Genomic DNA, 124,378 nt, shown 5'->3' on the forward strand with positions numbered 1-124,378 from the left:
GATATATTTTTAATGAGCACTGAGGTGTTACAAAACATTTTTTTAAAATCCAAAGTAAATAATGTGGTTGAACATTTTTGGAAACTATAGTTAGTATAGGGAATTTTCAGAATTATTAATGTTACGCTGAGGATATGCCGTAAGGTGTATGAGGAGTTTATGAGCCTTTCTCACTTTGAAGACCTATGTGTATTTAGCGCTTTGAAAAAATGATATTTTTTTTATCCATTATTATAATCTTTGACCTTTTTATTGTAGCCAACCAGAAATACTGGCTGTTGGCTATTTGAAATGTTAAAGCTAAAAAACTCTATATATGAATGGAATCGCCGTCTCCCAACGACTATATATCTTGCTCTAAATTGAATATAATGAATTGTAGCTGTAAAGAAAGGTGGAATATTTAGTTACATTTTTTACTTGGGATAAAACCAAAATCTGTGTACGAATAAAAACCATAATTTTTTTTATAACACTATCTCAATTGCTCCTTTTAATGTCATTTGCGATCAAAGTACGAAAGTATAGAAAACAATCCACAGCTAGACGTGAATTACATACAAAACTCGCAACAGTAGTCAAGAATGGAAGATCGTAATATATGTAATCGTCATTTGCAATTATATTTCGCCGGCAATTACAACTAAAACTCTCCGTACATACAACTAAACGCCGCACAGTTCATAAAACTCACTCAATCTTGGTGTGTTTGGTTTATTTGTATGTTTTTATTTCAACTTTTAGTTTGTTATGTGTTTTTCTCTGATTTCATTTACAATTCGATGTGGTAAAACTTCTTTTCAGCTTGAAATGATGATCTTGATGATAGTAGACACGCCATCAGTTGGCCAATACTCATTGCAAATCGCATATGTAAGCGCCAGAGAAAGAGACCCAATGACTTTGCGTTATTCCCATTTGTGGATGGAGTGAATCGTATACGTTAAGCATTCGCTCGCTTCTAATATTGCATTGCCGATTGCTTGATGCTCCTCAATGCAAATGATATTGGAAGTGAGTCGCTAATTAGATAAAAAATAGATCTTTGTTGCCGATCTCGTTGTATAATCGAATAACTGCTTTTCTCCATGGTTTTCACCTAATGTGAAGCTTTTATGGGAATCACTTTTCATTTCACTTTTGGGACTTATCCACAGTCCACTCGATTTAAATCAATTTCGAATTGGATAGATTTGGACTATTCATGTTAAATTCATATGCTGAATAAAAACTGACAATAACTGAGACCCACTCGAACTTTTGTGTCATGTACAAGTTTATTTATTAGTATATGCAAATAATCAGGCGTTCGATTCATTTAAATGTATAATGTAAATTATGCTACTAAATGATAAACCAGTGTGGTTCATTAACGCATGCATTCGATAACCGTCCTTTCATCACATAGCACGACGTTTTCGATGGCAGATTTGTGACCGATGAAAGTGATTTGAATAAGTGCATATGTGTATCTGGTTTTGTAAATATCTTGTTAATGGTGATTACATATAGGTATCACCGCCATTACTGTGTGGGATTATACAGTTTTACGTTCGCCCATGAACGTTAATGGAAGATATTTTATAAAGCCATAGATAAAATGCTATGCACGTTACCATCAATGACAAAAAATGACATCGAGACAATAATGACAAAAAAAAAATTAAGTTCAATGCCAAATGTTCGAGCAGACGCAACAGTTTGATCAATGAAAAAAGATTTGAAACGATGTTTCATTTTAAATGCCGTTTTTCTTTTCATATTACTATTGATTTGCATGCGAATTGATTTGCATTTATGCCAGTTGTTTTCGTTTTTTTTTTTTTTTTTTGCATTCGATGAACCGGCTTGATAGACGCCCCATTGAAAATTGAGTGCAAGAAAATAAATTGTCCGTCTTGGCCCCATAACCACGACTAATTGAATATCATGATTTTGCTCACAAAGATCGAAGATTTAGAACAAAATAATTAAATGCATTGCAATCGGTTTTTTCTTAAAGAAAATTGATGGCGACACATTATGGCATATAAAACGATAAATAAATACAGATCTAATTTGATTTCATTTTTATTTATTTTACCACCTTACTAAATTGACTCCTTATGTGATTCGATTCAGTACAAGGCGCGTCAATAAGTGAGGTATCTAATAAATAAACCGAATCGCCGATAACAAATCTCTGTCTCCGTTGATAAATGCCATCCTTCCAATCTCTGCCTATAAAATTTCAGCTAAATGCGTTCATACTTCCCTGTATTTGCCTTTAAAATAAACTTATAAAACGGAAAATTAGGGTAATTTTGTGAGGTTAGGGCTGAAACTTCTAGATTTTTTTAGCTGTAATTTGAAGGATGACACTTATCAATAGCTATAGAGATTTGTTATCAGCGTCTCTCTGTCTTTGTTAGGTACCTCACTTATTGACATGCCTTGTAATTGAGAATCTAGAGCAAAAGCATTACTTATACAATTTTATCGAATCGATTCATACAAATATTGCACTAATTATTTGTTTTTTGAACCGAGAATATTGGTTAGTGCTTTCGATATTGACCGCATGCGCCAAAATTTCATTTTAATTTACAGCGTGTGATCTAGTTGTTCGCTTAAGATAGCCTGAGCTGTTAATAAACGTAACATATGTTAACTGTGGCACAAAAGTGCACACAAAATTCGTAACGATGCAAAATTGATTTATTTCTTGACAACACACTCTAAATCCATAGATGTGTGAAAAGACAGTGGAAAAATATCTTATTTATACAAATTGGAACCGTTAATTAGAATATTTCGAATGAAATTTACGAATGCTCAATTTATAGCGTACTATTTTTATCAATAAAAGGATATAATAGGGTTTTTACAAATCAATTGGTTCAACTTTTTTTGTCTGTTTCTGAGTGCACACAGACAATTTATTCCGATTGATGCCGTCGATAAGCTAAGTGAATGATACCTGCTGCATTTGCTTGCGATAGGATCTGAACATAAATTTAGACGATTTGATTTGCACACCAACAATTTAATTAGATATGTGTTTTTTTGCATTTGGTCATAATTTAAAATTTGATTTTTTTTTTATCTGTCGTATTGAAAGTGGTGATTGAGACATAAGCCGGAGGCATTAATAAGTGGATATTTAAACACACCGGTTCGTGATAGCTGTGTGAGTGTGTTTGTGGATTGTTGTGAATAGTGAGTAGGCGTATGTTGGCTGGCAATCGTAAAATGCGATAAATAAAATGGTTTTTTTGATTTGTCAAGTCAAATCGCCGATCTCATATTGATACTATTTTGCGATACAGTTGTAATTGTGTAAATAAAAATCAACGTGCAACGATACACCAACTATAAACAACGAAATCTCAGAATGTTTCGCAAGATACAAATTGAATTTAAAGGAAAGAAAGAGACAGATATGGAGAGAAGAGATTCATAAGTTGATCGATGAAATACTAGGGGCATCACTCGCGTTTCTATCCAATAGACAGATTGAAATATTTTCCATATCCATCTAGATGATCTACCAATATTGATCAAAATTGCTTTATAAAAAAAATATTTTGAATTGCTATTATTCATCTTCAGAAAAGTGAGCGACGCCCCTGGATGAATTAGTCAAGTAAAATGAAATTGTTTCTCAATCGCGCGAGCACCAAACCAATTAAATACAAATCATTTCTTTTTTATCGTTCACTATTTTTTTTTTATATTCATCTAATTCAAATTCGCATATTGCAAGTGCGGCAAAAACTTGTATAGTGCGAGAGAAAAAAAAACGCACACAACCGACATGCAAATGAATTGTGTTACGTTCTTACGCAATTATCGCAAACTAAAAACTATTGAATCGATTACTGAAGTGCCGGTACCGGTGCTCTGTAATCATTTATATACCCATAAACGCGTTTCGCATGATATTTGATAGATTTTTTCTTCCCTTATTCGATCATAATTTAACATCGATAATTGTAAATTGAATTCAAATTGTTAAGAATTTATGTGGTTCTTGTTTCGACCTGAGTTTATTCGTTTTGTACTGGCCTATGAGTCTCCATCATATAATAACTATGATTTTCGAGATATTGAATTGGGCACTGGCCTCACGCATAAAATGTAATGAAAAAGAGATGAAGTCCAATGCATATAGTTTTGAATTGGTGTGATAGACACACCGAGTTTTTCCTATACAGGATGGCTCACAATTTCGTACAACTCTTGTAACCGAGGTCACGACCCTGGTATCCGCTTCAGGATCAAAATATTTTGAATGATGTTCGTAAGAACGATGTTTTCCAATTAGAACTTTCCATTATTGGCTCATTGGGAGCAACTTTCAAAAAATTCTACAAAGAATTTGTGGTAGTGAAATGTGTACAGAATTGTGAAACACCCTGTTTACTTGTCAATGACGTACCATTTCAAATATGGTGTTTATGTATAATTAAGATCGTATTTCTGCTCCCATTCGATTTTCATTAGAATCACTTAACAAGTTTTCAATTTCAATCGAATTGTAATTACTTGTTTTCGAAGAAGAAGTTTTTTTAAGAATTTTCCAAATGAAAATTTATAACCACGATTGTAACTGAAAAAATTCAAGTTTTATGGGGACGCTTTATGGTTTTACACGTAGCATTTTTTTTAGTTTTAAAGGCCTATTATTTTTTGATGAACAACTTTATCACAGTCACTTCCTTTTTCTTGGTGATTTTTTTCACTTTTTATGAAAATTAAAATGTCAATCATTCAACTTGAACCAAAATTACCTAGATATAATACAGTAATGTGCGAAGGGGGGGGGGTAGGAGGGGGGTTTACCCCCCCCTGTGATTTGGATGAGAAAAATTTTTTCGCGAAAATTATTCGAATTTGCTAGGGTTTTTCATGAAAAAAGTGAAGACCTTTTTTTTTTTTTTTTTTAGCTCATCAATGTAGAAAATTGAGGAGAATTCTTTAAATTTGCTAAGGTTTTTGGTTCCGAGAGATTTTTTTCCGATTTGCTAAGGTTTTTCGCGGAGAAAATTCTTTCGATTTGCTAGGGATTTTCGCCTCAAAAAGTGACTTCCAAAAAAAAAAAAAAAAAAAAACGAAAATTTGTTTGATTTGCTAGAGAATTTTTGGTTTTTAAAAAATCACCCCCCCTGTAAAATGTAGCTCGCACATTACTGATATAATAATAATAATGAGATTGTTTCCTTTCTTTTCAAATGCATGATATAACATTTTTAGGCGCATGTAATATCAAAACCATATCTTGTACACATAGGATACATGAAGAGTACATAATTCTGTACAAATTTATTTGTACAAATTGCATTACCTATAGAATTATGCCACTCATAAAACGATAGAAAGAAAGGAAGAAAGAAATGAACCCCATTGTAAACCTTGAATCATATTTTAAACGTGTCTTATACACACTAAATTGCCGGCATCGTGTTTTAATATGCGGCAATGCACACAATATGCCGTAATTTATGACTTTACGACCAATAAATCAATACTGTGCGAAAGCAATGCAATAATAACAGTAAACTAAGTTTTCAAGTGACCAACAAAAAAAAATCTAAAAGCACAATAAAAAAACAAATGGGAAAGAAAAACACATTGATTTTATGGAAATCACGAAGAAAACCAAAAACCAGTCGTGGCTACGAATAAATTTCTTCATTTGACTCATATATTTCACAAACATATTTGATACGACGTAATCATTTGTTATCATTGTCAATATGAAATATGATCGGCGAAAACTCAATTTTCCTTATGATTCATTCAATTAAATTCGTTTGCATTCGGGGCAATTTGATTTATACGATTTTCATTGATTAAGTTGAAATATTGTGCGACGTATAGACTTTGTGTGTGAAAGAAATGTAGATTGAACATATTGAGAGAGAAAAAAAACACTGCACGTCAAATTGCCAGTGTTTTAATAAAAATCCAATGATCAGCTGCACACATTTTGACCGATGGAAAATAAAAAATAAAAACTGCTCATTTCATATACAGCAATTTAAAACAAGAAGAAAAACTAAATGAGCGCGTAAGAAAATTATTAATAATATATGTGCATATGCATAGCGCATATATACCACATATAATTCAATGAAAAAAAAAGAGATATATTGTACCAATGGGCAATACACAAAATTCATGGTAAAATGTCGAGAGAGAAAAATGAGGTGCGTAAGACGCCTTCGACAGCGGCCATAGGCTGGGGCGTGAAATCACATTCCGATCAATAGAATTGTAATAGCACTGGCTTTCGGTCAAGTGAGAGTGAGTTGCAACACATAAGACAAACAAATCTATTTTTCCGTTGCCCGCAAAACTCTTTCGAATGCATAAACGAATACGCCAAAATCCCTATCCAAATGATTGTTATACCATTATTTTGCGTGCTTCAACCACTTTAAAATAAATATTTATCACTCACGATTTTTACGCCACGTAATTATAGTGCACAAATATATATATATATTTATTATTTTTTGTCGCGTTACCATCGAATTCACGCATATGTCACATGAGTGTATGTAAGTGAAAACGAACTTTTCCACCAAAATTCCTTCAATGCTGAAGAAATGCTCTATATGCAGAGATGACTGATCGTTCGTTTAAATTATGGTCCCATTACAATACTTTTCCCAATATACACTACGTGTGGGCGGAAAAGTAAAAGCACGCGCCCGAATATCGTGCACACATAATATATTTTTATAGTTAAAACTGATTTTGCTACCACAATTCACCACGTAGGTTTTTTTTTCTTTGATGGCTACATTGCTCATTTGTGCGTTATAGTTTTCTGGTTGCTCTTTCTCTGGCTGTTGCTGTTGTATTTAATAATTTGTATTTGCCGACAGTTTGTATGACCTATGTTCCATGGATATGCTACCAATGACAAAGTTAATTTAAAAACAATAATAAATTAATCAGATAAAAAAAAAACCAGTCCTATATGTACAATGTAATTTTATTTTGAGTGCTGAACTGTTCAAAGTGGCGCTGCAACGACAGTATGAGGACGTATATGTCAGTAGCGCCGTCAAAACACTTTATACAAACTAATTTAATGCGTAGTCAACCGATTTTCCATTCAGACGATCCCACTGGAAAAACCTTTGTCGAGGAGAGGAATGAGTGAGTTTTCCACAAGGGAAGGCCAATTTTCAGTGGTGATGTTTGTCATACAAAGCAATTTTAAAACGATTTCCTTAATCGGTTGTAGTTGTGTATTGAAGGATGCGGAGCAAGCTGAACGTTTCGAAAATGGTTTCTCCGATTGATTTCAATTGTGTATTTAACGGAACAGCGTGAAACGTTCCGAAAATTATTCGCACGTATAGCTGTGATTACAGTAAAAAAAAACTATTTTTTTTTGGAAAATTCCACCTGCTCCGGTTCGTTCGACAAATAAAATAGTTTGACTTCAGTTCTCTTTTCTACTAAATATGACACGAATGAAACAAAATATTAACAAACTTAGGGTTATTATTAACTATCCAAAAAAATTCTACGATCAGTCAGTTCTGTTCTCTCAATGCGATGGCTCATTATAACGCTTACCGAATTGTTCAATGTCTTTGATGAAATCCATAGCCTTTTCGAAGAATGAAATTATTTGAAATGGATACGATTTTATTTCTAATCGTATCTCATCGACTTTATCGCGAACGGAATGTCTATGTACAGGTGCACATTCATTTTGATTTGGATTGATTGCAGACTGAATAAGTGGAATAACAAAAAATAAAAATAAAAACCATGCGAGTGACACCAAAATGTCAACGCACGTCGAATATAAATCAGAATCCACAAATTAGGTTCGTAATTTACTGTGATTTTTAGCTAATATGTCGTTTGACTAAATATATTTAAAGGTAAATTGATCAATTAACTCCAAGGAAGAATAAAGAGAGAGAAAAAAAAACATTAAACACACAAATAACATATCACCAAATCAACACGTAATGGTCATTTAAATGACATATATGCAGTTAATGTCATTCAATTGCGTTCGCTGAACATGCCATAATCAAAACTAAAGGTTGGATAACGCTTTAAATGAAAAGAAGCGATGGGAAATAAAATATTTAAAAAGTAACAAAAATTAAAAAAAAAAAAATCTTCAAAAAATTGATTTCGCTGTGATGATGAGTTTATGGACTTAATGTGCATGACCGGCTGATTAATTGTATTTACTTCTCTTACTGCTTTGATATGAGACTCAGTGCGAAATGATGATGATTTACTTGCATTGCAGTCCGTCACTGCAATGCAGGGTTCATCCACCTATTACCAATATTTATTATTGCAAGAAAAATTTCTTTTTCTCTCACATATATTTACTATTATCATAGTGCATTTACGTACATCCCAAGCGGATAGAATGTCGTTGTGCATATCACAAAGTTGCAATGAAAATAATTTTTTATAATGTACCTACGTTACTGGCACACAAAAAACTGGATTTCTTCCATTCCTCCATTTGTCCGCTGAATTTTTTTTCGCAATCAATTCACCGAAAGTCATGAGTGAATCAACAACTTACAATTTATTTTTTTTATTTATCTGGTGATTAAAAAATGGTCTTCGATCTAAAGTATAAAGAGTTGTTGTTATTTTTGCACTCTTCTCTTTGCTCAAAAACACATTTCTCTTTCCATTCGATTCAACTGGCTATAAATCAAGCTTAACCTGTCTGCTCATTGATTTTGATATGTGTTCTCGCAATTGGCGTTTGCATTGGTTTTGCTACCTATGATGAGGCAACGATGTGTGTACCTAATAATCGATTAACCATCATTTTTCTGGTAGGTCAGTATAGCGAAGACAGAAGAAGTCAAAACACTATCCAAGTGACGTACTTCTGTCAATGACACTAATTCTATTTGGAACATATGTAGGTGCGATCGCTCATGACTTACAGAGGTGAATGAAATGTGATTTGGGTTTGAATGTCTTGTTTTTGTGGATAGGGGTGGAAAAAATAAAATTTTTAGTCTTTTTTGCAAGAGTCTTTTCTGAAAGCTGAAAAACTTACAAAAATTGAAAAAAAAGCTATTAAAGTACACATTTTCATTCATTTGATAATATAAAATGATAAAAGCAGTGGAAGAATATGGTATATATAGGAGGTGGTGGCAGATACACGTTTTTCGAATGAGAATTTTCTTGCCAAATGAAATGATATTAAAAAAAAACTTTGAATTTGATTGCCACTTCATTCCTCTGTGTTGCACTATATTTTTAGTGACAGTTATTTTTTAACCAAGTGATTGAATTTCAATCGATGTAATGAAAATTCTTATAACATATAAACTTTTTCTAATGATCATTCTTCTTCAAACATTTTGAGTGCCTACGGCTTTTTCGTTTTTATATGTACGTAATATAATGAATATTATTTCTCAACCGGACTTGCTAGATGTTGTTCATGCGTGAGAATCAGAGAAAAAATCATGCACTCTCTGTGCATCAAGCATCGACTCTCATTTATACTACATTTTTGTTTTGAATTACAATTCACATATTTATGCATTATGTAAATGCACGCGAGATAAATGACGGTGACACTAAAAGTCAGCCGAAGAAAAAAAAAACATGTTTTCTTCCTTTCGGATTAGAAATTAAATGCAGTATTATTCGTTATGTACTTTCCATTTTCTTGATAAGAAAATGTTCAATGATTCGAAACATCCAAGCAGCCAACGTAATACTTTATATATATGTTTTTTGTATTTTAATTTTTTTTTTCGCTATTTCATTTTATTCGTTTTAATTCAAATCAATGTAGCTGACTAGATCTTCGTATACTTCGGTGTTTTCTGATTAGTTACGCGCTTTTGTCGTGATGACGACAGCAAGTACATACACGCGTGCATCCCGTACATGTGCCGAATAAACTTTACTTTAGTTTTGCCAATATTTTAAATTAACAAATTCGTTTGCAATTGCATTTGTTGTATGCATCGATCGAAATTCGTACCATATGCCCAAAGTGTGTTGCCGCTTAGCGGTTTGGTTTGTTTTCTCTCACTTTTTGACTTCAATTTTTGCATAGAATTTATGCAGGTCATATGCGTGTATAAACAGCGAGGCATATGCATTGGGCGACCGAGGAATGTAATGATCGTTTGACTAGCTAGTGTGAGCGCACACGCACGCGTCAAAAGCTTTCAATTAAGATCGATACAGTTTGGCATATACAATATACATACAATGAAATCATATAGTTTGCCTTGTGAAAATTCATACTCACGCATATATCAGCATTTGTGAACATTTTATGGTTTGAGTCAGGGCACTTTTAAAGAAAATTTCACAGCTGCACCGAATTCCGTCCATCGATTGTTAAATAGTGCTTAAAAAGGTAGTGCGATCTGCACAGTGGGAAGCAACTTTTTTTTTCGAAAAATGCTGAAGTCGTGCATTTTAAGAAATAAAATAAATCAAGCATAAACACGTCAAAAAAAACTACCTTTGCTTAGTAAGTTTGGTAGAAAAAATGCTCAGTTTTGTTCACAATGTGCAACATGGGCCTTTTAGATACGTTTTTTTTTCGAACTATCTATAGTGGTATTTCTTTTATCTTCGCCATTTAGAGCTGCCCGATTCGAAATCAGAGTAGCCATTTTCCGGTAGATCTGCTCGTAAAAAAGGCCCTGATTTGAGCCATACTGAAAAATGGCCACAAAGTAAATTTTAAAATACCAACATATTTGAAATTTGTACGATATCAATTAAAATTCATAATTTATGCCCGTGGCATTTTTAGCTGTTTCGTAAAACGACATAATCATATTAATATATATCTTTAGATACAAAGTAGTAAGACTTATATATAATATATATTGCATGTTGCGATTGCGAACGTTTTCATAGCTTGTTCTCATGCTTTTCATGGAAAAGCACACTTATTCACCTTTGATGTTCCTTAACTGTACGCTTGTATAGTCCAGCTTTGAAATTTAGGCGATATTATAAAGATAATCTAAAGGAGAACGAAACTTCACTTCTATCAACATTTATTTATGACGAGAAACGTTCTCAAATGAATGTTTAATATAAACTATATTTGGTTTATCCATAAAGTAAAAGGTAAAAACGATAAAATACAAAAATATTTCTTACATCAGAATGATAGTGACGGCACTATTGCTGGTTAGCTTTTATCGTATCAAAATATGAAATTCACAGTATGACTATACAGGGTTTTTCATATAAGAGACTCACTATTAATATAACTCACACTCCCCACACCCGATTTTATTCAGCAAAATCTTGGAAATCGGTTAATCGAAATATTGCTGGGTTACTTATGATCTTTTTTTCAAATCACTTTAAGAATTTAAGAAAAAAACCAAAATGTTTAATTTTTAGCTTTTTAAGGGCAAAATTCGTTTGATTTTTCTGGACAAGCAAATTTCGTAATTTAACTATTTCAAGACTCTGCTGTATTGTATTTGGAAATATTACTGCATATATGCATACCAAGTAAACCAAGTATTGAGCTACAACTAATAACATTACATTTTGGATGTGGATCACCGTAGTTGGTGTAAAATTTCAGACCAGCGCCACTTCTACCATCCAGTTTAGTGGTCAAAATAAAATACTTTGTCAATGGTTGGTTTTGTTTTTTTTTTCTACGTTGTTTAAAGTAATATGAACTAACAACCGAAAATTTCAAGTTTGCACGAAAAGTAGAGCAGATAAACTACAAAAACAAACTCATGACAAAAAAAATGAAACCAATCTCAAGCTGTAAGTCGAGTCAAAACGCTTCGCTTTAAAGAGGAGATAAAAACAATTATAATGTATACATCTACCTATATACGAGAAGAAAAAGAGAAAATAACCAAACCACACAAGTATGACTTTCATAAAAGGATTAACATACAAAGAAAAAAAATATAAACAGCCGTCCACAATGAATGAAAACAAACATATAAGTTCAATATCAAATTTGAACAAAGGCCAGAGTCTCATGCTAAAACCAAGAAGAAAAAAAGAAGAATGAGAGAAACAGCTTAAGAGTGAAAGAATAATCCGAATTGAAAATAAAACAAACTTTATTTTCTGTATCGTGTGTATTTTACCGTATTGAATACGTGCCCGAGACAAAATATACTAGCCAATTATGTAACCAACATAAAACGGTTAAGATCAACATATGCACGCTAAACACCGATCAGCGTGGTTCGCGTCAAAACCACGATTTAAATTAAAAACAAAAGAAGGAAGACCATGTTTGGTGACTTTTTTATGCGAATATTTTTGTTTTGCGCCATCTATCATTCCATCATTCGACTTTATTTTGCATCATTGCTATGAAGCGAAAGTAACAACAAACATTCTTCGTCCTTTCATTCCTCATCAATGGCTCCATTTAGCCGTGTTGTTGCTATTTTCCTTTTCTCTCCCCCGATTCAATGCAGCGGAACTAAGTTGAGTTCAGGGATGGTATGAAAGATGGCGCGGATCAGGGGAATGTGCATTTTGGCTCATCATATTTTTTTCCGCTGGAATAAAACTGATTTTTCTCATGAGAAACCTGGACGAATCTAATTAAGATTTTTAATCTTGAATTCTTTCAATTGAACTTCTTTCAAAATGACATAGATATCGGTAAATGTTTGCGATTAAAAACTATCCAATTTTTGGTACTTATATTTTTTGCACTCGAATTTCGGCACAAGTCTGCGAATTGTATCAGCTTTCATTTTGTCTTTGTTTATTTATGTTTTCAGTTATTATTTTTATTGTTTGCTGAACTGGTTTTAAAAGTGACCAGCCCGTGATGAACGCGAAAGACAGAATATGAAAAATGTGTGGATTCGAACTCATGGTCGTACGATTTCATTCGTCAGCTGATTAACTATTCTTACTGAAAATACGATATAGCCGGCCTATTCAAACTTTTTTTTCGCTGAGTCAGGATCTCACGAGCTACTTTTCTTTCATTTTTACACAAATTCATAATTTTCGTGCAATAACGGTTACAATTGCTAGTGGCATCTTCGAAATTCCCAATCATCTTGTAAAGTCACATTTTTAAATATGTTGCCGTATAATTTCGAACACATTAAGATTATTCAAAATCGACGTTAATTGTATTTTATCGGTGGAAAATCTATAAAAACACCCAGAATATACAATAACTCTATGTTTATGTCTAAAAGTAATGAAGAAGAGGAGAGATAAAATAGCAAAACGGGTCTATAACATAACTCAATAGTCATAGTCACTACAAAGGCAAAAAAAAACGACCGGAACAATAACAAAGAGTAAAAAATAGGTCTACATCGATCAAAAATATCAAAATTAATAATCGATTTAAACGTGATTGGATAAAATAGCTGAATGACAAGCTACTTACTTGTTAACTGTATGCATAGTACTTACCTTGTACAACACAAAAGTCAAAGCAGATATAAAAAAAAATATCTCTCTCTCACAAAATTGCCGAAAAACCAAAACCGATTTTAAATAATTATAGCAATTATCATAAGTCAGCGTTAACGTCAATATTCGCAATCGATTCCTTACTCAAGTGCCGAGAATGCAAGAGGCAAACCACGTTTTTCAATATAACAAATATGAATAGATTTTCATATTTTTAACACAATTCCCATAATTATCTAAAAATACTGGAAAAGTTGAAAAAAATAATAAACTTTTAATTGCAAGGCAATGAAAATATTCAAACTTAATTAATTTAATTATAATTTAAAAAAATGATTCACTTTTAAAATGGTTCGTCGTGTTTGTGTCATATATTCTGAAAATTTCAAAATAAAAATGGTAAATTTCGTGACTAAAAAAAATAAGTGGTGTTCCCCCTTGCATGAGAATGTTTACACGCTTTTAACATGCATTCGAATGCGAGTGCGATCTCAAATATGACATACCCGTACGCAAAATCTTAAATCAATTTGTAGATCCGTGTAATGGGCTGAAACCGTTTAATCCGTAACCGAATATGAAAAAGAGAATAATGTCAAATTTGCACAATGAAAATGTGAAAAGTGGGTGGTCAGTTTGTGTTCAATGGTGTCGGCTGTGTCGTTTGTGTCGCAGCGGTGCATAGTCTAATAACAATAATAATGATTGAATTAGTATTGCATTGATTGAAAAGCAAGAGTATTTACAATAAATTTAATAAATGTTACGATTTTTGTTGCAGTAATCAACAAGAACTCTGAAATAATAAAACAAATCACACACACCCGCACATTCGCTTGAATCAAAACAATAATTTAAATGCGATTTAGTGGGAATCATTATCGACGTGTTTGTGTTTATGTTTTTTTTTTTTACTTAAGCTACAGCTAATTCGTGGCAGCGACTAATATACATTTATTTCGTTTCAATTTTCTTGTTTGGCTCTTGTTGTTAATTCTTGCCATCTAATTCAATTCCAACATATAAATGCAAATTAAAATGTCCATCGTCAATGACATTGCATTGGTTGCTCAAATCAGAAACGCTTTCGAATTTATGTGAATAAATTATTGCTATGGCAAATATGTCATACACAAAAAAGGCACACACAGAATAAGAAGTTGTATTCAACTTATGAAATATATATCGCACGCAAAAGAACAAATGATTGAACTGCGCACACAAATTCCCTTGCTTTATGTGCTCAGATTCCAAATTCGATTACATTAGATTCTTTTCTATGCACCAGTGCGTGTACACTGCGCATTCATTTATCGGTTCTTAATGCATTACGGCAATCTGATTATGTGATTTGCTGCATGTGGGTCTCCTATTTCAATCACATTGGCCAAATCGAATTGTTGCGAATTTACATGAAAAGTGAAAAAAAAAAATATAGTAATAACAAACGACGCAACATCAACAAATTTGTACCTGTTGGCCAAATGTAGAAAACAAAATAAAACGGTTTTGCGAGATCATATAAACCATAAATCATATCGAGAGAGAGAAAAAAAACGGCGCAGAACTAAAGAAATGATATAAATGATATAATTGTTTGGCCGCCAGTCGATTTTGCTACACGCAAGATAAGATAAAAACATAGGACAAATAAGCGCGAATAGACAAAAAGGGGGCTATACCAATCACGAATACCTTAATACATACTTTTAAAATGACACATGTGATTGAAATGATTGAGAGCCTATTGAAAATTAAAATTATGCTAACGCATTGTACACATTCATTTTTTTACGCACATTCTCATTACATCGTGTCCGTCGAACGCTTTAGTTATGCTGCTGCTTTTTTTATGACATTACGCATGAACAATATATATATATCCAATTTTGAGTGATCGATTTTCGTATTGTTTGTTGTTTACTTTTTGCTCTAATTTCTATTGTCTACCAACGGGTTTGTCTATGGTCGCGGCGTCCGAAATATAAATTATCAAAATCCAACTCGATTTAAACAAGTAATAGGCGGCTCATTGATTTGTCGGATTTGTGAGAAAATGGATTTAATGCGTAGAACTCAATAACGGTTTTAATTTAAAACTTTTAAACTAGAGATCGATTGATACAAACTATTTTTTTTCATTCAACTCAAGGATATTGTTGACATTTCAAGAACTCAATGGTCGCTATCTGGTTTGGCCACCTTCCCACAAATCAGCATATCGATGTATGCCGATGTTTTTTTGTTGTTGTTACCTTTGTTGTAAAAGTGTTGATGTACCACAGATTCCTCAACACCAAATAAAAAAGAAATTTACGAGAAAAGGTCTACGTAAAATCGATGTAATTATCTTATTTTGCCAGACTTAATGTCGTTAAGATGATAAAAGAAAACACTGAACAATATTGCAACGGAAGCTCTTCGCCGCGCTTATTCCGTCGAGCACATTTCGAACATCACCACTTTATTTCGATGCAAAGCGAAGCGAATTCAAAACGTTGGATGACGTGGAAATGTGTATAAATTTCAGTTCAATTTCAGTTTTTCAAAAATAAATATAATTTTAAAGCCAAAAAATGGTGGAAACTGTGGGTTTTACTCTCATTATTTATTTATTTTTTGTAACTCTTTGAGAGGATGACAAATCAATTTTATTCTATAGCTGTAGAAGACCAAGCACATACCCGCATAAACATCAATAGTGCATACCACATTCGAAAGCAATGTTTCCAGTATGGTGTAATAATTTGGTTTTATGTCATCTATCTTCCAGTCTTTGGATTCAATTTCAGCCTCGATTTCAGCTCATATTGGTGTAGGTTTCTTCTTTAATATTTCCATTCAACTGTACCGATGTATCCATCACCATCACTACAAGTTTGGAAACTCGAATAATAGAATTGTTATATTTCTGTGGCGAGCGAGTTTTGTTTAGTTAACCACACCATATTTGTGCGCATATTTGAAATGACAAAATTAATATGGTTATCTTTGTTTTTTTCTTCTTTTCTTTTATGAAAAACTCAAAGTCAACACTATGATTTCAATGTATTTGATCGTGGACACATGCATCGTCTTGATGTTATCTTAACACTTTTGTGTGATTTCGCACCCTTGTTGAATTATTTTCAAGTGATTCAATTTACAATCTACTTTTTGGCATATAAAATGATCAAAATCGACGTCGTTCAAAAGCGTTGCTCGGTTTTTCGAGTCAAGTCATCGAGAAAAATGGATTTTATGTACGCATATAGTATCAGAATATTTATTTTCCTCCAAAATCGAGCCAAATAAGGAAACACAGTGTATTCACTTATGTGTTATTCTATTTGCAAACATTTTTGTTGAGTAATCAAAACACACGAGGGCAAGATCAATTTCATATTTTACATGGATCAAAGCTGAACAAAAAGGCAGAAAAGCCGTTAAGATAACGACAAAAAGAGAAGAAGAAGAAAAAAAAAAACATTCGCAATAAAAGCAAAATGTAGAGTAAGTAGTAACTTGCTAAGAAATGGAAAAACTTGCAAATGTACTATACCGTATGTGCACTTATTAAAGTTTTGTGCTGTACCTATCGAAGATGTAAAATAAAATGAAAAACCTTGTATACTCTCGTGTATGTACACGTACAGTACACATTTATTCTTATATCCACGTTTGGCTTTTATTACGCATTTATTATGCATTCATTGGTTTTTGCTGCACTGTTTGCTTTCCTTTGGCTTACTGAACCACACACATTAACTGGTTTATAAAGTTTAATATTATTATTTTTTTTTCTTCTCGCGATTGAACTTACTTCACTTGCGGTGCTTTACACACTGTCATGACGTAATCGATAATTAATCTGGATGCGAACAAGAGCTCGAGAAAAAAATATTATAAATCGAATGTAAAATTACCAAAAAAAAAAAAAATCGACCGAAGACGAAAGAAGGAGAAAGAAATAGAATTGCAGACGGAGGAAAAGTAGTATTTAAAAAAAGTAGTGAAATTGAGTAGGCTCGAGTTGCATACTTTTGTATATTGTAATTTGGAGGAAATGAAAAAGTTGTAAATTAACTTGAAAAGTATTTGAACAAAAATGAAAACAACAAAAAAATCGATAGGAAAATTGTTAGGATGTTCTGTGAAATTTAAATTTCACGTACAATGGTGCCTTTTTTGAATTTTTCCCTTTCTACCGCATTTGATTATCTTAAAATGTAACTTTCGATCATCATGTTATAATTCTAATAAAACGGTTTCTGTATACCGGAGAGTGGTTCATTCAAAAGGCATTATAGTTTATTACACATTTGCCGCGCATTCAATTCTATAACTTTGATCCAAGTAAAAAATATATATACAACTCATAGTTTCAAAAAATGTGTACATATATAAGCTACAATGCGTTTCAATAGCTGTTGATTTCTGTCTCTGTTTTTTTTATATTTCGATTTGGCTGACGGTTTTATTCCAAAAGAATTCAATTTGAATGGCATAATGGTTTTTGGTCTTTCGTGGCACTGGACACATGTTACTGTCAGACTGTGATGTGGATTTTTACTACTTTCATTATATTTTATTTTGGGGCTACGCACCCATAATAACACAGCGCCATGATGTGATCTCAGTTTTCTTAATGAACCCGTTTTGAGACCGCATAAATGCACACACAACAGCAACGAAAAAAATTGTATTTGTGTATATAATTCTTATCATTGGAATTGTGTGTGAGCGCGCGCGGTTGCGCGTGTGCGCAAAGACATAATCTTTTATTTTGGACAGAACGCATATACCGTATTTTAAATTTGCGTTCATTTTCAGATCATACGGTGTCGGTAGTAGTAAACTTTTGAACTATAAAAGAAAAGTGGGGCAAATAAGCACGCCAATAATTCAGAGCATATTTCATTTTTTTTTTCACTTCGTGGTCGCATGGAATCAATGGCGATGGAAATAAAATAATATTATGGGGAAACTATTTTTGTATCGGTTTGAGACCACAACGTTTTTCGTTTGCTTGACGAAGGCCTGTTCTTTCTTTCTCTTTCTTGCCGAACCCAAACTAATGTACATGTTAAACATACACACTCATTTAATTCAATACTTTGCGATTGATTATATTCTGGCATCCAAGTAATTTTATTCGCACCATTTTTTTTCTTCTTTCTTCATATCGTTATGGTGTGTCTGTTGTCGTAGTGGTAGAATTCAAAACGACACTAGCCCAGCATGCTGTTCGCTTCAGCATTTATTAATATGTCTTTTAGCTCTTAGCTCACTAGCTAAGCCATTTTTTCGAAAATGATTGTTTTTTTTTGGTAACATATAAAAGCCAACTGTTCAGGGCTCTTGCCGGCTATCAGTTCTCAGTTTCTACCTAATGTGGATGTCTTTTCTGCTTCCATACTATCGTGTTTTTCGTGACGCCAAAATACACACAATTGTTTTAAATTTTCTCATCATCTGCGTAAAGTGTTTCGGCGAACAATTTCTTTTATTTTATTTATTAAGAAAAAAAATAAATATAATTTTAAAAAAAGTGCTTTAATCAGCAGGTGAATTTGGAGTACACTAGCATTTATCATTTTTCGTGTGAAGCAAATAAGGATTTGCGAAAAAAAGTGTTTTTTTTTTTACTGCAAAATTCTGACTCCTTGTGAACATTACAATTAACTAATGTGTAATTAAAAGACAATTAACAATTGATTTATTAAATTTTAATTGAATTATAGACTGCTAATCAATCAAACGAATCAATTACTAATTGGAAGAAAAACGAGTTCTTCGCTTCGTGGTGTGTTTTTTTATATATAAACTTTGATTCAAAGTTTATAACGGCATTTGTGCACACAGAAATTATATATATAGAAAAACATTCAAAATGAGGGTGAGTTTCAATTCACACTGAAAAGTTGTGAAAGTGCAAGTCAATATATTTTCAATTTAAAATAACAATATTTTGGCATGGACTTTATAATTAGACATTATAATTTTGAAACACTTTGAATGAGAAGAAAAAAACACATGGTAACTTGTTTGATGACAATAGTGTTCGTAGATTTTAATCTTAACGGATTAAGCAATTTCATAACATTCGAATTCAAATTTGATTTAAGTCGTTTGTTTTCAAATTTCCATCAATGACATGAAATGGTTTGTCAAATTTGTTTTTCTCTGCTCCGTTTTTAATACTGCTGATGTCATATGGATAAAAATGTGAAAAGGAGAAAAATCATTGAATTGTCAGCGAAGATTAATTTTTGCGCCAGCTCGGTTTGTAACGAAAAAAAGAAATCGATTGTAGGTTAGATTTAAAGTAAAACTCAAAAATATTATAATATGAACAATTGAATGCTTCCATTTTCATTTGAAGTACAGTTTTTGTCGTCACTACCGTAATCGAGTTAATGAAATTGAACACACCTTTGAAACGACGAATAAAAAGATAGGAAATGCTTGAATTTATATTGGAACTTGAGTGGCCACTGAAATGATTAAAATTGACATCTATTTCTTAAAATGAATTTAAACTCACAAACACCTGAAAAAAAAGCATGATGGAAAAACCTTTTCATTTAAAAACAAAATTAGCGCGTATCCACCCTTTGGCATTTAGCTTTGGCATTTTAGTTGTTATAAACATATTTATTAATTTTGCAGCAAAATTCAAAAAGCACCGCATTGTTGGCTCTTTCTGTACTTATGTAATTTCATTAAAATTGTACTGCGTTTTCATGACATTCAAATGTTTCTGTCAAAAAAAGTTAAAACTTTTGCGCACAGGTTTACAGCATGAAAATCAAGATTTGATCCAATTAGATTTGATAAATACAACACAAGCAAACCGTAAATAACACAACATCAAAGTCTTAAGACAGACACAATTTTAATTTGAAAAACAATAATATAATTGGACCGTTTCGTGTTTCATCCATGATTTTACTTCGAAATTTTGATTATATCGATGGATTATATTGTTTTGTTAAATTCTTGACTTTTTCTTTTAATATTCATCTAGATCTTGGTCACTATACTATTAGTGGCTAATTTATCAGTACACATTTTAGCCGGAATACCGGACTGTATTCACGCAAATAATGGCGGTTATGTGTATCCAAAACCGAATATTCAACTAGCAGAGGGTATTAGTACATATTCGGTTTCACCGTCTATCGCCACATACACACAAGGAAATGCGATTAAATATTCGTCGCTAGAAGAATCAGCTTACTCATCCGTTACACCTGGACCGTTTATCAAACAAACGGTTTATTCGTCGCCAATTGTTCCGAAAGTTCCCATTTTACCAGCAGCTCCAGTTATCACAAAATCTTATTTGCCACCAACACCAATTATTACCAAATCTTATTTACCTCCTGCCCCAATTGCTACGGTTGCTTCACCATACGCATCGATTGCACCATTTGCTGCAGTCACGCCAGTCACACCGATTGCATCCGTCGCACCTGTAATCACAAAATCATACTTGCCGCCAGCGCCTGTAAGCCAGGTCACCTACACAGCACCACTATCGAAAGTCGCGACATACACACCAACCAGCAACATTGTTTCAATTCCAGCTGTGAAAAATATCGCATATCATTACCCGAAGATTTCACCGGGCTATACGGCAACCAGTGTTGCGTAGGTTTTTTTCACACAAAAATTTAATAAAAAGCAGTTGACTCAAAAATCCTCAGCAAATCGAAAGAACTTCTCTCTCGTTGCTTGGCTGCCGCCTAGGGAGGGTGGCAGCTCGGACGATTTAGGGGGTGGGGGTTGTTAACGGGGCTCTGTGCACGTACAAAAAAATGTCACGGAAATTATTTGAATTTGCTAGGAAGAAGAATTTGCTTGAAGAACAGAATGACCTCTTCAATTTTGTACGGTCTTTCGATTTGCTATGGATTTTTTTATAATCAACCTGAAAAAAATTGCTCGCACATTACTAGTATACACGTAGCATTTTCGTAGCTGTTTCGTATTAGGAAACGAGCGCACCCAAAAATTACATTTGAACCGTTGAGAAACATAGATACCTTCAGTAAAGTTAACCATAAAACTGCAACATGTCCAAACATTTTTTGTATGGACATGTTGCAGTTTTATGGTTAACTTTAATGAAGGTATCTATGTTTCTCAACGGTTCATTTTGCTTCTTAGTTTTCCACAAATCAAATATTTGATAAAAAAATTCTATGATCGACCCGACGCAATGAAATCCCTACTAGGAGCGCTAGATGGTGTCGACACTAATGAAAGTGTTTTTAAATTTATTTTAACGACGCATCATGGATATACTTATCCATTATAACGTACATATAACAGAAAAAACACAGTCACGATTTAAAGAATATTTGCAACCGTCAATGTGAACTAGATCGAATACGCTATAGCGAACATATACGACGAAAAAAAATGAATGTCGACACCACTCTGACATCAATCATTTGACAATAAAAATACGTGTTATTGTTGTTATCGTTTCATTGCTGCGGATTGAACCTATGATATTTTTTTGAATTCCTACGAGTACGAACGAAGAAATATTTTATTTTTGATCCCTACGAACGAATGAAAAGAAAAATGTATCGGAATTTAAAAAAAAATCATTTATTTACAGTTACACACCAGCTGTTAAAAGTATTGGATATTCGTATCCAAAAATTACACCTGGATATTTGCCACCCAGTAAAGTCAGCGCTCCAGCTTACACATTGAGTTCTCCAACCTATTCGGCTGGGCTTGTGACAAAATACGCAACCACACCGGCGATCGCCACAACAGCTGGATATAATAATCAGTACAGTAATTCATACGGCTCATATGGTTATGACGCATCATACACAAAAGGTGCCTATTACTCGGCACCAGTTACGAAATACGTTTCGCCTGCAGTTGCTACAACATTCGTTGCTGGTAGCCCAACCGTTTCACCGATATCATGTGAGTGTCTATATAATATAAAGCACACATTTTGAATATATTGCATAAGTGCCGGCGTTTTTTTAAATTGTTGTCAATCGGACAAATTTCGACGAAAAAAGCAAAAATCTATAGATTTGAAAGTTAATTTATAAACAATTTCAAAAAAAATCTATAGCAAATTAAAAAAAAATCACAAAAAATATCAAAAAATCAGCTCAGACAGACATTTTTTCGATAAATGAAATGACTTGACTCTATTCTAATGAAATCCAACGGCTGGGAGTTCAAAACCACACAGTATTTTATTTTTAACTTGATTTTTTTTACGAATTTTTCAAAAGATGGTCCGTCACTTACAGCATCACCAGCCGTGCCATATAAAGCCTCGTATGGATTATCATCTTCGTATTATAGTTCACCAAAAGTTGTTTCAGCCCCAGCCATAGCGACATATTCATCGCCAGCTATTACATCATCTGCATACTCATCAGCTCCAGCCGTTTCATCGTACTATTCGGCAAACAAATTGGCATATGGTACAGTGGCGCCTCTAAAGCAAGTTGCTTTTTCGTCCCCAGCTGCCGTAACTCAATATGCTGCCGCACCATATTCAAATGCTTATGGTGGTGCTTATGGTGCTCATGGAGGTGCTTATGGTGGTTCCTATGGTATTATGCATTTTCCCATAACTGACCATTTTGTGTCCTAAATTCGTGTTTTCTTACTTTTATAGCTTCTTATGGTTCATACGGATCGGCTTATGATTCAAACTATGGAGTCTCGAAGGTTGCCTATTCTGCACCAGTCAAATATGTGCAATCGTACTCAAGTCCGGCCATTACATCATCATATAGAAGTCCAGCGATTACAAAACAGGTGTCATACGCAACAAATCCATTGCTTAGTGGTGCATATGTATCTGGATACACGAGCGGCGCACATGTTGCTCCTGCTGTAGCAACAACGGCCACTTATGGTGGTGCTTATGGTGGTGCAGGCTTAGTTAAATCAGCTGGTTATCAAGTATCAAATCTTGGGTACTACATTTAATTCATTTTACTTTGTCAAATTACAAATTCTTCATTTTTATTGATAAGATTCTAAGATCTGCAATATATTTTTAGAACTTAGTTAACTTTTAACTGGAAGACTACTTTATTTCAGAGATTTTGTTTGTAAATGCTCCCTATATTTTCATTAGAATCAAATAGGCCATATTTGTTTTTCATTTGAATAACTGATACAGTATGTTCAACAACAACAATAATTTTCTAAAAAAAAAAACATAAATTTTTACAGATACGCTCCAGTTCAATCAATTGTTTCGCCGGGATTGTCATCAGGTGCATACGTTTCTGGCGGAAATTTGGTATCGGGAGCAAAAGTGATTTCAAATGCTGGAATTGTTGGCGGCTCTGTATATCCATCAAGTAGTAGTGTATATGTTCCCGGCGGTGGACTATTATCAGCGGGTGGAAAATTAGCAGCAGGTGGCCTGGTCAGTTCGGGGGGAATTGTGTCAACGGCATATCCAAGCGCGGCGTACGTAGGCGCTGGAAATAAAATTATCACTGGAAGCGGTTTGTATAGTGCAAATGGTTTGTTAGCTTCTAATGGATACGCAAGTAATGGACTATATGCCGGCAGTGGACTATATGCCGGTAATGGACTTCTAGGACATGGAGCTGGTATAAGGTAAACATTTAAATATTTATAAGGATAAAATAATAGCCTTTTTTAATTGAAAAAACTTTTATTCGTTTTATTTAGATATGCCCAAAGTGTGGTACCATCAGTTTCAAAACTAACAGCAACACCGATTGGTCTTGTTAAATCCATTCCAACTGCTGCTGTTAAATCGGTATGCTCTCTATGATTTTTTTTTAGGAATTCAAATATTTCTATGAATTTGTAAGTAAGACATGACCGCACATATAAAAGAAACTGTAGTCGCATTTGCAAAAATATCGCCAAAAAAATGAGATTCGATAGTGGTGCTGGTGTGGCCACACAATCGGAACAACAGCAGAAGAACATTTCCGAACGTATTCGTATTGATCGGTGGACTCTGTAAAGGCTCTATTTCCTCGGCGTCGGATTGTAATCATCTCCTATATCAATGGGCCATCGATTTTTTCATCGGAATCCGTTTTGCTATATCCGTTTTTTCGGAAGTCAACTAAAAATCGACGAAATCGGACGCCAAAAATTGATTTTAATTTAAAATATCATCGTAACACGATGATTTTACTACACTGACAAAACTAAGGTTATGATTTTGACAACACCGTGTTGTAAATGCTTACATTCCAACGAATGTTGTGAAGTAGCCAACAATTGTTGTCATTGTGAATACGTACAATGGCATATATTATATGTATTCACAACGACAACAATTGTTGGCTACTTCACAACATTTGTTGGAATGTAAGCATTTACAACACGGAGTTGTCAAAATCATAACCTTAGTTTTGTCAGTGTAAACTATGATCCAAACTCTACGAATATTTCTCGTAAAAATTAGTAAGGATTTTTTTTCTTTTCCGGTGATCGATTTTATAACTGCCAACTCTCAAAATTAAAGCAATGTTGTTTGTTCATTGCTTTACTCTAAAACAATATATAAATTTAAAAACTCATTTTTTATAAAAATTCTCCAATTCTTTTATCAAGTTTTTCAAAACTTCTAAATAACCGCAATTTTTTCTGGCCACTCTAGGTATACTCCCAACAAAATGAATTTTATGTGAGTTAAATTCTTTATTTTTCAAAGAAAAGCATTTTTTTTACAGAAGTCTAAATTTTTTAAAAATATTAATGATACAGGATCTTCATCCTCGTTATGCATTCGAGTATGGTGTAAATGATCCACATACTGGTGATATAAAACATCAGAAAGAAGTTCGTGATGGTGACGTTGTCAAGGGCCAGTATTCATTGGTGGAACCAGATGGAAACGTTCGCACTGTAGACTATTACGCTGATTGGGAAACTGGTTTTCATGCAACTGTGACCAATTCTAGAGATGGAATTCCGAAAGTGATAGCAAAACGCAATACCAACAAATCATAAATTCCGAAAAAAAAGAATTCGAATATTTTTCTTCTGTTTCTCGTTTAATCACAAAAACATACACAAATTCAAAATTAAACCATGTCCATTAATATACAGATATACGAAAACAAACAATGGAAAGAGTATACACATGCCAATTGTAATTGTAGCAGTCATAACTTCCTTTATTTTATATATATTTTGAATTAAATAAGATCCAACGCTGAATCGAAGTAAAAAAAATAATAAAAAAAAAATTGAATAAAATTCTAAAAAAATAAACATAATTGAACTTTAAATTTGTTGTATTTGAGTAAAAGTTATTAATCACATGCTTCGTTCAAAGCGAAAATCCAAACATTGATATTATTTGTTTAAAAAAAACACTCACCATCCATTTCTCTAGAAAGTAAACGCATCTTTTTTGCATTTTTTTTTTCTTCTTTTTGTGTACATTCATTTTTATTTATTTCCCACATTTAAAAAATATATTTTTTATATTGAAACTACTCTGAAAAAATGTTTGCTTATTTACTTACCATGATCTAATGAAAAATATGAACTAAAACAAAAACAAAAACAAAAACTGTTGGACTCGGTAGAATTATCATCAACATGCCCATGGATTGTTTTCTGTTCTCTTCTTGGAACAACAAAAACAATATATTTGTCTGGAGATTTTCATACCGCCAACACATTTTAAACCAAAAATAAAAATAACAATCATTGATAACACGTGTAATATATTTGTTTTCACATTTTTTTGTGTTTCGTTTTATTGTAATAACATTTTTTCTTTATTCAGTGATTTTTTTTCATCGTAATGAGGAGATAAGAAAAATGTTAATGTGCACTCTTTGCAGCCAAACGTTTGTCACGTTCTTCAGCAATGCTCAATTTGATACCTTTGCCTTTAGGTAATGACACGTAGGCCTTTGTACCTTTGCCAATGATGAAAACGTTTGACAATCGGGTGGCGAATACGTGTCCTTGCGAATCTTTAATGTGAACAATGTCAAATGAACCTGGATGTCTTTCACGGTTCACAACGGTACCAACACGACCCAAATTTCTACCTCCGGTAATCATACACAAATTGCCTAAAAAAATGACAAATATTTATGAGATTTAATGAACATACTTAACAATTGAATCGATGGTAATACTATGTTGACAATGTTTTTTTTTTCACTCAGCACTGTTTTTGCTTGATTTTAATGTTTACTCTTTTTGGTGAAATTTTTTTTTCAATTGTCAAAATTACTGGCATCGATATTATTGTAAAATTGATGTATTGAAATGTGGTTGTATTTACCTGATTCGAATTTAATATGGTCGGTGATTTTGGTGGTGGCGATGTCCAATTGGATGGTGTCGTTAGCCTTAATGATTGGATCTGGGTAACGGATGGTACGGCCATCGTGTGTTACCAAGAATGGAACGTTTTTAGCACCCAATTGTACTTTCTTGACTTTGCACAACTTGTACTGTAAAATAGAATAAGATCGATTTGAGGTAAGAACATATCCTTTTGCATCACATCAGAAAAACGTGTACTCACTTTGGCTTCTTCAGCTGAAATACGATGAATGGTGAAACGACCTTTAACATCGTAGATCAAACGGAAATGTTCGCCGGTTTTCTCAATGGTAATAACATCTGTGAGTATGTAAAAAGAATGGAATTAGAATGTTTTCACACCAAGTTCCAAGCACGTGTTAATTGAATGAAAAACATACCCATGAATCCAGCTGGGAAGTTGGAGTCAGTGCGAACTTTACCGTCAACTTTGATCAAACGTTGCATGACAATCTTGGTCACATCAGCGTTGGTCTATATGAAACAAAGAATTGAAATGAATGAATACATAAACAAAAAAAAATGCATTTATCAAGAAAAAAAGGAGTTTTTTTCCGAAAGATGAAAAAAACCACAGCAATAACTTACCAAAGCGTACTTCAAACGGTTACGAAGGAAGATGACAAGTGGCAATGATTCACGCAATTTGTGTGGACCGGTTGATGGACGTGGGGCAAACACACCACCCAATTTGTCCAACATCCATGCTTTTGGGGCATTTAAACGCTTCAAATGTTTCTTTGGACCGCGAGCCTAACAAAAAAGAACAAAAATTTATGCATTTTATTAAGGTTATGTTACGCATCAAATACGAATCAATGGTATGGACTTGTGTTTGTTGTGCCGAAGTTACACATTACTTTTCATCATAAATTTCAAACCATAAATGAGAAAAATTGAATTGTGCCGGCACGATTTTTTTTTATTTGATATTTTTTTCGCTTGCACTTGTGAATACACTTAATTACATTATGAATATAGATTTACACAAAGTAATGTTTGAATTCGAGACACAATACACAATGTTCAAGTCAATTCAAATCTATGTAGCACAGTGCTATGTATGTAAACAGATAATTTTCGATATTTTCCATTAATTTCACAATATTACACAAAAATACCATAATTTATCGTAAAATTGTTCCTTTCTGAATAGTTTGTGAATGGTTTTTTTAATTTATTGCTAAAAACACGGTCGATGATTTCAAATTATTTTCCGCAAATTTTACGACACTTACCATCTTGAACTCTAAATTGAAAAGGAAAGAATCCGGAAATCACGTTGACAGCTTGACAAAAAATCCAATGTGTTTTTGAAATATGGTTGTGTGTATGTATTGTGTGATGTACGAGTGGCGCCCCCATCGGTCGATTTCGCCGTGTGTCAATCGCTGTGTGTAATGTCAAATCAATGAATGTGTTTATGAAATAACCGTTTATGTGTTGTATTCGCTGTGTTGAATGAAACGCACACATTTCTCTGCTTTCAAATGCTCAACAAAAAAACCACACTCATCATCTCCGTAGATGCGTCAAAAAGAATACATTGAACTATCATACACACATTCGGTATTTTCAATTCCAACTATAAATAATAGACAGTGAAGTATCCCGGCCATTTTGCAATTTAAGCGGCATGAACGATTGAGTTTTTTTCATCATCGTCGTTGTTGGTCGTATAATAGATGTGTCTGATATTAAAATTGTTCCAATATCAAAAGTTAATTATGATTGTGATTTGTTGAAATATTGTAAAAAGAACAAAACGTTTGACAATTCCTCGATTTGTAAATTTCGGGACGGAATTTTTTTTTTAATATCAAGTGTCAAAGTTTTACACCATATCAAACTCCAATCAGTTCAACAACACACATATTTTAAGAAAAGAAAATGCAACGGAGTGCAATTTAAACGTTTTTTGTGTGGAGAACAGAATTTTTTTGGGTCTCTTGGTCTGTTCGCAAGGCGAACGTAGAACCGACACCGAATTACAAAAATATAAATACTGTAAGATTCTCACACAGTATTTGTGAGTATTTTTTTTTGTAGAAAGCCATAACTGAAATCGCAATACCCATTCGCTGCATACATTTCACTTTGCTGTTCGTAATACTATCAAATCGAAGAATTCAACCATAGACAAGATGATGTTTACAGTAAGTACAAATAGAAAAAAAACAAAGAAGTTTTGTCATAATCTCTACCTAGCTGTGCACTTTTGCGGTTAACCGAACAATATACGCATCGAGTTATCAATATTATTTATTATTAATAGTTTTGTCACTTCGTCGGCAATATTGCGTGTTGCACACCACATTCTGAGTTAACTAGTTATTTATTTTGCGACACATTTTGCGAATTATTTAATCAACAGTGCAAATCTATCGGGTTAGAAATGGTTGTTATTAAAATTTTCATCGCTGTTCATGACTCATTCCATTTTGAATTGAGTGAGAAAAGCAAACAAATTGGATACCGCTTAATATATCGATTTTTCAATTGTGCCTACAACTACATATTGATATACGTGTACTGATAATGTAAAAAAAAAAAACAAATTTCAGGGGACAAATCAACAACAGGATACTCGCTTTAGCGATAAGGAGAAGAAATTGCTGAAGCAAATGAAATTTGGTGATTGCTTGAATCAAAGGGTATGCATTTTATTTGTGTGTGTGTGTGCGATTTTTTTCGCTGACATTACATACCATTGTTTTTGTTGATAAGATGACCGTATAACATAAATGCAAACTTTGTTTTTGCTTTGTTCAGGTTGACATGGAGAAAGTAAAGCTTGATGTTCTACGACCGTGGATCAGCAAAAAAATCACTGAATACTTACACATTGAAGATGATGTTGTAGTTGAGTTTGTGTACAACCAACTGGAGGACAAGGTAAATAAACAATTTTTTTTTTTTGTTTTATCACATATTTTATTTAGACTTTTAAATTAAATTCTTCTTTTGTATATGTCATTATTTGTTTGTTTTTTCATCTAGTATCCATGCCCAAAAAAGATGCAAATCAATATGACAGGATTTTTGAATGGAAAAAATGCTCGACAATTTATGGATGAATTATGGGCGCTATTATTATCTGCTCAAGAATCGGAAACAGGCATACCGGAAGAATTCATACAGCAGAAAAAAGATGAAATATTGAGGCGAGACGAAGAGAATAAACTGTTTGAACGGGAGAAAAGTGAGAGAGGAAAAAGTGATTCGGATAATTCGGCACCACGATCAGGACGATTCAGGCCACGAAGTAGCCGTGACAGCAGTCGAGAACCTTCCGTTCAAAAGCAATCGGCACCATCACCGTCACCAGGTCCCCGTAAACAGTCGGCAGATTCAACCAGTGTACCAGAAAAAATTGATGAAAATGCATCGAAGGGCAAGCGAAGCCCATCAATTGAAAAAAACAAAGATAACATCAGTAGAATTTCGTCGTCAAGACAACGCTCACGCGATCGATCAACCGAACGTTCAAGAGGTCGCTATACAAACTCTTCATCGAAAAATCATTCCGAAAATTCGACAAAAAACCGTGAATCGGGGGACCAAAAAGGTGACGCCAAATCAGCTGCACTTTCAAACATACAAAATAAATTATTCAATATGGCTGAGGGAAAAAAACGAAACCAACGTTCACTCTCACGTTCACATTCACGGTCTCGATCCCGCTCAAATAATCGCAAAAATAAAAGTGCAAGTCGATCAAAATCCAGGTAATATTTTTCTTCTCTTTTTTTTCAATTTTTATGGAAAATTTTAAAGGTTGCATTTATGTATTGACGTGAGATTTTTCCTACTATAATCTTAGATCAATCGGAGCTAAGAAACGGTCACGTTCTCGATCGCGTTCTCGATCGACATCAATAAATAAAAGAAGTAAGTATTAGTTTCAATACAGTACAGGTCAAAATTAAATACAAATCTTTTAACAAAAATGTTTTTCGGTGCTGCAACTTTCAATTAACCGATACAAATAAATGTTAGCTTGTTGTATGTCTTGAGAAGAAAAAAAATGTCTTGAAAATATTTCATTTACATGACGACTGTGTTTCGTCATCTAGCTCTTTAATAGGGATTTCATTGCATCGCCTATTTCCGCTTTCCAAAAACTGGAGAATTTGGTACAGTCATCATATTTTCTTTACTTCACAAAAAGCATGAAAAATAGATCTTTCTCGCGTTTTTGTAATATTATTATACATTTCCAATTATCTGTTACAAATTGATTTTTGCATGTTTTATCTATCGAACTTAAAGTGCATAGAGTTCCAAAATAAAGGAATATAACTGTACCAAAATAGTACTTAAACTAAGGGCACCGCTTTGGTTATTTGATATGAAATGTTGCCACATTTTTCCTCTCAATACATAGAAGTAAGATAACGAAATTGATTTGGATTCCAAAACAATCCGAAAAATATTATACTTTAAAAAGGAGGTACTATCAGGGAAAATTTTGTTTAATGATTTTCAGACAAAAGTAAGGAAATTCATAAGAGTGAAAATAGTGTACAGAAAAAGCGACACTATCGTAACAACAGAGATTCTTCACGTAGTGAATCACCTGATCGAGCCAGAGATCGGCCGGCAAATAATCGCCGATCAACATCACGTCATCGACGAAACTCAAGAAACCGATCACCGCGAAATCGTTCACGCTCTCCACGACGTGATAATCGTGATATGAATCGTGACAGGTAATTAGTTAATGGATAAGATTTGAATTAAAATTTTAAAATTAATTGGCATAAATTTCTCTCAAAAATTGTATAAAATAAGATTTGGAAGACGATGGTCACCTCTACCTAATCGTTGGAATCAAAATCGTCGCCGTAGTCCGATGCGAAACATACGCAATAACCGGAATAATCGTCGCAGTTATAGCCGAGATAGAGATCGCAATCGAAAGCCATTGAGAAGAAATTCACGCGATAGACATCAGTCGTCCAGAGAGCGTGACAGAAAACGTGAACGGCCCCGCTTCAGTGACGGTGGTAGTGATCGAAAAGTCGAAAAAGAAAGTCAAAATCAGAAGAGCAAATTGGAAACAGAATCACCTATTAAATCGCAAGCATCAGCCAGTGATAAAGTGACAAAGGCCAAGATTGATAAAAAACCAATTGATGATGTGACCAAACCAAGTAATGCAAGGTTGAATCGTCAATATTCGACCAGTTTATCGCGTACACCATCACCATTTTTAAAGAAGAACGAACGTTCAGTGACCAACACACAATTGCCGAGTGCATCAAAACCGGACAGTCGATCATTGTCGAAAAAATCGGTGAAACCCTCCGTTGATGATTCAAGCGATGAATCCAATTCGTCTGATAGCGATGTTAAAGTGGTGACCAAGAAAAAGAAAAAGTATTCATCAGATAGTTCTGGAGATAGTTCGACTGATGACGACTTTGATAGACGTTCCAAAGAAAAACAAAGGGAAACAAATCGAGAAAAAGGACGAGAACGCGAAAAAGAGAGAGAAAAGGAACGAGAAAGAGAAAAAGAACGGGATAAGACCAAAAATGAGAAAGAAAAAGAAAAGGAAAAGGAAAAGGAAAAGGAAAAGGAAAAAGAAAAATCTAAGCCCAAAGAACCACCATCAAGTGTGCAAAAATCATCATCATCGTCGACGTCTGGCAGATATAAGCGTCCAAGTGAAATGATTGATGAATCGGCGTCGCCCAGCAAAAAGGCCAAAGTCGATGAGTCGGCCATTCGAAAAGCGCCAAAACGTAAACCATCGACTTCTGAATCGGAAGCAGATTCATCGAAAGAGTCACTATCGAAAAAGAAATCATCGAAATCGTCGCGAAAAATATCCGATGACAGTTCAAGCGATTCCGAGGCCGAAGAGAAACGTAAAAAGTCAAAAAAAACTAAAAAGCACAAGAAACATAAAAAACACAAGAAACACAAGAAACATAGTAAAACGGACAACCGGGAATCACAGTCAGATGATGAACGTACAAGAGGCATACACCGGGGCACATACGTTGTAAACGATGCATTAGAGAAGCAATTACGAGAGAAAGCACTGAAATCAATGAAAAAACAAAACAGCAGTACTTCAGATTAAATAGTCCGAAAGCAGTTAATTTTATTTGAGTACGGTTTCATTTTAATTATTATTATTAATAATTCCATAGCCCATTTGGCTTCAGATATCTAGTGCTCATGCTGATTTTTTTAATGTTTAGTTTACTTTTTTTTAAATATGTAATTCATATGATCACAATTCTAAAAGGAACACAGTTTTGTGGATAAAAAAAACCAAACACCCTGAAGGATGTGTTTTTTCCTCTTATTTTGTTTAAATTAAGATCATTCATACGGATTTGTAGTACATACATCCCAACATAACAAAAATAAAAATAACCAAATACGATTTCCAACTGTTTTCAATTCTTTTTTAATTTTATAAAACTAGCAACAAATTTATGCTGATTGGTTTTGGAATATTAAGTCAATAATTTGTTTGATCAAGTCGTTAATCCAACTTGCTTGATGGATACTGAGAGTTAAGTACAGAAAAAACTAATACATCGAACTAAGTGTCACCCAAGCGAGCACAAACTATGCGAGGTAGTTGAAACTCACACTAACTAGTAATGGTATCCAACTTCGCCTTTGCATATTTTGTCCATTTCCCCTGATGGTCAAACAGAATATCACCGGTGGATGTATCGATAATAGAGGAAGTAATAATTTTTTTGACGCAGGGTAAGTAACCAATGCAGATTGATGAGAAGTAGTGATCCACACCGCTTAAAAAAAAATCTTGATTTGGTATCTTTTAAGGAGGCCGAGGTTGAATGGACTTTTTCATGATACATCTAGTTTGATGACGTTAGAAGGAATTCCAATGAAAATTGGCTGTACCTCCCATACAAAGTTTTCGATTTCATTCTCAATATGAGGACTCTGAAACGAAAAAAGGGGAAGAAAAAAATGGTGTCACATGGTTTTTTTTTCGAAAGTTCAAAACTTTATCCAAAACAAAAGAAAAATCCAGATTTAAGATATAACTAAATACAAAATTTATTCAACTTTTATACATTAATGCTTAAATGCTTTTTTGTTCTCTGTTCTTTTAGCGGGCTTCAAATTATACTTCCTTGATTAAAACTTAAATCAACTTGCTTGTTCGCTAATTTCCAAATAAAATTTACGTCTTTTCAGGTAGTTACATTTTTTGATTTCACTTTTGCCCTTCATACAAGTTAAATAATAAAAAAGAAATCGGTGTGTGTATATAAATATATTCAAATCGTTTCGAAGAGAATTAAAATTAGTATTACTAAATAAATAGATGGTTTTAAATTAAAATGTGAAAATCGCAATATGACTACATTAAAATAATGGGGCGCAATATATATTTCATTTGAGAAACAAAATCATTTCTAACTATTGACAACACTTTTTTTTTATTCAATTTGAATTTTATGTTCATTTTTTCTCTTATAATCGAAAGAATATTGTTGAAACTGTACGATTAAAAAAATTGGCCGTTACGAGCAATCATTCATTTTCCAATATTGACATTTATTTCATCATAAATCATCCATCATCACATTGTATTTTGAATAATTTATGCATGTGTGCAATTTTTTGTATTTGGATTGGAAAAGAGAAAGAAAGAAAAACAGACAAACGAATAAATCTCTTCTTCGTGGCTTGATTGAAGACGAATGAATTTTGGGGCTAAACTAAGATGTTGGTGGCTTTGAATCGGCTGTGGCATCTCCAGCATATTTTGGTTTGCACACGCATCCACTCTCAACAAGAACATAATCTTGGCCGGTTAATGTGACGGGTCCTAGTGGAATCACCAAAAACAAATACGGAACATAGGTTTGTGTGCATTCACCACGGACAACATCACACTCGGAAGATCTAAGCATCATTTTAAATTTAAAAAAAAGAAGAAAATAATAATAAGAACACTTTTGATTCCATTTCACAGTATCGGTTTAAATGACTATTAAACAGTTAAATTGACACACAAACAAACAAAAAAATAAGCGAAAAAAGGCGCAATTAGAGCATATAAAATTCAGAAAGAGAGAGACAGAAAAAAAAATTTGCTTGTGGCCAACAATCTGCATTCTATTATTAAAGCAATAAATCACGAGAAAACTAAATAAGAATAGCTCACAAAATCTAAGAAACAAGAAAAGAAAGAAAGAAAACCAATCAACTTACTCGCACACTTCAAACACCACTTGCTGCAATAAATCTGGGAATTTTTGCACGATTGTCACAGGTTGACCCGATGTTAAACTAACGCCGTACATTGGCGCCGTAGTATTATAGCGTGTTTTACAGAGACGTGCCGGCGTTGCATTACATTTTTCCACGGAAGTTAACGCACGGGCTGCAAAAGAAAAAAAAAAATCAATAAACATTTTACCTATGTCTATAAACCTCCGAGCAGCGAAAAAAAAAAACTGAACAAAAAAACTTGGGTAAACATGGAAAAAAAGCGTAGATCGTGTCAATTGCTGAATATGCATTTCACTGCACAGCATCCAATGACGATTTTATGGTATAATTCTGAATGTTCGGAATGTAGAACAACCGGCCTATTGATTTGAGCCTATTGTTTATATAAACAAATCAATAGGTCTATTGTTCTACATTCCAAAAATTTCATTCGGAATTGTATCGTCGCTGAGTGATAGAATTTTTTTTGTTCACACAAAATAAGTGAAAGATAGGAAATATTTCCCACAATCAATTCCGGAGAGTTGCTTTTTAAATTGCAAGATATGTTCAATACGCGTTCGGTGAATGTAAATAAATCAGAGTCAGAAAAACACAAAGAAATGGCACACCGACATATATATAATATTTCAACAAAAAAAAAAGAAGAAAAAAAACTCATCAAGTGAAAAAACAAAATAACTGAAGTTCTTAAACGCGCTCAAAAATGGCACAAATCAAAAGCCGTCGTCGACCTTCTCTTGCATTCTATTCGTCGGTTCAACCGACTTGTTGCTGTGCTGCCTATGTGCTGTATTCGTCAATTATTATGCATAACTTTGGCCGATGAGAGTGTATTTAAATTTTTGATTTAAGTTTTGGTGGCACACTTAGTCTTTACATATTATCACAAGCAATGAGATTTATAAAATTGACTCGTACATTTTATGGCATGTAATCAACAAATAAGGACTGCCATTTTCCATTTGCGAAAAGGTGTTTTTTTTCTTGTCATCTTTGTTGAACGCAGTTGAAAATGCAAAGTTCTTTTTTTTTAATAAAGAAGATTCAACACTTTCAATAATGACTTTATGATAATGTCTTTCTCTTTATCTAATTCATAATAATATTTACCATTTCGAACAGCTAAACTATGAACATCATGATTGGCCAGTGAATATGAATTCATTAGCATGCTTTGTGTGAGTGATGGATCAAGTGTTGGTGGAATTTGTCCATTCATTCGTCCTTTTCTTGCTCCGCTTGACCAATGGCTGTACACTTTTTGAATGGTTGCACTGCAAGAGTCAATTTATCAAAATGTTTATCAGTAGTGAAATATTTTGAATTCATCGTAGATAGAAGCTAACCAAAAACTAATTCCAATAACTTCAATCACGTCTTTGTGAAAATTACCTTGGATATGGTGCATTATTGGGTCCAATACAGTTGACATCGTCGGTGAGAGCGTTTCCGGATAGATATTTAAGTTTTGTATCAGTTGTGCATCGTTCTGTTGGATATGTGGACCACATCGATTTCGATCTCACTGACGAATGTACCAATGATGATACACATATTGTGAATATTGTATAAACTGTTAAAACCTATTCAATTTTTAGAACAAAAATAATCCAAATCAATTACAAAAGTTTTAAACATCAAAATTAAAATTAAATCCAAGGACATTCTTGACTGTCTAGTGATTCTGGGACCAAATGCTTAGATAATTGAATTTTTGGTCAAAATTGTCACACATTTTCCAACTGAATAGAAGCACATATCCAGCCGGTAACTCAGTCAAGGTATCTTAACACAGTAAAATCGGTAAAAAAGAAAGATATTTGATTGTGCGATTTTGAAGAAGAAGAAAAACAGTTACTTGGTGAATTGATCATGTGTCGATTATGAATGACACAGACTATGATTAGTAGCGTGCACACACACACCTGCATACACATACACATGTTAAAGTAAATGGGGGACACAAAATATGATTCCCAAACAATGACGAATAATGATAAAGAAAGAGAAATTTTCGTTCAATTCGATTCAGGCCAAGTATGAATGAATGCGCTCACGATCAAGAAAGAGAAAGAAATGGATTGATGAAGATAAATATCCCGTTGAAAAAGAATAACATAGAATTTCATTGGACTGATAGCAATCTTTGATGTGATTGACGAAATCACACATATAATGTTGTAGGAAAGTAACAACTGCAACACAAATAAAATTGAAAGAGATATTTTTATTTCACTTCCAAATCGAGAAAGTAAGTGCAAGTAATTTGAATACTTTGTTTCGCGGAAATTTCTGTGGAATGTGACATGGAAAACTCATTCATTTCAATATTAAAAAAAAAATTTGATTATGATTGCAGCCTATATCAATCACTAACCAGTCAAACTCGATTCGTATTTTTGAAATAATAATTTTGAGATGTAATGATGAACGATGACTAAAAATTCAGTGTGAGTTTGACATGAGTTTGACATGAGAAGGCGATACATTCATTATTTGTTTGTTATGTGATATCAATTGTTTGTATTCAACGAGACGGAATTTGTTTAACGAGACATATTTAGAAGAAAAAACTAAATGAAAAGAAGAAAAATCCGTGGCGCATACCTTAGATCATGGTTGACTCTTTCGCTTGCGCATTATAACTTATATGAGAAGTCGTAGCGGATCAATGTCAATGAACCGAGCATTAACCAATTTATTTCTCTTCCTCTCTTTCTCTCAATTTGTCACTATAGTGCTATTGCCATAGCAATATAACTATTTTATTTGATTCACCCGGTTTCAAAATGTGCACACGTCATTGTTTCAACGTAGGTATGAAGAATCGAAAACATCATTCTGAAATATGAGTCGTTCTTTTCTTTTTAAGAGTCAATGCAATTCTTTTAGTCGGTTTTTTTCTTCTTCTCAGTAAAGTTAGATTAATCAACCAGTTTCTACGGCATGTATTGATATTGCTTGCGAGTATTATTTCTGCGGTTCTAAAGAGGTATATGAGGTGTGTTTTATATCATAAATCTTGTCTGAGAGACAGAGGATCATATACTGATTCTGATTATAAGCATAAACTAATGTACTATCGTATCACTTCGCTGTAATGTCTCGTCACCTCGATCATGATGAGAATGAGGTATTGAGATCTACAAACCTATGTATATATATAATTATCGCTCCGGCTCTATATTGTCTTTCGCAGCACACACTATGTGAATGCCTCAGAGCAAAAACACTGCACATTTTTTAAATTTAAGTTGCTTTGTGTCTGTCACGAGTACAGTTAAGCCAATTAATAGCTGACACTTAGATTAAGTAAGTGAAGTTTGAATTTGAGCAAAAGTAGTACAAAAAAATTTGAGCAAAATAACAGGTTAATCCAAATGTAAAGATAAAAATGCAAACAAAAAATGTTTTTTGCTTTAAATTTTTGGAGTTCTTCACATTTTTGACAATTTATTGTTTTTTTTTTTTTTTTTTTTAATATTTTGTGTGTTTACTCTGCGATGTTCAAATATCATATTGAAAGCATCATTTTCTTTGTTATTCGATCGAATAAAATCAGTTTGTTTCAAAAAAAAATCGAAATTAATCAAATTACTGACTAATTTAACAACAGCATTTGAAGAAGCATTTAGCAACAGCATATTTCATTCATAGAATATAAAAATGACCAACCTATCAAACGAAAATGTTATCGTCGTTGTAATTTCCATTTCATTTGCAAAAGAAAAGCGAATCAGCATTTATGTGCTTGATTATTACAATATTCTTTATTTCTACTCATCAGAGTCAGGCAAATTGGTAATCATAACAGATAATGATTATGATTGGTTATTCAAAGAAAGTAGTCAAGTATAAAAACGTCTTTTTTACGTCGTTTTTTTTTAATTAATCGTATATGGTCAAAATAGTAAGATGATTATTCAAGTTTTTGAATAATGTCGCAGTCTGTGTCTCATACTCGATGTTTAAATATAATAATATAAATTAATTATGCTCATGTAATTGATTTACCAACAGCACCAAATATTGCTAGAAAGAAGAATCGTTTCAAAGAGGCGATTTTCGTACGGTTTATTTCTCTTGTAAGTTGTGTAATGATTATTTATTAACCATTGTTTATTTATAATATCAAATTTCCTCATTGAGTGTAAATAAATTCGCATTTCTCAAGAGCGTGTACCCATACGTTGATCGTGATATTTTTTATGTCTCTTTATTTTTCATTCAATAATTGTAGCTGTTATTTTTTTTATTTATATCAGACTGATCTAGCACACGGAAGTTGTCGTCTCCGACTTTACACACAATTTTACTTGTTCTTCAGCTCATTGCTGTTAACTATGAACCTGTTGCACTTCTTGTTTTCTTTATTGTCTGTAACTTCAACTTGCTTTTCATATTGTTCTCAATGTGCGTGAACTCTGCCGCATGTACCTGATACACATGAACGTGCGAATTTTTTAGTGAAATTAAAACGGTTGCGTTGAAAAAAAAATGTTGTCATTTGGTGATTGTGTGAGTATCTGTCTACATATCTGTAACACTTCGGACAATTCGAAAACAGAGAAAGTTATGAAAAAAAACCGCTCATGAACTAGAACTATTTTAAATTCATCGAAAGTAATTTATCAGCAACACACTATCGGGGCGACTAAAGTAGACCAGTTTTTTTGTTGTTAAAAACGAAATGTTTTCGGTTCAGGCCATGAACTTTGTGTATGTATGAATTTTGAAAAAGAAAAAGAAATTGACGGCAAATAAATTAACGTGCTTTGATATGTTGTTTTAATATTCAATGAAAATACGCGAAATTTGTCGCGGAGGAAACCGAAATTTCAAATGTTAAAAAAACAATGCTTTAAATCCAATTTGAGATTATTACATCTATTTTTTTTCGCCGTAACGGAAATGAAGAGAAATTTCGAGCAAATTTATCCTTTCCGTCTAATAATATGAACACGTTCATTGAAAACTAATCAATCATTTTCGACGCGCTGTTGGAAAAGTCATTATGATATTCAAAGATTTTTATCAAAAGATAGCCAATGTGGAAAAGCGTAACTTTTTACGTGACACTGTTAGTTTTTCGTTTTTTTTTTTTTTTTTTTTTTGATTCAATGAATTCACGTTCCTTTTATCTTTTCGATAGGCATGTAATGTTTGGCTCACGTTTTCATTCACGAACGTACAATTGAGCATACAAATGCTATAAAATAGTTTAGTTTTTTTTTTAGTAAGAAAAACGTGAGCGTTTAAAATTTCCAATTTTATGTTGTATTCACAAAGATTCAATTCCCTATTTAAGATAAAATCTTTTTATTTTATCATATAATTTCACTTGGAGCGATGGACTCAAGACAACAACCAATTCAAAGTGCGAATAATATACGTTTTATAATACAGCCGAGATTTAAGATACAATTTCCACAATTATATCATTATCAACGGATGTCAAACTAATTTCAATGGTTTTGTTTCGTACATTTTTTTACGTGCGCACACACGTACCCTGATCAATGCGATCATCGAAAACGACTTTAAGTGCTTCATTATACATTGTGTCGCGCTTGAACATATAAAATTTGCATAGTAAATGTATTTCGGCGAAGAAAAAAAAACTAATTGAATACGTGATTTGTTTCATCTCATCGTGTATTTACGGAAGAAAATTTAAATAGTGAAATGTAAGATGACTTGAACTTTGCGCTATTATTTTGCTCAATCTGGTTCTCAAGTGAGGCTCACAGCTACCTGATTCATTAAAAAAAATGTTTACTAACTTGACTTTGACTACCACAAAACTTTATTTTGGCGTAAATAAGATGAAGATCAATGTTTGGTTTTTAAGTTCTTTTTTCTATTGTTTATCTGTCGCTTATCGTTTGAAATTCTTCTTATTCAAATAAAATTGATTCATTCAGAGAAATGAGCAACGTCCCTAGAATTTGGAGACAAAATGAAAGCAATGTTTTTATTGTTGAAATGGGCATGTCCGAAAACCGAAATAAAGAATGGGAAAATGTATAAAATATTGCCAAATTCACAAGTTCACGTGATGAAGATATACAATAAAGATAATGGTAACGATCCAACCACCTGAAAACTCTCAAAGTACATGCAAAAGACGTATTGCTAATGAATGAAGCAAATAAGAATTGTTCCAACGAGTGAACAATGAAAATCTTAACTTTTCTTTTTCCCATTCTTGTTTGAGTCAAATTTTAAAAAGAAAATGGTGTCGAAACAGCCAAAAATTATCAACGATGACTAGTTTTTTTTACTCATTTTTCTATCCTCTTCAGACTCGAAGTGTATGTTTTGTTTTAATTGTGAGAAAAATAAATCGTATGCAGTCTTTCGGGGCAAATTTTGATACAAATTAATAAAAGCCTCCGATCGACGGATTTTATTTTATTTTTCGAACCGATCGCATAGTTCGATTTGATCGTGTTCTACTTTTAATTCAGCTTACTGTGACTGAAAGCATATTTAATCGTGACCACAATTTGCTTGGTGGTAACGATTTTGATTACAATTCAAATTTTCAATTATTTATTTAAGAATCAATTTAAATATATGTTTGGAGCCATATGGGTTAAGATGAAACGGAAGTCTTGTACAGCCAAACCAGCCGTAAGAACATTTGTACTGACTGAAAAAGTCATTCATTAAATGTCACGCCGTCATACAAGAAAGTTTGTGAAAGAAAAAGATAAGCGTGCGTCTAGTATAGAACAATTGAAGTAAAAAACAATTGAATTGCCAACTATAAATAGCACACAACACGGATAATTATTTCGTATTTAATTGGATTGGAACACTCGTTTTCAGTTCGGGTGCAAGTTCGACGAGTAAAATTGTGGTATGATGTGATGTTTGATATCAAAGTATAAAAATCAAATATCACAGGCTTTTTCTGTTGTATGCGCAAGTTAAAGAAAAAGAAGAAAAAAAACCACACACAATGTGATTTGCATGGTGAGAATAAAGCGCGGTTTAGTTTCTGTTTTGTTTTTGGCATTGGCTTTGGCTCTTTTTTATTTGCCTTGAATGTAGTACATTTGTACATTCCATTAGCTCACCTACATTTTCTGATGGCTGTTTTATGGTACGCCATCACCAAGTTATGACTGTGTGTAGATTTTTTTTTTCGTGTGCGCATGGTGCGCGCGAGTTCTTTTCCATTTCTTTGCATCGTTCGTTTTAATTCTCTTTCTCTATGTATCATTTTCTCTCTTTCTATTTCTTCGATCGTGCTCTTATTGTGTATGTATTGACTTGTTTTCGTGGCCAACCGTATTGCAATGCTATCGAAAAGAAACCAAGACGACAACAACAGGCAACGACGATGACGACGACGAAGCCGCGCGATATAACGGTTTCTTGTTATGTGTCTTCATGTGTTATATTATTCTTGTTCTTCGTCAAATTACATTTCTTCACCATCGTCATACCGTCATTTTGAATCTTTTGGCTCCGTTCAAGCTTGTATAGATAAATGTTGAAAGGAGAAAAAGAATCGCTTGTGTCTCTCTGTCTTGCTTGCTGTCTGATATTCGATTCATGTTCTCAGCCATATCGAATGAAACCACAACACTGTACAGCCGAGAGACGTGTACATTCGGTTCCGATCTCTTAAGAATTTCTTGCTCAACATTTAACCGTAAACCGTTTATATGTGGATGTGTATGTGCGCGCGCGATTGAAATCAAAAATAATTTCGGTTTTTTTATGACAACATGAATACTATTTACAAAAGTCCGAGTGATAAACGAAGAAAGGCACAAAAAGGTCCCATTTGTTTGGCTTTAATGGAAAATGATCATGCTGTTGCTAATTGTATTTCAGAATATATATTCTGTGTATTAGCATGAGCATGACTTGTACATGCTATGGCATGTCTTCTCTTCTCTCTGCCTCCAATCGATAAGTGAAATGAAAAACATACGAAAGATAGATGAATGTGTTATTTGATTGATTATTTGCATAGAAATCAGCTAGAAACGTTTGCAGTACCAATTGATGTGCTGAGAATATGGACTAATGTGATGGATTCCTTTGTGTGTCTCAGGTAAGCAAGTAACATGCACATTATTTTCTATTGCATTGGACTTTGAAATGAGTTATGTTTGCTTAACAAGGCCTATTATTCGGGACATTTATCACTTTTTTTTGAATTTTTGCGCGTTAGCTCAACTAGTTATTAATTATATTATTAGAATTATTATTACAACTATCGACAATATATGTATAAATGTGTGTGTTGTTGTGTGTGGTCATTTTTTTTTCACAATATGTTGCACCAGAGCAAGCCACTTAAAATTGTGGACGATTCGAAATTGATCAAAGCACACATGACAGAAAGAGATAACAAATAAATATTGTGGCAGAGTGAGAGAGATAATAAAAAATCAGGTCGTTCCAATGAAAATACAGAATAAATATTGCGGAAACAAAAGGAACGAGTGAGTGAGAAAGAGAGCGAAAGAGAGGCAAATAAATGAGAATAAAGATGTGTGTATGTTTAACTAATTACGCTTTTTTAACCGTATAGATTTTTTCCTATTGAGGTGGTGTGTTATATTTTTTTTATCGTTGGTTATATTTCTATTTACTAATTTCACCACGCAAGATGTGCGATCATAGCCGCTTGTTCAATAGTTTTTTTTCATGTAGGTATATACCGTTCCCAATCTAATGTGAACAGATACACTTATAAGGAAATATTATTTAGTTCTCACATATTTTATAACAAATCTTTTTCTCGCTGAATTCAACTTTGTTGAAAAAATATGCTGTACAAATAAATTCTCAACTGCATTAAAGTCAAGGTGATGCAAATTCTTGAATACTATTCTACAAATTTGAACAAATAAAATTATCCTGGAATTTAAAAAAAAAATTGTAGATTTCACTTACTTTTGATAAAGCACCTAAGTAATCCATTTTTATAAGAATCAATTTAAGAATTTTAGTCCAAGATAGAAAATGTTCACTTTTGGAAAGAAAAAGGTTCAATGTTCGAATATATTTTGTCGACGATTAGTTTCGATGCACCAAAGCCAAAGAAAAAAATTATACGTAATATGATTCATTCAAGTGAAATGCGAACTGTATCTCAGCACGGTGATGAATTTGAATTGAAAACTAATCCAAACGTCGGAATGAAAACGGTAAATTGATAGCTATGTTACCACGAAACGGTTAATCACTAACGTAAATAATTCAAATCTCGAAAGCCCGCAAAATATTGTCGCAATAAACAACAACAAGAAACCAATATCAACGAATTTTTTTTAGCATATTCGTGTAAAATTAATTTCGAATATATTACATTGAATAAAATACAAAGAGTCACAAAAAGAAGAATTATTGAGGAAAAAAATTGTTGTTCAAAATGTTGATGACATGCACTCCGATATTTAAACGAGCTACTGAAAATGCTACGTTTTTTTCTGTTTCATTTGGTACCAGAAATTGAAATTTGTTACCACAAGCACTGATAGCTGTCGACTGACTGACTGTGGAATGGTTCCGTGGCTTCTTTGTGCATGGGCAAAAATCTCAGTGGGTTTTGTACTTCTGTATTTTGCTTCTTCCTCTTCTTCTTCTTCTCATATTCTCCTTATTCTTCTTTTTTTACTTCGATTTATTCATTTACTGTAACTTTTCTTTAGCCGATGTTTCTTTATAACCATCGTCTTCGTGTTCTTGTTTCTGGTAATCACCAGTCTCTGTCTCACTATGTCTCGGTCTTTATCTTTCGGTGTGTTTAAATGTGTATTTGAGCTCAAGCTTTATGTGTGTCTGTTTCTGCATGTATATTTTCGTTTATGAATCTCTTGCGCCATTGAACTTCACACGTCAAAATGAACAACAACAATAAATGTGACAATGAAAACTTTTATTAAAAAGCTCAGAAGTTGCTTTTTTGTCTTTATCTCTGTGTAATTCTTTGAATTCAACTAAAACAACGATGAATACGATCGTTAACTATTTCTTTGGATTTAAGGAGACTTTTCAAAAATTCTATTTAAGAATGATGAAAATCAACTATTTTTATCAAAGTGTTTAAATATTCAATTGAATTCGAACAAATCAAATATCAAGTATCAATCGAGTATCGAATTAGAAGAGTCTAAAAATTGGTCTAAATGTGTCACTTTTTAAATATTTTTTTTTTAAATCACAACACGATGTGTCATAGCTTGCAATCACAAACGCATATATTTTTTTGTATGACTGCATAACTGTTTAAAATTCCGCAGCGCCAAAGCGTAAATTCACAAACATAAGTTAACGATTTTGGTGTTCAATATTCTTGTCAACTGTTGCATCTCTACAAAATCAATACATCGCATTCGTCCGTTACGTACTTCATCTTGTGAAATGCTCACCGGAAAATGAACCCAAAAATTTATGTCATTTGTTCGATTTGTGTTAACTGTTTCAAGTCAAAAGACGATGTCGGTCTACTAACAGCATGCGGTCACATGTTTCACAAAAAATGCTTGAAGAAAAATTGTTCAAATTGCCCAAAATGCCAAATAAATGTGACTGAAAATAATTCTATCGAAGTTTTTCTTGACTTCCAAAAGCAACACGAAGATTTCCACCAAACCTTGGTATTCAATGAGACCAATATTTCCACAATCACATCAAATGGACATGAATAATCATCAAACCCAATCAACGAAACGAATATTTCTGATCACATTTATCAGATGTATCATCAAACCTAATCACCCAGAGAATTGTGGGAAAAATCATCTCGAAATCAACAAAAGTGTCCAGACTTTCGGATAGAATCAATCGTGAAAATCGGATCGGTGTAACCACTCGCTCAATGGCAATACGAACTTGACAAAATCAACTCAATGAAACTGGTTTAGTAACGATGCGTCCGAAAAAACTAACGGTGCTGTAAAGCTGCAAAATTCGATATATTCAAGACGAATTTGTTGACAACGGGGAAACCATTTAGAAAATCATTCAAAAATCTATTAACATTTGTACGAAATATCAAAATTAAATATTTTGCGGTCGAAAATAGCTAAATCTTAATAATAAAATGAACCTTTGGGGAATAATTTTTCTCGCATAAATGCACGTATTATAAAAAGCGATTTATATCGCTGTGTATTTTGAAAGAAATGTGTGCCGCCAAAAACGTCTTATTTAATATTGACAGTTAAACGTTATTTGCAAGCGGCAATACTGAACGTATATAACGTCCATTGGCCAGGTATATGTTCACGGCCGAAATCAGGGCCGGATTTATGTGTAGTTTCAGTCAAATTCAACGTCACAATGAAATAAAAAAAAAAACGATTCAATTGCTAATCAAACTCAGCGAACTAACAGATGATTGTTATAAACTAATTTCTTGATGGTGAAAATATGATTTCTCACGTTGTTAGTTTGTAAATGTTCTTTTATTTTAAAATAAAAACGAAAACAAACACGTAAAGAAATATTTTCGTTGCAAAATCACAATTTTAAAAAAAGAATTCAATTGTATGATTTGGATGTGACAATGAATCGATTACAATTATTTTTTAGAATGAAAACAAATGCTGTTCGGCACCGGTTTGATGTGCACAGCAGCCAACTGTCAATTATCATATTTATGCGTTCTGAATTCGAAGTTTGAAATTGTAATTCTGTTCATGAAATCAAATAAATATTGCTGAACATTTAAGCAAAAATGCTGTTGCCGAAACTAAAATCAAGTCAGAAAAATCTCTTTGTATACTAGTTGTTTATTATTATTTTCTGTGATTATCATTAGAATTCAAATACAAAATTGAAACTTAACGTTGTGTTAAGTCGGGTTCACACATAATCTGTCTTCTATTTGACACGAAAAACCAAGATGGGTCAAAGCGGCAATACTAAACGAGTATTTTGTTTTTGTTTTTTTTTTCTTCTTTTCAACTACAGTAATATCCCCTACGAGCATATATACTTTGTTCATTGATATTTTTTCGATTGGTAATTTTGACAGATATGGAATATGAGTCATTTTCATGTATACATTAAACGATGAACTAACTCAATTGATTACTAACTACAACAAATTTCGTCAATCAATTTATTTCTAATTAGTTTGGTGTTTTCAAAAAATTAAAAACAAAAATTTTGTCGAACAGTACAGAACAACAGGATTGTTAAAATTTTATATTTGAGTGAGATTTTGTCTTCACATTACACACAAAATTTCATAGTTGCTTTTTTTCATACCAGAAAAAATTTAACATTCTCTAAACTATGTCGGCCATGGAAAGTAAGCTATTATGTTTTCATTTATACTAATGAAGACAGTGTTATATTCGATATAGTTGGCATCATTGATTCATTATAATTCATTTATTTCCACAGATCATTTATTCAATCTAAAATTTGCGGTGAAACAATTGGAACGTGAATCGAAAAAGTGTGATAAACAAGAGAAACTAGAAAAAACTAAGGCAAAAAAAGCCATTTCGGCTGGTAATGTTGATATTGCCCGTATTCATGCCGAAAATGCCATTCGACAGAAGAGCCAAAAAGTTAATTATTTGCGTATGAGTGCTCGCGTTGATGCTGTTGCCAGTCGTGTACAATCTGCACTAACCACACGAAATGTAAGTTTAAACATGGCTTTTAGTTGTTTGTGATGATGTCATTATTCTAATCTTCAGGTGACTACTTCAATGGCTGGTGTTGTTCGTGCTATGGATGCGGCAATGAAGGGCATGAATTTGGAGAAGATTTCATCGTTGATGGATAAATTTGAACAACAATTCGAAGATCTGGACGTACAAAGCTCGTATATGGAAAATACCATGTCGCAAACGACCACTACGGCCGTACCTCAAGGCGATGTTGATTCATTACTACAGCAAGTCGCAGATGAAGCTGGGTAAATTGTCATTTTTATTTATAACGAAAGCAAATTTATTGATTTTTTTTTGTTTTTATCCAGTTTGGAATTAAATATGGAGCTGCCAAGTGGACCACAAGCATCAGTCGGTCAATCGACCCAAGTTTCACAAGAACAAGATGAACTTACCCAACGTTTGGCCCGACTTCGTCAAACCGAATAAACCAAATACACAAAGAGAGCGCTATATTCTTTTCTTTTTCCTTTATTATAAAATATTCAAATTTTATCAAACGAAAACAAAACAAAATATAATTCATTAAGACAACGCAGAATATTGCATCTCTATTGCGTATAAATTTATCGAAACTATTTTCAAATGATGTTTAGTTTCGGCTGTAAAGAATATGGAAAATAAATGAATATTATTGATATGATGAATGCAACTCTTTTTCCATTTGGCCTGAGAGTATGTGTATTTATGTAGGTATGTAAGAGAGACAGACAGAGAGAGAGAGAGAGAGAGAACGGGAGTGTATGGGAAAAAGCTAGAAAGAAAAGCATATGCAGAATATAATAATTGAAATGTTCTTCTTTCTATTGAATTCCAATTTTTTTTTTTGATTTACAATTTTATTGCTGTGTAAAAGTAATAATAATACATTGGATTCGGCTGAATTAGAATGTAAATGGGTGAATTTTAAGATAAACAAGACTACATTATTATTTAAGAAGTGACCATTTAAGTTGTTCTTTTGCTGATTGGATCACCTGCATGGAAAATGTTCGAAAAATTCATTAGTAAATTCACTGGAAATGATTATGCCTTATATAAAATAAAACAAAATGGCTTAAATTGATCTAATTGATATATTGAACAATTAAAAAATGATTTTGTGTAAAGAAAAAATAGTTTAACAATTTATATTCAACAAAATGTTCTGGGTGCAGGGCAAAAAAAAGGAAAAAAAAAAAACATTATTCAAATAATAAACAAAAAGAAAACTATTTATATTAGGTATGGATAATTTTGGCAGCGACGTGCATGAGATTTGAGTCAATTTGTTCATATGGTTGTGGAATAAATTTGTGCATATATGTTTTTTTTTGTTCTGTCGGCCTTGTAACAATATATCTACTACCAAAAAAGACCGTTCAGTGTGTTGGTTACCTGTGCCACTGTTTGCTCTCCGATTGGAATGTCATCATTACGTAAATCGACACGTTTCACCACCGCCGATGGGTCAGCTTCCAAAATAATTCTTCAAAGAGAGAGAAAAACCATTTCATTCCACATATTTGTTTAACCATATCCCGCATTCTACTTACCCGCCATCACAGATTTCATCAAATGCCAGCATGATAATATCTAAATTGTCCAATACGGCACGCTTTTCAACATTTTTCTTCAAAATCAAACTTATTGAGTCATACAGGCAATTCAATACCGACAATAAAATCAATTCATTCTCCTGTGTACTGCCCATCACATAAAAGAAAAGATCCACATTGTTTTTATAAACACACGTCAAACCATCCAACATAATGATTTCGGATGCGGCTCGATGTGTTTTATTGAAGAGATTTTTTTCAAATGTTTTTTGCTCTTTAACGGTTGCCAAAATATTTTTGTCATAATATTTGGCGAGAATTCGATTGCCATCATTATCTAAAATGCACATTCCTTTGATGGTGAACAGAGTCGGTTCCTGCAATAATTACATGTTTTTTTTTTTCAAATAACTTACATGTTTTAATTTTTTTTACGCAGACACGCATAAAATAAAATCCAAATGAAATTAATTTACCAGTAAAACACCTTCCATCTTTAAATGATTGACTTTCGTTTTTGGTCCAACTTTGATTTAATTTATTTTGATGTGGAACAAATAATTGTAAATTTGTTTATGCAGCGCACAGAAATTACAGTCTATACTCATTGACACGTATTAATGCCAGATGTCAGCAATATTATGGTTCATCTACATGAAAACATAACCTCATTCCGATAAAACTTGAATGTTTGAAAAAGAGTTTTCGATTATTTTGAAATTGTAATGTTTTTTTTTTATATTAAGACAGTTCAATCGCAGTGATATTATGAAAAATAGAATCGAACGTCGAATAAATAACAAAATTATGATGGATTCGATGTGATCAGAATTTACATCATCTTGAAAAATTGAAATTAAATGTATTTTTAAATAATAATGTTTCGTCTACATGAAAACATAAACTTTTATTGAAGACGAACACATCAGATGTCATTTTCTGTCTGATTTAAATATCAAAAGTCTATTCTGTTTTCCTCTGTGAATGTGCTGGTTGTTTTATTTATGAAATTTTTCTTAGTTTTTTCCAAAGAACGACGAAGAAATAAATTACAAACAGTGGCAAATGTTTAATATTGATTTGGAAAAGTGTTTCACATGAAATCGATTGGCATAAAATAAATTAGATGGAAACCAATTGATGTACACTATGATTGTTATAGTAAATAAATAAGTTGTTCATACTTTGATAAAATGGTGTTTGTATTTAATGTTTAAACTCCTGGTTGCTTTGTCGTTCGGTCAAATATGTACTAATTTTATAAGTAATAAGTAATGAAAGATGCGAATAGCAGAGAAATTATAATACACAACATTTGTTTGTTTGTTTTTTTTTTTTCACTCATCTATATAGTAAAATCAAGATCGTGCAAGGAATCGAAGTTCTGAATGGTTCAAATTTAATTGAACAATATCTGAATATATTGAAAACGAACATCACGATTATGCAGTTTCGTGTTTGAGAGTGCAATTTTTTGGATCAAATTTATTTGGAATCGCAAAAAAAAAAATGGCTCGTACGGGTTTATTGGTAGTTACGAATTTATCAAAAATTCGGCATAGCTTGACGGCTGTCAAAAAATACGTTTCAAGTACATTATACATTCAATTATACACGGGTGTTGTTGTCGAACGTAAAAAATTCGTAAACACATTGAAACCAGTGACCAGATATTGTAAACATGCAACTGACATATATTCGTTATCATTGCGAACATGTGATCATTTGGATGTGATTCTTATCATTGGAAATTTAAAAGATAGTGTACTTTGGCAAACAACATCAACCTTACACGTCAAACCAGTCGATGTGCTTCTGTTCGATGACGGCATTTCAAACAACGAAACGACAAAACTGATGGATCGATACAAAGCAACTAATATTATTGAAATTTCCAATGCATTGGGAGAAAATGTTATAAACACAGAACCGGCATCGGTCACCTCCAATGAAAGCCATTCAGAAACTATCGAAGGTGATACGGTTGTATTGGGTGGAACATTTGATCGATTACACGTCGGCCATAAAATGTTGTTAACCGAAGCTGCACTGCGAGCTAGAAAACGGGTTATTGTCGGTGTAACCGATGTAAATATGATTCAAAGTAAAATAACATTTTTTTTCCTTATTTTTGTTTGTTTCGACTGTTTAAACGTTTTCCATATACATTTTTTGTTATTGTTACAGGCAAATTGTTACATGAATTAATTCAACCGGTTAAGACAAGGATCAGTGTAGTTCGTGATTTTTTGGAAACTATTGACAATACATTAATATATGAAGTGGTTCCAATTCAAGATTCATTCGGTCCAACAAAAACCGTTCCGGATTTAGATGTACGATTTTCAAAACAGTTTTCAATATTTTCATATTTTATTAAATGAATATATGTTTTAATCCACACTCTATATAGGTTATTATTGTAAGTGCCGAAACGTATCGTGGCGGTGAAAAGGTGAATGAAATTCGTGAAGCAAACAATTTGAAAAAATTACAAATTCATTGCATTGACATCATTGAATTGGAGAACAATGAAGAGGGCAAAGAGAATAAAATAAGCTCAAGCAATCAACGGATGGATTTGCTTGGTACACGACTTAAAAAACCAATACCAAAACCACATTTACCAAATTACCCATACATAATTGGTTTGATTGGTGGCATTGCATCCGGTAAAAGTATCATTTCACAACATTTTGAAAAACTTGGCGCAGCAGTTATAAACTGTGATCGATTAGCTCATGATGTATATGAACCGGGCACCGATTGTCATGCAAAACTTGCCACACATTTTGGCAACGATATTTTAAATGCCAGCGATGATAATCGAATCGATCGCAAAAAATTGGGCGCAATTGTATTTTCGAATAAGGAAAAATTGAACGAATTGAATGAAATTGTGTGGCCAGCTTTGATGAAAAAAGTTCAAGAGCGCATCAATCAAATTCGTGTGGAAAAATCACATGACGTTGTTATGATTGAAGCAGCCGTACTACTGCAAGCCGGTTGGCAACACGAAATGCATGAAGTTTGGTCATTGATTGTACCACCTGAGCGGGTAAGTATCGTGCCTACACCTTTCGTAAAAGTTGTATGAGTTTTTAAATACTTTTTTCTCACATAGGCAATTCGACGTTTAATAAATCGTGATAATTTGACAGAAGAACAAGCAAAACAACGAATCGATGCACAGCCATCCAATGAGACGATGGTTAGTGAATCAACGGTAGTTTTTTCAACACAATGGAGCTACGAATTTTCTCGTCAACAAGTAATATTATTATTTCATTGCATTATTACACAAGTAAATTACATTTATAATTTATTTTTCAGGCGGAAAAGGCATGGCAGGGACTTCAGGAGTATTTAAAAAAATGAAGAAAAAAAAACAGTCTTAAAACGATTGCATTATTATTTTAATTTGAAAATGAAATACAAAAAAAAAATTGTTAACTTGTATTGCATAGGGATGTGTTCTTGTTTTAAAAGTGTTTTAATATCGTTATTTTGTCGCAATTTTATTCTTATTTAGTTAATTTTTATATATAAAGATTTTCGGATGTTGGTCTCAAAAAAGAAAAATGGTTCAAGTGAAAAGAAAATACGATTTTGGGCTTATGTTGTTTTATTTCCAATAATTGCAATTGGGTGGCTTTGGGGGGTGGTCATTAATGACTTTCTCCTTTTTTGCCGGCGATACGTTTAAAATCATCCATTTTGGTTGTAGCGATTGGTGAACCGATAAAACCGATGTAATCAAGCTGTGTCAGTTCGCCGCCACTTTGATTATCCTTTATGAAAATCTGAATGTTTTGCACATTCTGGAATTTTACATAACGTAAATTGATTGCATTGCCTGATAAATCTTTTGGATCAACACTGTTGATGATATAGAAAACAGAACATTAGAAAAAAAGAAAAACTATGATAATGTAAATTGTGAGGTAACATACACAATGTCTTGAATGGCCGTGCAGCATTCAGCTTGATCAAAATCGATGGTTCTCGGCTGATTGATGAATAGTTTTAGTGTTTTTGGTCCGAGTTTTTCGGGTGCTTTCAATTTAATTGAATGTATTTTGACCGCTTGATTGAATGTAACCGATAAAATTAATTGTTCATCGCAATCCGACTGCAAATAGCCACCACCGCTGGTGAATGCATGTTCCAATGGATGATCGTCTGCTTCGTTCAAACACTCGCATTGATTTTTTGTTATAAAAACATTCAGATCCATCTAAAGATTTAATATTTCAGATGAAAAGATTGATATTGATGAAAAATGAAAAACAAAAAACGTACCAAACCCTGTCCCAAATCTTCACCTGAATCAGCATCACCACTTCCGATGTGTTGTTGAATTTTTGCTTCTAGGCCGGCAAGGTCAGCACCTTGAAGACGATCTATCTTTGTCTGTGGGTGGAAAAAACCAACATTTTCGATATTTAAAAAAAAAAAGAAACGGTTTTAAAACAAACATTTTACCTTATTTCTATAGAAAAAGAATGTTGGCATCGCACTAACGCCTTGTGCAGCTGCTGTATCTTGACACTTATCAACATCAACTTTTAGGAAAACTGCTCGTGGATATTTAGTCGGTAATTGTTCAAAGTGTGGTGCAATTCGCTGGCATGGTCCGCACCTTTTCACACATAATGAAAACAAACGAATATTCTCAACGAAATCGAAAGACGAACAATTATACTTAACAATAAAATAACATACCAACTTGCTGTAAAATCAACACACACCAAACGAACGCCAGCTGCTTGAAGCTCTTGTTGGAAATGACTATCATCTTCAATAACGCGTACACTCATTTTCAATAATATAAATTGCTATTTTTTTCGTTTAAATTAAATTGCAAATCGAAATGATTTTATCAAATCACTTTTATTTGAACGCAATAGTTTGAGCAATAAACTGTCTAAAATTCTTCACTATTCCTTGTGAAATTCAATGACTGGCTCTTTTTATGCATACAGATACTTTGACAGTTAGCCACATTTCGTTTAAATAAAGTGTTGTTCACACGTGAGTTATCTATACACCGAAATACATTGGGTACGAATATTTATAAAAAAAAAATGTGTTAATAGTAATAATACATTTTCAATAATAGAAAATCGAAAAATTTATGGACATTTTTATTCAACAGTAGAAAATTCGAAAATGACGTTTTTCAAAAGATTTCACATCATTTTAAACATTGTTTATCGTACTTGAATGGTCAATTATTTTGTTGTTTTTCTTTTTTGGGTAATCAGCTGGCAAACTCGCACTGTGGACGATTACTGCAGTCGAGAAAAAAAAAACACATACAAAACATTCAGAGAAAGAGAGAATTTATGAAAAGTCAACGCAAAACATCCAATTCACCGACAACGTTGTCATTGAAACAAACTAATTGAACGCATAATACAAACAATTATTTAAAAAATTGAATATTTCTGATTAGAAACAATTTCCGATTTGCTAGACATTATTTTAAAACTTAATCGGAAAAGAATTTTTTCCAAAAGTTATATACGCATAATGGAAGAGGGCGAAAATAATAATTCTGATTCGAACAGTGAAATAGGAGCTACAAATGATTCCAATTTACAAGTAACAACAGCAACCACGTCGAAATCACCGAAACGATATAAGTTGGATCCAAACGTTCCGTCGACATCAACGTAAGTTAGATACGGTTTCGACTTTTTTTTTAATTTAATAACAATATTTGAGATGAAGAAAACATTTCTAATAATCGATACACATTACAACACACATACAGTCAATCTGAATGCAATATGAAAACAAGTTCCGAAGATGTTAAGAATGTGACACAAGAAATGGCAGAAAAATCAGAAGCAACTAGTGGCAGTAGTTGTGGCGGTGATAGCGGTAGTGAAAGTAAGAAAAATAAAAGTCTCTTTGAGCGATTTCCAAAGCGAAACTATCGCAAGCGTTCGGATTCACAATCATCGAAAGAGAGCAGTCCAATGGAAGCGTCATCATCAACCCAACAATCAAATAATGTAAATCCAGAACATGCAAATAATCAAGAGGTAACATTTGTTTGTTTATTTTAATCTTGTGTATAAGAAAACTTATTCGTTTAATTTCAAAGAAACCGATCGTTACACCGCCAAATAATTCCGATGAAGCCATGATGTTACAAATGGATGATGAAAGTTCATTCACCAGTACCAGTAGTGATCAAGATGATCAAACTGACGATGACGAATCATCAGAAAGTTCTGGAAATTCCACCGAAAATGAGCAGAAAATTCAAACGATTTTAAACAAAGCAAAACCAAAGTAAAAACCACAGTTTTGTTTTTATGCTAAATATCGGTATCGGGAATGAAATAATATGATTCATTTTATTTTTTTTTTTGTATTTGGTTCACAGATGTGACTTAAATTTGGTACGAAATTTGATTAATCGCCAATCTGGTACATATAATCTCCAATATTTTTCTATATACTTTTTTCGAATTTCCTGTAATATAATCGCATTTTTTCAGGTATATTTTACAAAGGTGATCGTCGCATTTACGTCAATGACGCACTTAGACTGACCCAACGTATCAGCAGTTCGATTTATAGCGTTGAACGAATGATGTGTTTGCATAAATTGGAAAAACATCGTGGTTGCGTTAATTGCCTTAATTTCAATAAAGCTGGAAATTTACTTGTCACTGGTTCCGATGATTTGGATGTGATTGTATGGAATTGGGCGAAAAAACAACCAATTATTGTAGAAACATCACATCATCGTGCGAACGTTTTTCAATCGAAATTCGTTGACAATGGCACGGCTACCAATCAAAAGGATTTTAATTTAATCACATCGGCACGTGACGGTGAGGTGCGACAAATTCAAGTCACACCAGATGGTAGTGCTCATCATCGTACCATTACAAGTCATAGTCGACCCGTTCATAAAATTGCAATACCCGACTCGAATCCAAATGAAGTGCTAACAGCTGGTGAAGATGGTTGTGTGATGCGAAGTGATTTAAGAGATAATCGACCGTCAGAGCGGCTGGTACAATTAAAACCGCCATTGTACAGTGTTGCTGCACATCCGTATGATCCGGAATTTTGTGTTTGTGGTAGAGATAAATTTGTTCGTGTCTATGATATGCGTAATATTAAAGAATGCTCAAAAATGTTTTGCCCCGAGAATATTCTTGCACAAAAGGTTGGTTTTTGTTGTTGTTGTTGCTGTTTTCTTAGTGAACATTTACGATGATAACTTGATTTTCTTTTATTTTTCATAACAAACAGCGAAATGTATGTTATATTAATATAACTTGTGCTTTATATAATCATAACGGTCAAGAGATTCTTGCATCGTTCGACGCATCAAATCGATCGAATATTTATTTGTTCGATACAAATGACAACACACCCGGCACATATAAAAAAAGTTATTATGGTCACAAGTAAGTGTCGAATGATGTTGTTGGTTTTTTTTTCTGATTTTCTGATTGAAATATGTGTTCTTATAAAAAATTAGAAATAGTCAAACCATAAAAGGTGTAAATTTCTTTGGCTCGAATTCGGAATTCATAATGAGCGGCAGTGACTGTGGTAATTTCTTTATGTGGGATAAAAATAGCGAAGCAATTGTACAATGGCTACCGGGTGATGAGAGTGGCGTTGTTAATTGCCTAGAAGGCCATCCACGGTTTCCAATCATTGCAACGTCTGGGCTGGATCACGACATTAAAATTTGGAGTCCGATGAATGCAAAAGATGTATGTTTTATCAGTTTTGCTTAGCTTTTCATTATAATTTTATTTATTTTGATTTAATGTTTGATTTTAGCGTCGGCCATCCGAAATTGATTTGCGAAGATGCATCAAAACAAATCTCCATCATGGTTCAGGTCATTTGATTTTCTTTTATTTTTCATAACCAATTGCGAAATGTATGTGTTTATTAATATGAAATTGTTCTTATCCATGGTTCAGAGAATTTTGTGCGAACGTACATGCGAAGTATAGCACGTTTGGTAAATGGTGGATATCATCGATCAGGAAGATCAACCAGCGATGATGAAACGTCCGATTCAGATGACGAAGAAGATGGACTGCGCACTTTTTATCGACCAGATCGCAGCGGACCATGCGAAGTTCAATAAATTCAAGGTTACAGATTTAATCTAAATATGCATAGTATTAAGTTATTAAGAAGACCAACCGTTACAGTTTCGTTTGCATCGAACGTCTCTTATCATTTTATATATACATATTCGATGTGAAGATACGAACAAGATTATTTAATTTAAAAAGAAAAATAAACATTCGAAATAATTTATTGGAATTTGAATTATTTCGTACGATAAACAAACTTACCTACTATTTTAATCTGCAAGATCAAGCATCCAGCTGCACAATCTGGTGCATAATGGTGATTTCAAGTTCGGTATTTCAATAAGTTGATAAAAACTATTACATATTTATAAAATGTTTCTGAAAGGTTTGTATTTCATTTTTTCTTATTGTTTCATTTAAAAAAAAAAAGATAAAATATCAACATTTTGCAAAATGTACACTTAAAATTATTTCCAAAATTATTGTGAAATGCGTAAGTACATGCTGCAGACTACTGTAGAAACGATAAAATAAAAATGTTGTTTGGATTTTTTACAAGTTGAAGCATTTCCCTTGTCATTTCCGTTCGTACCATGTGGAATTTCATTTTCTTTATCTTTGTCTGGCAAATGTGCTTCTTGTGAAATTTCATCAAGTGCTAAAACGGTCGCTTCATTTATGGTTCGCAATAGTGGATAATTGGCATTATATCTCTTTGGAATGGTCAGATCGACACCGGGAACTGGTTTAAAGTCGATGAATGTGTCATTATCAATATCACACTCACCGCGAAAATCATCTGTGTCCACTGACCACACCATTGCGCCACCCAAATTACGGCTCATTGCAAATTTTATTTTCTGTGCAATTGAACGACTACTGTCATAAATGGCGATACGCATTTCACCAGTCTCTGCGTTTTTATACTTTGCAATCGCTTGACTCATTTCAATATTATAAGATTGTTGCCATCCGGATGTGCGATTCGTTAACAATGCACAAATTTCATTGTAACCCATAAAACCTTTTTCTCTCGTTGACGGTCCTTCAAAGCCAATTTCATTAGATGCATCACCAAAATTACCATCCAAATGGTTGACAACAAATGTTCGACCATAAAACGGTAAACCCATTACGATTTTTGTTGGCGATGCACCCAATTTAATTAAATAATCAATGGTGTATTCAACATTCAAAATGCCTTGACCTTTTAACGGTGCATTTGCTGATACTCGTCTATCCCACGCACCTAGAAATGAATGGTATATGGTACAAATACGGAACATGGTAGAAAAATTGTCATCGCAATGTATTGTATCAGAAAAAGACAATACATGAGGAAAAAAAAAAGTCAGAATAAAAGCATTGTATTGGTAATTTCAGCAACAAATACTCACCGCCATAATCGTAACACATAATGTGCATAAAATCAAGGTATTTCGATAGTGCTGGTATATCGTATGCTTCATCAATGATTTTTTTCGATGCACCAAATGCTGATGTTAGCAATAGATTGTGTTGTCGGAAACTATCCTTTAGCTCTTTAACAAGCAATACAAAATTATCTTTATCGACTGGTTGACCGCCGCGTGCGGTTGGGAATTCCCAATCTAAGTCAAGACCATCAAATTTATAGCGCAACACAAAATCGGTTGCACTTTTTACAAATTGCTTACGAAGATCTGTATCGGATGCCATTCGTGAATATTTTGGTGGATCTTCATTCCAACCTCCTATCGCCAATGACACCTGCAAAAATCGAATTTAAATAAATTCATCAAATTCTATCTCTTGAAATGTCACCAAAAATAGTCAATTACTTTCAAATGTGGATGTGATTGGCGTAAGTTAGTTATTCGTTCATAACCACCTAATCCGTAATTGTCTTTCAAATCTTGCCAGGGATCTGGGTGTTTGAAAATGCAAATAATAATGATAAAATGTTGTTGATATACACCTATATTTATACTTTACCCATTGACTTTATTGTAAATATATCTTTATCTAAACCGGCAAATGCGTAGACGAGATGCGTGCAAAGATTTGGGTCAATATTTTCAATCGCAAATTTCCCATTATTTGGTCGATACACAGCCCATGTTGAGACATAGCATACGACAACTTTATTGTGCGATGGACCTGTCCAATTCAAAGTTGACATTTGATAAGCATTAAAACAAACAACAACAAAATTGTCGTGATTATGTTATTTATATATAAAAAAACAACAGCAACAAAATATATAACACATTCACGATAAACTTCTTGTTTTTATATAGCGTCAGACTTGAAGTAGAAATTATCAAAATAACCTTCAAAAAATTTAATTATAAATGGAAACTTTAATTTAATAAAATTATACGTACCGGTTTTGGCCGACGATAACATAAACACACTGAAAATAATCAGCAGAGTGCTGACGGAATGCATTATGTTGGCAGTAAATGTATATCTGTTTGAAACGAGTTAAGGAAAAAATACGTTTTTTAAACACATAAAGATAGAGAATTTTAAATTTGTTGATTTTGATGGATCAGAGATTTTGAATAAACTAAACTTTTGAAAAAAGGGCAAAAATAACATTTATTCACACAAAATATGAATAAGCATTTTAAAGGCTTTAATGATACATTCATACCACAATCAAATCGAACGAAAACACGTCCCTACTTTCTTTGAATGAATAAATTTCACATTATATACACGTGACACAATGGTGCAATCCATACCTCCATGGTATCTTTAGAACAATAGTATCACCTGGATGTATGAGTCATGAAATGTTAATATAATGTAAGTAGGTTTAATTTCAATCATATGCAATCTCCATTCAAAAGAAAACGGAGAAGGGGAAAACTTCCGTCATCCGTATAATAAGACAATGGTTTGATGGGAACCAGAATGGAGTAAAGAATATCTACCGAGACCAAGACAGACGATGAATTAAACCACATGAATCAGAGACAAACGAATTTTGCATGGCTTCTCATTTTATATATATGTTTTTAGAATGGGGCACTAGCCCAATGCCATTCAATTGACAAAAAAAAAAACTAAATACGATTAATTGTAAATCATTCAAGTCTTAAGACGGTAGACTACTGTTTTTTGAATCACTATCTTTGTTCAAAGTCGTTTTAATTAGAATAGACGATATAAAGCAATAGAAATGATAAATTAAAATTGATAACTTTGCGAACAGAAATTTAAACTTTAAATTTATTTGAGTTTTTTTCACTGATACCGCTTGAGTTTGTTTTATCTCTTTTATCCATTCTTTTGCTTTCACATTTAACTGCTAAACGTATGCATCAAACATGATTCACTGACCAAAAATATTAAATTGTCAAACCAAAAAAACTTCCAGACTTGGTGTTCCTTTCACCGCTTATAAACCAGTTTTTTGGCACACTGAAAGATTGAATCAAAGATTCTTTGCTATTTTCTTAGTTAACAATATCAAATGTTTAAACAGTAAAATATAATCATAAACGAAGAGAAAAAAATTAAATGCAACATTCAACTAGAAACTTAAAAAAAAAAATAGATTGAAACTTCGTTCATTTTGCTACTACATTCATTACACATAACAAGTCTTTCACTCCGAAACTTTGGCTTTGGCACTGTTGTTACACACCGATTACAACAAATAAATAAACTAACTTTCTGGTTACTAGACGAGCGAGTGAGAGGAAATACAATAATAGAAGCGGTTTTTTGAAATAGAAATACAAACAATGAAGAAATTCGATCAAGAGCGTGTACATGAAGCGAAATATCGAAACGATCTCTTTCGCTCTGCAACATACTCACAAATACAAAGCACTTGTTTAATGTGCTTAACACACGATCAGTGTGTAAAGACTGGGTTTTGAAACAACGTATAAAGCAACACAGCGACATACACATAGAGGAAGCAGATGCAGAAGAAGAAGAAGAAAAAGAATAAAAAAAAAATTATGTATGCCAAAAAAAAGAAAGCAACAATAAAAACAAAACAAAAAAACCACTACTACTACCATAAAACTACTTAATACAACAGTACGGCAAAGCATGCATACGGAAAACAATTCACTTGAAATAAAATTAAAGACTTATTTTACCCCAAGCAATTATTACATGTATTTGGAATGAAATATTCGCACGTATCTACACCAATTTTGTCAGAAACAACTGCGGTCAATCTTCAAACCAAACAAGCCGTGTGACATAAAGAACAAAATATTCTTCAGAAGTGTGGGGTTTATGAAAAAAAATAACAAATGACCAACAAAAAGTGTCGTTGAATCACTTTTAAAATAAAAATAAAATAATTTCTCCAATAAATCAAAAAGCCAATTTGAGCCCAGGAAGCACAGCAGTTCTTGGTCGCATTGCTCTCATATTTTATTTGCAATTTTGTCGTATGAATAGTTACAATTAATTGACACTTGAAAAGGTAGAAAATATGAGATTAAAATCATGAATTCGCGAACTTTGACCCAGACTCGATAAAAATTGTCACAAAATACAACTTGTATCAACATTTCCATTTAAGACGTTCTGTACTATCAACGACACACATATGCCGGAAGTTAATTGTTGAGGCGTTGCGGGCTGATTACGTACGAAATTCCATATTGCCATAGAAATTGGGCGGGTTAACTTATCTGCGGGATTGGATGAAACTGTATAAAAGCGAAAATGATATAGTTGTTTGCAAGGATGATCTTTCGTCGTTCACGGGGGTTCGGAGTTTTATGTAGATTTTTGAGTGACGCTTCCACTTAGCAAACAATTTTATAGAAATGGCCCATGTCAAAAAATGGTTAACAATGTATTTGGTCGTTGCTTTGATTTTTGTGTCGGCGATTTTTATTGCGCTGCAAAATATAAGTGAATCTTAAGGAGCAGGTGGATTCGGCCTGGCGAATAAAATACTGAAAAGAACATCTTTAAGTCCCATATCGAATTCCTGTATGTACTTAATCTTAATGCAGTTACTGTTACTATTCTTGGGATTTTTACCTTTTATTGCTATTGAACTTATGAATATCTTTTGTTATTATTGCCTTCGAAGTACCTATCATGTGTCGTCCGATTTTCATGGTCGTTCCGATGTCAGTGATGATGATGATGTTCAAGGGAACAAGGAAGTAAGTGACGATGATCTGGGATGGTATGTAGAAAACTCAACCATGTCATATACATTTTGTATACGTAAGCAAGAGAATGAGGTGGGATGTGACGTGCTGTTTTTGCTCTCAGCCTCTCATAAGTTTTAATGCTTCAATGTACCGATGTACCGATGCAAATGGTCATAAGCCCCTAGACCGATAATAATTCGGTATGTATATTTTTTCGTCCATTTTCATTCCAAAAATACTGTATTCCTTTGAATGTGTTTAAAAGCTTGATACATATAATTTTAACTTGTTCGGTACTTTGTCCAAATTTAAATAAAAACAAACATTAGTCCGAAAATTTGTAACAGTGTATCGACAAAGAGCCTGTTTTACAGGAAAAAAGCTAAAATTTATTGATATCGTAACTTACACGGTAGAACATCGATCTATTGAAATTTCATGGAAAACTAATTAAATTGAAATTTCATGGAATTATTGTCAAATTCGAAATAGAGGAAATTTCAAAATTTTCATAAAAATGTTCATTTTTAGCAATCGTACTTAAAGACTTTTTTAAGCTTACCTTACTTGGCCGAAAGTTAGGCTTTGTACAATGTACAAGCATATGACTGTATGTGAAAATGGAATACAAGGACATTGAAACTGGAAAACCAATTGATGAACGTGAACATAGAGCGATGGATAGAGAAAAGAAAATGTACATTGCGTAAGTGTATTGCAAAAGTCATAACGACGGCGGCAGCAACGACGATGGTATTGTGGAGCACGATGACGACAGCAAAGACGAACATTTACGAAATACAAAATTCCGTTCGAAAGCGTTCGGTTGTCGGTACATGGAGTCGATGATACGAACGCACTTGTTGTTGTTTTCAATTTAATTTCGTGTTCTGGTTCATTTATTCACAGTGAATCGGATCCACATCGGTTTCTTCACACCAGCATTTATTTTCTGTCTCTCCTTCTAACACAAACACACATGTTTGAAAATACGGCAATGTGTGTATGAGTATGTACAAGTAAAAATTGATGAATAAAAGGGAAAAAAATTCATTCAGAATGTGTAGGCGTTCGAGGGATGATGAACAACCATTTAGAAGCAGCGTGATGTGGCGTCAGAGACGAAATTTCATTCTATAAAATGACTGAATCAGCAAGCATTGCACGTCACTCTATTCGTGGCTTTACTGCTATTCACATCGATATTCGACAGAGAAAACTAAAAACAACAACAAATCAACGGCGAACAAAATAAACAACAACCGATCACATCCATTGAAGAATCCAAAGGAAAATATATATATATGGGGCTATGCAAGTGATTTTTCACGTTGTTTAAGTGATTTATAAATAAATCGAGCAAGTTTTTGAAATTTTGTATTAATTAGGTGCATGTGAAAACGCATTAAAACATTTCTATGAGTGTGTCTCTATGGCAATTAAACTTAACATTCCATTTGTGCTTAAAGTTTCTGAACTGAGTTCACTTGAAGTGGTGCATCAAACGGTTTTTCATTTTGTATGTAAAATTATCATTAGGGAGTGAAAACGAAAAGTGATAGACTCCGAATTTAGATAGCAACAGTTATAATACAACATCATAGCGAGGGTTTTGCTATACAAACAAACAATAAAACAAATAACATAAATAAATGATCGAAAAATTTGCAGTGAACAAAGAAAAACGGCATTAGAAGTAAAGCAAATAACAAATAGCACCCACACACGAAGCATAACGATCAACCGACTGGATATTTAATATTATTTCTTTATTCCGAATAAGGAAACTTGGGTAAGTGTTGGATTTTATGTGTTTGACCCTTTAATTTGAACTTTGATATTTGCGCTCAATATTTACATAAGATTATTCAAGTAAAGAACTAGAGACGATTGAGAATCAGTCGGAGAAATAAGAACCGATTTGCGAATGGAAACCATACACATTCTCGGTTTGATCATGTCTCATAAGGTTTCTCTTCCAATCAGTCGAATGGCTTTTTTTCTTGGTCCTTTACTCTTTTGATGGGATATTCAAGTATTTGCTAAAAGTCTTCAAACCATTTTATTTTGGATTTACTGAGAATGATAGAGAATAAGAAATGATTAGGTAGTAATTATATATCCTTGTGTAAAATAGTTAATTGATGTTTTATTGAATATTTTCGAAACATTTTTGATTAAATTGTAATCAATGTTGAGGGCAAATTATGGTGATACAAAATTTGGTTCTTTTGTTTGAAAATCGTCTCAAACTGTTGGTGACACGAAAGTGACAATATTTCCAACATATTTAAAAATAAGCGAAATTCCGAAAAGACAGTGAATTAAGCGGAAATTATCATTCTCTCCCGTCCAAATATACTTATTTATTTTTGAGTGGAGAAATCAACTGAAAAAGCTTTCCAAAAATACGCAATCAAATTTGTTACGGTTTTAACAAATGATCTTGATTTGCTGTCTCCATGGCAAAAACATAGAACGGTATGACATAATGCTAAGCCCACCGTGTAATTCTTCGAAGTACGAGCATTTCAAATAATTTTCATAATGATCCACTTGACATTTTACTTTTACACAACTAACACATAACAAATCTACATGAATCTTCCTCAAAACAGACAGAAAGGTGAAGTATGTTTGAACTAGGCATGATTATCATAAGCTTTAAATAGCTTAAATAATGCATATTTTTTTAGTTAATATTTGTTTTACATTAGTCGTTAAAATATGAAAACCAAATTGCACATCATGTTGATGGAAATTCCTCTTTATATTCAATATTCAAACGTGAATTTGTTGTTATTGCGTAAGAACCTGACGAGGAGAATGAACCTGTTGTTAAAAAATGGGTCAATTCAATCGAACAAAAAGTGCAGCACTCTTCAAAATGAACTATTTTGTACAAACTGACTGTATTAGGCTGTATATATACACACAGAAAATTGTGTATACCCCATCGCACTGCACAAATACACTGTCTAGATACATGAAAAATGCTATATAGACCTATGGTATGGAAATAAAATTTGAATGAGATTAAAATGTAATGTTGTTGCGATATGGATTTTAAAAGGGTCGTGAATGTTGGAACGTGAAGCAGATGATGTTGGCGCAATGGCAAATCTTTTTACCTCATTGTGAAACGACTGTCGATTTACACGAAATCTTTAAATTCATAATGATACTTTGTATCAATGCGTTTGATTTTTTTTTTGAACATTTGGTCTGGCATTTTTATGTCTGAATTTGGCTTAAAATGTCATTTTCGAATCGAACTGAAGTGATTCAAAATTACACTTGAAAAAATGAAAATGCTTGTGTTAACAAACATAGAAATTCGTCTCCATGACAATATTTTCCTTTTATTTTACAAAAAAAAGAGATTGGTAATAATAACAAGCTGTTTGATTTTTACCTGGAAACAATTAAAAAAAGAGCACACAAACAGCTAAAAATATATGCTTTGTTGTCTGACATTATATTGAGTTATTTTCAGGCAGCTGAGATTCAGCTCAGGAAGCAAACGGCAGGCGCTGAAATGGAGTGAAAACAATAGAAGTGATTGTTATGGTTATAAAAACACTATAACAATCACTACCTGAAAATATCTCAATATAACGTCTATTTGTTGTAATGAAAATACTGATGCGTCACATTTAGTTCACATGAAGAAAAGCACCAAAAATATAACACGCATTTTGTCACGTGTCACTTTTGAATAGTACATTAAATAATATTGACCCCCTATCCACTAAACTATTTTTAGCCATACGATTAACCCCAAATCGACACAAATAAAATACATATGCATGTTTTGGAATAGTTTTTATACAGCGGTGTGTTGTTGGCGAGTGTTCTAGCGCGTATATTTAGATAGCCATCTCGCATGGAAACTTCCAAACGTCTGTCTAATGTGGAGTCTATTTTATGCACGCTATATGTATTGTATTTCAATCAAATTTTTAATTGACAAACCATACATACAAAATTGATAAACAGCTTGATGATGATATAAGTACAGACATCGCCCAAATAAATATACTAACAAAATTCATATGTGCGCAATTTGTTTACCGATTTTTGGTCATGGGCGTAAACAAGAATGGTTACTTAATTTGACGTTATCTGCGGGTCCAACATACATATTTCAACGCCAAAAATCATTTGACGAATTTCAATATGGTTAATATTCATTTTGCTGCAATGTAATGTGATAACAATTTAAAGCTCTGGAAAATTCAATGGAAATGATTGATTTGGAATGATGAAAGCCAATTCCTGAACATTTCAAATGCCACGTATTTTTTATAAATCTATATTGTTCTTAATTGGAGCTTCCTCTTCAGTTTTAACTTAGGCGTTATTTTGGCATTTTTCATCTTTGATTTGTTCTCAATTCACCCTCGTTAAAAGAGCCTCACCTTCTTGCACAATTCCTCAGTATTTAATTCGTAATATTACCAATTAAAAGATTCATTCTCCAATAATAATTTTTTTTTTACGTAAATATATATCTAATTGGCATAGATATGCCGTATATTGTGAAGTGTACAATAACATCCAATAAACACGTAGATATGTATGTAGACGTATATATCATCACAACACAGTGTTTCAATACATTTATTGTACATTGTATGGGCGATGCAGCATAAGCTTACAAGCTATAAAAATGCTAAAAATAGAATGAAGCCAGTGAATGAAAACAAAACAAAAGCTGCGAGTGTGCGACGACTGTGATAACGACAATGGCGACGGAAAATACATACCGAAAGAGAGACGGAGAGGAAGCGAATAAGCAGTAAAGCGAGAAAACAAACTGCCAAGAATATAAACGTTTAAAGAATGGCAACACATGCAAGTGGCAGCAACAACAGCAGCAACGTCAGCACGATACACAAAAAAAAATGGTAATTTTTAGTGACGCCACTGTAACTACCAACAAGTATCCTTCTACGAAAATTCTCTCGTGCTGATTCCATTAACCACGAAACTGTATTGTATATGTATATATACGGGGTGCGAAAAGAGTGTGTGTATCAGTTCGGTTTTCCGCAGAAGACGTGCAAATTTTCGCCTTTGAATTAGGTAATTCAATCCATGTTGACTGCCACATGGAAATTCACAGTTCTTCTGTGGTACGGTAAAAGAGAGAAAAAAAAGCACTAAGATTATATGAAAAACTGTAGGAAAAAGCGGTAGCAGTGAACGTGTTCACGCCAACGTTTTTGTCTGTATGCATTGAGCAGCAACATCAACTGCAGCTAGCCTTGTCTTAGCTAACGCCTCCGCAAACGAATTTATTCTGGAAAAATGAATGAAAACACATACATAGATGTGTGAATTCGTGCGAACACATACACAAAAGGAAAATTACTTCAAACAAAAGGAATGACTACATTAAACTGGAAAGAATATCTTAATTAATTTCATTTCTTGTTCTTTTTATTACCTTATTGTGCACCGAATTTGAGAATATTACATTTTTTTTTTTCGAACAATTGAATGAAATCCTTGAAATTACCGGTTAAAGTGGTGGTTAATCAGAAAAAAATTATCCTACGCTTCGAATTCAGTGAATGAAATCGCTTGTACGGATACTTCGGTTATTACGTCATCGGTCTTCACACAGAAGGCATGATACGGAGCGTGGAGGAGAGAGACAGAAAGAGATAGAGAATAATCATTCAATATTTGGATGTATAGATATGATCGCTTAGTAAAAATACTATGCAATTCTATGTCATGATAAAATAGACAAAATAAACAAATAGACAAAGAATATTCGATTCGAAAAGGTTTTTTTTTTTTCACAGAAACCATTTAAAAAGATTGCAGATATCGCGTTCATCGTCCGTTTTATTTATAAGAAGTAAAATGATTTTTCCACTTTTAGCTACCACAGTGACTTCGACAGAATCACTTAGGCAAGTTCATAGTTCTGAATGAATGAATGAAATTTGTAAATTCAAATCTGTTTTGGTCAATGGGATTTAACTGGCATCATCACCATATTATAAATCATTTTTTCATTGCATCATACAATATTTTTAGTTCCAAAAACGGAGTATGTTTATGAAAATAAAATGTCTTTTAGTTTTTACTTGCCGGTTTATTAATTCGATTAGTCCATTAAGCAAAGAGAAGTATCCCTAAAGAACATGTATCTTTTACACATTAACATGCCATATGGTAAAGTTTTTGGCCGCGTACTGTACTGTACATATTCCATGCCGTGTACACGTTATTCATTTTACGTCGTATTCACTGTGATTGTTGCATTCATACATTTATTGCAAGCGGCGCCAGAATGGTTGAAAAACTATTTGAAAAAGTTTCGGAATCTACTGGCATTACACATATTGTTGACGTTGATATTTTTAGCATTACAACTACATATACAAAATCGTCATACAATTGTACAAATCCCATGTTGCACACAAAAAGCTTTTCTGCCTCTATCTCATTCATTCCAAAATATATTTATATATCCAAATAGTCGAAAAATGTTTGGTGTAATATTCACAATTCTTTTCTCTATTGCTCTTGAAGTGTATAAAGTTTGATGTGCTCGCTTGTGTTTATTCTTAAGTATATACATGCTTGGCGCTTAGATAGCGATATATATATACATAAATTTATACATCCGAAATGGATGCTTTCAATAGTTAACAAATAGCTATTGCTTATAGATCATCCTTACACATGAAATCTCTGTGAACAAGCTGAGCTATTATATAACATTATTGATATAACCATGGTTAAGTGCCACCGAATGAGCAGTGATGACGTACGAATTTTCCCAGAAAACCATGCCGTGGAAAAAGCGAGCGCATTGTTGTAGCGCACACACCCACGCACCGTTTAGATGTATTGAAAATATGGTTACATGATACATGGATACAGCTTTGTGTTAACTAAACTATATGGCGAAGCAGCAACCCACTCGAAAACATTCAATTGTCAATTAAAATATACATGTTGGATAATGTTAACTGTTCGAACCATTCTCGGTCGCCTACGCACAACGGTTTTTTCGTGCATACTGCATGATAAGTAGCAGAGAAATAGGGGCTGTTTTTACCATTCATGAAAATTCGAGATAACAAAACACTTCGAATTTAGAAACTTAGACACGAATCATGATGTCGCTTTGTACACTGTCATTTTTCGAGTTGTTACGTGCGATTATTTGAATTTCAATACGTTTGAAGCTTATGGTTCGATCCAAACAGAAATTTTAATTAAAGTAATTTTGAAATAAATTGCATTTCTAATCAAAAAATGAGATTTATTGTAATGCAAATTGTAATTGATTTATAGATCGTGCGTATTTTCGCGAAGCGATAAAATTGAATTAGTTTAATTGCAATTACAAATGTAGGTTAATCTCACATATTGGCACGTATAGGCGGTATTTGAATGGAAATGGGAATTAAATGGTACCAGATTTATTAACCTTAATTGCAGATAGAGTTACATCATCATCACCAAAATCGTAATCTAATCAATAATCTATTTTTCTTTCATTATTGCTTCTCTAGAGATCTGACAGAAGAAAAACAAAAACAAAACACCTAATCACCATGCTGACACAAACATCACACATATTAATTATGGTTCTAGTGGCCATTCTCTTGCCATCGGTATTTTCATACTCAATTTATGGCATTAAAACCAATCGACGCTCGTCACGCGCCAACACAAACGCCAATAATAATCCATCATTTTCGGCTGATTCGCAGCAGCAACAACGATTCGATCAGTCGGGCTATCGTTCACCATCATCACCATCATCATCATATTATAGCAACTATGATTCATTGTATGATTCGGGACCTGTTGCTGATAGTTATTATGTGGACGATGATAGTGATGCCAATCGTCCAGAGCGAGAGTATTTCTATGGTAGACCAACATATCATGGTGAATACAAACCCACACGATACTATTATGCTCGTGCACCATATTACAATTATTATAATGACCATTCCGAATCAACAAATCCATTGGACGATTTACATGAAGAAATGATACAAGAAGAACATGAACGTCAACGAAATTGGCCAACGGGTAAAACAAATTGGTTCCAAAATACTGGACAACCAAAAAGTTTGACAACCAACAATTTCATGAAAAATCTTATGCTCTACAATAATGGTGTTAATGTGGATGAACAACAACAACAACAACCGCAGCAACAACCAATTGATGTGGCCAATTCGTATGACGATGATGATGTTGTAGAAAGTCCGTATTTTAGTGATATTACCAATGATCAAAATGAACCATACGATTATTTTGATCCATTGAAATTCCAATCGCAACAATACAATCAATTCGTTGATTCGACATCAAATAAGCCCACGTATTTCAATCAAAATAACCGCAAGGAAACAACCAGTAATTATTATAAATCAAATGTGAATCGCAAACAAAATGACTATGATGATGGCTGGCGGCGTCAAAACCAAAAACAAGAACAATCGAAACATGAAGATAAAGAAGAAAAAGATCTCGAATCGCTACGAAAACCGTCGGTGAAAACACTATGGAATAACGGCATAAACGATGCGGAAAAACACATAATGGTCAACGATGCAAACCATTTTGAGGCGAACAGCAAACATGATGACAGTTACAATGGTGGATATGACAATGGTGGTTTTGATTATGACGATGATGAATGGATCAATTGGGATCGAAAACGTAGCCTACCAAAAAAACAAAATGAAAATCTTCGACCATTGAAAGTGCTGGAATTCCAATTGACGAAAGCATTACAGGACCAACTAAGTGGAAAAGCATTAAAACAAACACCGACAATAACTGTACCACCCACGACCACCACATCAAGGTATGTAAGGGTGTCATAACCACAACCACGCACAACATTTATTGCCCATTTCAATCAATCTCATTGTTCATTTGTTTACTTTCAAACGCTTAGCAGCAGCAGCAGCAGCAGCATTACCGCCCACGAGCATAAAGGTCAAAAAGAAGAGGTGCTTTCTCGGCCGGCAACACCACTTCGTCACCATTTTTCCGATTCGGTTCTAGAGGCTATTACAAAAACAACAAACGAGATGAAGCAATCCAATCAGGTAAATACAATTTCCGCAGCCCGGCTGTGTCAACCCTTTTTATATTAAAACCTAATTTTCCATTTATGTGTGTGTAACGTTAATCTAGGATAATAGTGCTAAATACGATGGAAACAAAGATGATGCTCCAAAACAACTGAAAAAGTTGGCGGGAAAAAAACATAAACGCTTTGTATCGAGTGAAACATCACTTGAACAACAATTAAATGGTTTGAAGCGAAAAATCAAGGCATAAATGAAACAAACAAACAAAAAGGCTATACACTGGAATTTGCGTCGCAACTACTACTTTGATGTTCAAAAGGAAAAGGCGCGAGAGAAAAAGAACTAAAGTGTTTAAAAGACATAAACATTTAATCAATACGAGAAGAAAAAATTTAAATAAAATATCATATATAAAATATAAAATTGAAACAACCTGAATGAATGACAGGAAAGGGAAAAAAAACCTACATCCGTATCGAATATTTTTTTATAGAGGAATACAAAAAAAAATTGATATATTTTTCTAATTTTAATCGATATGTGCTCATTTCAAATTAATAATGTAATGGCATCAAAGAAAACAAAAAAAAATAAAGATTAAAAACCATTCGAACTTCCATATGGGGTGGAAAAAAGTATGCAAAAAACTTCTTAAATTCGTTATGTATGAATGTCGAATAAAAATGTCACATAAATGATGTTCACACAATGAATTGATAAATCAGATATGGTGGAAATGCATTCGATATATTAAAATGGCCAACATTTTAAGAAAACTGTACTACTCAATTGTGCATGGGATATAGTAGCTGTAGATATGTGTAAATTTCATAAATAAAATAACAATACTAATCGTAATCAAGACTGAAATGTAAATATATATTTAAAGCAAAAGAAAAAAAAACAAAAAAAAAAAATGAAAACCGATGACAAAACTCAGAAACTCTTTAACCATGAAATTTCGTTAATTTTTTTTTGCTGCGGAAAAATTTTCTTTCACTTATATTTTATGTTGTCATTTTAACATGAATGCTCAAAAACTTTTTTCCAAGCATTATTTCTTCATTATATTATATCTTTTACAAAATATACAATGAATTTTACCTAATCTAGCTCTTAATTTTTGTTCATCGCGCTTTGTACAAAATGAATTTCTTCAAACTATATTAAATACTTGTGTGATATTTTTAAACGTAGTTATTTCAATTTGAAATTTTATGAAATTGTATTCTGATTTAATTTTTTTTGTTTGTTTTTCATTCCACTCTGTCCCCTTCAAAAACTTGAAAGTTGAACGAGAAAGAAAAATTCCGTAAACTTTTGCTACAAGAGTTTTTTTTTTGTTGCATTTTATTTTTACACAATGCAATTAACCAGTGTGTTCATAATATATAGAAATAGCACTAAATAGTGTCGATATCTACACTATATCGGTGCACTATATATGGAAGATATTGCCGCACGGCACCGTATCGCCCGATCGAAGTGAGTGCGGACGGTAAAAATCACAAGTTGCCGTTCGGCAGTAGAAAGAACTGTGTGTATGCGTCAACATGTTTGCCGTCCGCACTCACTTCGATCGTGAGTTACGGTGTCTTGCGGAAATATCTTCCATATATAGTGCACCGATATAGTATAGATATCGACACTATTTAGTGCTATTTCTATATGTTATGGACACACTGCAATTAACATACTATTTTTCATCTTATGATAAACAATAATAAACAATAAAAAACAATAAAACGAGAAACATAATATGCATTAGATGAAAAAAACACAATTTAAAATAGAAAACCGATTTTGAAGCGGCTCTGATTAATTCTCAAAAAAAAAAAAAACAAATAACCAATGTTACTCATGTCTAAATGTCTAAGCCGTATCCGATAAGTAAAAATGTATCCGTAACCACAAAAACCGTTTGGATACAGTATCGGATGCAGTTTATCTGAAAAAAACAGATTATCCGTTGTAGACCTCTATTAGACACTGGAACTATATGCAACTATTGTGTTTATACCAAGAAAATGAATGTAGAATAACATGGTTTACAATCCAAAAATTATCCATAAATCATAGCTACTGGACACATGAAGCAAATAAAATAATTAACTGGCCTATCTATATGGAAAATATTAACGATACAATTTGAAATTGGAGTCGCCTACAAAACATCGTTAATCACGAATGCAAACATATATAAAATGAATTATTCAAATTATTTATTAATTTTTCAAATTGTTTCTAACACATTTAAGATAAATGTTCATTTTTGAACAAAATTCATTTCAATTCAATGCAACTTTTTTACTTTTTCTTCTTTTTTTCTCATGCATATGGAAAATTCATTCAATTATAATGAAAAATTATTCACATCCTCTTTCATTCACTATTTAAATTTAAGTCGTTCACTTTTTACCAATCCACACACACACACATGAAACATAAAGCCTAATTTTTCATAATGCAATGGGAAAAATCCAAGAAAATACAAAAAAAAAAACAAAAATTTCAATTAAATCATACACAAAATTATATTTAGAAAAAAAATTAAAATTGGAACACTTTTCCACCATCATTGTAATTGTGCTAAAAAGAAAACTTTTTTATTACATTTTATAATCACGTGCGTTTAAGCAAAAAAAAAATATTTTTTGCATGATACATGAAAAAAAAACCACTACACATACAATTTTTATGTAACTTATAAACAAAACAAAAAAAAACTGATACTAAAATTAATCATGTGTAAATTTATGAATTGGACTACTTTTTTGTAAAGGAAATGGGATCTTATAGAAGACGAGACAAAAAATACCTAAAAAGTTCCAAATATTTTACACATTCACAAAATTAAAGAAAAAAAAAATTAAGGTATGAAGATAGAGTATGGGATAAAAAATTTCATGGTTGTACACAGTTTCAGAGACCCACGCAAATATTGTATGTATATTTTATGTGAAACAAACAGCTTGAACCAAACACAATTCATTTTATCTATCTAAATGAAGACTATATCCATTGAAATATGAAATAGAAGACATTTACTATATATAGTAAGTAATAAATTAATAAAGCTTCTACGTACAGTACATATCTATCGACAACAACAAACGATGATTTAATTTTGAGTCAATAAAAATTTGAAAAATTAAATCGCAAAATATGTGTTACCAAATCAAATCTGTGTTTTCATTTTTCTCTTGTTTAATTTTCAATAAATTTGTATTCTTTTGGATTTGAACAATTTTTGGCGCCATAAACGTTCAACTTATACTCATACAACAGCGGCAATACCAATTCGCAAACCGATAATAAACGACATTTCAGCTGTCATCGATAGATGTCGCTCTGCGGAACAATACGGCAAATTGTCAAGAAGCGAATAACAAGCGTTCATTTTTTATTAGTACGGCATATAACATATAGTGACGAAATCCATTTCCATTCGGTAATTTCTTTTTCGTAGCAAATAAAAAAGAAACAAATAACAATGTCTGATAGTAATCAAGAGGAAACGCAGTCAGAGTTTATGACTGTGACTGGTGTGGCGGCAGATCGTGCAAAATTTTATTTGGAATCGGCCAATTGGAATTTGCAGGTAAATCTAATATCAATGTATTGTCGGTGTGTTCATAAAGTGCAAGTCAGTGCACTGTCATTCATAGGCATTTGATCACAAATTTATTGTTTTTTCAAACAAAATATTCATATTCGATTTGGAATTTGCTTTGCAAAATAAAACTTCAAAAAATTATAAATCAATGGAAATGTTTGCTTTTCATTAAATTTCAGTTGGCATTGTCAAGCTATTATGAAGGTGATCAAGATCCAGATGTGGATTTGGATGAAGATGTTGAACCGTCATCAGTGTCACAGCCGCAGGCACCAACATCGTTGTTTGGTGCAAGCAATGACAAAAGCAACAACGATGCAAAGAACAAAGCTAAAAACAAATACAATGTCGGTGGTGCACGCATTGTCACGTTAAACAACATGGCATCCGATGATGATGAGGATGAAGAGAATACTGGTCAGGTTCGTTTGAATTCCAAATAGTAAATAAAATATTTTTTGGGTGTGTCATTTGAAAATTAATCATTTTTTTAAGGCATTTTATGCCGGTGGATCGGACTCATCTGGACAACAAGTTTTGGGACCGCCACGAAAGACTAACAAAGACTTTGTATCAAACATTTTTAAATCAGCCAAAGAAAGCGGCGCTGAAGTGGTTGAAAATCCACAACCCAACCGACCCAGCGGCAGTCGTGGGTAAGAGTTTTCCATTAGATTTGAAAACATAAACAATTTAACACAAAAAAAAATTATCTTATTAATTGAATCCAGGTTTGCTGGTGCTGGTTATCGATTGGGCCAAACAAACGATGATCATGTCTTATTGGCAAATACATCGTCATCACGTTCGACTGAAAGTTTGAATCCAATTATTCTACGCCTTTGGCGTCAGGGCTTCACAATCAATGACAGTGAACTTCGATTGTACGAAGATCAGAAAAATAGAGAATTCTTGGAATACATTACAAAAGGGTAAGCACAGACCATAATTGTTTTAAATAAACCACATGACCATAGCTGTTTTATTTAGAGAGTTGCCACCCGAATTACGACAACAAGGCAATATGGTTCCAGTTAACATGGAAGATCACCGACATGAAGATTTTAAACAATCCAAAATGAAACCGTTCTTCGGTAAAGGCCATACACTTGGCAGGTAAATAAAAAGCAACATTAATCCAACAGAAATTCCATCTCGAACATTTGAAAATCCATTGAAATCTCTCGTCCTGTTTAGCCCGACACCAAACATTAACGATGGATCGACATCAATTGCATTAGCACCACCAAGTGCCAGCCAAAATGAAGAAAATGAAAAGAAGTGGGTTAATCGATAAATTGATAAATTTATTGATTTTTAATCAATATAATTCCATTCAGACAAATGAAACAGAGAAAAATGAATGGTGACATCAACATTTTTTCTCCGTTCAATTTCTCTGATTGTGAGAATCTGAGAGTATGGAATAAAACAATATTGCATACATTTTTTCAGGGCTAACGAAGAACTGAAATTGGATTCGGCACAGCCGACCACATCGATACAAATACGATTAGCCGATGGTAGTCGTTTATCGGGACGTTTTAATTTATCACATACAATAAATGATTTACGAACATATGTTGTAAAGTAAGTTATCATCATTTATTTCAACACCAATTGCCATGAGTTAAGAGTTTAATTTTCCATTTTCAGTGCTCGGCCACAATATGCTTCACAAACGTTTGCATTGTTGACCACTTTCCCAAGCAAAGAACTCAACGATGAGGCGCAAACAATTGAAAAAGCTGGTCTGTCAAATGCGGCCATCATGCAACGTTTGAAGTAGATACCGTACATACAAACACAAAAAAAATCAAAATGCAATTTATCTCCGGCATTCAAGAAATGAACACAATATAATTGGAATGGAAATCGCTCAACATTTCCAAATGATTTATATCGCCAATAATCCAGATACAAAAAGACAGGCAGACACACATACAATACAATTAACTCGTTCTAAGAATCTTCATTACGCTGCAAAGTCAAAACTGAAAAAGAAATAATTTAAATTGAAAACAATAAACAGAATGAGAAAAATTCTTAAAATGCCTTTGTTTTTTTTCTTAAAATGTGTGTTATTTGCAGTTAAATTGCAACAATTGCGTAAATCTTGGATATCATCATATTAACTTGTTTATAATGACCGTACTGAGATAGATTTTAAATACAACAAAAAAAAAACTTGCAATCAAGTTATAGTTAAATGACATAAATGAGTTATTTCCATAAGATTGAATGAATGCTGTGTTTTACGATTTACGAAAAAATTTACTTTTATTACTTTTCTTATGAAATCGCTGAAGTCGCCCAATAGATTTGACAACTTGTTTTTTTTTTTAAATTCAGACGATAACGCAAGTGCTCTAAAAAATAGAGCATTTTAAGTGCTCTAAATTCGTCAACATGAAGTTCATATTTGGAAACCACTTCAAAATTCCTGCGCAATTTTTCTAGATTCAATTTACAACAGTGTGAAATTTTTTTTTTCTCAATATGATTTTATGGGAATTCAAAAGCATTTTCTCATGAATTCTTCGAGGATTTGAAATTATACTTTCAAGTGTTTTGTGTAAGTATATGGTGTTATCTCTGGAGTGTTTCCAATCTCACGACCATATATAAGGTGTAGAGTGCAATCAACTCGATGGTAGTGTGTTCAGAAAAATGGCACGGCTTATATTTTTCATTCTCTTCGCAATTTTAAATTGCCTGAATATATCAGCGTTAACACCGGTCAAATATCAATATTTAGACAATTTTGAATATGAAATTGATCAAATAAATTATCGATTGCCAAACAATACAAAGCCAGAAGCATATAATGTATTTTTAAGAACGGACGTAGCCAATGGCAATTTTGAGTTTTTTGGTTCCGTTAAAATCACCATACGGGTGCTTCAAACAAGCAATGAAATAACATTACATCAGCGTCAATTGAACATAACTAATATTGAATTGGAGCAAAGTGATGGTGAAACTATTCCAGTTTTGGGAAGTGAATACGATAAAAAAACCGAATTTTTTACAATCTCAACGGCCAATGATGCACTCAAGCAAGGATCAAAATTATATTTGTATATCGAATATGAAGGAGTGTTGAGAGAAGATTCGGCCGGATTCTATCGATCGTCATACGCCAATGAAGATGGCAAGGAAATGTATTAAAAATATACCGTATTCGATTGAAAAGACTCTACAAATGACACTTTCTTTCAACAGATGGCTTGCCACTACTCAATTCGAATCAACTGATGCTCGCCACGCATTTCCGTGCTATGACGAACCATCTTTAAAGGCAACTTTTGATATTGATATTGAACACAACTCTGAATATACAGCAATTTCAAATATGCCAGAAAAACGCCAAGAAAAGTATTGAGTTTTGATTTTTAATTTGTTCAAAAATTACGGTAAACATTTTTTTTTTTTGCTTATGCAGACGTGGAGAACGTACAATAACATATTTTGAACAAACACCACCTACATCGACTTACTTGATAGCATTTATTGTTTCGGATTTTGCGTTCAAAGAAAAATCCGATCAGCATGGATTTAAATATCGGGTATATTTTATTTTATATTTGACGATTTTTCCATTTTTTCCATCATCTGTTGAATTAATGGAAAATAATCCAATCCCTATAGGTATTTGTAAAACCACATGAAATCGAAACGACAAATTTTGCATTAGCCGATAGTGATAAAATATTAAATGCAATCAGTGAATATGTACAAGTTAATTTCACATTACCGAAAATGGATCAAGCAGCAATCCCTGATTTCAGAGCTGGAGGTACGAATTTCCCAAATTTCAAATATATACCACTAAAATGATGATAAATTTTATATTTTTAAACTTTTTATGGATTGATTTTGCAGCTATGGAGAATTGGGGCTTGGTAAGAGTTTTGACTATATTGTTTTATGATTAATCACACTGTCCTAGTTAAAACAAACGACAGAGACGGGACTAGTCATTCTTACTTAATTCGGGGCCAAGAAATCCAATGGTGCTAGCCATTTTGCTTGGTTGGCTCCAGACTTCATACAAATTTTTCTGAAAAATGATATGTTGACTAATCGATTTTTGTGAAAATCGGTATTGGGGGGTTTTTTGGCACGAGAAAACCGAATTTTGCATCCATTTTGCGATACGATAATATTTGGATACACTTTCCGTACAAAAAATCGAAAAAATCACCGAAAATGAAAATCACATGAATGACTGGTAATCATCTTAAAATATACAATTGTATCAGCATCCGATCGATTCAGTTGAAAAAATTATAATTTTTCTCTCAAAAATTCATTACATTTTGTGTTTTTCCAAATATATCATAGAAATTAGCTTTGATTAATTAATATTTTTTTTTTAATCAACAAACTCCATTCATTTACAATCAATTTCATATGTTTATTTAACTTCTTTAAACAAATGTTGTGGTTTTATCAAAAATGAATGAAATTAAATTCAGTTTTCGTCTTCATCGTTTGGTTCCATTTGTAAGTTCCAGCAGAGGTCAGCAAGCAACGAATTTAGTTTCTTGCCACTATACCAGTGTTCAAGTTGAGCGGTCACCTGATGAAACCGTTCACCGTGTTCATCAGATTCAGTAGAGGCTTGAATCTCTAATTTATCTTGATGATGGTGTAGAAAGTGTATTTTTAGAGACATGGTGACGCCTAAAATGTCAAATGAATCAAGCATGTTGTCGGTCAAGGTGCGCCAATTTTGTGCACGGTGAATACCGAGTACACCTTCGATAAAAGCTTTCAAATTATCCCAAGCTACACCTTCTTCTTCCATCAGACATTGTTCGAATTGAGCATCCTTCGTTAATTTCCGGATATCTGGTCCGTTTAACACACCTGAGCCAAAAAAGACACAAAAAAGCGTGATTTCAATAAACATGTTATCATTTTGTACAAAAAATGTTTACCCTCTTTAATTTTCGCTTTGCTCAATCGAGGAAAAATTTGTATCAATCGTTGAAATGCTTGTTCATTATTTCTCTTTACCAAGGCTTTGATGAAATTCTTGACAATGCCCAATTTGATATGCAGCGGTGCCAGTAGCACTTTTTCCATTGGAATAAGTGGCTCATATCTCACGTTTTGACGTCCAATTTGATAGGTATGTCGGGGTGGCCAGTCCCGTTTTTCGTACTGGTTTGGGTGCCGAGTATCCCATTGGCATAGGAAGCACATGTACTTGGGATATCCTCTATGTGGTAAACCACGCAACAACGCAACCACTTTCAGATCGGCGCACACTTTCCATAGATGCTCGTCGTATTTTATGGCATCAATTATTTTTTGCATCGATTCTTTTGATTCCTCAGTTTTGGTGCTGATTGCAAGCGGAATCGGGCTCTTTGTGTTGTCAATATACAGAAGAACCGCTTTCAAACTGCTTTTCGATGCATCAATGAAAAGCCGCCATTCTACTGCATTATATTCATAGCCCATTGCTGTCATCAAACCACGAATATTATTACAATATGCGAATGTATTTTCATCATTCCGATCGAAAAACTTCATAAATTCTCGTTGTCTTCCACGAGCGCCATACACCTTTACACCTGGAGCCAAAATATTCAATGCTTTGAGATGTTGTGTTAACATAATTTGACGTTCTTGTGATAATTTCAATTGACGTGCCATGATATCCAAACGATTTTGAGTACATTCAATGTGTTTACAAGGTGGTGTAACATTTGATGGCTGATGCAAAGAATATGATGATTCGGGTGCTGATTCAAATGTTGGTGGAACGTATTGTTCTCCCGGACTTGGTTTCTTCGGGATCGGAACGTGTTCAGAATGTGGCAATGGTGTTTGTGCTGATGGTACACTTTTGTATTCGAAAGTGCGTGCTTTGAATCTATTCAGGCCGGTAACATTATTCACACACACATAGCAATTAGCAGCATCATGGAATCCAGGTTCAATCCACACCATTGGAATTCCAAATGGCATACTTTCGCGCTCGCCTTTTGACCACCTTTTCAATCCATTAGTACACGATGTACAAGCAATCGATGGCACCCACTGTTCATTTCTAATCACCGGTATATTAAAATATTGTTCATATATTTTACAAATTTCATCACTTATTTTTCTTCGATTCGGCATAACAATGAATTTGCCACAAATGTAACAATAGTGATTAAAACGTTGATGGCAATCACTCATTTTTATTATGAAAACTTCAATATTATTCTACATTAAAATCAAATGCACGCAAGTACAATCAGCTTGTAAACAACGCAGAAATGTGATGACGCAATAAAATGTCAAAATGAACAATGTCAATGGAATATGTAAATTGATTCTAACACCATCTGGTGCACTTACATCGTTTCAAATTAGAGCATTAACCACAAACCACAACATTTGTTTAAAGAAGTTAAATAAACACATGAAACTGATTATAAATGAATGGAATTTATTGATTTTTAAAAAATATTAATTAATCAAAGCTAATTTCTATGATATATTTGGAAAAACACAAAATGTAATGAATTTTTGAGAGAAAAATTATAATTTTTTCAACAGAATCGATCGGATGCTGATACATTTTAAGATGATTACCACTCATTCATGTGATTTTCATTTTCGGTGATTTTTTCGATTTTTTGTACGGAAAGTGTCGGAAAGTGTATCCAAATATTATCGTATCGCAAAATGTATGCAAAATTCGATTTTCTCGTGCCAAAAAACCCCCCAATACCGATTTTCACAACATATCATTTTTCAGAATAGCCCAAAATCAAAACTTCGAAAAAAAAAAATTGTATGAAGTCATGAGCCAACCAAGCAAAATGGCTAGCACCATTGGATTTCTTGGCCCCGAATTGAGTAAGAATGACTAGTCCCGTCTCTGTCGTTTTTTTCAACTAGGACAGTGTAATATAGACAAATCTTCGAAATTTAGGTGACTTATAGGCAAGAGCTTTTATTATTCAATCCATCTATTCATTCTGAGAATAGAAAGAAAAGTATAGTTACCACAATTGCGCATGAATTTGGCCATCAAGTAAGTCGTTCATTCAATCCATCAAGTGTTTTTTAATACAAGACAATTCTCTTTATAGTGGTTTGGTAATCTCGTGTCGCCAAAATGGTATGTATGCTTTTTTCTTCATCAAAATCAGGCAATAGTTGGATATATTTTATATGTGTGTTAATTATCATAGGTGGACCTATTTATGGCTTAACGAAGGTTTTGCAACTCTGTTTCAATTCATTGCTACCAATATCGTAAGATTCACCCAATTTATTATTATTCCGAATGAAATGTGAACAGTATAAAATTGTAGGTGCATCCTGAATGGAATATAAATGAGCATTTGGTAACTAGAAACTTACAACCGGTTCTAAAACTCGATGCGAGGAATAAAACGCGTTCCATGACGTATTATGTAGAAAGTCCAAGGGGAATTCAAGGCCTATTTGACCACATTTCCTATGCAAAATGTAAAATCTGCCATAATTGCCATCAGAGACAGTTCACTTTAAAAATGTTTTTTTATCTGTATTTCATAGCTGGATCAGTTCTTCGGATGTTTTTGCATGCATTTGGTGAAAGCAGTTTTAAGAAAGGACTTAATTACTACCTTACACAAAAGTAAGTACACTAACCAGTAAACATCCCCAGTGGTTAGATTTTTTTTTTTCAAATTCCCAATTGGATGTGGTAGTGGGGTCCAAAATAACACGCTTGGCATCATTTTTTTCCCAAATTGACATGGGTTCTGGGTACGCCTCCTTGAAGTGTCAAAAATCCGAATACTTTTATTCGGCAAAGTTGTAGCCCTTGAAGAGACAAAAAAAATGGGGGTAAAAATGACTCCAGAAGTCAAGCCAGAAGTAGCCCATCATGGCAATGACAAAAATGGGGTCAAAAACCTTACAAATCCCAAAATTGACCCCATTTTTGGATTTCTCACGAAAAATTACTCTTAGAACTTAAATATCGGGTTTGTAAGGTACAAGGGTGCTCTGGGGGTTCGGGAGTTATGGTATCCAAAAATGGAATCAATTTTGGGATTTGGAAGGTTTTTGACCTCATTTTGGTCATTGTCTACCACAACCAAAAGGAAATTGAAAAAAAAACCCTAACCACTTTATGATGTTTAAGTAGCGTACAGTCGAAATTATTTTGTGCATATAACCACAACAGTCTCTGGAAATATTCAATCTAATGATGATTTCCCATTTAAAAGTGAAAATCGGTTTTTTTACCAACAATGTCAACATAGCCACTTCAATTGATGACATGATTTAATTCGCTTCTAATAATCTTCATTCTTCTTACAAACTTTAAATCGTAGATCATTGGATGTAGCCGATGAAAATGATTTATTCGAGAATTTAGATCGTGCTGTTAAAGAGGACGGTAGTTTAGATGAAAATTTGAGTGTAAAAAAGATCTTTGGATCTTGGTCAAATCAAAATGGGTTCCCATTGCTTACTGTCAACCGAAACTACCAACAAAATACGATAAAAATTTCACAAGAAAGATATTTTGATTACTATCCACACCCAGAAGCAAATTCAACATCGTATTGGATTCCATATAATTTTGATACATCCAATAATGTAAACGTCAACGACACGTCGGTAGATGGTTGGTTACCAAAAGGCATTAAATCAAAGCTTATCAAACCAAATGGAATTAAAACCTGGACAAATGACGATTGGGTGCTGTTCAATAAGCAACAAACTGGTTTTTATCGAATTATGTACGATAAAAGAAACTATCAATTGCTTTTGAAAGAGTTGAATTCGGGCGATAAAACCAAAATCCATCCATCCAGTCGGGCTCAATTACTTGATGATCTCAATGATTTTGCTTTGACACATCGATTACCAAGCGAAATGTATTTCGAACATATTAAATATTTAAAACACGAAATACATATTGCTCCATGGAACACAGCAATGGACGCACTATTCAAACTAAAACAATCACTGATTGAAGATAGCGATACGTATAAAAAATTTAGAACATTTGTTGTTAGTATTGTTGAGCCATTTTATCAAAGCATTAATTGGAAATCTACCGACTATGTTGAAAAGTCAAAACAGCAAATCGCCATCAAAGTAGCTTGTGGATTTGGCCTCGAATCCTGTTTACAAATGGCCGAACAATCACTTGAAGTATCAATTTTCAATGATAATTTTGCAGCAGACACAAGAGGCGTCATTTACGAAAATGGTATCATTAATGCAAAATCAAGTGTTGTTGGTAAGATTTGGGAGCGACTGTTGTCATCGAAAAATTCAGAAGAAATTCAAGAGATAATTAGTAGTCTTGGAAATATTGGAAACGAAAAATTGCTTGAAGAATATTTACATAAATCATTTGATTCGAATATAAATCTAAAAGAAGAAGCGCGTTTGGCCATATTCTACTCAATTGCGACCAAAAGCCGCATCGGACTTTCATTAGCTCTTAATCTAATGGAAAATCAAATCGATCGAGGATGTCTGTTGAGAAATGGATGTAAGCAACTCAATTTGGATAAAACCATTTCACTTTTGGCGAAATACATCAGTACTGACGATTCTAGAAATCAGGTATGAAATGAATATTCAATAAAGTTCTGATATTATTTTAAATTCATTACATTTTTTTTAGCTTGAATCAATTTTAAAGACTATGTACAAAGCAAAATCATTAGAAGAAGAAAGAAGTGAAGATATCACAGACTCAATGAACGAAGCAATGAAAATGTTCGAATCAAGGCGGACAATCGTTGAAGAATATTTTAAGACATTGTAATTGTTTTTTTTACGTTTTTCATGTTTAAATATCATGATATTATTGTAAGCAATGCTCATCATAGATATGGTAACATCAGAAAAATCAATTTAGTTACAATTTTTTGTAATACAAAGAAAATAAATTATTAAATTTCTTTGAAGAATTTAATCTTTGAATATAAACATCGCTTTATTTAATTAATTATATTTATTTATTACAGTCCAACATTTATACCATTATTTGGATCTAGCAAGCTAGACACATGCTGGCTAAGTGCCAAATCAAATATAAATTTCGCCCATTGAAATGAATTCGTTTGTCGGAGGTCATTTAAAATAAGTCGAACATTGTAACCCAGTCAGACACCAAATTCTGAACCAAAATATTGCCTTACTGATATTATTATAAGCGTATGATGATGGGTCAATGTTATTGTTGTTGCTATACTTGATCTTTCTTTTCACTTCTCGAAAATTCCGAATTAATTTGAGCCCACATCAACAAAAGTTCTTTCATTGATTTTAAATCTATATGAAATATGGATTTTTTGGTAATTTTGTCTGTTGATGGAGACGGACTCATTCATTCAATTTCCGAGGGATTGATCATTATTTCATAAAATATATTTTGGAACCTGTGCTATACATATGTCTCATATGCACTAGTGTGATGTATGTGAATGAGTAGTATCACGTGTAGTATCAGTAGTGTGACGTGTAAACCACATCGAGTTTTATGCATTCATCTAAAATGTGAAAGATGAAAGTCCAAATTTATAAATCAAAACTAGTTTTTTCTTCACAATTTTCGGCAACTTTCGTCAGCTCAATTAGTTTATCGAATGTCAAGCGGTTCTATGGTGTAATGGTTAGCACTTTGGACTTTGAATCCAGCAATCCGAGTTCGATTCTCGGTAGGACCTATGATTTATTTTTATTTCAATTTTTATGTTGAATATAATTAATATTTTTTGGTTAGTTTCGTTAAATTTCATTTTCGAATGTGAATTTCAACAGAATTGTACAAAAAAAATCTATCGGACACGAGAAGCGATCAGATCACCAAGCGGCTCATCTGACATGGAAGAAAAAGATACGTTTCAAGCAGGTCTCGGTACTAGATTTTACACAAATCGATAAAAAGACGACCGTTTAAAGGTTCGAATCATTTCACCTCTTGTTCTCGCAGTGTATAAATAATAATAAATATCTTTCATCAATGTTCATTCGTTCACTTAATTCATTATTGGTGACTCTGCATTGACTTTTCAATAAATAAAATGTTTGAAATAAAATGACAAATTGAATTAAAGAAATTCGCTGTGGATGTTTTTTAAAGTCTATAAAAAATCCGAAGCATCAATCAAAAACTCAATTATAAAAAAAATAAAATAAAATTTATTATTATTATTATTTAATCACATAGAAAAATGAAAGCTGCTAAACAATCTAGAAAACACGATGATCCATCACTATCGTTGCGATCATTTCGGCGCATTTGTCTTGAATAGTTTTTTGGGTGACTTCGTGGACTTAAATAGATTGGCATGTGTGTATATTTTGGTCGTGGTTTTCTAAAATTGTTCAACATGTTTGTTTGTTCTACAGTTGAACCTGAGTTTTTGTCATCAAATGCTTCTCGAATCAATTTCAGTTCGACCAGATCTAAAAATCGAATATTGTTACTGGCCAATTCAAATTCGCTTGAACTTAGCATTAAATATCTGTATTTGAATGGGACAAAAATAATAATATATATCGAGACTTTGTCATAAGTAAATGTAGAAAAAAAAATGCAAAACAAACCTCGGTGCATAGCAAAGTTCACGTAAAACGGACCGTTCGTTTTCTAAGGTGAGTTCGATATTTTTTCGCCGACATTTGGCTCGGCTCCAGCGTGTCAGCGTATCAATTAAAACCAGTTCTGAGCGTAACAAAAGATCATCTTGGCTCACAATATTTTTAAATTCTTTGAATCGAAGCCCATCAATACCTTCCGATAAGAGAACATTGTCCGCATTCATATTGATAAACTGCAAAACATTGAATACCAAATATGTGAGAAATTCTTCGGGTGTGTAGTTGAATTTTTTGAAATTGGTCTGTTTGCGATCGATTGAATCCTTGTGCGATGTGATTGAACCGTTAAAACATAGCGTACGATAGACAGTGATTACATTTGATACATCCAAATTGGCATCAACTTCACGCAAACAATATATTTGCATGTCAGCACAATTATATCGTTTGGCCACATTAAACATTTGCAATCGATGATTTTGATCTTTAAATTGTAATTTTTTTACTTCAAGAAATTCAATCATTTGTCGAAATTCAGCTTCGGTGACGTCGCTTATAATGTCACAATTGATTTTTTCGTTTATAATACGACGCAAACGTTCGCTAGCACGGAGTGCGGTCGTTGAAACATCTAGTGCAACAACGAATTGGGTTGCATTTGTATCCACCGATATCAAGGATTTCAATGGCGGTGCACTCGGCGTAATTGGTTTTGATTGGTTTTCCGACGAATCTTCCGCAGGAATTCCCAAAGCCATTTTGCATGATCTCTCTCTCTTTCTCTCTCTATTCCTTGCTTTTATTTTTGTAATTCACTCATTTGTTAAAGTTGTTTCGTGGTGCTACAAAATAATGAGAAAAATGTACATGCTTTTACGCGTTTCAATATGAAGACGATGGAAAAAGCGACATTTGAATTCAAAGGTGTCTTTCTACTCTCAACCAGAATTGATAGACAATATTATTTTCAACGTTTGTTCAAATTCAATATCAATTCTTTAGATTTCTATTATACCAGTACTCTCGAATGCATTGTCAATATATATCTGCTGTGCATTTTACGGTGGTATGGTTGAAATTTTGCAAGAATGTAACAAATATTTAAATTTGTATTTGTGAATTTATACAACGATAAAACTTTTGTAACAATGGTATCATTACTTGTAGAAAATTGCTTGGTATACAATTGTTTGCAAATATTTTTAAAAATATCTGTGGTTTGTCGAGCGCATACAGCTTACACATTTCTGGTGTCTGAAAATTGTTTTTCCTGATTTTATTATAGTTTTGCTATACCGTTACCATGGGGTCAGATAGAATTCTTCTTTCTAACTTATTTTAATAGGAATACACGAAGAGCGTGAAAAGGAAAACGTAAAAAGAGGGTAGTTGGTGACATTTTGACTATGATGATTTCATGATTTTTCATATCTATACAATTCTGAAGCAACTCGTGTAAACTTTATCATCAATTGTTGTGATTTGAAAATCAATAACAAACTAACCATTTTTTTGATAGTTCGAATAAAACCTCCTTCGATTATTAACTTGATGAACGAACCAATCAACATAAAGTATAACCGAATAATTATTTCAATTATCCCATAATATTTGACCAATAGTAAATTTATACTGGAAACCAACTGGTGATTAACTATAGTTAAAGTTTTATGGAAAACCACGCGATCAAGGTTACGCCTCATTTTTTTGTTGAATTATTAATAAAATACTTTTTCTATATAAATACGATATTGAATTGGCGATTTTCTAGTTTAAATCTAACGTTGCTTGAACATCAATGGTTTTCTTAAATTAAATCGTTGAAAGTAAAAATAAACTGGTTTTGAGTGAGCTCATAGAAAAAAATTATTTATTTACCATAAAATTCAAATGGCTATGCTTATTTCATGTGTTTGAAACTGGTGATATTTCGAATTAAAAAAGAAAAAGTGGTAAATAAACTTTTTCAATTTTCCACAACAAATTAATTGAAAATGTTTATTTCTAGGCGGATATCGTAAGAATATTCTTGGACCCATTTTTCTAAGCTGTGCAAAAGGACCGTGCTGATGGAAGGAAATGGTCACATATTAGATTTAAGTTGAATTTTCTTAAATGATTTTTTGAATGTATGTGTGATATTTTTTAATTTTACTTTTAAATGTTTCCGAATGTTTCGTTATATTGTTTTAATAAATGATAAATGTATTTTATGAAAATTGTGTGGTTGTTTTAATTGCTCCCTAATAAATAGTTGGATAACGATTTCTAATTTGCTTATCGTATGTACAAAAATATGTACGTGTATTTAAAATATGAAAAAAGTTTATGAAAACAATTTAATAGTGAAAAGATATCAGAATGCGTGGATTTCAAGTATTTGACTTCTACGGAACATTGAATTTCCATTGGTTCAATCAACTACTCTTTTCATGTCATTCTTTTTTGTCATTATTGATTCATGAAAGCTTATGATATTATCTCCTAACTCGATTAACGGAACAACCTACATTAATATAGCATTATTGTAGGTTGTTCCGTTAATCGGGTAAGGAGTGACATCATCAGCCTCATGTTCTATAGAGTTAGAAATAATGACATTTCCAACACGCACATAAACGGATAAACAATTTCGCGATTGTAAATCTTTATAACAGTCCTTGGATGTCAATACTGCATATGGCGAAATTATTGCACCAGAACTGTATAAAACTTTTCGGCGTTGCCTTCTAGGCACATTATAGCTGCCGTATGACAATATTACTCATTAGATTAGGTGCTACTTTCATTCCGCCGGCTATGGCTGCACTTTTTCTAATTAAAATTAATAAAACGAGAATCGAAATTAACTTGAACACTTTCATGATCACACTCAAAAACCTCTACTTTTGTCGACGAAAGATGACTGAATATTTATATATTCAATAATAACTAATGTAGTTGAAAAACAACAGTGAGTTATAATGAGGAAAGTGGAACGATAATTTTAACTGTGCTTAACAGATAGAAATGAATGAACAAATGTTTGGAAAGCATTTTTCTATGCAGACATTTGAAGTATTGAAGTTTTCATTCATTTAACTGAACTATAGTCGAAAAGTGATGCTAAGGTCCGTTAGTAGATTCTTATTCCAATCTCTGTTTATCAAATACAATTCTTCATCATTATTCGACAAAGCACATCTCAAACATTCATTCGCATACTATCGTAGGATATTACATACATATAACAATGACTAGGATTCTAAAGCATTGTACATTCGATGTATACAACTCTTTTGACATCCTTGTGTCAGCTGTATTTCGCGTTTGTCATTTCATATGTTGGAATATCATTATTCTACTGAACTTAAAAAAATCTGTATTTTATTTTACGATGTATTTTGTAATGTACAGTTTGAAAATTAGCACAAAAATGTATTTAAAAAGCATAGTAATTGAATTTCGTTAAATAATCTCGTTCAAAAAGTTTGTATAAAAATAGAAACGTTTTTGCTTCACAGATTAAACAAAAATGAAATCAAGTCAAACGGCTCGTTTCCTTGATAACAAATGACGTATTATGAGTGAGTATGGTAGCCAAATACGCATTTCTTCTATACTTGGACACCAAATAGAAATTAGCGAATAGTACAATAGAAAATACTAGAAGTTTTTATTAAAAAAATTATTTAACAAAAAAATATGAAATAGTCTTTATTAAAACGACCGAAGTTATTGACTTTATTTATTGATATTTTTTTATTCCTTGGATTCTGAGGTGTAAAATTGACATTCATTCGTGAGTGTCCATATGTATTTTCACTTCTCAGTTTCCAAGGATCTATATCTACACGCAATTCACGAACATTCTGTATAATTCATAAAAATGGGTGGTAATTCCAACCATTTCGTGCGATCATTTTGTACGATACAACGAATGACGAATGCGCACACTATAATTACTGTATGTGATTTCTTTGATGTTCACTTTTTTCAACTGCAACACCGGGAATAAAAGATTTGATTTTGTATTGTAGTGAAAATTGTTGAAATCCAATGAAATCTTTGATCATCGCTTGACATTAAAATACAAATATTATTTATTATATAAAATTGAAGCAGGTGTCCGTATAAAAGAAGAGAAATCTGACAAATATAATAATTTATTCAATTTCTATTATTTTCGGTTGTTGACTTTGAATTTTATTTGAAACACCCACCAAAATTTAAACAATAGATCACATTTTACGTCGTGCTCATAACTATTGATTCGCTGAAGATTCATCACAAAGTACTAACTTTTAATTATCAACATCGTCAAAATTGAATCATAAAAGAGAATATCAGGTGTTATCATTAAAATTTTAAATCACTTTCGAAACAAAAAACAACGAATTCTTCAAATACTTACCTTTTTTAAAAAAAAGAGCAGTAATAATAATAATTCAAACAAGTAGAAATACAAAACTCTCTTTTGAATATGACAAGTGTTGTTCAGGTTTCAGCACAATGATAATTCTTTTGGTTTTTATTATTAAAATTGTTGTGTTTTCATTTCGGTTCTATTAGAATTTATACACGGATTTTGATTCACATAATCTTTAAACCGTTTACTTTATTTATTGGTTTGTGCATATTATGAATATATTTACAACAAATAGATTTTTATTTTGTTTAAATTTGAAGACTATTTTAATGTTGTTGGTTTCGAATTGGTTTTAGCGTGTTTTAATCAACACGTCTGTAAATGAGTTGCTAATTGATTTAGCGTATAATTTCAAGGCTGATTGTTTAATAAGTTTTTTTTTACTTATAAGAAGTCTGTATAATGTTTACCAAAATAAAACAAAACAAAAAAGAAATCGAAGAGAAAACAAGACGAGACCACGAGATTTGCTTTACCCGCAATCACCATTTTTCACCTGGAAATTATTTCTGTTTCGTGAATGTTATCATTTTTTTTGATTTCACAATGAAATTTGATTTGTTATGCGATTACATATTAATCAATATGCTTTATTCCGTTGTTTTTACTTATGATCGCACTTGATTCGTTCATCTCAACCGAACATTAATTTAAACTGGCTTTGTGGCGCTTGTGGTTTTTTCCTCGTCCATTTTCTCTTAATCTCATTTCTTTTTATCTACATTTAAATTTAAATTGTTTCATTTTAATCGGCGATATACACTTTTGTTTAACATTTATTTACATAAAATCGAATGAAGAAAAAAAAAATCTCTTAATGAAATAAATTGTTAATAAATAAAACAATTTTTTTTTAAATAAATATAACAAAATATGCATATTTTGACACATTTGATCTCAATTTCAATTCAAGTACTATTTTTTTTTTTGTTCGTTTAGTATTTTAGAATGGAGTTGGCTTTTGTTCATATCAATTTATTCTTGCTAAAAAAAATAAATTTTTAGTTATTTATCATATTGATTTAGCATATATGAGTTCACTTCATTATCATGTTCACGTCTACTTGTTATATCCTTGTTTTTGGTATCTGCAAATGGCATTAAACGATTCAAGTCTGAATTTGAAAAACAACAAATTCATATTACCCAATGGTGGTGAGTATATATATAAGTGGTGGCATAAGAAAAAAACCGAATAAAGTCCCAGTAAAAAAGTGTCATGTTTGAAATGAAAGAACAATCTCGCTTAAATTTATATACATAAAAAACGAAGAAATTGCTATACAAAAATACATATATGAACTGCGTTAAGAGTCTCCTAAAATCTTCAAAATTTCATTAATTTAATTTTTTTGGTTTGTTATTTTAATTTTTTTAATATATAATAAATATTACCTGTTCGCAAATTATTATTTGATTCGCATTATGCAATAGACCTTGGTTAATAATAATAATATGGCGTCAATTACATGCAATGTGAATTCATTTCTTCATAATTTTTTTTTTAATTTTTTATAATATTTTTTCTTTATCTTCTTTTTAATTGTGAGACTAATGGGCATTGGTTTTCTGATAAAATTACTTTTACTGATTTGTTTTTACATACATATTCAATTGAACCATGCAAAATGATTTATTGTTACGGTTAATGGACTAGTGTAATTTTTTATAAGTGTGTATTATTGTTTGGCGTAGTTCAATTGTGCTCTTCGAAGACTGGCTGCATAGCGTGATTATAAAATGAAGGTATGTGTGTGTGTGTTGTGTTTCACAGTAATGAATGAACATGCATGAAAGCGCAACATTTGCACTGAAATCGATACAAATATGAAAATATGTCGCTTGATTAAGTTTTTTCTTCACAACAATTGTAAAATACACAAATGAATTTGAACACTCATTGTAATTTTGGTTTTTCACGATGAATGTTTTTTTGGTTTTATTTCTTTGGATATTTGTTTGTTTATTTTTTGTTTTCATTCCAAATATTGTTTAACTTTTATGGTTAGTCATTTTTTTAAATTGATCGTTCTGCTAATTTCATTTTCTACTCTAAAAAAAATCTTTATTGGTATTCGTCGTCACTGCTGAGAAGCATCGTTTTTTCGTTGTAGTTTTGACTTATTGTTGACACCCGACTACTGCCCTGGCTGCCGGGCATAAATTTCCTTTGATTGCCCAATGTTTTTGGTGCTACATAGCCACCGCCACCTGCACCGCTACCCGAATTGCCGGTATGCTGTGCACCAGTTTGTGATGCTGGATCATCGGGATCATATGAAGATACTCGGATTCCTCGACTGTTTTTGTTACCTTTTGAAAAATGAAAATTGACAATAACAAAAAAAAATACATTTTCTGAAGAATATAGTGCGAACAAAATACGCTTGAGCATTATTCATTCGATTCATGAAAATTTGGCGATTGTAAAATGAATAGGAATATATGATTTAAATGTATATTTGTTATAAAGGATTGATCGTCATTCAAAATATTGTTGTATACTAGAAAATTCACAGAAAAAATAAATGCTGATAAAACTATGAAGCAGGTAATTTTCACAAATGCAAACAAAAAATTTCTATATTATTTCAAAGAATAATATTTCAAATGATTGTTCCAATTTCCAGTAAAATCATGCTAATCGTTTTAACAAACAAGGCATACCAATTTGGTGTTTGAATCCAGAAAAATAGCAATTACTTACCTTCATTTCTTAGGGAGATTTCTACATAAAACGCATCTACATGATATACATTCTAATTTTATGGCATTCAAAGAATGACAATACATTTAAGGACACAAATACATAGGCACGCACATCGAAACAAGAATTAGACAGAAATAATAGAAACCGTATTTTGTCAGTTGTTTTTTTTTTCATCGGTGCCATTTTAGAAGGAATTTATTTGCTGATCAAAATGTTTAACACTCAAAATAAAAATTAATTTCCATTTATAAATCACAATCAAATACAACTAATTATATTATTTAGTTCTGAACATTTTTTTTTTTAATCAATCATTTGTCTTGTTTATTTTATTTCTCTCTGGTCGGTGTGAAGAAAGGAACGGATGATTAGGCGATTGAATAATATTGGATTGTTTAAGGGGTTGTTTCAGTTGTTATACTATAGTTATTAACAAATAATATCGATTTAATGCCCAATACTGGCTATATTTCATCTAAAAAAAATTTATTAATTATCGGTGCATTCTTTCAAATCGATTTTTTTTTTGAACTTCAATACATATATCTCAGTTTTATTGTGTCTGTTCTTAAGTTTCCGTTGAAACTTGTGTATTATATTTTATTTTAATATTTTAAATTGTATACACATTTGAATGTTCATTTTCAATAAAATCAAATATGCTCGACCGTAAATATGATCGATGTATGTGAACATTCCGAAGCGTATAATAACTCTTATTGAAAATGAACATTGTTTTTATTAAGGCACACAAAGTGATTTTTCATGCAAGTTACTGTTCGTTTCTATGATATGTTATATACTATGAACATTTAACTCTTCCAAATGTTCTTATGACAAAAAAAAATCAAGCATAAGCCAACATCAACATTCTGAACATATTCAGACAGTTTTACGATGAAAATCTGTTTTAAACAACAATCACAAGTGCGGTTATAACTGCTTTACAATCTTTTTTTTTCTTTACTCTATTACCATAAATTCATCTCCAGATTTTTCATACTTTTATATTTATTAAAAATATTTGATGCAAGCATTTAACGAGAGTTTTTCTCTTTTTTTTTCTTATTTTAAGAGAAGAAAAATTCATTTTTTAAATAAAAGTAGCGGAATTACTTGTGTTGAGTGTATATTGTGTAATTATTTAAATTTAAGTACAAAATATACACATACATTTTTAAATATCTTTACAATGAATTGTAGGGACAATGAAAAAAAAGCTATCTCAATTTGTATTTTTTTTAACCATAAAACATATATATATATATAAATCGTTGAACAATTTGCGTTTGTCTGATCGCTTTTCTCGTTCAATCGCTGTATGAATACTATTCGCGGCAAATCAAGAGAGAAAAAGAGAAAAAACGTCTCATTTTCATTTGGAGTGGAATATGCCATAATAAGTAAGAATATCATTGATTGAACCAGAATGTTTACTTTAACTACCTAATGTACACAGTAAATAAGAAAATCATCATATTTTTAATACAACATAATTTATAACAATTTGGTACGAAAATTCTAGTAGAGGCTAGATTCTTTTAAATGAAATTTTTGCTTCGATGAATAACATTCAAATATTTTATACGATCCTTTATTTTTCGAAAGGATTAAAGAAGCGATGAGATTACTGCCCAAAATGATAAAAAAATAAAGTTCACGTATACTTGGCGCTACATTCTATGTAATAAGCGTATACTTTCCAATTACTAGTGGTTAGTCCTTTCACTACATTCGAATGTTCTCGTGAACAAATAAGCATTGCGAATAAATTAGGTGTTTTTGTATGACGGGAGAAGATACTATCAAATCGATCAATCTCATTTTTTTCCCTTGAATTTTTCATGATTGATTTCTAAGAAGTATGAAACAGTTTTTGTTGCACCATTATTCCGATCCAAAAATGTTGTACAAAACATCGACAGGCCAAAAAATATTTGATATGGTAATCCAGAACGGGTGCAGAAAAACGAAAAATCGATGAATGACGAAAGGATTCAAAGGTATGATTGGTGAAACCGGGACACTAGTTAAAAAACTATGAATCATGTGTATTACAGACAAGTCATGTCTAGATAAAACCAGTTCAAACTCAGCTTTGTAAAAGTGGTAGTTCATAGAGAATAGAATTTCCGTACTAAATTGCAACATAGCTTTCATGTTACTAATATTCAGTTTTTTCTATTTGCAGTGTCACTGCACAGATTTGATTCACAGCATTTTTTTTGTTTCATTTTTTTGATGTCAACTTTTTTTATCGAAAAAAAAAAATTAAATAAATAAAAAGTTATAATATGTCTATTTATTCATATTTAGAAAAAAATTAAGAATAATCGTAAGGCTTTTTCTTTTTATAAATTTTTGTTTTTAAATCTTTTTTAAGTTTTTCAAAGCTTCTCATACTGTTGAGACGATGTCACTTCTGTAGGGAATAAACAAAAAAAAGAAGAGAAATCAAACAAAAAATCACAAAGAAAATTCAACAATGTAAATTGTTTCGGAGGTGGAATTCTTTGTTAAAAACAATCAACGAAAAACAAAATAAAGAAGCTTCGATGACTTCGTTAGATACGGTTTAGATTAAATTTCTTCTTTTTTTCAACATTTACAAACACCACGCTAATCCTTTAGCAACTTATAAGCTAACTTCTTAAATGTAAAGGGTGAGAAAGCGAGGATAAAAATGGCCTAGAAACCCATAACCAATTGAAAGTATATGTGTTAAATGCTGGTTTGTTTTTCTTTATCAATAAAGCCTAAGAAAATGATTTAAATTACTGAAAACAACGCTTTTAATTCATTTCGATACATATGTTTCTTACACTTCTTATTCAAGTGTCACTTCTACACTTTTTATTGAGTCTTCGTAGTGACGTTCTATAATCTCAGACTAAGAAGCTTGAAAATGTCTTCTGAACAAATTAATTTTTAAAAAGAAAAATAAAGTTCAAAAAGAATAAAGTTTATATCAAAATCAGAAGTATTATAAAATGATAAAATGTTCACCAAAAACAACATTTGACATTTTTCTACTTAGTTTGAGATTGAGATTGTAAAAATGACACTCGTTAGAGCCCAAAAAATCAAATATATGGAACACATTTTTCTACCAGCACCATAGCTTCTGACCAGAAGTTCCGGTTATTTATTTCAAGTCTTCACTTTTTCAGTGAACGAAGGTTACACCACACAGACTTGTCTTGGAAGGTATTTACTTTTTTTGAGGCTAGCCCAAAATTGTTCATTTTAAATCAGAGATTTGGATTGTGAACTTCAGAAGCTATGATTTGTGTTATAAACGTTCATATGTGTTGTGGTATTCGCACGGAAATAGAAGCGTCATTTTCAGAAAGATAAACTTAATCTCTGTGGTAAATATATTTTAATAGAATATGTGTTCACCATTTAGTCGAACTCTAAGGCGCAAAAGAACTGTGTTCAAATTTAAACTACACTTATATTACTGTGTGTGTTGGTGTGCTTTACTGTTGTCGCAGAAGAAAAAAATCCCGTCATCTGATTAACTCATAACATTTATTCGTTTTTTTTTTTTAACGGGGGGTGTCACCCATTAAAATGTATTTGAATCAAATGTTTCAACATAATAAAAACATTCGGTTTTCTACCGAAAAAAATTAAATATAAAACCAAATGAAAACTAATTACAATATTCTTGTTGTTATTTTGTTTAAAAAATTGCGTTCCAAAATAAAGAAGAAAAAAGAAGAAAAAAAGGAGTCAAACATTCTTCATATTGAGGATATGATGTTTGGTCATTGCGCAAAAGAAAATAAAAGTTCAGTTTCGTTTTTTATGCAGGCCATTTTACAGCTAACGAAAAAAAGGGAAAAATCACTTGTTAATATAACAATTTAATTTATTAACATTTGTTTTTATTTATTTGTTTGTTTTATTAAAATGAAATGCGTGCCATTTCTAGTCAACACAAATACATGTGCGTAACACATCGTGATATGAGTATTTATGCAAAGTGAGATTACGTGAGTTTTGAATGTGCCAAAAGTTTATACGAAGAAAGCAAAATAGGTTGTACACATGTACACACACAGTAGATACTAGTAGATTGACATGTGCTTCGACCGTATGATCAAATGCGACCGGATTGGCAAAATGAAACATCACACCTGGTGGTAGGTGCATTTTGTTTGAAAAATAATTATAATAGTGACTATATTATACTGTATTACATTATCACCAGATAGATAACTATATTTATAACTATTTTAATAAATTGCCAAATCACTGGCTTAAAGATAGTAAAAAATCAGTGTTAAGGCTATTCTGGTTTGTGACTATTTTAAATCGAAAAATTTACGAAACTAATCATTTACATAAAGATGACAAAATTAAAATCTATTTATTCGAAAGGCCAAACTTTAAGATGAGTGACGATTGTATAACTGAAATTCTAACATATACCAATACCAATTTTTTCTCAAATTTAATCACAATTCACAAACGACCATTACACAAATAATTATTTTTTTTGTTGGAAAATGGGTTAAAACAAAAAATGAAGGAATAGTGAAGAATGAGGATTAGTATGATTGTTATTACGAATGCATAGTTAAACAAACAACATGCACATATTGTTAAATTTCTCTGGACCAAAAAAGCAACGGTTAATCAAGCGTCAATCGAAGTGAAAATAAAGTGCAATCACACTTACCAGAACTGTATTGAGTGTATTGTTGATATTGCGGATGGAAATTATGAATGGCATCTGTCATGATGTCTTTTGGGTTCATCGTTTCCTAAATTGTATATGCATATCGAAAGATTTAAAAATTTGATTCTGTTTATTTGTCAGTGTGTTTTTTATTTACCTTTAGGCTACTGGAAATAGATTGCATTGTGACTGAACGACCATGTACATCAGTCATGCCACCCTGTGCATAAACCTACACAAATTTTCAAATGTTCGAATTAAAAGAACAATATGATTTTTGTTGATCAAAATTTTTACCTGATATGGAAATGCATAACGTAACGCGATTGCAGCGAATAACATTTCCACGCAAATGAAGAAATTTTGATAGCCAGCTGATACGGAACCAGGCAAAGCGGTTGTTGTACCCTTTTCGTCCACAATTGCCGAAATGGCACCGGCTTTTTCCAATATAGCTAAGCCCACACCTAACGGAAAATCAACGTCAATTTAATTGAATAGATTTAAATGAGTCGTGGGTTCGTGGGTGTGTGTATACAATACCTTGCCAAAACGATAAAAATATCACCGATTTTACAGTACAGAATTTAAGTACTGGTTCGAATGGCGTCAATAAATCTCTGGTAGCAAAATAAAATAGGTAGAGGCCATACAAAGCTAACGATACTGAAATATTATACAGCATTGTAATGTAGATGTAACCGCCATCCACGCTATATTATTCGAAAATGTACCGAAAGAAAACGAAAATGTTAGAAGATTAAAAAATTCGGTAGAGAAAAGAAAGGAATATTCAATATATACCTCCAGTCGCCATCATGATAGTGACCAGATGCTTGAAGGAATATTATGATAAATGCAACCAATGGTTTGACCAAGCAAAATTGCAGCGTGGCTTGTTTGCAAAATCGTAAGAATCCGATCGTATAAGTTTTGCCTTAAGAAAAAAAAAATTGATTATTATTGATTAAAAAGCAAAAATGGAGAAAGAAATTGAAAGAAAATGGTTACCTGCTAAGCAACATGTCCCATAAAGACATGATGATTTTATTGGTTTGCCACGAATTTCGGACATAATATTTCCCTCACCGCCCAAATACTCATAACAGAGAGATAAAAAGTTATATATCACGAAAGCTGCAACGAAAAAAAAGGGATGATTGATTTCATTTTGTTGTAACAATAAGGCGGTTGACAAAAATTGCATAAGAAAATGCTGCATACTAACCTTCATAACAATCACGAACTGTGAAAAAGTAAATGTATACACTATCCGAATTGAAAAATAATAGACTGATCCATGAATATGTCGCATAAATCGGTACAATAAACAATATCCGGACAATCCAACGTTGCTCTTGTGGATTTGTGTACCATCTCAAATGTTGATAAATCTAGAAAAGATCATTTACATCAAATTAGTGTGAAATCTAAACAAGTACTTTTACTTAAACTAAAAATTTTTTTTTAATTTAAATAGTTTGATGCATTTACATTCAATGGCAAGAAAGAGATAGAAAGATTCATGATTCACATTTTTAATGGATAAAATGCAACAACTGTTTTTGTTTATACGTTTAATGTTACGTACATACGTGGGAACTGTAGTGGCCTTGCTATTGGCTATGTTAACATCATAAAACCAGTTAAGAAAGATAATTTTATCAAGGTTTTCTCTGTTTAAAATATGCGCATGAAATGTATAAGAAATCACATCATGTTAAAGGCCTGGCTAAAGGAATTGATTTTGTCCGCATTTGTTTATGAATGTTGCTGAACATACGGTTGCAGTGTCTTTGTATCCAATCTTGTTTTCTTCACTCACCATAACTCTTATAAATTAATGATGGTCGGTGTGTTTTATGTAATTTCTTCTTTAAATTCTTTATATTAAGTGACTTGGTGTAGCTCGTTATGTGATATCACGCATATTACCGTCAACGCAAATATTTCCACGTTCGATAAATAAATAGTTGCAAAATGGTCGACATGTGAACAATGTAAATATTACATTAATGTTAAGTTACAAGTAGCTATGAGAGAGATAAATGCAGATCATTATGGAATTCTCTACTATAAACGATTGTTACACCAATAAATTATTGATCGGTAAACATAATTGTTTCTTTACATAAAATAAATAAATCCAACAGAGAGTCCCTTACGAATTTCAATTTTTGATATTACAGTCCAATCCACATGAGTGTTGTCTCATGTGGAACATTTTTCAGTTCGGCAATATTCACTACATTATTATGAATTTCTTGACTTTTATATATAAAAATATTGATTTCAGTTAGTTCTTAGTCAGAGCGTTGAGAAAGTGACTGAACCGCTAAAAGTAACTGAAAGATTCATTCGTAACTGATATTCTACCATTATGGCGATTGAAACTGTGTAAGGAGATTACGATTTTTTACTCGCAATTATCTCACTTCGGTTATTGTTTCAAAAGTTTACTTCTTCTTTATATTACTCTCTTTGGTGTAACTGAAACTGAAACTGTTATATAGCTTTTTTACCGGAAAAAAACATTTCGAAGTAATTCCAAGAAATTCTAATCGTTTTGACAACGAGAGCTTGTTTACCATTTTCTCTGTTCTCAGAAATTTGCCCATAGACCATGTCTCTTAAAATTGCGATTTTCTTTTTTTTTTTGTTGAATGACGTTATTTTACAATTTGTGTAATATTTATTTGAGTTCCAATTTGATTAACGAAGTAAATCGATCGAGTAGATTTATTTTTATTGATTTTTTTTCTGCGTCCTTTTGAATCCATTGAGGGTTAAAATGAACTGTATCTTGATAATTCCCATCGTGTGTGTATTATGTCATCTATCTATTCGACAATTGCGCACCCAATTCTATCGGATAATGTGTATAATGCGTGTTAAATTAATTGCCATGACCTGAACCATCAACAGATTGAAACACCATTATTTGAAGATTATAAAGTAAAACTCAACTACAAATAATTTTCGCTATACATAATATAAAAAAACCTTCACAGCTCTTCATTTTCTTTCTTCTCTCATGTCTTTATCGTCGATTCGGCCGAAAGTGTGTTTCTTTGTGCGAACTTTTTTTTTCTCTATTCAACGCTTTTACGTTCAATTAACTATCGACACGATTTTCATGTGTGATGAATAAATTGTTGAAACTTTCTTCCGCATTTTTTTTTTTCATATTGGCCATCGACAGCTTTATATGGCATAGAACTCTTATTGATAATGGTATTTGTTTTTGTATTTGCTCTCGATATATTTGAAATACGCTTAAATCCAATTGAAGTTTAATGAATTTAATGGAAGTGAGTACAGCTGCGAATATTTTTAATGTCGAACGTTGTAATTAGATAGCAAATCTTATGATTTGAGCGATTAAAGGTGCGGCAGATAATTAATTGAATTGTTTTCTTTCTCGTCGATTGAATTGACGTTTTAGCAAAAGGCGACAAATGCAATTTGACACACAACTTGCAATCAAATAATTTCTTTTCATTTTATTCTACTTTTCGATGGATATATGGAAATATCAACAACGTGATGCACCAAATATTCACACAGCACAATACAATCTGGTGTTTGTGTGTGTAGGTTTTTTTTTTAAAATTTGTTATGAGTTTGAAAAGTATAAATAAAATGAAAAAAAAAAATATTAGAAACAAAAACAACAAAAAAAGATATTTTCGCTCTAATAGAGCATGCACACTTCTTCTAAAAATAATATAATAATTGGATCATCGGCTTCAAATAGATTATCATTGTTATTTCGCATTGCACAAATGTCTGGTGATGACCAAATGGCACAAGATCGGAACAAGGCGTTGAAAGTGAGTGGTTTTTCTTTCAAATGCATTTAGCTTTTGTAGTTATAAATTGCTTGCCACTTCACTGTCGTTTCTCATTTAAAATCGACTATATCAAAGGCATCAGCGAAAGAAGCTTTTCTCTGAAATGATTTTATGTTGGCAAAAAAAAAAAAAACAAATTGAAAAATATTGAGTTCACTTTTTAATAAGTGATGCGTCATTACGGCTTATCATGAAACGCTTTGAAATATCAAGTGAATAAAAAAAGCAGTGTTTCATATATCGCTATCAGTATCCGTAAGATAACTGAGAGGGATATATTCAGCCAGATATGAGTGTCAAAATTGCATTAGACACGCTTACCATCTCCAATGTCTAATTTAGACAGTGTCATATCTGGCTGAATATATCCCTCTCAGTTATCTTACGGATACTGATAGCGATATATGAAACACTGAAAAAAAGAATAATCAAAAAAATTGCTACTTTATAAACGCAATCAAAAAATATAGCATGTTTTTAACAATGCGAAATATAATCAGTTATCATTATTATGTTCAAGGAACAAAAACAAATGAGAATTTCGTGCATTTATTATTCAAATGAACATAGTTTGCATCAATTAGTGTAGATTGATTGAGACTATGCCGTGTTAATCAATCTTATTGGAGAATATCATATTTCGTCGTTTTCATATTTTTTATCAAATTCAAATGATTCACAATTTTAATCGCAATACTGAAATGTATCGTGGCAGGTTTGTCCGAAAGAAAAAAACCGTCAAACGTTTCACTCATTATCTTATCTTCTGACGATTGAAAAGGCTATCTTAGCGTAGTAAATGTTGACTTTGTATGTCGTCGTTTAAGTCGATAGAAAATTAAATATCTGAAAAGTGTTGCGTTGTGTCTTTTTTACCATGGAAATATGCCGATGAATGATTGATTTGTTTGTTTGGTTGCCGCTTGTTTGCATAAAAAAAAAACAAAAATGAATTGTCTGTCTTACCTGTTGACATGTGAGGAACAATGCGACCCATACACAAATGCCAGCTAGACCTTGGGCGGTTTTTGATTGTAAAAAATAACCGTCACCGACATGGCTCAAGCCTGGTACCAATGGGTTATGTGGATTTTCAGTCGTTACACTAGCCATTGATTGTGTTGGTGGTAAGGTGGTTGAGGTTGTTGATGTGAAATTTATTTCTGGAGCTGGTCCAGACATTATTTATCTTCGTTCACTTCAAATTCACACACACACATATACACTCTTTTTTTCACTATTTATAATGTCAATCTCGATCAATTTATTTTTGCTTTTCCAATTCTCTTGTTTTTTTTTTCGCTGTTTATTTTACCTGTAAAATTCCAATAAAAAAAAACAACAATACACATTAGTAATTAACATAAGAAACAATTAGCCGCGTTAAAGTGGTAAAATCCACAATTACACACATACATACTCAAACATACACGCTTGTAACATAGATTCCTGGTATAGATAGATATGGATAGATATCATATGAAAATTATGGCAAATGCACATCACGTTTTTCCGAGAAGTTCGGCGTATAAAATCTAATTAAACGAATGCATTAATTTAGCTAAAAGCGATTTTGTTTGGTCGTAATATGTAGCGCTATGTTATGTCGGTGATAGTAGCGGTGATGGCAACGGTATTATTTCCATATGGTTTGAATATATGAATGAAGTCTAATGGATGGAGTGGCTTTCAAATAATGCGGAAAATATGGAAAAAAAATCAAATACCCACACAACAAAAAAAAAAAAAAAAAAATACAAATGAAAAAACATGATAAACTAGCGAAAAAAAATTGACATGCATGTCGTTGGTTGTTTGCGATGGACACACAGGATGTTTTTTTCTGTCACAATATTTCGCAAGGGGTTGTGTGTGTATGTTCCACTAAGTGTGAATGGTTCATTACCATTTTATCATTTTTGATTAAATATGATTCAATTCTTGATGAAAGCCGCGAAAAGCGTTTTTCTTTTTTGTATTATCAAATTTGTGATTGGAAACACTTTTCAATATGCCATTATTTGAAAAAACTGCATCATTTATTGATTTAGTAAAAGAGTGAAAGGAAGAGAGGCATCTACAGTCGACGAACAAATTAAAATTTAAGCAGACACTATATGCATAAAATGTACATTTCATAATATTAGATCAAATTTATGTTTAATTGTCGCAAAATAAAATAGATCAATCAGCATCAATATGGTTCGAAAGGTATTCGTTCTTTCATCAACATAAAAATCCTTCTCTTTCTCAATCAAAGTGGACGGTCATAATAATGTCATGGTCAGTCCATACATTTAATTTTTCTTTTATAAGCAAAAAAAAAGACATTCACAAAACCATTAAAATAACAATATCAACTATGACGACGGGGACGACGACAACAACAATCACATTAAACAGAATGAGTGTGTATATTGGATATACATTTGGAGAGATATCATTGCGAAATTGAAATGCAAAAGTAAAAAGATTAACATTTCACATTTGTCTTAAGATAGTTAGAAATCACATCAAAGTATATTATGTTAGTTTTATTCGAGACCATCTGTAAGCAATTTTATTTTGTTCACACGAACACGCACACCAACACAAAAATATTATTTGGTCTTCAATGACGTTTCACACACACATACACAAAAACACAAAAAAATGAACTGGAAACAGACAAAATAACGATGAAATGACCTAAGCACTGATTCGATGAATTGACTCGTCTTATTTTACCTTTTTTAAATACTAAACAGCTATATGGTTCGATATACAATGATGTGTTTGTCGCTTCCAAAATAATTTCAACTCTGGAGAAAATATTGTCCGGAGTGAATAGCGTTGCATAGAAAAAAAATTCCTTCAAAATTTTGATGGACAAAACATATTTAACAATCGTAGATATATAAATCGGCCAACCAAATGTGAACTAGCGTATGGTTTTTGTTCGAATTTCATATGAAATTAAAATTTGTCTTTCGATTAATTTGATTTAAAAATGTTGGCCCATCACTCACACGATCACCGTATCATTAAGCTAACTTTTGCTTCTTACTTTTTTTTTAAACTCTTGGGTTTTATTTTATTGTTTCTGTATCAATTTTCTTTTGTCTTATTCATTATACACGCACACTAAATACAAAGTATTTCAGCTCAAAATCTCATCGAGTTCATGTTGAACGAAATACAGCACATATGTTTAATATATAATATATATTCTCTTAATAAAATTGTCTTTACAATTTTCCACCAAATTTGATTTCAATTTGCAATCAAACACAATTTCGTTCACTGTTTTGCATATTTTCAGTTTACAAATCAAAGTTTTTGGAATGTCAAATTTACAATAAAAAAAGAACTTAAGCGACTACTAAGAAAACAAAACTCTGACGATAGGGAAAAAAATTGTACTTTGCAAGATTGACGGACGAATCATATATACGTCTTTAGCGAAATGCTAAAAAAATGCTCAACAATCGACACAAACACACATAAATATGAACACAAAAATCGCAATTATTATGCTTACGATATATATGGTTAGTTGAATTTTTTCTATGGTGAAAATAAGCCAGTGAGCGAAAAAACGATTCTAGTACTTTCATTTGCATTTCGATGAAATATACGAAATGTTTGGAAAATATGACAGTTTATTTTATTTCAACTTTTATCAAAATTGAATTATTTTCGATTTTTTTTTATTCTTTCTCCCGATTGCGCAATAATCACATAATCAAATATAAATGAAATAAACTCACCACTAGGAACATGTGTTGAATTTTTTTTCAATTGACATTTCTCATTTTTACCTTTTTACTGCCCAGAATCATTTATATGCATTCAAGTTGATACATATGCTAGAGTATCATTTAATTTTTGCGAATTGTTTTTATTAATGTTTTCAATTTTTAATTTTTTCACTTACCAAAGTTAATAGACATAAATATTCAATAGAATGGCTCTGGTTGATATAGATACATGGTAATGAAAAATTATAATCTCAAATTGCAATAAAAAATATTTATTATTATTGTTTGTTTTGTGATCTGTCAGACGTGAAAAAGAAAAATAATTATTTTGAATATTTTTCAGGATTACGGAATATGCTGCATGTGAACGATTAAGCCGAGATATTCAATCACAGATTGTTTTGCGCAATCAACAACCATCTCGTTTATCCACTGAATACTCGAAAATTTCGAGTGGTATTCGATTTAATTTAAAACAATTTACAACAAATTTGGATCAGCTTAACAAAACAATATCACATTCAGCCATGTAAATATATTCAACATCATTGATAATTTATAGGATATGCAAAACTTTATTTGATTTGATTTGGAAACCATTTTTTTAGAACTACACAAGAGGCAGAACGACGTCAACGTCAAGTTGAAACCTTACAATCACAATATGTTCATTTGCAATCACAATTTATGAATGTGGGCAATGCCAACTCCGACCGAAATCAATTGCTGGGAACTGAAAAACCGAGCTACTGGCAGAGCCAATTTGACGATGACGATGATGATGACCAACCTCTTGATGGTTTTCGAAATCAACCAACCAGTTCAAGTGGTCGTGAACCATCCGTTGATGATCTACGCAAACAACAAACCCGAATACTCGACGATCAAAATGAAGGTCTTGACGCCCTTTCGAAAGTGATATCACGGCAAAAAAACCTAGCGCTTCGTATTGGCGATGAATTTGACGAACAAAATGGTATGTTTTATCAATGGTTTTAACTCTCAGTTTTACAGAAAATTAATTTTCTAATAATTTCAGGAATTATCGATAATCTCGTAAGCACAATGGATAATACAAATTCTAGAATGGCCGGTACAACCCGAAACGTGGGTGAAGCAATTCAAAAGGAATCAACCAAATGTTATTGGTTTTTGATCATCATTTTGTTAGTTGTAAATATTATAGTTGCCATTTTATAAATATGTAATTTCGGCAAAAAATAATGTTCGTATCCATTAAGTTTTGATTCATTGTTAGCACTTAAATGGCCATATGTTTATTGAAAGATTTTTTATGTAAATATTAAAATACCAAAACTATAAACTATAAATTTGCTCTTGTTTTTCTTACTGACGCGAGTTTTTACAGCGGTGAAAATGAAACACAAACCAACATGTATTTTTTAGTGTTTTTTTTTTATTTTTGAATCATATTTTCACATCATTTCCATCTATATTTTGCCAAAAACTTTTTGGTATACTTTATACAGATACAATTCATTTTCACAATTTGTTTATTTATTTATTTATATCTCGTTATTATTTCGGTGTGGTAGTGTGTGTTTTATTTTGAATTCAGATGACAATGATCGAAGAATATTCACTTAATAATTGCCCATTTTTTTAAATTACTTCTTAGTTCAAGTCGTTAACATGTGGAACATTTGCTAAATTACCTACAGCACCAATTGACCATTTTCCTGATGCAACTTTTTTCGCCGCCTGAAATTAAAGAAAAAATAATAATTTCAAGGGACATGATTTTCTCATTTTTTTTACAATTTTATCGCATCACAAGTGTGTGTTTACTTACGGCATTAACATCTGCAACTGAAATGGCATCAACGGCAGCAATAAGTTCTGATTTGCCGGAAATTTCACCACGAACAGCTTGTGCAACAAGATCTTCGAAGCGACCGGTTGATGTTCCCAATTGTTCAAAAATGTTGACTTTCAATTGTGCCTTGGCACGATCAACGTCGCCTTGTGAAACTGAACCAGACTTAAGAGCTTTCACAGCAGCATCAACGGCCTAAAATAATTTTTTTTTAAATGTAAAATTTAATGAAAAACACCACCTTTATGATAAGATACTTACTTTACCAACTTCGCTGGCATTTGCTTGCAAAACAAAACCGAACAAACCATTGTCTGAATATGAAACATTCAATGTATTGAATTGGTATGGCTTTTGAAGTGCTGCATCGACAACTTTATCTAATGCGGCTGATGGTGAACCGTATGGAACAATTGGTCCGCATCCGGCAACATTACGAAGAACAGCAAATGCGATGGCCTCCTTTTGATTTGCAAGCGATGCACCTTGTGTTGCAATGGCAACGGTAGCCAAATCACCGGATTTATCAACTCTCAATTGGCTAGCATTGTATTTTGATGGTGTATTTGGTGAACTTTTACCCTCCAATTGCAATTGTTTGGAATAACCACAGAGTAATTCATGGTCAACACCAACACCAACAACGACAGCCCGGTCAGCGGTCAAATAATTCGAAACGAAACTGTGTAAATCTTCAGGTGAAAGTTTGCCAACATTACGTTTTGCACAGAATACCGAATTGCCAAGACCACGATAAAATGCGGCTTGATGCAATAAATCAACGGCACGTGCAACGGATGGTACGCGGGCCAAATCATCCTTAATACGGTAAACGGAATCTTTAAGTTCCCATGGTCGGAACGATTGTTTTGTGGCTACATCTTGCAAGTATTTCAATCCAGTTGGTAATTCGTCACGTTTCAATTCAACGTTATATGCAATTGATTCACGATCCGATAAAACACTAAGATCACCACCGGTTGCTTTAACATTTACAATCACGCCAAATCCGGTACTATTCGCATTTGAGAGAGCGGCACCAGCACGAAGTACGTGTGTTGTACCTTGTTTTTCGTAGGATTCATTGCGAGATCCAGCACTAAAATTCGAAAATTGAGTGAAATAACATATCAATTGGTCTTTGTACGAAAAAAACTCATTGATTTAACACAAAAATGTAAAGAAATCCATACCGATAAGCGATCGAAACATGAGATAGCGGTGAATTTCCATCAATCGATGCAACAATAGTTTGATTTGGTAATGTCGTTACTTGCAATTCATTCACTTTTGCGCTGGCAACCTTTGGGCTGGCTTGAGCGGCAAAACCACGAGTCTGAAAAATCATCATTTTAATTAAATGAAATAAAAAAAAAACGTTCAAGTGTACGAATTCAATATAATTTCAAAGATAAATAGTATGAAAAAAATGAGATCTCAATACGATGATGAATTTTGCAGGTGCTTACATAACACAAAACGATCGCACAAAATCATTGACATGGGTTATGAAATGAACATAAAGAAAATACCCATATGAATTGGATTTCATGGTTTTTTTTGTAAATACTTACAGCAATTGCTCTCAAAAATGGAGTTTTACTTGCAGTACATGCCATTTTAGTATGTTTTGTTGATAACCGAAGATTTCTTTAATTCACAAATCAATGAAATAGTAAAGCTCGGGTTCTAGTGCGACAGAACATGCACACACAGTGACAGAGACGATTTTTTTTTTCGTCAATGTTCGATTTAATTTTTTGACAGAATGAACATTTGAACATTCCAAAACATGGCGACCGATGACAACAATGAAATCAATTCACCACATCAATCTAGTACTACGTTTCTATAAGTTTATTGCTTTATGTTTATTGAAGATAGCACACTTTTTAAATCGAACATCGAGCATCGAAACAAGAATCGAAGAGTTATACCAATGCAGAGAAAAATCGACACAAGCATTAAAATTTCGTTGGAACCGCAAACAAAATTGGACAAAATCATTGATAAAATGGACAAATTCGTTGAAATTTCTTTTTTTTTTAATCATGTATTATGGAAAGATTCAATGAACAAAAATAAATTTTTGTGACGCACTCTTGTGCTTATAATGCAGTTCGATAATTGATAATGTACTCCCGTACAAATAAAAAAAACCACCAAAAACAATCCAATGTTTGGGTTGTACCAAATTAAAAAAAAATCCGTAGAAATTCTTTTTTATGAACATGTCATAAACTCAAATTTTGTCGCAAAAAATTGAAATGGATATTACATGAACATTTTTACCGTGATGCCCGACCTCGTGAACCGTGTTAAATCATGTTTTAACGGTTTTAACCATGATTGCCGACTCGTGAACTGAACCGTGTTAAATCATGTTTTGACATTTTTTACCATGTTAAATGGTTTCAGACTACGATGTACCATCATGTCCGACCTCAATAACTGTGTTATATGGTGTTAGACCATGATGTCCGACGGTGTTAAATGATGTTAGACTACGATGAAGCATGATTTCCGATATCAGTAACCGTATTAAATTGTGTTAGACCACGATGTACCATGATTTCTGACCTCAATAACCGTGTTAAATGGAGTTAAAATCGCTTAATTCGCTTAATTCGCCAAAAAATGTCATTTTAAACCATTTGCCACGGTCCATCATGGCTGGCCATCACGGTTAACACGTTTTACCACGGTCCATTCTCATATTTTGGCAACAAAAACTATAAAATACAGGTAAAATAACGGTAAAAATACGGTTTTTTGACGATAATGGCCGTGTTAGACCACGATGGTGGACCATGATGTACTTATGTCCACAGTCAGGCCGAGACCTTTCCAACGGTATCACTTTTATCCGGATCGGTTGAGGCGTTTGAGCGGAACAAACAAACAGACATAATTTCGCTTTTATAGGTATAGATCAAATAAATAAAATCAATTCACCACATCTAGTACTTCATTTCAATCGGTTTGTTTAAATATTTAGCAAATATTCGCAATTCTAGCATTTTCAATGAACTTTTATCACATTTATTTCGTTTTTCTCATTTGAAAATGATGAATTCCATTCGAAATCTCTTTCTGAAAAACATAATAATAATGAAAATATGTTAGCGCAAATTTCAATTGAAAAGAATGGATTTACTTCATTCTGGTATATATAAAATGTGAGTGTTTATTTAACCCAGCCACAAATACATATAAACAAAATCACAAACGCACACCAATCCATGTATGTATTAATTTATTTACGCAGAACCATATAGAGCGTCGTCATACATGGGTTTGGGTGACTATTATCGTCGTATAATATTTTGACAGATTGAGAATAACATTTGTCTCGAAAGTCATCATAAGCTACTGCAAAGCAGTACACACAAAGTAGAAAGGCCAGGGTGAAGCGTATATAGTATATCAAAACGCAAACAGAGTAACGAACAGAAAAGAAGAATAGAGAGAAGAAAAAAAAACACACAACAAGAAACAAAACAACATTCATTAAAAAAAATTATCCGTATTTCGTCTAATCAAAATCAATGTGTAAATTTGTGTAAAAGAAATCTATAACGTTTTAAAATTGTTTACGCGTCTGTTCTATTATATATATTTTTTTTGCGTTTTCGGGTGATATTGATGTGTTTTATTTAGTTTAAAGAACCAAGTGCAACAAAAATAAAAAAAAGAAAATAACAAAATCCATAGAACTGATTCCGATAAGTAATTTTTTCAAAAGATTTCATACAAAATAAGAAAGAAAGATGTCATCATTCTTCAATGTTAGCTCGTTGGCCGGCAATGTATTTTCTACACCAATTGGACAGCGTATTGGTAATTTATTTATCCATATTTCTCATATAATTTAAATGATTACTACTCGCGGTAGTGACACATTCATCGACAATCGATACATGCAATTTACGTATACCAGTTTTTTTTTCTCTTCTCAAAAACAAATCACTATGTGTTACATTATGGAGTCGGAAAATTAACCAATTTGTGGTGAAATATAATATATTTACCGTGCTGGTAATCATTCACATCATACAATATTAATTATAAGAAACGGGCTAACAAGTGCCACATATGACACAATAAAACGAGAAACAAAAACAATAACAGCACCGTCATATATACGGGTACGCCGTATTTACATATGCCAAATTAAATCGGTTTATCTATTTATTCCATTTGCTCAGGTTATTTTCTCTTTTTTCCATCACACTTCCATCTCTCTGTATATTTTTTTCTGGTTTCACTTTAACTCAATCGGTAGAAATCGGTATTTATTTCCAGATACTTCTGTTTTGGCTGAAAAATTTCTAATATCTTTTATGAAGAGAAGAGAAAAAATGACTGTGTTAAAATAGAAAATTGACGCCTAAATATTGTGGGGTTGCTGTGGGTGTTTTTTTTTTATTCACGTGATATACTCAACGTCTGTCTGTGTTGCATTTTCACTCCTGGTTTTCACATTCATTATTCGCGTAATGATTATGATGATGCAGAAATTACATGTATACTCACACTTTGATATAGTACTTTATGACATACTCAAAGCAATGGACGTACTATATTCAAAATGATCTTATTGGAATCTGATTTGATTCCATGGCGAAAAACAAACAATTTTAATGACATTTTTATTTGAAAAGTTTGCTATTCGAGTGAAAAAATTCCACTGGGCCTATTTTTGGGTAAACAATTTTTGTTAGTTCTTGCTCAAACAAATGTTGCTCTTTGAGTCTTTGAGCCGAAACTCTATGTGCATCGGAGAGGAAAAAATACAACATTTCACGTTGAAGTGATTTAATTTAATCAATTTCAATTTCAACCACAATGGCGTGGAAATTACACAGCTATTTTGATGTGCTACATCACCCACAACATCTCTTGCTCTTTCTATATCACACATGAATCGTTGAGGTGAACGATTGTTTTTATTTTTATTTTGTTACAGCTACTACAATATGAAATTCTCTTCAAAACGATTTGTTATTGAAATCGCTGAAAGAAATCATATGCGAAAAAAATCATTACTTGCAACAAAATAAAAGATATCATTATTAACGATTTACGTTTGAATGTATAATATTTTCAAAATAATCGTGATCTGGTTAATCACATAATTATCTCAGCGTAACAAATTGGTATCTAGTCGAATGGGTTTAAGGTTTTTTTTTTATCTTTTTGAAAAACACCGAAAATTAGACGAATAATGATTACAATACGTTCATACAATAAAAAGAAACAAACCATAAAAGTCGTAAATGTGTGTCATGTGTGTACAATTGTACATAAACATCAGTAAACAAAATTTCACTATAAAATTAGTCATTCCCTCGAAGAATCCAAAGTTCGTCACTTTGTATTTGTTTATATTTATTTCTGGATTTAAAAAAATATCAAGTTACAGGTCGTTACAAGGATGTTTGTGTCTTTATATAAATATTAATTTAGTGTTTACATTGCTCGAAAATCGATCCATGTGAATCAGATAAAAGACGTTTTATTTACCTCTGTAGATTAAATTTCAAAGAATCGATATCGCTATCGATATCATATTAGATGAATATTCTCCGTTCCGCCAAATGTCTATGAAATATGCATCACCTTTCTTTGTCATATGGCGGACTGTGTTTTGTTTTTTGTGCTGCTTCATCGGAGTATTGATTTTCCATCGTTTAAACTTTCAAATGAATATAATGAAAAAAAAAGAAAATTCTTATTGTTGTATTCAGTTCATGCCATCAATTTGTTTTGTGTTACGTCTGGTCATTAAATGGTTGAAGTAGTAAATTGGAGTAAACCATTATTTACTCGTGTTTTTTTTTTGTTCCATTTGAATTGAAAATATAGAACATGCGACGGACGCATCACTTGCCTCCGAAAATTGGGCGCTCAACATGGAAATTTGCGATATGATAAACGAATCATCGGATGCGGCACGTGATGCAATGAAAGCTATACGCAAGCGATTATCACAAAATGCCGGTAAAAATTATACAGTAATCATGTATACATTAACGGTACTCGAAACATGCGTTAAAAATTGTGGCAAAGCATTTCATGTGCTTGTCGCAAACAAAGAATTCATACAAGATTTGGTGAAATTAATTGGACCAAAAAATGATCCACCGGCCGTTGTGCAGGAGAAGGTATTGAATTTGATACAAATTTGGGCCGATGCATTTCGATCACAACCGGATTTGAATGGTGTCGTTCAAGTATATCAAGAGCTGAAGAGTAAAGGCATTGAATTTCCTGTTGCCGATTTGGATGCAATGGCACCCATCTACACACCACAACGGGTAATTTTTGACACATTTTTTTTTTAGTTTTTATACAAGAGCACAATAAATCCAATGTATTTCTTCATGTATATAGAGTGTGCCAGAGAGTGCATCACCACCGATTGTTTTATCGGCATCTCCAAAGAATCAGCCAGATGTAACACAAGCCACAGTGCCAGCTGTTACCATTCCAACTGGGCCGGTTATACTTTCACCCGAACAAATTACCAAATTACAGTCGGAACTTGAAATTGTCTCAATGAACATGGCCATTTTTGGCGAAATGTTGACTGCACTTAAACCGGGACAAGAAGATCCAACTGATTACAAGCTTCTCGCCGATTTAGGTCAAACTTGCAGGTAAATTTTTCGATGCGTACTCACTTTGATTTGTTAATTAAAATTTCCATTTCGGTTTTGATTTTCCAGTGAAATGCAGAGCCGAATAGTCGATCTAATCGGCCGTGTCACACACGATGAAATAACCGCTGAATTATTGCGACTAAACGATGAACTAAATAATTTATTTTTGCGATACCAACGCTATGAAAAGAATCGTGACCCGAAAAATTCATCGACACCATCAGCTATACTTGGAGCCGCATTGCGTGCTACCAGTGGTACATAGACTTTTTTTTACTTTAATAATGATATTGAGCATTAAATGAAAATTTCGTCAATTTTAGATGGTAGAGATAAGGATTCGTTGATCGATTTGGAGGATTCAGGCGAATCCAATGATAAAATTTCCAACAAATTTTCGGGATTATGTACGTTTTTTATTCCACAATTTTGTTTTCTCGTCATTAAAAAACTGTTCACAATTTATTTTCTTCTTGAAAAATTAACAGCTGTTGGTGGAATGGCAAGCTCACAACTATCACAAATTAATAATGTTACAGCTCAATCAGGCAGCAAGGATGTCGATGAATTCGATATGCTGGCGCAATCGAGAAATGATGCTAAGACGTAAGCTGGACACACAATAAGAAACAAATTCAATCACATTCATTAACAAAAAAATATTATTTATTTTATAGTGGTACACCTTCGAAAGGCGCCAAAAAATCCGAAATGGTTAGCATGGCTGTAAGTATACTATATAAGTAGTATGCTATGGATTTTCGTTATAATTTTTCTATTTGGAGTCGAGAAACAAGAAAGATAAAACACACAACTGCATTTCAGTTTGTATTCTTTTGTTATTCTTGGTTGAACGATCTGTTTTTTGAAGAAAAAAAAATTCTGTTCATTTTCTTCATAAAAAATGCTCCATATGTAAAAAGTCCAGCAAAAAATATTAACGGAAGATGTTTTCATTTCTTTTAGAATGCCAGTGAAAATGAGCTCGATGAAATGGCAGCTTGGTTGAAGAGTGCCGTAAGTATTTTGAAGTGTGGTGAAATTATGTCAATATTGTTATTAAATGCCAATTCCCGAAAAACCCTAAACAGGATGCAAATGAAAAAGGTCCCGAGGATAGTTTGACCAGTACCGAATTTGAGAGATTTTTAGCTGAACGTGCTGCTGCCGCTGATAATTTACCAAATATTGCAAACAATGATTCGAATAGTCAAGCACCAAAAAAAAATTCAACATCGAAAAAGGCCGAAGATAGCTTACTACTTTAGAAATATATTATATAAATTTAACCATATTAATTCTACACTAACCTTGATCAATTGGAAACATAGAAACGCAGAACCAAAACGAAAAACAGAAAATGATGAAACAAAAATAATACGCAATTTTTTTTTTAAATAAATGATTTAATATGACACGAGAACAATTCACAATAGAACCGTACATTATCATTCCACAATGATATTGATCAACTTGATATATAGCAAGGAAATGAATCTATTATTTATACATATATATATATATATATATTTATTATTTAATATTTGTGAATAATTTTATTGTATTTGATGAAAGTGTCAAGCTTACATGTGTTATATTTTTTATTTAAAAAAAATCAAAAGAAAAAAAACGAAAGAAAAAAAGTAGGCAAACCAACACACGAAAATCGAAATATAGACATCCGCATGTCTTTTATATATATTTTTCATAATTCAACGTTTTGACTTTCTTTTTAACGTTTACTTATTGAAATGAAATACATGTTTTGACGTATATTTAATATATTAAAAATCGCATGTAAAAAAATATTGCAAAACAGCAACAAAAATGGTGACAAATCATTTAATATCGATACAATAAATTATTACACCGAATATTTTGTTTTGTTTATTATTGTTTGGGTCTGCTTGGGTACTGTCAAACGTATTTCGTATATGAATACACTGCAATATCATCATAAATACATTCTTATTTGACAATAACCACAGATGTCAACTACGTCTTTAGAACATTACTAAATTTTTTCAAAATTAACAAAGACTTTGTAATTATTTAACAATAGCTGTCTCGTATTCGATCGGTTTTCAATTTGAGCGAGCGAGAGATAGAGTACGTATTAAGAGTGTTTAATTTTGCATGTGTTTGTGTCTAATCCACTCAATTGGAAAATAGCCGGCATACAAAGCTGCACTTATCTCTTTCAAACACACATCAGCATTATTCGTATTCATATTTCATGCTGTGAAAAGATTATATACTTCAATTCTACATATAAATATCTGCGACTCTCCAGCTGAATTATTCAGTTTCAATAACACTGCTGAAGGTAAGTTATTGTTTGTACTGTTTTTGTTTTTTTTTTGCATCTGTTTTCAATTTACGTCGTTTGTTTGATAGTTGTCAACTATCGGAAGGCAAAAAAATCTCCGTAGACAGTTGTTTAAACAACTCAAATTTATTTAAATCAAACATTTTGATTCAATTTTTTTTTTTTGGCGTGAAAGTTCGATGTTTTTAAATATCATGTCATTTTTGCATAAAAAAATGAACAGAAAAATTCACAAAGGATTTTTTTTTTTCAAAACATACACATAGAACTTCTTTAAAATTAATGAGCCAAAAAGTTGTGGGTGTTTAATTCTCGTGTGTTTTTTTAAGCTCACCGATATTTTAAATGCGTAACAGTGATAAATAACGTATTTTGGTCAGCAAATCTCACTCAAATTCGGAATGATATGGTTTCTCAAATGAAGCGCAAAACTTGAGTATAGTTTTTTAACGAGAATGTTAAATGAGTTTTTCATGTATAATCTCTAAATACAACTTTTTCATTGAAATGATGTTGCCTTCAATCACACTCCAGTGCAGAGAGTGGCAGACAGTCACAATTGAATAATTACAATGAAGGCAAATTGAATAAATGGGCGAGACGGGTTTTTATAAATCTAAACGACAGATTATTGTGACTTGGTTATTTTTGTTCATTATGATCAATTTAATGAATATATAAAGTAACGAGAGAACGAAAAAAAATCGGCGATCATCCGAGACACTTAACACAATCGTAGTTTTGCATGGAACCGTAGATGTATTTTTCCATGATAAGCGTCCATTGAAATATAAGACAAACGATAAGATTGAATGAGAATGTTACATTTAAATTGCACATTTTTATCAACTGTAAACAATCGATGTTTATTTATCGCACACTCGACCGATGCGCAAACATTGTGGTTCGAGTGTCGGTTTCTTTTTTCAATTTCACACTGTAATCAAGTTTTATATATCAGTTTACTTGACAGCAATAATGGCCAACCCAAATCAAAAAATTGTCTACACAAAGGTAATAATTTGTCATGAATTAAGTCAAGTCAAACGAAATAAACTAGATATTGATTTAATTATTTGATATATGTTTCATATGCATATCAGCTTTTCATCAATAACGCTTTTGTTGATGCGCAATCCGGTAAAAAGTTTGCAACTTTGAATCCAGTGACGGGAAAAACTCTGGCAGAGGTCGCTGAGGCCGATAAAGCTGACGTTGATTTGGCCGTTAGCGCGGCAAAAAAAGCATTCGAACGTGGATCGGAATGGCGTAATTTAGATGCATCACAACGTGGACGACTCATAAATAAGTGAGTCGTTTTTTTTCTCGCTATAATTATAGATTATGTAATGATTTTTTTTTGGCATTAGATTGGCCGATTTGATTGAAGAGCATAAAACCGAACTAGCCAGCTTGGAAGTGTTGGACAATGGAAAACCTTTTGCCGAAGCTGATTTTGATATTCAGTGTTCCATTGATACTTTTCGGTATTATGCCGGTTGGTGTGATAAAATTCACGGCAATACAATTCCAGCCGGTGAGTATGTATTTTGGAAAGACTATTTTCACACATATAAATAGCAGACATGACTAATCTATTATAGACATATCCATAAACTGTTCCTAAGTGTTACAAAGTGACGCCATAAAAAAAATTAATTGTTCGTTTCAGATGGTGGCAGCTTAGCAGTAACTCTCAAAGAAGCCGTCGGCGTCGTAGGTCAAATCATACCTTGGAACTACCCACTTTTAATGGTATGTGTACACTGTGAATTAATGAAATTTTGTTAATTGCTAGGTTAATTGTTTGTGCATAGAAATGAAATAAAATCATAATTTCAACTAAATTTTCAGCTAGCTTGGAAATTCGCACCAGCATTGGCTGCAGGCTGTACAATTGTAAGTGAAAGAACTTTTTTAACTTGAACTATTGTTTTTTTATACATGAAACAAAAAATATTTACAATAAAATGTGTAGGTGTTGAAGCCAGCAGAACAAACTCCATTGTCTGCATTGTTTGCTGCAGCATTGTCTAAACAAGCTGGCTTTCCAGATGGTGTTATCAATGTTGTGCCGGGCTTTGGTGAGACGGCCGGCCATGCAATTGTCAACCATCCCGATGTCCGCAAAGTTGCATTCACTGGATCAACTGAAGTTGGTCGTATAATTGCAGAAACTGCAGCCAAATCAAATTTGAAAAAAGTGTCACTTGAGCTTGGAGGTTCGATATTCGATTGCATTTCTTTTTTTTTTGTTTATTGAATTTTTGGTTTTTGTTTTTTGATAGGCAAAAGTCCACTGGTTGTCATGGAAGATGTCGATCTGGATGAAGCTGTTGAAATTGCTCACAATGCATTATTTGCTAATCATGGACAGTGTTGCTGTTGTGGCAGTCGTACTTTTGTACAGGAAAAAGTCTATGATGGTAATTAAAATAACATATTAGTCAATTAAAGAAAGAGATTATCTTGGGGTTACCCACGAACTCGATACTAGAAAAACTAGAACATATTAGAAAGATGTCAAATGTACATGTTATATGGCGTTTTACTAGAAATATTAGAAAAAATTAGCACATATTAGAATCCGTGGTTTCCCCCTCGGAGATTATTCACTTTAACATCTTTGGAAATTAAAAATTATTTTTTTCTTTGTAGCATTTGTCGCAAAATCTGTTGAGCTCACTTTGAAACGAAAGGTTGGCAATCCATTCAGCACCGATGTACAACAAGGTACGGAATTTTTTCACACATTATTTTTCATTGTTGATCAACCGTCATTTTCTTGAAATAGGTCCTCAAATCGATGCTGAAAGTCAGCAAAAAATTCTGAAGTACATTGAATTGGGCAAAAAAGAAGGCGCCAAATTGGAATGTGGTGGAAAGAAATGGTCGAACGAAGGATATTTCGTCGAACCAACCATTTTCTCAAGCGTCACTGACAATATGACCATCGCACAAGAGGAGGTATATCATTTTCATCTTTGTTAAACTCTCATCAATCTTTAAGTCATTTCTTTTTAATAATTGAAAGATTTTCGGACCGGTACAATCGATATTAAAATTCAAAACCTTGGACGAAGTTATTGAACGTGCCAATAAAACTACGTATGGTTTGGCTGCTGGTATTTTAACCAAAAATATTGATTGGGCTTTTACATTTGCCCGTGCCGTTGAAGCTGGTTCGGTATGGATTAACTGCTTCGATGCAACAACTGCTCAAACTCCGGTAACTTTTGCCATTTGATAAAAGAGATTCTATTTTCACATTCAATTTTTTTTCTATTTAATTTAATTATAATTTTAAAAAATGTGTTTACAGTTTGGTGGTTATAAGCAATCTGGACATGGTCGCGAACTTGGTGAGGATGGTCTTGAGCCCTATCTTGAGACTAAAACAATTGTCGTCAAACTTCCAACCAAAAACTAAATTCTTTCACAAGCCAAAGAGGCTTCCTTAAACCACACAAATGAATATTATTTTCAAGTATTTTTTTTTAATATAATTTATCGCATCAATCCTATTAATGAAACTCGTAACCAATAAATAAAATCGAACGTTTAATAACACTACAATCATTTCTGTATTATTTCGGAATTATCCATTGAAAGATTGTAGAAATGTATATGACATTTACATGAAACACGAAGAAAATTAATATTTAAAAGCCATTTGATGAAATTATTTTACTCTTTGAATGTTTGAATGAAAAAATTAAAAGGAGCGATTTAATCGTCATAATAAGTGAGAAACATAGACAAAGAGAGAGAGAGACAAAGAGAAATTGAAATCTACGTGAGTTTTACACTCTTTATTGAAACATTTACAAACGTACAACACAAAGAGTAGACATGTAGTGTGCATTAATTCGGTCTTTACCCATAAATTTTTTCGGTCTGAATATCACCAAGTTTTCGCTTGAAAGGAGACGGAAACGACAATGAAAGCCATCATTGAAATTCATGTGGCCAAACTCATTCATAATGCAATAACCGTAGTCGATAAGTGCTTTTGGTCCTTTTCTCAACACTTAAACATGATACTGTCTGTCTGAGCACCGTACTTTTCGCACTAGCGATAATCAACCACACAGTCTTCTTTTTTTATGTAGTCATGCTGCAGCTTAAGATGAAGAAAAGAAAAGGAAAGATAAAGGGTTGAACACATGGCCCCGCGCTATATAACATGGCCCATGACTACGACATATGTAATTTTGATAAATCTCAATTAGTCGATTGAAATGCTGATTCAGTTATTAAAATTATGTATGAAAAATATGTGTCAACTTCTCTCTCATTTCAAGTTGTACACTTGGCTTATTTTCGTTGCGAACAGAACAGCATTTTTGTCTCATTTCACGTTTGTATCTCTCATCGCTTTTTGTCTTTATTCGCCGTTTGTTTGTGTGTCTCTTTTATGTTATCTACGGAACAAAACCGAACAGTTTGATAATTTCTAAAAACATACTCTCAACACTTTGAATGGATAGTCAAATTCCAGTCGATGTCAAATATCAAAACATCATTTACTGAACAATACTAAAATATATCGATTATGAATATGTATCAACAACTTTTTTTTAATTCGAAATTTTGCATTTGGAAAAACTTTACTCGATTTTGTTTCAATTTGACATCGACCGAAATTTGACAAGCCATTCAATACATTGTGTAGTAAAATGCATTACCTAAGTCCCAAAATTAAGAAACTTTCGATTATTTTAGAGACATAAAATCAAAAGAATCAATCCAAACCGAGCATATTGATATGAAAAAGTGGTCAAAATCTGTTCTTTGTGCACTCCATCTGGCTTCTATGATCCTTTAAAAACGAAAGTCCCACAATTTTGACAAGAATTTTTATGTTTGTCATGACACATACACCCGTGTTAGTCATATTCTCCAGACATGAGAATTCGTAAAGTGTATTTTTGAGACGCAAAGCACAGATAAAGTAAATAGGTATAAAATGACGGTTATATGGAAGCATGTTATGCAGAAAATTTCAAACGTTTTCATTTTTCCACATCCATTTGAAGTAGTCATCTCTTATTTAAGTTGGCCTTTGAAAAGCAAGCAAGATTCAAGAGGATGACGAATGATGAATAGGATCAATATTAAAAGTGGGTTTTTGTATGTGTTTGTGTGTCGACGTGGCTTTCGTGTTGAGTCAAATTCCCGAAACAGGCACATGCTCAAATGATAATGGTTATTCTTATGGTGTTGAAAACTGAGTTGTCGGCTACTTTTGAAAACTCCAAGTCGATTACATTGCAGTGAAGTTATTTTTCGTTCGCAAGACACATAACACACAATATGCTAATTTAAGTGGTGGCTTATGAAAGAAAACGCTAGAATAATCATTTAACGCTAGAAAATGTGTCCGGTGGAAAATGCTACACTCGCACTTTCTGTCATTTTCATTCGCTTTTTCTCACTTTCTTTCGCTTTTTTTTTTCAACGTGTGATTATTTTTTGAATTGAACGATATGGTAATTTGGCGAATTAATGTTAATAACAGTGTTCACACAATTTACCGTTGTGGTTGTTTCGTGAACTGAATTGGTGGTGCTCATTTCGATTTACCATTTTGTCAGCAAGGATGATTTGTTTTTTTTTTGCCGCAACAACAACATGAATGAGGACCAAATGTGAATGCAAATTCTACACCAAATAAAAGTTATTCAACAACAAGTTTTTGTTACATGCGTTGCACGTCTTTCTCTAGCAAAACTGTAAAAAACGAAATGAAATGAATTCGAAATCATTTGTCAACACTGTTTTCTTACTTCTGCGATTAAATTCAATTTGCTGTATAAATTTGTAGCCAGAAGTGGTGTTCATTTTTGAAATGAAAAAAAATTCCATTCACCAAAAAAAGCGAATAAATGAGCTCTGAGTATGAAAAACGACCGCGAACAGTGGAAGAATGGAATTTTTCATATTTCTGGATTCGATGAAGTAATAAAAAACGTGTCACAGAATCTTGGGGGTCCAAATTTAATTTTGCCATTTCTACGATTCTTATGATTTCTGCAAGCAGGAACTGCATACAGGCCAACTAAGACCATTTAATGTAAATAGATAGATCTACATATATTTCGCAAAAACGTCTATTTAATGCATATTTCAACTCGGACGCTGTATATGCTGAGCTCAACAATGGTGTCATTGTTTGAAATGAATAAAAATGTTTGTAACCACCCGTGTACAAAAAAAGTGACTGACTATTTTGGGACAAACTGACTGACTATTGACTGTAAAAACAAGCAACCTTAGTTAAATTTAGTTAACTTCAACCAATTAAACTAAGCTATGGTTAACTGCAACAGCTAACTATAGTTGACAATAATCATAGTCACCCGATAGTCGAAACGTCCCAAAATAATCGCCTGACTGACTGAGTAACTATAGTCGATTGTTTTCCATAGAAAATTTTAAAATTCATGAATATAGCTAACTATAGTCACTTACAGTCAATAGTAACTTAGTCACTTTTTTTCCACTCGGGCATGGTGTTGACATGTTTTTACTTTTAATATTCATTTCACATTACAGAGAAAAATGATTGAGAAAAGACAACGGCTCATTTACATAGGAAAACGTCAATTGATATCGTTGGAATACGTAACACTTAAAGAGTAAAGAATAAAAGACTTGAAATAAAAATTTAATTTAAAAATGGAACACAGTGTTTTTTTAATGCGATTATATACATGCAAAAAAAAACGCTGCATTTCAAGTTTCTAGATTTTTATTTCAAGTTGGATTTTCACTCCAGATCATTACATTATTTCTAAAGAGCATATCGTCCCCAGCTCATAAAGAATTACTACTGTTTGGTTTCCATAAATCACTTACATATCGTATTTCTTACATGTTATTTTTATTAACTCTCAGCCGAGATAATTTCATATTTCAACAAGTCACTTCGATTTTAAAGCAATAAAAATGAAAAATGCAAAACTGGTGATTTAAGCAAAGTCGAACAGCCACCATACACAATGTGATATATCTGAATTGTCTGAATATTTATGGCCGGTTTTGTAAAAAAAAATGCGAAGTGAATTTTCGTCGGATTTAGTTCTTATTTTATAGTGATAAGACATGGGTCGATCCCAAATCAAGAGCGAAAAAAGCATTCTAGCTGGATAAAGATTGTATATAATACTATATAAAACAATAAAAGTGAGTGATTTACGATATAGTTGTCAACCGTTTGTTTACATTCGAACGGATATTTTCGTCAGAGATGTTCGATCGTAGAGTGTCGCAGAGACTTTGTATTCGTCCGTTGCTTGTTGGCTGAAATTCAACAAATGAATACGAACAACTTTTTGATTCAATTGATGCCATTGATCGCGACATTATTAACCAGTAATGTGCGAGCTACATTTTACAGGGGGGGGTGATTTTTCAAAAACTAAAAATTCTCTCATCTGAACAACA

At 32.6% G+C, this 124,378-nt stretch overlaps 20 protein-coding genes and 1 non-coding gene across 44 annotated transcripts; 12 read left to right on the plus strand and 9 right to left on the minus strand.

Annotated features, from left to right (window-relative positions):
* Positions 1 to 18,701: 18,701 nt before the first annotated feature.
* Positions 18,702 to 25,848, plus strand: LOC116338622 (DNA-directed RNA polymerase II subunit RPB1). 2 transcript variants are annotated; one of them, XM_031764022.1, is made up of 9 exons: positions 18,702 to 19,297; positions 20,429 to 21,054; positions 22,034 to 22,356; positions 22,698 to 23,006; positions 23,072 to 23,375; positions 23,638 to 24,033; positions 24,109 to 24,199; positions 25,058 to 25,084; positions 25,165 to 25,848. In XM_031764022.1, exons 1-9 carry the CDS (start codon positions 19,292 to 19,294, stop codon positions 25,408 to 25,410), a joined length of 2,328 nt encoding a protein of 775 aa, XP_031619882.1. In that variant the 5' UTR covers positions 18,702 to 19,291; the 3' UTR covers positions 25,411 to 25,848. The 2 variants fall into 2 exon arrangements, with proteins under 2 accessions (XP_031619882.1, XP_031619874.1); XM_031764014.1 differs by having other exon boundaries at positions 18,704 to 19,297; positions 22,680 to 23,006; positions 25,165 to 25,845.
* A 317-nt stretch (positions 25,849 to 26,165) lies between these two features.
* LOC116339907 (40S ribosomal protein S4) lies at positions 26,166 to 28,094 on the minus strand. 2 transcript variants are annotated; one of them, XM_031766041.1, is made up of 6 exons: positions 27,990 to 28,094; positions 27,340 to 27,504; positions 27,132 to 27,225; positions 26,954 to 27,051; positions 26,708 to 26,879; positions 26,166 to 26,492 (listed from the first exon to the last, which is right to left on the minus strand). In XM_031766041.1, the coding sequence occupies exons 1-6, from the start codon at positions 27,990 to 27,992 to the stop codon at positions 26,236 to 26,238; spliced, it is 789 nt and encodes a 262-aa protein (XP_031621901.1). In that variant the 5' UTR covers positions 27,993 to 28,094; the 3' UTR covers positions 26,166 to 26,235. The 2 variants fall into 2 exon arrangements, with proteins under 2 accessions (XP_031621901.1, XP_031621963.1); XM_031766103.1 differs by lacking the exon at positions 27,990 to 28,094 and adding an exon at positions 27,873 to 27,961.
* Positions 28,095 to 28,355: 261 nt separating this feature from the next.
* On the plus strand, positions 28,356 to 33,166 carry LOC116339825 (serine/arginine repetitive matrix protein 1). The gene is made up of 7 exons (XM_031765924.1): positions 28,356 to 28,907; positions 29,316 to 29,405; positions 29,524 to 29,646; positions 29,752 to 30,479; positions 30,575 to 30,642; positions 31,241 to 31,463; positions 31,546 to 33,166. Exons 1-7 carry the CDS (start codon positions 28,896 to 28,898, stop codon positions 32,843 to 32,845), a joined length of 2,544 nt encoding a protein of 847 aa, XP_031621784.1. The 5' UTR covers positions 28,356 to 28,895; the 3' UTR covers positions 32,846 to 33,166.
* Positions 33,167 to 33,782: 616 nt separating this feature from the next.
* Positions 33,783 to 44,669, minus strand: LOC116338366. The gene is made up of 5 exons (XM_031763565.1): positions 43,918 to 44,669; positions 36,388 to 36,578; positions 36,106 to 36,269; positions 34,972 to 35,143; positions 33,783 to 34,662 (listed from the first exon to the last, which is right to left on the minus strand). Exons 1-5 carry the CDS (start codon positions 43,942 to 43,944, stop codon positions 34,476 to 34,478), a joined length of 741 nt encoding a protein of 246 aa, XP_031619425.1. The 5' UTR covers positions 43,945 to 44,669; the 3' UTR covers positions 33,783 to 34,475.
* Positions 44,670 to 47,268: 2,599 nt separating this feature from the next.
* On the plus strand, positions 47,269 to 48,304 carry LOC116337097 (charged multivesicular body protein 1b). Its single transcript, XM_031761418.1, has 4 exons — positions 47,269 to 47,284; positions 47,380 to 47,624; positions 47,682 to 47,902; positions 47,966 to 48,304. Exons 1-4 carry the CDS (start codon positions 47,269 to 47,271, stop codon positions 48,084 to 48,086), a joined length of 603 nt encoding a protein of 200 aa, XP_031617278.1. The 3' UTR covers positions 48,087 to 48,304.
* A 163-nt stretch (positions 48,305 to 48,467) lies between these two features.
* On the minus strand, positions 48,468 to 49,821 carry LOC116337105 (coatomer subunit zeta-1). The gene is made up of 4 exons (XM_031761430.1): positions 49,672 to 49,821; positions 49,193 to 49,572; positions 49,035 to 49,125; positions 48,468 to 48,634 (listed from the first exon to the last, which is right to left on the minus strand). Exons 1-4 carry the CDS (start codon positions 49,687 to 49,689, stop codon positions 48,587 to 48,589), a joined length of 537 nt encoding a protein of 178 aa, XP_031617290.1. The 5' UTR covers positions 49,690 to 49,821; the 3' UTR covers positions 48,468 to 48,586.
* A 355-nt stretch (positions 49,822 to 50,176) lies between these two features.
* LOC116350836 (bifunctional coenzyme A synthase) lies at positions 50,177 to 52,700 on the plus strand. 2 transcript variants are annotated; one of them, XM_031782920.1, is made up of 6 exons: positions 50,177 to 50,459; positions 50,549 to 51,299; positions 51,383 to 51,531; positions 51,609 to 52,253; positions 52,320 to 52,466; positions 52,529 to 52,700. In XM_031782920.1, exons 2-6 carry the CDS (start codon positions 50,705 to 50,707, stop codon positions 52,571 to 52,573), a joined length of 1,581 nt encoding a protein of 526 aa, XP_031638780.1. In that variant the 5' UTR covers positions 50,177 to 50,459; positions 50,549 to 50,704; the 3' UTR covers positions 52,574 to 52,700. The 2 variants fall into 2 exon arrangements, with proteins under 2 accessions (XP_031638780.1, XP_031638702.1); XM_031782842.1 differs by having other exon boundaries at positions 50,177 to 50,356.
* An 86-nt stretch (positions 52,701 to 52,786) lies between these two features.
* On the minus strand, positions 52,787 to 54,180 carry LOC116350977 (thioredoxin-like protein 1). The gene is made up of 5 exons (XM_031783029.1): positions 53,921 to 54,180; positions 53,681 to 53,837; positions 53,498 to 53,608; positions 53,149 to 53,432; positions 52,787 to 53,074 (listed from the first exon to the last, which is right to left on the minus strand). Exons 1-5 carry the CDS (start codon positions 54,013 to 54,015, stop codon positions 52,864 to 52,866), a joined length of 858 nt encoding a protein of 285 aa, XP_031638889.1. The 5' UTR covers positions 54,016 to 54,180; the 3' UTR covers positions 52,787 to 52,863.
* LOC116350761 (DDB1- and CUL4-associated factor 8-like) lies at positions 54,136 to 57,507 on the plus strand. The gene is made up of 10 exons (XM_031782722.1): positions 54,136 to 54,259; positions 54,463 to 54,873; positions 54,975 to 55,248; positions 55,311 to 55,501; positions 55,596 to 55,639; positions 55,711 to 56,390; positions 56,477 to 56,634; positions 56,709 to 56,949; positions 57,020 to 57,080; positions 57,166 to 57,507. Exons 2-10 carry the CDS (start codon positions 54,731 to 54,733, stop codon positions 57,333 to 57,335), a joined length of 1,962 nt encoding a protein of 653 aa, XP_031638582.1. The 5' UTR covers positions 54,136 to 54,259; positions 54,463 to 54,730; the 3' UTR covers positions 57,336 to 57,507.
* Positions 57,508 to 57,746: 239 nt separating this feature from the next.
* Positions 57,747 to 61,131, minus strand: LOC116352419 (probable chitinase 2). Of its 14 annotated transcripts, none has more exons than XM_031785045.1 (7): positions 60,952 to 61,092; positions 60,619 to 60,699; positions 59,655 to 59,740; positions 59,263 to 59,427; positions 59,109 to 59,194; positions 58,686 to 59,037; positions 57,748 to 58,537 (listed from the first exon to the last, which is right to left on the minus strand). In XM_031785045.1, the coding sequence occupies exons 3-7, from the start codon at positions 59,716 to 59,718 to the stop codon at positions 57,768 to 57,770; spliced, it is 1,437 nt and encodes a 478-aa protein (XP_031640905.1). In that variant the 5' UTR covers positions 59,719 to 59,740; positions 60,619 to 60,699; positions 60,952 to 61,092; the 3' UTR covers positions 57,748 to 57,767. The 14 variants fall into 14 exon arrangements, with proteins under 14 accessions (XP_031640870.1, XP_031640879.1, XP_031640905.1 ...); XM_031785053.1 differs by lacking the exon at positions 60,952 to 61,092 and adding an exon at positions 60,873 to 60,915; XM_031785062.1 differs by lacking the exon at positions 60,952 to 61,092 and adding an exon at positions 60,864 to 60,895.
* Positions 61,132 to 63,485: 2,354 nt separating this feature from the next.
* Positions 63,486 to 71,942, plus strand: LOC116352393 (component of gems protein 1-like). Of its 5 annotated transcripts, none has more exons than XM_031784954.1 (4): positions 63,486 to 64,206; positions 69,959 to 71,271; positions 71,365 to 71,518; positions 71,607 to 71,942. In XM_031784954.1, the coding sequence occupies exons 2-4, from the start codon at positions 70,001 to 70,003 to the stop codon at positions 71,751 to 71,753; spliced, it is 1,572 nt and encodes a 523-aa protein (XP_031640814.1). In that variant the 5' UTR covers positions 63,486 to 64,206; positions 69,959 to 70,000; the 3' UTR covers positions 71,754 to 71,942. The 5 variants fall into 5 exon arrangements, with proteins under 5 accessions (XP_031640814.1, XP_031640823.1, XP_031640832.1 ...); XM_031784963.1 differs by having other exon boundaries at positions 71,368 to 71,518; XM_031784972.1 differs by having other exon boundaries at positions 71,371 to 71,518.
* A 2,928-nt stretch (positions 71,943 to 74,870) lies between these two features.
* LOC116352073 (NSFL1 cofactor p47) lies at positions 74,871 to 77,171 on the plus strand. The gene is made up of 8 exons (XM_031784350.1): positions 74,871 to 75,104; positions 75,299 to 75,541; positions 75,615 to 75,775; positions 75,851 to 76,051; positions 76,110 to 76,235; positions 76,317 to 76,400; positions 76,575 to 76,709; positions 76,776 to 77,171. Exons 1-8 carry the CDS (start codon positions 74,997 to 74,999, stop codon positions 76,906 to 76,908), a joined length of 1,191 nt encoding a protein of 396 aa, XP_031640210.1. The 5' UTR covers positions 74,871 to 74,996; the 3' UTR covers positions 76,909 to 77,171.
* A 590-nt stretch (positions 77,172 to 77,761) lies between these two features.
* LOC116351989 (aminopeptidase N-like) lies at positions 77,762 to 85,079 on the plus strand. The gene is made up of 12 exons (XM_031784155.1): positions 77,762 to 78,283; positions 78,345 to 78,497; positions 78,565 to 78,688; positions 78,771 to 78,918; positions 79,005 to 79,024; positions 82,063 to 82,164; positions 82,223 to 82,251; positions 82,325 to 82,388; positions 82,448 to 82,604; positions 82,674 to 82,755; positions 83,462 to 84,710; positions 84,772 to 85,079. Exons 1-12 carry the CDS (start codon positions 77,790 to 77,792, stop codon positions 84,913 to 84,915), a joined length of 2,766 nt encoding a protein of 921 aa, XP_031640015.1. The 5' UTR covers positions 77,762 to 77,789; the 3' UTR covers positions 84,916 to 85,079.
* On the minus strand, positions 79,519 to 81,397 carry LOC116351997. Its single transcript, XM_031784169.1, has 2 exons — positions 80,066 to 81,397; positions 79,519 to 79,994 (listed from the first exon to the last, which is right to left on the minus strand). The coding sequence occupies exons 1-2, from the start codon at positions 81,318 to 81,320 to the stop codon at positions 79,597 to 79,599; spliced, it is 1,653 nt and encodes a 550-aa protein (XP_031640029.1). The 5' UTR covers positions 81,321 to 81,397; the 3' UTR covers positions 79,519 to 79,596.
* Positions 85,080 to 85,747: 668 nt separating the features above from the next.
* Positions 85,748 to 85,819, plus strand: Trnaq-uug. Its single transcript has one exon. It is a non-coding gene; the product is annotated as a tRNA-Gln (tRNA).
* A 491-nt stretch (positions 85,820 to 86,310) lies between these two features.
* On the minus strand, positions 86,311 to 87,454 carry LOC116337643. The gene is made up of 2 exons (XM_031762388.1): positions 86,703 to 87,454; positions 86,311 to 86,620 (listed from the first exon to the last, which is right to left on the minus strand). The coding sequence occupies exons 1-2, from the start codon at positions 87,452 to 87,454 to the stop codon at positions 86,311 to 86,313; spliced, it is 1,062 nt and encodes a 353-aa protein (XP_031618248.1).
* Positions 87,455 to 93,090: 5,636 nt separating this feature from the next.
* On the minus strand, positions 93,091 to 105,761 carry LOC116352300 (transmembrane protein 184B). Of its 3 annotated transcripts, none has more exons than XM_031784789.1 (10): positions 105,086 to 105,761; positions 103,325 to 103,673; positions 99,733 to 99,898; positions 99,516 to 99,641; positions 99,309 to 99,441; positions 99,048 to 99,217; positions 98,802 to 98,971; positions 98,662 to 98,736; positions 98,505 to 98,589; positions 93,091 to 93,417 (listed from the first exon to the last, which is right to left on the minus strand). In XM_031784789.1, exons 2-10 carry the CDS (start codon positions 103,538 to 103,540, stop codon positions 93,170 to 93,172), a joined length of 1,389 nt encoding a protein of 462 aa, XP_031640649.1. In that variant the 5' UTR covers positions 103,541 to 103,673; positions 105,086 to 105,761; the 3' UTR covers positions 93,091 to 93,169. The 3 variants fall into 3 exon arrangements, with proteins under 3 accessions (XP_031640649.1, XP_031640660.1, XP_031640668.1); XM_031784800.1 differs by lacking the exon at positions 93,091 to 93,417 and adding an exon at positions 93,992 to 96,236 and having other exon boundaries at positions 105,086 to 105,758; XM_031784808.1 differs by lacking the exon at positions 93,091 to 93,417 and adding an exon at positions 97,611 to 97,645 and having other exon boundaries at positions 105,086 to 105,758.
* Positions 105,762 to 106,182: 421 nt separating this feature from the next.
* Positions 106,183 to 107,429, plus strand: LOC116336983 (syntaxin-8). The gene is made up of 4 exons (XM_031761247.1): positions 106,183 to 106,330; positions 106,442 to 106,627; positions 106,707 to 107,074; positions 107,138 to 107,429. The coding sequence occupies exons 1-4, from the start codon at positions 106,305 to 106,307 to the stop codon at positions 107,296 to 107,298; spliced, it is 741 nt and encodes a 246-aa protein (XP_031617107.1). The 5' UTR covers positions 106,183 to 106,304; the 3' UTR covers positions 107,299 to 107,429.
* Positions 107,430 to 107,724: 295 nt separating this feature from the next.
* LOC116336977 (cytochrome b-c1 complex subunit 2, mitochondrial) lies at positions 107,725 to 109,700 on the minus strand. Its single transcript, XM_031761233.1, has 5 exons — positions 109,510 to 109,700; positions 109,129 to 109,271; positions 108,197 to 109,034; positions 107,912 to 108,130; positions 107,725 to 107,820 (listed from the first exon to the last, which is right to left on the minus strand). The coding sequence occupies exons 1-5, from the start codon at positions 109,552 to 109,554 to the stop codon at positions 107,734 to 107,736; spliced, it is 1,332 nt and encodes a 443-aa protein (XP_031617093.1). The 5' UTR covers positions 109,555 to 109,700; the 3' UTR covers positions 107,725 to 107,733.
* A 1,496-nt stretch (positions 109,701 to 111,196) lies between these two features.
* On the plus strand, positions 111,197 to 116,442 carry LOC116337443 (TOM1-like protein 2). 2 transcript variants are annotated; one of them, XM_031762021.1, is made up of 9 exons: positions 111,197 to 111,775; positions 113,804 to 114,255; positions 114,332 to 114,597; positions 114,667 to 114,857; positions 114,924 to 115,007; positions 115,089 to 115,206; positions 115,278 to 115,326; positions 115,567 to 115,617; positions 115,692 to 116,442. In XM_031762021.1, exons 1-9 carry the CDS (start codon positions 111,706 to 111,708, stop codon positions 115,866 to 115,868), a joined length of 1,458 nt encoding a protein of 485 aa, XP_031617881.1. In that variant the 5' UTR covers positions 111,197 to 111,705; the 3' UTR covers positions 115,869 to 116,442. The 2 variants fall into 2 exon arrangements, with proteins under 2 accessions (XP_031617881.1, XP_031617890.1); XM_031762030.1 differs by having other exon boundaries at positions 111,706 to 111,775; positions 115,278 to 115,314.
* Positions 116,443 to 116,696: 254 nt separating this feature from the next.
* On the plus strand, positions 116,697 to 120,505 carry LOC116337138 (retinal dehydrogenase 1-like). Its single transcript, XM_031761486.1, has 12 exons — positions 116,697 to 116,926; positions 117,891 to 117,943; positions 118,033 to 118,238; positions 118,300 to 118,466; positions 118,602 to 118,684; positions 118,784 to 118,828; positions 118,908 to 119,151; positions 119,218 to 119,355; positions 119,588 to 119,662; positions 119,724 to 119,896; positions 119,964 to 120,158; positions 120,252 to 120,505. Exons 2-12 carry the CDS (start codon positions 117,908 to 117,910, stop codon positions 120,357 to 120,359), a joined length of 1,470 nt encoding a protein of 489 aa, XP_031617346.1. The 5' UTR covers positions 116,697 to 116,926; positions 117,891 to 117,907; the 3' UTR covers positions 120,360 to 120,505.
* The last annotated feature ends 3,873 nt before the right edge of the window (positions 120,506 to 124,378 follow it).

This window comes from Contarinia nasturtii, unplaced genomic scaffold, assembly GCF_009176525.2.
Source record: "Contarinia nasturtii isolate CC-2019 unplaced genomic scaffold, AAFC_CNas_1.1 Cnas_scaffold_78, whole genome shotgun sequence".
In the NCBI taxonomy this organism is placed as follows: domain Eukaryota; kingdom Metazoa; phylum Arthropoda; class Insecta; order Diptera; family Cecidomyiidae; genus Contarinia; species Contarinia nasturtii.

Excerpts from the sequence above, each read along its gene's own strand:
- LOC116338622 (XM_031764014.1), top strand. Across the intron at positions 23,007-23,071 it reads TGCTTATGGTGGTTCCTATG|CTTCTTATGGTTCATACGGA; the intron begins GTATTATGCATT and ends TTACTTTTATAG. Across the intron at positions 24,200-25,057 it reads CAACTGCTGCTGTTAAATCG|GTATACTCCCAACAAAATGA; the intron begins GTATGCTCTCTA and ends TGGCCACTCTAG.
- LOC116339907 (XM_031766041.1), bottom strand. Across the intron at positions 27,226-27,339 it reads ACCGTTTGAAGTACGCTTTG|ACCAACGCTGATGTGACCAA; the intron begins GTAAGTTATTGC and ends TGTTTCATATAG. Across the intron at positions 27,052-27,131 it reads CTTCCCAGCTGGATTCATGG|ATGTTATTACCATTGAGAAA; the intron begins GTATGTTTTTCA and ends ACATACTCACAG.
- LOC116339825 (XM_031765924.1), top strand. Across the intron at positions 29,647-29,751 it reads ACAACCAACTGGAGGACAAG|TATCCATGCCCAAAAAAGAT; the intron begins GTAAATAAACAA and ends TTTTTCATCTAG. Across the intron at positions 30,480-30,574 it reads GCAAGTCGATCAAAATCCAG|ATCAATCGGAGCTAAGAAAC; the intron begins GTAATATTTTTC and ends CTATAATCTTAG.
- LOC116338366 (XM_031763565.1), bottom strand. The coding sequence starts at position 43,944 with ATGGATTACTTAGGTGCTTTATCAAAA. Across the intron at positions 36,579-43,917 it reads ACTTAGGTGCTTTATCAAAA|GTTTTAACAGTTTATACAAT; the intron begins GTAAGTGAAATC and ends AAAATTGAATAG. Across the intron at positions 35,144-36,105 it reads TAGTTTAGCTGTTCGAAATG|CCCGTGCGTTAACTTCCGTG; the intron begins GTAAATATTATT and ends TTTCTTTTGCAG.
- LOC116337097 (XM_031761418.1), top strand. Across the intron at positions 47,625-47,681 it reads CTGCACTAACCACACGAAAT|GTGACTACTTCAATGGCTGG; the intron begins GTAAGTTTAAAC and ends TCTAATCTTCAG. Across the intron at positions 47,903-47,965 it reads CAAGTCGCAGATGAAGCTGG|TTTGGAATTAAATATGGAGC; the intron begins GTAAATTGTCAT and ends GTTTTTATCCAG.
- LOC116337105 (XM_031761430.1), bottom strand. Across the intron at positions 49,126-49,192 it reads GATGAAATCTGTGATGGCGG|AATTATTTTGGAAGCTGACC; the intron begins GTAAGTAGAATG and ends CTCTCTTTGAAG. Across the intron at positions 48,635-49,034 it reads GAGAGCAAACAGTGGCACAG|GTGATCCAATCAGCAAAAGA; the intron begins GTAACCAACACA and ends TTTTCCATGCAG.
- LOC116350836 (XM_031782920.1), top strand. The coding sequence starts at position 50,705 with ATGGCTCGTACGGGTTTATTGGTAGTTACGAATTTATCAAAAATTCGG. Across the intron at positions 51,532-51,608 it reads AAACCGTTCCGGATTTAGAT|GTTATTATTGTAAGTGCCGA; the intron begins GTACGATTTTCA and ends CACTCTATATAG. Across the intron at positions 52,254-52,319 it reads TGATTGTACCACCTGAGCGG|GCAATTCGACGTTTAATAAA; the intron begins GTAAGTATCGTG and ends TTTCTCACATAG.
- LOC116350977 (XM_031783029.1), bottom strand. The coding sequence starts at position 54,015 with ATGAGTGTACGCGTTATTGAAGATGATAGTCATTTCCAACAAGAGCTT. Across the intron at positions 53,609-53,680 it reads TCTTTTTCTATAGAAATAAG|ACAAAGATAGATCGTCTTCA; the intron begins GTAAAATGTTTG and ends TTCCACCCACAG. Across the intron at positions 53,075-53,148 it reads ACGGCCATTCAAGACATTGT|TGTTGATCCAAAAGATTTAT; the intron begins GTATGTTACCTC and ends TATCATCAACAG.
- LOC116350761 (XM_031782722.1), top strand. The coding sequence starts at position 54,731 with ATGGAAGAGGGCGAAAATAATAATTCTGATTCGAACAGTGAAATAGGA. Across the intron at positions 56,391-56,476 it reads AGAATATTCTTGCACAAAAG|CGAAATGTATGTTATATTAA; the intron begins GTTGGTTTTTGT and ends CATAACAAACAG. Across the intron at positions 56,950-57,019 it reads GTCCGATGAATGCAAAAGAT|CGTCGGCCATCCGAAATTGA; the intron begins GTATGTTTTATC and ends GTTTGATTTTAG.
- LOC116352419 (XM_031785002.1), bottom strand. The coding sequence starts at position 61,055 with ATGTACACGCTCTTGATCGAATTTCTTCATTGTTTGTATTTCTATTTC. Across the intron at positions 59,428-59,654 it reads GTTATCGTCGGCCAAAACCG|GTCCATCGCACAATAAAGTT; the intron begins GTACGTATAATT and ends TGAATTGGACAG. Across the intron at positions 59,038-59,108 it reads AATCACATCCACATTTGAAA|GTGTCATTGGCGATAGGAGG; the intron begins GTAATTGACTAT and ends CGATTTTTGCAG.
- LOC116352393 (XM_031784954.1), top strand. The coding sequence starts at position 70,001 with ATGCTGACACAAACATCACACATATTAATTATGGTTCTAGTGGCCATT. Across the intron at positions 71,272-71,364 it reads CCCACGACCACCACATCAAG|CAGCAGCAGCAGCAGCAGCA; the intron begins GTATGTAAGGGT and ends TCAAACGCTTAG. Across the intron at positions 71,519-71,606 it reads AGATGAAGCAATCCAATCAG|GATAATAGTGCTAAATACGA; the intron begins GTAAATACAATT and ends ACGTTAATCTAG.
- LOC116352073 (XM_031784350.1), top strand. The coding sequence starts at position 74,997 with ATGTCTGATAGTAATCAAGAGGAAACGCAGTCAGAGTTTATGACTGTG. Across the intron at positions 75,542-75,614 it reads ATGAAGAGAATACTGGTCAG|GCATTTTATGCCGGTGGATC; the intron begins GTTCGTTTGAAT and ends CATTTTTTTAAG. Across the intron at positions 76,401-76,574 it reads AATGAAGAAAATGAAAAGAA|GGCTAACGAAGAACTGAAAT; the intron begins GTGGGTTAATCG and ends ACATTTTTTCAG.
- LOC116351989 (XM_031784155.1), top strand. The coding sequence starts at position 77,790 with ATGGCACGGCTTATATTTTTCATTCTCTTCGCAATTTTAAATTGCCTG. Across the intron at positions 78,498-78,564 it reads CCAGAAAAACGCCAAGAAAA|ACGTGGAGAACGTACAATAA; the intron begins GTATTGAGTTTT and ends TTGCTTATGCAG. Across the intron at positions 82,756-83,461 it reads AATTACTACCTTACACAAAA|ATCATTGGATGTAGCCGATG; the intron begins GTAAGTACACTA and ends TTTAAATCGTAG.
- LOC116351997 (XM_031784169.1), bottom strand. The coding sequence starts at position 81,320 with ATGAGTGATTGCCATCAACGTTTTAATCACTATTGTTACATTTGTGGC. Across the intron at positions 79,995-80,065 it reads CAAAGCGAAAATTAAAGAGG|GTGTGTTAAACGGACCAGAT; the intron begins GTAAACATTTTT and ends TTTTTGGCTCAG.
- LOC116337643 (XM_031762388.1), bottom strand. The coding sequence starts at position 87,454 with ATGGCTTTGGGAATTCCTGCGGAAGATTCGTCGGAAAACCAATCAAAA. Across the intron at positions 86,621-86,702 it reads GAACTTTGCTATGCACCGAG|ATATTTAATGCTAAGTTCAA; the intron begins GTTTGTTTTGCA and ends ATTCAAATACAG.
- LOC116352300 (XM_031784789.1), bottom strand. The coding sequence starts at position 103,540 with ATGTCTGGACCAGCTCCAGAAATAAATTTCACATCAACAACCTCAACC. Across the intron at positions 99,642-99,732 it reads AGTTCGTGATTGTTATGAAG|CTTTCGTGATATATAACTTT; the intron begins GTTAGTATGCAG and ends TTTTCGTTGCAG. Across the intron at positions 98,590-98,661 it reads CTATTTCCAGTAGCCTAAAG|GAAACGATGAACCCAAAAGA; the intron begins GTAAATAAAAAA and ends TATACAATTTAG.
- LOC116336983 (XM_031761247.1), top strand. The coding sequence starts at position 106,305 with ATGGCTCTGGTTGATATAGATACATG. Across the intron at positions 106,628-106,706 it reads ACAATATCACATTCAGCCAT|AACTACACAAGAGGCAGAAC; the intron begins GTAAATATATTC and ends CCATTTTTTTAG. Across the intron at positions 107,075-107,137 it reads TGAATTTGACGAACAAAATG|GAATTATCGATAATCTCGTA; the intron begins GTATGTTTTATC and ends TAATAATTTCAG.
- LOC116336977 (XM_031761233.1), bottom strand. The coding sequence starts at position 109,554 with ATGGCATGTACTGCAAGTAAAACTCCATTTTTGAGAGCAATTGCT. Across the intron at positions 109,272-109,509 it reads CATTTTTGAGAGCAATTGCT|ACTCGTGGTTTTGCCGCTCA; the intron begins GTAAGTATTTAC and ends ATGATTTTTCAG. Across the intron at positions 107,821-107,911 it reads CAGTTGCAGATGTTAATGCC|GCGGCGAAAAAAGTTGCATC; the intron begins GTAAGTAAACAC and ends CTTTAATTTCAG.
- LOC116337443 (XM_031762021.1), top strand. The coding sequence starts at position 111,706 with ATGTCATCATTCTTCAATGTTAGCTCGTTGGCCGGCAATGTATTTTCT. Across the intron at positions 111,776-113,803 it reads ACCAATTGGACAGCGTATTG|AACATGCGACGGACGCATCA; the intron begins GTAATTTATTTA and ends TTGAAAATATAG. Across the intron at positions 115,618-115,691 it reads CAGCTTGGTTGAAGAGTGCC|GATGCAAATGAAAAAGGTCC; the intron begins GTAAGTATTTTG and ends AACCCTAAACAG.
- LOC116337138 (XM_031761486.1), top strand. The coding sequence starts at position 117,908 with ATGGCCAACCCAAATCAAAAAATTGTCTACACAAAG. Across the intron at positions 118,239-118,299 it reads CGTGGACGACTCATAAATAA|ATTGGCCGATTTGATTGAAG; the intron begins GTGAGTCGTTTT and ends TTTTGGCATTAG. Across the intron at positions 119,152-119,217 it reads AGTGTCACTTGAGCTTGGAG|GCAAAAGTCCACTGGTTGTC; the intron begins GTTCGATATTCG and ends GTTTTTTGATAG.